The sequence below is a fragment of the Aulostomus chinensis genome, chromosome 12, assembly GCF_037954235.1.
Source record: "Aulostomus chinensis isolate RoL2024-O1b breed Wild chromosome 12, RoL_Achi_v1.0, whole genome shotgun sequence".
In the NCBI taxonomy this organism is placed as follows: domain Eukaryota; kingdom Metazoa; phylum Chordata; class Actinopteri; order Syngnathiformes; family Aulostomidae; genus Aulostomus; species Aulostomus chinensis.
In genome coordinates, this window is record NC_141331.1 from 2,728,484 (window position 1) to 2,872,662 (window position 144,179).

A 144,179-nucleotide genomic window follows, 5' to 3' on the forward strand; every position below is an offset into this window, starting at 1 on the left:
GTGCACAAGTGGAGGCTCACAGAGGCACCGGCATGAATTGAATGCATCTGACTGACTCTCGGGTTGCAGCCTGCTGACCACAGTGTTCCATTTTAATTAAGTCTGTTTCACAAAAAAAAAAAAAAAAAAGTTTCATTTGACATTCAAGTCAGTCAAGGACGGTCATGGCGAGTGGCCATGAAACACAGTTGGATATTCAAGTCTCACACTCCTGACTATCAGACTGGTTTTCATGAAACTTGCATCATGAACGCGTGAAAAAGTGCAGCTTTGCTTTGCCCCCCACTGGCCCTGACGGCAGGGTGTCAGCGACCTTCTAGTCTGAGTTGAGGGCTTTTGTCCATGAGGCTCAAGAGTTAATTTTTGCAGCTCCTGTAGGGTTCGTCTTGATCTTTCGGGAGGAATGCATATTACAGTCACACGGGATTCATTTTTGTCTGTCAGCTGAAAACTGACATGAGCTCCTGATATGAAAGGCTGTTGTACTTTTTATTGGACTAAAAAGTTCAGCTCAAGGACGTTGTTGTTACCTGACATTGGGGGTCAAAGGTCAACATCACCTCCATGATTGCAATATTCCAGGGAATCAAAGCGGCAGCAAAAGAACTCCAACACAGTTTACACAGGCGCACAACCGACATGTGACATGAGACTCTTCTTACTTTTTATCTCAGATCCACTGTGAAACCCCATTTGGCGCAAACGCAGCCTGCACAGGTAGTTTACAGGAAAACACCCTTAAATGTGGAGTGTGGGTCATAATAAATATAGAGCTGACATTTAAATGTTGACAGTTTTATTTTGACCCGCTACAGATGAAAGCCAGTCTTCTTAGGATGCATGATAAAACCGCCTGTGGCTTGAACGCATCTTTTCTTCCTGCTCTGTTGCCAGAGGAAGCGATGCTCCTCGTGAGTCTTGTAGCAGGACGACGCTGGACTGGCCGACGTGTTTTGTGGGCAGGGCTGACAAGAAAACAGCTGTCTTTCTCATTAGCTCGGTCTCTTCAACACCCCCCTCAACACACACACACACACACACACCCCGTCAGATGGAAAGCCAATTACCTGATGCTTATAGCACCTAGTGAACATGACACACAGCTGTTTCCTGTCAAACGGCTGGGGGTTCAGCTGTGTGTGGGAGAGCCTGAACCAAGGACATCGATACATTTTAAGTTGGGCTGGATTTATTTAACTCTGCGTTTTAACGCTTGATTGAGACGTATTGGTGAAATAAAGCTAACATAACTGCAGTGTGGAGATTAGTGTCTGAAATCCTTCTAGACTGAGTGTGAGCTGATGGTGATGTCATGTTTGTATCCCAAAGTCTTGACGGAGATTTAACACAACTGGATGCACCAGTGAAAAGTGGCTCTGTGGAGAACCCTGCTGCAGTTGTTCCAAAGAGGAATCAATGACGCCTTTATATGAACTACGCAGCAACACATTCCTCCCCGTTTAGAAGCGGGAGATGGTTTTTCGCTCCAGGTTGTCTGATCTAACAGACGGAGTCATCAGGTGCTTCCTGAATCAGCTGTCTGGGTCTACGTCTTCATCTTGGATTTTCTGGATCGAATACTCCGAACATGACCTGCGGACCTCAGACAGCTTTGATTAGATCTGGAATCGCCCTCCTCACATTCAAGCTAGATTTTAATGGCTCGGGATGCCAAAGTTCAGACTGAAGCACGACAAGAATTTATTTTAAAAGGCATGAAAATAGTAGAGGAGCGAGGCAGTTTCATGTATTGGACTGAAATAGTTTGACTTTATAGTTTACTACTAAACTTGTACTTTACTAAAACCACCCACAAAACGTTCAAATGTATGAAATGACCACGGCCTGTGAGCGCCACATGACATGGCGGTGGCACCACAGAAACACTGCCAGCAGAAAGTTCGTCCGGGGGTTTTAGAGGCAAGATTTCTACTTTTCAGCTGAACTTGGAGTTCAAACTCAGCCTCCCGCTGAAGCGTCAGGAACCGCCGGCCCTCGTATGAGGCTGCTGAACCAGGGGATCCCTGCAACCACCACAACCTCAATGAGATGGCATTGTTTCTGAGGTGCCGCCATGTAGTTCTGACTCACCGCTCGTCACCGTCGCGTGGCGTCATGGTCACTTCGACTGTTTCTATGGCCTAAGGTTGTGATCTCAGAAAATAGGTGTAGATTTTACAAAAATGGCTACAGAACTTGTGATCTCTTCACCACGGCGAACACAAGTGTAGACCTACAGTCTCTCTCAGGAGGAGAACTTCAGCTGCTTTCTACCTGATCAACGATTCATCGACCACGCGGATGTGCACCGCGCTACCAACGGCACCTCGTGAATGCAGCAGCTCAGAGCCCCAGACGCATTTCCCCTCCAGGACCTTCAACTCCATCTTTAAAATCTTGTCGTGTCTTATTTTATCCCGTAGGTTCATTCATTTCGCCGGCTCGTATCTCGTCGCATCTCATACCATTAATGGCCATGAGGGCATAAATGCTTGTTGTGACCGTGTCCACAGAGGACATACAATATACAGTATATTCATATATTGTTTGTAGATAGATGGATAGATGTTGAGAGAGGGGGGTTTGTCAATGTTTACGTAGAGTATTGCAGTATCATCAATTGCAACTCTGCCTCTTTAGGCAGATTCCATGTTCCCACTGAGTCAAGAGGTGTTGACCCCAGATTTCTCTCTAAATTTACTCTCTGGGTTCCCCATCATGGCCACCTACAGTGACGGCCACCCACAGTGACAGTCACACAGTTGCTTCTATCTCTTTTCTTGGACTCTTCTTTTTTACTCCGGATAGTCCAACTAAAAACGAGCAAACAGACACAAAACAAGCTACTCAGAATGCAACAGCAATTTCTCGTCCCAACACAACGTTATAAACTCTATTCTTACTTTTAACTGCCCAGTAAAAGCATTCTCACCTTCCTGCATCTGTGCGGTGCCCTGGAGACATCAATAAAACAGCATGTTTATGATCATGTATGAAGACAGTCAAAGCCCCTAACCAGCAGTCATTTTTCTATCTCTTGGCATCTTTCACTACAAGTGAGATTTAAGACTGGGGAGATAGCTCGGCGGGCCGAAGGAATCATCGGAAAGTATGAGGACTTGTGAACATGGGTGTAGTTCTCCCACAGCTACAAAAGCCTGTGAGAGGATGGCTATGGGAGAGGGCTGACAAAAGGGGGAGGAAAATTAGGCTGGCCAGCATTCTTCTCATTTAAAGCTGTAACTACACAAAAAAGCACTCACGCAGTCTGGGCTGGGTCTGCTTGCTGCTTACAAGGAGACGCGCTCTTGTATTCATGGTGCTGCAGTGATAACCTGAGCACTTTTTTTTTTCCTTTTTCATCCCTTTTCCCCCCCTTTTTGCTTTGCACACCAGGAAGGCTCATGTCTTTCTTGTAGACATGATGGGCTTTATGCATTTAAGGACTTTCCTTTTTCTGGTGGCTCAGGTTTTGATTGTTACATGTCAAGACAGGACCAGTGGTAAGTGCTTGTTTTAACACCTAACTGCTGCTGGCTGAGACGTGTGACGGTAGATGACGGTCGCTCTGACCTGACAGAAACGTTTGCTAATTTTTCTTTTTGTTTTTCTGTTACATGAGAGGTTGTTTAGCTGGGTTTGCCAGACAGTTTATTCCCTCACGCGCTGCGTTGGATATGTTGGGTTGACTCAGACTCTGGGATTCAGGATGATTTAAACAAGATGAAAGTGTGGATTACCTGCGATGGGGAAACGAGCCCTGCATGTGGGCAAATTGACCAGCGAACATCTGTGAGTGGTTGCAAGTGATGTCACCCTCAGGCTCTGGGAATGTGCAAACGGAGGGAAATGAGCACCTTTGTGGTTTTCCACCAATTTGAAACATTCATTATATGTTACCACAACCCCCCCTTCCCCTTGTTGGACTGTATTGTACATCTGCAGGAATGATTTGGGCAGCAGGGCTCCCGCGCCTGCGAGGGAAGGCAGACTGCCGATGTTGATTGAGGGCAGATGTGAGGAGACATGAGGAGGGGAGATGCTGCTGGGTCGTCTGAGTCACTGGAAGGCGGGTTTGCTCTTCAGCTGGAAACAGCCGGTGCTGGAACACCTGAGTGTTCTTGTTTTAGTTGAACTATGCTTCCCACATTTTTTCCTCAGCTGGAGCGTTTTCATCTCCTGTGTCGTCACACGCGTGTGTTTTCATATGTGAGGTCACTGGAAAGTCGCTTTGATGGGCCCCTGATGGATGCAGCGTTGAGCAGCACAGGCTTGTTGTCCTAAGATGTTGATTCCTTCAGGATAATCACAGCTTTCTTTCTTGTGCCTTTAACTAAATTAACATCTTGAGTCCAGCTTCACGTGAAGCTTCTGGAGTGTGAGGGCACCAGGTGGAGCTCCACCCTGTGGTGACTGGAGCAAAGGGCCCTCAACTGTCCAACTGAACAAATGCAGCTAATATAAACTTCCATCTAGACTTCAGCTCTGTTTAAGTTCTCTAAACCTGACTGTAAGAGACTGCTGTCGCTGAATAAAGCGGGAAAAAAACACCCTGGTTTTCCTGTTCAGACAGAAGTAGAGCTGGTTCCTGAACCTCAGTACCCCAGTACGGACCACTACTATTGATGGAGGTCTTGTCATTCAGTACCACAGGATAATCCAAGTTGTGGTTTTGTTTTTTGTTTTTTTACATGTTGTAAAACTGCTCTGAGTGGAAAAACTGACGAGCCCAAACAACAAACTACGTAGTTTGGTCAGTGTTGCAGAATACATGTGAATCTCCTCACTATGAAACTGCTTCTCGCGTGTGAGAGGTGCTGAAGAGCTGGGAACCAAATCCAAAGGCTCATGACGTGATTTTCATTTTCACTGAAGGGGATTTCAATTGGTACCAGAAAAAAAAGAACTGTCGAGGGAAGCGGTGTTGATGTCGATGTACTGTGTGGAACATTTTGGAGCGATCCCCCAGCCCCAGACCTCACTGGCGTGATTCCTGTTCTTCAGTGTAGGTCAAGTGCTCTGCGGGGCTCCGTCGTCATCATCTTTTCCACCCTTGAGGAACTGTCTCTGTCCATCTTATGAGACAGCTCTGATTTTGCAGGCTGCTTTCCATGGAATAGTGGTGGGAGAGGTGATTGACCAGAGACAGAGAAAGAGAAAGAAAGAAAAAAAAAAAAACAGGGGAAAGTTTGTAGGTTTGTTTTGCTGACTAGAAGGAAAATGTGGTTCACTTTTTGCTCCCAGACAATGTATGTTTGAGTGAGCCGTCCAGGCTGGCCCACACAGCTACGACTGGACAAGGCCTCCTCCAGGAACAGTGTTTTATTGTTGATCCCTTTGAGACAGTGAGGAAGACGACAACTTGTTCTGAACTGAAGCACTGACTGGGGGGGGGGGGTGACCATAGTTCATCTCTGTCTATGGAAAAGTAGTTTGGTTAAATATCAGTGAAACTATAGGATTGCCAGCGGCCACATTCTGTCCAAATCCTCTTAAATGACATGTTGAGAGAGTTGTGAAAACCAAGGAGCAGCCAGCAGAAGCTGAGGTTACTGGAAAGGTTTCTGAGGGGCCTGGTGGAATTTTTAAAACAGACAATATGGTGTCGTTGAGAGCGAAAACATTGGAGTCAGTAAAAGCTCTGGACCAGAGTGCACATGTGCAGACAGTTTGCTTCTCAATGCCCTCTGCCAACTAATGTTCTTATGCAAGCAGGCTCAGGACGAGGAATAGAGACGCAGTGGCGCAGACGTTAAATGCATCGCAACAAGCCTGCATTTGATGAAGCACCAGTCCTTAAATCACAGTGGGAATCGAGTTTAGGGACGTGAACATGGGGGGGGGGGACAGCACTCACTGCAGTGATGAAAATCAGGAGTGTGAGCCTGGAGTCTTAGCCAGAGTGTGTGAACGTCACTCCTCCCTGACGTGACAATGCTGTAAAACGTCTTCAAAGACGCCACTTAGCGCCGCACATCAAAGAGACCAAAGACTGTCAAGTCAAGCTGGAGCCTCCTTAAACCAGCAGCGACTTCGCTTGCATCACGGAGGTCATCTCCAGGGAGGAACACAAGAGCACATCCAAAACAAAAAAAACCTGCCGTTTCAAATCAATAATCCTTCGTGAGGTCACTCTGACTCCCAAACGAGCTCCAGTTGTTTTCGCCACATCACTCACGCTGCAACAAACGGCCTGGTTTTCCGAGCAAAGCTGCAACGTCCAAACATGTGAATTCAAGCAGGTCCACAGACGACTTTAATTAGAAACACATGCTGCATTTTTGAGCTATGACTTGATTACACGCCTCCTTTCTTCCACGGTTAAGGGGGTCTGCTTCACCAGGTTCTCTGGACGTACACGTTGGTGTGACGCGTGTTGTCTGGCTGGTACGGATGATGGAGACGGTCCCCCCTTTTTTTTTTTTTTAAATGCAGCTCGTCTCCGCGAGCGCTGCTTCATGGGAACTTAGAAATCTAATTATTGCAGTTAGCAAATGGAGGCCTGCGGTGGGGGGGATGACTTCCAGATGTTACAATACTCGCTTTGGCAGTATTTGGAAAATATTACCCAAAAAAAAAAAAAAATCTCTTAGCCGCAGAGATAGCTGGAGGGGGGAGGAAGCTGACGCAAGACGTCACGTGTCACCGTTTCTTCAGAGGGGCTCGAACATGTGTAGTTGACGCTCTAATGACTTGAGTCAACAACCTGAGGGATGTCATTTCTCCTGTTACTTGGGTTCTCAACGCGGGGTCCGGGGACCCTCAGGGGCACTGAAGGACTCCCAGGGGGGGGTCCTCATAAAATCAATGGTTTTATTTCACTTGCATGTTCAAATACTTGTGAAAGGACACTTTCCTTCCATTCCAAGCCTTCGAATCTCAGACCTTTAAATATAAAGTTATAAAAAGTGCAAAAACATTTTTTACAATTTATTTTTTTTTTGCTGAATGGCTGCAAACTTCTTGGACCTTCCCCTTTTGTAACTTTTTACCAACTTTCAGGGACTTTTTTTGGCTTCAGTCGCAGCGCGTCTACGCCCACATGACATTTGGAAGACATTGGATACTCATCAACGCGTGACTGATGCAGTGAACTTTTCACAGTTGGCAGAGTACCACACTGTCGCCAAATGGTTTTTAAACCGATTGCGATGGAAAATGGGCAGGAGAAACACGTTTTTCCATGCGCTGAAGTTACTTTTGGCTCCACTGTGGCGTCCGCTCTGCTGGATCGAACTTCCAGAGAGCGCTCGACATCAGATTGGCGTTAGATGCTGCGATGCCCGTCCACATTCACTCAAACATGATCCAGCTCAGATGTCTGTGGCGTACTTGAGGGATCAGAACATGAAAAGCCCTGCTCGGTGCTTACCTGCAGTTTTAGAATCCTCAGGTTCAAGTTAAGTAACTGTTTGCTCAAAGAACGTGCAATTATGCCCCCGGGTCCCTCGATGGCGGTTCCTCGCCGTTCTACCCTGTGATCTGCTCCCATCCATGTAGGAGGGTGACTGACAGCGCATAAACACAGAACTGCCCCCTCAGAGAGCTACAATTGTCTGAATTTCCCGTCCCGGTCACAGAAGTTTAACAGGGCTTTTTTTTCCCCAGTTCAGTTGTTCTTTGCACTTTTTATCGGCACAATCGTCTATAATTGAATCCCACCGCAGTGCAGCTTGCCTCTACAGCGACTGTTGATACAGCTGGCTGTAGTTTTTCTTGGAGATCAGGAGGATGTTTGCCCTCTGGAGCTTATCCTCAATAGGTTGGCAGGTCTTTCTGTAATATAGCACTCACTCCCCACTCCCCCCCCCCCTTCAAAAGACTGCTATAATTGCTTTAAACCTTCCAATTTCAGGAGATGTTATGTCTCAACTGGGAATGTGATGTACTGCTGTGGGACAGGTAATGATTCAGCAAAATGTGTTTAGAGTTACTGTTGGACAAAGTTTCAATAAGAGAGGAGAAGACATCCAAGTTTGCTTTGGAAAGAGCTTCAAAAACACTTGTCTTCACGTTTGTTGTCACTTTAATAACTGTGAAATCATCAGACGTAACTTTTAAAAAAAAAGAAGCATCAAGTACTTGGGATGATGTTCTGATGTACACCAGCAGTACTTGGGTTTTACTGCCGCAAAATGGTGAGTGTCAGGCCATAATTGGAGGTTGCGGTCCGACCTAAATTCTAAGTTGTAGCTAGGTTGTGTATGCTACAAGTGCTGAGGGTGAACAAGTGGAACTACAAGGGTGTCGGCGGTGGCGGGGGTTGGCAGTGCAGCCGTTATGTTTAGGCTCTTTACAACTTCTTGTGCAGCTGCTTGACTTGTGAGTGAAACAAAGTTCCTCTTGAGTGTAGGTGGTCCTCCTCCAGAGGATCTAATAGAGAGGACTTGCATGGCTGTCGTCTGTTAAATAACAGAATAATTACCAAAGAGAACTTTGAAGCTGAAGGACTTCTATCGTGATGAGGGATGTCGTGTGCGCGGCATCCGTTTGATCCCCTTTAGATATAATATCTGAGAGCAAGCACTTGTTGTGACAAGCTGACGTCACCTCGACACGGGTGGTATTAAGCACTCATCTGTTCCAGGTACAGCAGCACCTGATGTGGGGTGATGCTGTAGGACGGGCCTCAAGGTCGAAGAGCTAAGAGGGCTTGTTTTTTTATACTGTGGAGACAAGGCTGCATCAAGTATGAGTAGAACTCCTTCAGAGAAACAGGAGAAGCAGTTCAGATGTACAGCACAGGCCACAAACCACAGATGGAGTTAGCTTAGCTGCTAACATCACGCTCAACAGCAGAATCCCTTGACTTCAGGTCGGAAAACAAAATGATAAAAGCATTGGTGCTTTTATTTTGAAGGCAAGACCACTGACAAGGCCAGATTTCTGACAAGTAGATTTATCATCAATATGAGAACTTGTCACAAGTTGTTCAGTCCAAAAAATTGTCACATACCAAGCATAAATAATGTTCACTGCCTTCAAAGTTGTTCGAGTCAACTTTTTAACTTTACAAAAGCTTTGAAAAACAAAGATTGTAGTCGGGTCTGGAGAGCAGAAAGTGCTGCAGCAGCAGTTACGCCGTTTGTGTGGTGAAGCTTCCCAGCGCTGTAGGAACGACTTCCAACACACACAGAGCTGGAGCGCTGTAGGATGCAGAGCTGCCAGCGTTCAGATGAGGTATGATATTTCTTGAAACGTCACCCACGATTAAGCTCTCACTTTGTGCAGAGCAGATGCATGGGGGGGGGGGGGGGGGGGGGTCGTGAAGCCCGAACAAATGAAATGTGGGGAAAAGAGGGATTCTTGCTCGGACCGCGGCTGCAGAGGTCATGCGGTACAACTGAGGAAAATCTTGAAAAACCTTTAACATGAGATCATTGCATCAATGCTTCTTCAGGTTTCCATGTGACCGACTCAAAGCTGGTCCAGGAAGGAGGCCAGTTATTCAGAAGGGAGAAAAGATGCATTCTTCCTGCACAATGTGAGCCTATGCGGTCCCTCACCCTCTGACCACGATGTCCAGTCACCGTTCCCTAACAAATGCTCCTCACATGGAGCCAGACCAATGGGATGTGGAAATGTCTGCTCTTAGTCGGTGACTCATTGCTACCATTCAGATGATTTCATCAAATAAGCACCGCCGAGAGAAAGCAGCCAGGGTTTGTGAGAACGAATTAAAACTGTACCGCATGCATGTACTGTGCGTCTGACATCGGTGGTTAATTGTTAACAGCTCGCTGTGGAATGAACAACAAGTCCTGATGTTGGCACGGCGATTCTCTGTCCATCAGCTTCAGTTGTAGTGCATGAGCAAAGACCCCGAGGGCTTGGTGTTCCTCTCCACACACCTCAGGAAGCACAGACCCCGAGGGCTTGGTGTTCCTCTCCACACACCTCACGAAGCACAGACCCCGAGGGCTTGGTGTTCCTCTCCACACACCTCAGGAAGCACAGACCCCGAGGGCTTGGTGTTCCTCTCCACACACCTCACGAACCACAGACCCCGAGGGCTTGGTGTTCCTCTCCACACACCTCACGAAGCACAGACCCCGAGGGCTTGGTGTTCCTCTCCACACACCTCACGAAGCACAGACCCCGAGGGCGTAGGCCTCTGAAACATGACTTCTACTTCAGGTGTCCTTGTTTCAGTCCCTTTACTGATGTGGTCGGGTTTTTAGAGGCTAAAGTATAAACGTGACAATACAAGGCTGATGGGAGAGAGCGTGACAGCTGCTGGGTTTCTGGTGCCAATGCAGATGTGCTGGATGGTCATCAAATATCAGGAAAACACAGAACCTCAGACAAGTCGTTACTACAGGGGTCACAACTACAAGCGACATGTTTAAAGTCTGCTGATATTTTACTTCACGGCCCGATTCTTATTTTCTTAAATAGATATTAATGTGATGCATATGAATACTGGCATCGGCGGATATTGATAACTTTTCAAACATCAGGTACATCGGTACGGTCAAACTATTCTTGACATTCACATTACATGTCTTAATATGGTATTAAACAGTTTTCATAAAGACAACATTAACGTCACCAAATAAGGACCTCACCAGCTTTAGAATTATTGGCTTGTCAGAAAAATAATCCAATATCACGCTTGTATGTGTGGCTGCACTAACATACATGTTAGCAGCATCTATAGTACTACACAGTGTACTATACACACACACACACACACACACACACATATAAAACAATTATTTTACACATGAAATATGCAAATCTCTGTTTTGGCCTCCTTGTGTCCGGGCTGAACCAGAATCAGCTGACTCAAGTTAGAATGAGGGGAGGAGGTCACAGGCGGGAAAAGAGAACAAGAACTGAGAGAGCGAAGGCCAAAGGAGCTCAACATCAGGGGCAAAGCGCTCGATGTAATCTCATTCGCTATCCTCCGTACATCCTGGCGGACTGGTCCAACTCCAGCACAGGAAGTTCTGCCAAATTGGAATTTCCTCTGGAAAAAGCACATGTTTTGGCTCGGGTCTGTCTTTTTTTTTTTTTCTTCTAGTGTCCATTTTGATGCCTGATAGAGATAAAACAGAAAAGATGTCAAAACCATCAGTACCGTTTTAAGAAGGATGGGCCGGTGGATGCCTGATGCGCTGCTGCCTGCTTCGATTGTGCTGAACATGGAGAAAGATTTTCAAAATTAGGTCAAGCGTCCTCAACTCTGGAGACAGAGCTCAACAAGATTCTGGTTGCAGTCTGGTTGTCTTTTGGGAACAGCTTTTCTGAGGCACACACAGCTGTTGGTGACATACTGAATGAAGAATGCAACTGTTGCTGATGAGCTTCAGCAAACTGACTGCAGCAGGCAGCACAGCTTCGCCAAGAAATGATCTTCTGGTTGGCACTGACCAGAGTTTGCTGCTAGAACGCTCAAGATGATGGTGGAAGAGACCAGAGCCAGGGTGTAGTCAGAGACAGAGGACACCAACATGGCCGTCCTCTCCTCCCACCCCTGTTTGATCCAGATACCATCCGGCAACTTTGAGGAACGCATGTAAACAACGTGAATTTGGGGAAAAAAAAAAAAAAAAAAAGCACAAAAAATTAAGGTCAAAAACATTTGGAACAAAATCAGATTTCCCGCATCTGTTTATGAACACCAGATGGTTACTTCATCGTTGCAGTTTACTACACTCAATACTTCACTGTCCTTTGCCACGCCCTCATTGTGCCACGCCCCTCCGTGTGCCATGCCCCTCAGTGTGTGACACCAGACATGTACGTACAGTAAACGATGTATGAAAATACACTTTTATGTGGGAACAGCGGGTTGTTTAATTTCCCTTAGAAAGGACACGTTGATTGGAGGCTGTTGCAGCTGGGGAGCTGTCACACAGACGTATGTGGAGGTGAAAGGTTTAGGTGTGTGTGTGTGTGTGTGTGTGAAGGGCTGAGCTATTTCAGTTTTTTTAATTCAATAATGATTACTCTCCCTGTTGTCAGTGAAACAAAGATGAACATCTGAACACGAAAGCTCGTTCTCGGCTGTCACCGTCTCGGCCCCGAGTCTCACCGCCGGTGCAGCGGTTGTCCTCACAGCCATGGAGGAATGAGCCCGTGTGTGTTTAGGGTTTAGAATATAAATTGAAGTGAAACATGCTCCTCTATCGTTGTAGATTAAAGGTAGCGTGACAGGGATGAACTTTTTCCTGAGGGAAAGTTTTGTAATGTTTCCGATCCGTGTGTCCACAACTCCAGGAGGCCTCTGTAACCTCACAGAGATTCATCACGACGGCGCCCTTCTGACCTCGCCGTTTCTCTTCGTCCGAGTCCGTCTCCCAGCATTTACAAAAATGCAGGCTGCAGTAAACTTCAAGGACTCCACTGAGCAATAAAGAGAAAGTGATAAACTCCGTGGTCCCCTGGGGGCTTCGGCCGACTGATGTCATCACAGCGAGGGGGCCTGGGGGTGCCCAACCCCTCTCAGGCTCCTGGCTGCGGTCACTTTTCTAACCGGTAGTCACTCCAGCTAACACTGGCAGCCGGCCAGCAGAGCCAGTGAGTCTGAGTCGTGTCCAGCTACAGGCAACGGCTTCATCGGGGGGCTTCACTCAGGAGGGACCCTCATCTAGAGACGTGTGGTTGAAGCCGCTTCCCTCAGAAATATCTCACATCAGCATTACTGCAGTAACACACATGCTTGTTTTTAAGGTTGCATTTTAACCTCGAGTTCTTTCTTTCAGTTTACATTGTAGCTTCCAGATGTTTCTCCAGATTTAACGATTCAGTTGCACTGTTTAACTTAGGCCAAATTTGAGTTACTTTCCTTTAATATCTGCTTGTTGCTTTTAGCTTAGCTCTTAGCTCATAGTCCTTCCGTCTCAAATTTTGTCGTTTCTCTCGGCCGCCGTTTCAGCCTCATGGTTCTATTGACTTACATTTAAGCGTTGAGATGCTTCTTGTAGCATCCAGATGTTTCTTTGGCTTCGTTTCTTACAGGAAGAGGTTTTTTTAAATTTTACTTGTTGCTTTTAGCTCACATCTAAGCTCCTTGTTCCATTTAGCTTAAATTTGTATCTGGGTTTTTTGAAGGCAAAATTAAAGGAGCAATTCACCAGCATTTAAATAAAAGGGAGATGAAATGACCCCCCTGGAGGAACCTCACGGGGGTCCCCTGGCTGCAGATAACGTCCCATCTGTTACCCCACTGTGGTTTACCCTCAGCAGACCTCAGACGTTGTTGGAGCTGCGCTTCACCTGGAACCAAGTCACGGCCTCCGTCTGAGAGAGACGATGCTGGACCGAGGCCAAATCAACCATTTCTCTAAATGATTTGAGGAATGTCTGGCCTCAACTCACTGTTTGCGTTCCAGAGTCTCTCTACTTACAAAAATCTCTCAATAACACTGGATTTGCTTTCCAAACAAGGATATTAATGCAGTATTTTGAACAGATAGAGACGATTTTCTGCTTTTCCTGCTTTCCTTTCATTGATAACTTACTTTTATACCCCCCAAAACAAGCATATAGAGGTTCAGATTTAATGTGGATGTATCAAGAGCCACTTCAAGATGCTTATTAACGTGCTGATGCTGGTCCTCTAGCCCTTCTGAGTTGTCTATTTTAAATCTACAGTTTGACGTTGACCGCTTTCTGGAGACGAAATCTAGCAGAGAAATGTAAATATAATGTCAACTTCATGAACCCACAGTATCCAGCCCAGCTCCGAATCTAAATATTAATGGAAAACATTCTTCGCCTGAGGGGCAGCATATATGATACAGAGTGTGTAAGCGATGATAGCAGCTGCCTTTTTTCTGCCGACCTCTAAGAATAACAAAATGGAGACAGCGAGGAAGAAAATGAACAGTGAAATGCACACAAGCAAGGGAGAGAGAGGAGTGCGGAGGGAAAGTGTAGCCGTGTGCTTTCTTAGGGCTAAGGAGAGGGAGATTGGAGAGCTTGACAGGGATATGAGCGAACGCAGGCTAATGCTCGAGGAAAAAGAGGGATTTAAGTTGGAAACCTCTGGCAGCCATTTGGTTTGAGGAGAGGTTGCAGTATCCTTAAAACCACCGTGGCACAGAGGTCAGACAGAATGTGGAGGCAGTAAATCTTTCGTGCCTTAGGGGTGCTCCTCGCTCCCAACATAGGACGCCTCATAAAAAACAGCTCCATGTCCTCCCGACTCAAGAATGATCATGCGTCCCGTCATCGGGCTCTAACAAGGCTGAATGTTTCAAAATGAGGATCCCAGTGTCTGATAAACTTTTACGCTGCAGCCTCGTTGTCTAGTTTGCACCAGAAGTTTAACACTGCTGCACTTGTAGCGGCGCCCAGTTTACAGGACAACCATCGCTACCCATCATGCATCTGTGGTGGTAACGTTTGTGCACTCATGTATGAAATCTGCACTTCAAATGGGATTCAGAGACACTGAGAGTGAGACATTTCGTGCCAGCGCGTCCCTGTGCACTTGGAAAGGCAAACAGATGTGTTAGGTGATGATGCGAGCCGGAGACGGCGCCCTCGCCACTCACTCACGCCTGGTGGTATCAGGTACTCACACCAGCAGGGCCTCCTGGTTCAGAGGTGTCAGGGATTCCTCTCCACATTCGCTGTCAAAAGCAGAGAGGCGGGATCCGTCTATGAATGACATGAAGCAGTAAAGGACTCGCGTGTGGGGCTGCAACCAGCGGAGCACACCACCACCCATCATCACTTCACGGTTCATCATCTGTGAGATCAGGGGTTCTCAAAGTCTGAAACAGAGCCAGGATCAAGGACTATGGAATCAGTTCTATGTTCTTGATCCCACAGACAACTGTTTAGCACAAGTTAGCATAAAATTTCTGCTTTCCATGTCATCACAGCACACCAACAACATGAAAACTCTGAGTCATTTCTTTCTTTCTGACTCTTAGAAAGTAGAGGGGAAAAGAAAAAAAGCAACGGTGAAATCTCCGGAACACAACTATCTCTTAACCACATCTTCAACCAAACCGCATCCACTGTTCTACATGAGGTCTTCTGATAACTGATATCCTTTCAGCTCCCCTGGAACTCTCTGGAGCCCCCCCGGGGAGGCCCGCCTCACGCTGTCAGCTAGCAAACGTTTACACTTGATAAAATCTTTAATTGTAGATTTATTGCATTTAATTGATGCCGTCAACCTTCTAATCCGTGGTCGTGCTGTGGCCGTTATGAAGTAACTGGTGGAAAACAACGAGGTGCACCCAATTTCCTCCACGACCCTCACTCAGCTTAAGTACGATTAATCATCATGTTACCATCCATTAAATGAAAACTGGATATTAACAATTATCAGTGAAAACATCTGAATTCTTCATATCCAGCAGGCTGCAGTGTTTTTGTCTTTCGGCCATTAAAGAACTCCTTTTCTGAAAGGAGTTCTCGTTGTTTGGTTCCTCCCACCAACGAGGTCATGTCTTCGGTGCCGGCAGTCGACTTACACAAAAACCTACCAGCCAATTTTCACAAAACCTAGAGGAGGGATGGGCCGGTGGAAAACCCATTCAGTTCTAGGCCTAGTTTGCATCCATTTAAGAGGTTTGTCCCCCCCCCTTTGGCTTTGGCTGAGGCCGAGTTGGCCCCGACAGAGCGATGTGCTCTTCCAGCGCCCTCTAGTTTTGCAAATGTCCCCACAGTTGTGCACAGGCAGTTTCTAGCACTTTGACCAAAAGAAATAAATTTGAAGAGAGAAAAAAAAAAAAAAAATCAGTCCCCTGTTTCTGAGGGGGAATTCCATCTGTATTGCTTTAGGGGAACTTATTCACTCCAGATATTACATTTCCATTTTTATTTTTATTTTTTAAATCTAGAAAAGCCTGAAACACGAGACGCATTCTATCGGTTTCAATCACTCAGCGACAGTCTCTTGTGCTGGAGACATCCCTTTTCCCTCCCTTTAGAGAAGCCACGGTTTATTCCTTCACATCTGGCCATGTGCTCAGTTGATATAAAACACCGGGGTGCTGCGACCCCTTGTATATGTTAACACTCTGCTCTGGTAAACTGGAATGTTTTACGTCACCCACTTTTCCTCTGCCTGACATTTTTACACGAAGAGGCCAAATGTGGAATTCAAAGACATTTTAAAATGTCTTTTTTTTTGTAGCTCTGTGTCAACAATGCAGTGTTTATCTTTGCCTGCTTGACCACGCACAGAGCCAGGAGACCATTTCAGACAGTTCCATTTGGGCAGACGCTCCAGAGCCTCATGTTCGTTGCACTACCAAGCCCCCGTGACTTAATTCAGCGAGGTGTATTTCATTAAGGTTGGACAGGTGTGCAGCACGTTGTTCATATTTAGTTAAGTGTGTCAGTGTGTTTCGTTTGGCTTGATCCGCTGGATCTCGTCTGAGAGGATATGAAAACCACATGTCTGACAGTTGACCAAGACTTTGTGGAAGATCTGAATTCAAAACAAACGGTGTCTCTGGGTAAAGTCATTTAGGCATTTTGTCCTGGCGGCAGGTAACTTCTCACTGACGTCAAGATGATGAGCTCTGGTTCTGAGGCTGAAGGGACTTTGATGTGATGGATGAGAGTGACGGAGCTTGTGGATCGGTTCCTTTACTCTTTTTTTTGGCAGAGCCGGACCGCTGGCGCCATCGTTATCTTCCTCCTCATCAGCAGAACATTTTCTCTCTTCGGCCGCACACGCGCCACTGAACACTTATTTTAAGTGACCTGCTTTCAATTATACATACATATATGATTTCCAAATATTGCATTCCACATTTCAGTCTCTTTTATTGCTTAAGTGCATCCAAAGGCTGATGCGTTCTGAAGCTTGGCTCATCCGTACAAACCAGGAGCGTTGACTCAGGAGGTGGTGAAATTTGGCCAGAACATTAAAATGAACTGCTGTCATTGAGCCATTTGACCAAGAAGTCCCTGTCATTGTTTGGAACGCTGTTCTTGTGCACCTCTATGAGGGGGGTTGTCGGCCTGACAGCATGATACCGCGAGACCGAGTGAAATTCAGATTGGTTCGTGTTATTAGTTGCTCAGGAGCTGAGAACTGGAAGATTCATTACGTGGTTGGAGCACTGGAGTGCTGGGCGCCGTGCTAGAATCCTGTAAGTCGACACTTTATTCAGTAAAAGCCTTTAAAGTCAGACGTCTCCACCACGGAACCGCATGGTCACAGAGAAGCCTGAACATAAGGAAACATCCAGCATAGAAGAAAGGAAGGAAGGAGGGGCCAGGGAGACAAAAAACACATGTGTAGCATCATGAATCTTCCGTACAGGCCAGGGAGTATTTTCACGGAGTTCATCCCGAGTGTGTCTCATGGCTTCCAAGAAAAGGACACCCCTTGGTCTGACCTTTGACCCTGACCTTGATAGCCAAACAGGCAGCTTTTAGTGTTTGGTGAGTTCAGTGTTAGACTGAAGAATGTTTACAATTTTCATTACGGCAGACCTGCTGTCATTATCAAGCCAGTTAGGTTACAGCCAGTAATTTATTAACGACCACCATCTGTGGTTTTACCACGTTCACTGTGTAATTACTACTATACTGTGAAAGCCGCTATCTTTCCTCTGGCCGTCGCTACAACAACGGAACAACATGGCAGCTGCAGCTTTTAAAGCTCTCGCACGTCCTACTTGTATAAAACTGATTGTACCTTCAATTCTTTGAGTTGATGGTGAGATTGCTGTGCTGCCGGGGGGGCGCATAACCATAACACATGCCTGCCAAGCCAGCTACTTCCTGTTAGCCCAAATATGGATAATTCCATCATGATGCTCCCTTGAATCATTTTGCGGGGGGTGAGATGGTTAAATGATTATATCACCATTTTAAAGCCTCAGCAGCAACAGCCTAGTGGGCTACAGCGGTGCATTTGACAGAAGCACGACAGCAGCTGATTATGGTGACCGTCACTGCCTGACCATGGAGTTAACGGCTCTGCACCACACAGTGGCGTGGAATGAGTCCTACAACCCTGAAACAAGTTAGCGGCGCTGAGCGGCCGATTCCCTCGTCTCAGAGTTGATACATTTTTAGTTAGATCCCTTAAACGTGGTCCGTCGATCACACTACCATAGGATATCTTAACATATTCTTAGACATAAAATGGGCGGGTAAATAATGCATCTTCAGAATGTAGGTTGCTAAACAAGATAAGAGATGAACACAGATATCAAACGTCATTAACGATAAAAACTGACAAAGTTGCTGTGACCCTGAGGTGATGGGGTTATTGAGGTTGTTCCTCAAAAATCAAAAGTGCTCCTCAATCATGAAATTTTCATGCAAAACATAAACGCCCAGGACTAAAAGCTTTGTTTGCTACAGAGCTCATTTTTAACAGCGTCAATCCAGAAGAAGAAAGAAAAAAAAAACATGGCCCACTTCAGTTGAAGCGACGCCAGGCGCCGCACTGGCCTGGAGAAGTCAAGTGTTAAAGCTCCATGTTGTTGTCATATTTTGTCAGTATTTTCCTCTTCTCTTTTTGTGACCGACTAAAACTCTGCGCCATCTTGGTCAAGTAAACCGTGGCCATTTTGTGTCCACTATCGCCCCCAGTCGGACGCAGTTTCAGTCTTAGGCTGTGACTTAAATGCATGACTCGCTTTAGTCATCGATTGTTAGCTTGAGTCGCAAATCTGAAAAAAGGTAGTCCAACATTTTTTGTCTTATTGATGAAATCAAAACTACAATGAGGGACGTGAGGAGGCCGCATCCATCAGCCATAGAGGCTTGTAATGTGCCGGCCATGTTACAACCCAGGTGCTGCCACATGACTCCCTTACAAGTGCCCATGCTGAAGGTTTCCAATAGTCACCAGTTAAAACAGAAATTGAAGAATTAATTAAATCCAAGCTTACTGAAAGTCAGAGGTCCGTTAGCTGGGAAACTAGAGAAAGAGCAGGGGGGAGAGGGGGGTGCAACTGAAGAGGCCCGAGCTCCTTCTATGGCCGAGCATGGGAAAGGAGCAACTCATAGCTGTGGTTGCCTCTGTAAGGGAGACCCATCGGAGACGGGGGCCTGCAGATGGAAAAGCCCAGACGTGTAATCAGCAAACTACTTTTTCATTTCAACTTTCCTGGCCTGAGCTCGCTACCCCTCCCTCGAGATACTGAGTTTTGTTTGTGGAGAGCGATGGGGGATAGCATGTTCAAACTAGAGCCATCTTTGAGATTTCAAGGCCTGCTGACATAAAATAATGCATAAAATATTCAAGTATTCCTCTGAAAAGGAAAACGACTGAAGCCGTGTGAGATGCTGAAAGCCCCGGGCCAGTGATTGAAACAAGGGTGGGCCAAAAGTTGGGTTTTTGACCCGTTGCATTTCAGGCTTTGAGTATTGCAGAACTGTGCAGTGAAAGCTTTTCTAGACAACTTTATCAGTGGACCATTCATCGGTAGAAGTAGAAGGCACAAACACAGGGAAGATTTACATCTCGCCATGACACCGAGGTTTAGAGCTGTAAAGTGCAGCTGCCTTGAAGCCACCCCGCAGCAGCTGTAACTCATCTGCATCTGGCTTGGAAGTCAAGTCAAACTCCTAACGGTATCAACCGAGGGGGCGAGTTAGTCTCACGGCAAACCAAAGCAGAACACGGAAACAACCACGACATGATTCCATCAGCTGTCTTTGTCTGCATCTTCTCTACTATCTTCCTCAACATTAGGAGATGGTATATCCTCCTCGCTTTGTTTTTATCTCTAAAGGAAATGATTCGGTTTCATGTGACTCATCGTTTCCACAGTGGTTCTCCAACCTCTCCGCTGGCTGCAAAGAGTCCCCTCAAAACAGTGTTTCCACATTAGAAAAAGGAAAATCCATAAACTATCTTGTTTTTGTAGCCTCCTCACATCTGCCAGCAACATGACATTGCTGGCGATGTTTTCCCTCGTGGACAGGTTCTTGACCCGAGAGGATGTTGGGCTTCTGATATCTGGTGAAAAATGGTAGCGAGAGCATAGACGCTTGAGTCATGTCAGCTCCAGACTCTTGTAGACCAGGAGAGGAAAATGTCTGCCCTATTAGCTGACTAGTGGAAAATCCAGATCAAGGCGACACTGTCGGATGGCAGCGTGCTTTTTCATCCTTGTCATGATTAAACTGCGCTGTTTAAAAAAGAAAGAAAAAAAAACAGCGTCTGTGGAAAAGTGTGGGCTCTGCAATGAATTAGCTTAGAGGAGGGGAAAAAGTGAACGGCTCGTCTCTTCCTCAAGTTTTGTGGTGGGATTTTTAAGACCACTCTGAAAAGCCACATTTCTCTTCCAGTAAATTTCAAACTACACACACACACACACACACACACACACACACACCTCAAAACCCGACAGGAAAAATGGCCTTCCAGCTCTGTGGCGCGAGATAACCCTGCTGGGTTTAGAGTCTTGGCGATGAAAAGAACTGAATTCAGAGTCTTACATCGAGCGAACATGCCTGAATGAGATTCAAGTAGGACGTAGTCCAGAGCTGTTCAGTACAAATAAACTTTTTTTCTTTTTTACTTCATTATGTGTGTATTTGGACACTAAAACAGTTCAAATACTCAACTATCGGGGACAGCCAAGTGTACTCTTGTCAAATAAATTGCCAGATAATTACAGTGAAAGAAAAAAAACAAAAAAACAAAAACAAAATAACTGGAGCCACTAAAGTGATTCCAAGTTTCCTCCAGTGAAGAAAAAAGTGATTCTTGTTGTGTGCCTATAATAATAAATAATAATAATAATAATAGTAGTATTGATAATAATGGAGCCGGTAGTCCAGGACGTGTACTCGGACAGCCGGTCCAATAATGCGCTTAAGTTTGAGGTTCAATTTGCAGGGGTGTAACTACAAGAGTCTGACTTTTGTCCAACATTGCAGCTGCAACCTGATGGATTGAGCCTGGAGGGTTCCTCCTTGTGTCATTATTCACACCTCCATAGAAACACATTGTTAAAGATCCTCGCAAAAGTTACTCAAAGATGTTTTCTTGAGTCTGTGAGTGCAATTTCGCATGCTGGACTCATGGCGGCGCCACATTAAGTCAGCCAGGATTCCATTTTGTCACATTTCGCTTTAGAAAACGTCGCTCCTCCGAGGATTTGGCGATTGCACGACGCCACAGTGTGACCAAAGTGAGACCCTTCCTGAGTCACAGCTGAGACGTGCTTTTTAGGTTTGAACGAAGGAGTTGGAATTTGTGCGATTACATGACTTTGTGCATCCGTGACGCCTCAGTCATATTTCTGCAACACAACCATCACAACGATTGTGTGAGTGTGATGATTAAGGCAACATATCTCGGCGGCCGCCAAAATAAAACGGACCCCCCCCCCCCTTCTTAAATTGTCATTTTCCTATGGATGTGTGAAGGCTGTGGTTGAGATCTGGTTGAGTTTCGGTCAGCTGAAATCCCTTGGCCAGGGTTGGTGTTCTTCTGGGTTTAAGTTACAACTTTGTTAAGGTAACCAGATGTTCATTTACTTGGGTGGAACGACATCTCATGGTCTCAAACACGGCTCCATCGGGGATCTTTGGTTGCAGCGTTTGTTTGAAAAGTCATGATTCATATCCTGTCTGTGCAGCATGATGCCACTTCCTCCCACGTGAGGAACAGAAAGCAAAACGTCGCAGGTATGCTCACCGTCTGGGGCTGGAACCAGTAATGAGGGCAGGAGCGCAGTGCAGAGGGCAGTCGCCATTTTTACACTTTGGAAAAGGCGGTCATGGCTGGCGGAGGTTTGCACTGCATCCACATTTTAAGTATGAAAGAAAACCACACCCAGAAAAAGATACAGAACTGAACATACAAAACAGCATGACAACAAACGTGTACATAGGAAAAAACTTGACACTTGTACTCTTGGGGTCCGTGGTTCTGACACGCACGGCTAAAACAGCTGCCCGAGGGGTTCCTACGGCGTCATAACCGAGGGTGAAGAGCATCTCACCAAGCACCAGCGTTGGATGAGTCGGGCGTGAGAACAAGTCAATTCATTCAGTGAGCCTCTGCAGTTCTAATGTTGTCATGCTATGGCAAGTTCAAATGTAATTCTCTTCTACTTTCATGAGCTCTGCTTGAGCCTGGGCCAAGAGTTTTGATGGCTTCCACCTGGTATAGATTTTGGAAAAGGCGCCCCTCCCTTTATCCCTGCACGAGATTTATAATGTTATGTTAAAAAAAAAATGAATGGAATTGGCCCAGTTCAAAAATGCAAATAAAATAAGATTTCTTCACCACCAGTCGGTCACTTTATATATTGAACAGCTGGGATGGTGCCAGTCATATTTAATCCATGTTTCACGGTGATGTAATCTCATATACTACCTCAGTATATACTTATCAATTGGCACTGGTGCTGTTCAGGTGAGGCTGAAAATGTTTGTCTCTTGTTGTGCTGTCGCCAGCCTTCGTTAGCGCCACGCTACATGTGTGGCTGGCTCTTCCTGCGTTCTGTAGTCTTTGAAATGATGGTGAAAATCACGGGAGCTCAAAACACATTAGTGAAAACTTAAAAGGCAAAACAAACGTCTGGGGTGAAGTATCCCTTTGATTTCCCATCATATGTACTCCACACACGCCGTTTCTGGGCCCGGCCGCTCCAAGTAGTATAAATGTGGACTTGAGTCATGCAATCTTGCACTTTCACCTGATTGCTGCATCCAGACTGTCCAGTGAGCTCGAACGAGGCCTGAACAGGCTGCGACACCGTGATTGAATGTGCAGGTCCGTCTCCCCTCCGGTTCTCCTCTGGTTGTCTAACCTGAGTTACCTGCTCTCTGAGGCTCAGAGCTGCCACCTGCTGTTTAGAACTGAGACAGGTAAAGGCTCTCTCGGCCTCGGTTTACAGAGCACGCACATTCCTGTCAGTGCGAGTCACACCCAACAACTGCTCCCCTGGTGCTCCACTGATGATCTTTTGATTGTGGTGTTAACTTTTCTGTCACGTGCTTTCGCAGCATGTCCCGTTTTGGAGTGCAGTGATTATTTTGGCACCAGCAGAGAGCTCTGTGTGGGCAGTATTCCTCTGAGATGACATGTCACAGCAGGCGTGGGCCCCATCTTTACCTCCACTGGTCCCATTTCAACACATATTTTCCAGATAATGTGAAGGAAAAATGAATCCACGGGGTAATTAATGATTTTAAATTGTTTTCAGTGAGCTTTGCACATGCAAGCTCCAGTGATCAACTCTCAAACCCAGGGCCATTGTACACACACTGAGTGAAAGACTTGCTTCAAGTTTTCCTTCTTCCGCTGGACAAAATGATGTCATAATGTCTGACTTTGCTGCAGCAGAGACTCACATTTTACAAACGGATGATGTACTATACATGCATACGGAAAGCATACGCACTCTAGTGTTTCGAGTGTTGGGTTGTTGTTGTTGTTTTAAAACACTAAACTTGAGACGAGCAGTCGACTCGAACGCGCCATGGTGGGATGCAGTAGAACCTGAGGCTGCGCTGAGGATGAGTGGGTGGTTTACTTCACGTCGGCTTACTGGTTTCTGTCTGGGCCTGAACTGGTCTGAGAGTGTATCCCACACTTGACCTGTTCGTCCCCCAGCCAGGGATTACAAGGCATATTTAAATGGGCAGATGAGTATTTGTTTAGTTGGACTGGTTTGGGATTAAGAGGTGTGTGACCTCCTTACTTAAAACAATACAAAGCAGGTTTGGCTGATTTGACCGTGGGCAAGTGCGCACATAAAGTTCACCCCCTTCTTCCTGCTGTCGACATACTGAAATGTATGGTGAAGAACATGCTTTAAGGAGACCCCACTCCTCTGTTGACAAACCATCCATCCTCTTTGTGTCTCAGGAGATGATGTGACCTGCACGGTGGACGGCCAGGTCTACAGCAACAGGGACATCTGGAAGCCAGAGCCATGCCGGGTCTGCGTTTGTGACAACGGGCAGGTCCTCTGCGATGAAATCCAGTGTGATGACCTGTCCAACTGTGAGAAGTTGTACATCCCCGAGGGAGAATGCTGCCCCATCTGTCAGGCGGATGGCACAACTACCATCAACACCGGCGGTGAGCTCCGTTTGCTGGGTTGAATTTTTTTTTTTCCTTTCACTGTGTAGCACATGAGCTGTCACCTCTGCTGCGGCGCCAACAGTCGAGCGCTTGAAGAGTGACAGAGGCGTCTGAACACTTCTCCTTCAACTCAAAAATCTGGATGCGACCTCATCAGAATTCCCAGAGTCAAAACTGACCGTTTCTCAGCTGTAGGTGTGTCACCCCACCGCATTTAACCAAAATCCATCCTCATCTTTTTGAGTTATCTTAGCAACAGTCAGGCTAACCAATGCCCGTGGTCATGTGACCTTGGCAGAGGTAAATAAATAAAGTAAGAACGAGCACAATGAACTTTAACTTGGTCAAATCTGCCACAACACAAATCCTTCTCCTTGGCACCGACTGAGAATGTAAACGTTACCTCACCCCAGGCTGCGGCCTCATGAGGCCAAGTGACATGAGAGCCAACGCTGAGGCATCAGCTTAGTTGGATACAACAAGCTGGAGCTGTAATAAAGACTTGAAGCATAAAGGACTTGGGGGGGGGGGGGGGGTCCGCACAAGACAAAACAAAGACAAGCCACCTCAACAGCGTTGAGCCGTGTTCTCGATGTCGTGATCAAATCCAATTCTGCTGCAACTTTTTCTGTTTGTTTTAAAAACACACTTGCATGAAGCATCCATGGAAGACTAACGTCATGTTTATTTCTCAATGCAGACGGGGGAAGAATTTACAAGGTAGGACAAAGTTGTGTTCCTACTTGATCATGTGTTTTCTGACATCACCACTAGAGAGTACATTCTAAATGTGCGGTCATCATTTCTGCCTGAATTCAGGGTCAGAAGGGAGAACCGGGGGACGTCCCACTTGTAAGTGTGTCCTCAATCTAAACATTGCAACCCATTTTAGGTTAAAACTGCATTATCTAAGACATTCACTGTGCAATCTCCTGACAGGTGATTGGTATCAGAGGCCGCCCCGGACCGATGGTGAGAAAATTCCTGTCTCAGTATATCTGACAAGTGGCCTAAACTTCCATTTTTTTGTAGTATTATTTTACTAGTGAGATGTTTACCAGTTTTCTCTGTGTGATCAACTACCTGAACAAACACTAGATGGCATGAGAGGACAGTCACCACCTGCAGAACAGGATGTGCCTCAAGAACACATTTTAAACCCCCATCATGAGTGACAGCAACATCATCTCTCATTTGAACGCTTCTTGTTTATTATTACTACTACAGGGACCTCCAGGCTCTCCGGGAGAACGCGGACCTCGAGGAAACAAAGGACGGCCTGTAAGTCACGCGTCTCCGCCGACAGATGGCCCTCCACACCCAAGTTGAATCATTTCAAGTAGAAAATGTGGTGACAACTGCTACAACTGAGGAGAACAGAACATCATGGCGTCCGGCGCAGTGACACTCAGGATTTACCTTCTGATTTGATTCCAACGCACAGCTGATGATTCTGCTGGCAGAGCCCATTTTCTTCAAAGTTTTTTTTTTTTTTTTTTTTTAAAAGACGCAAAATATCAACTCAAATGCGTTCAAATTAAATGTATTATCAGCACCATCCATCCCATAGCTGATCCAAAGATGAGGTCAGTGTCCAGACTCCCACATCCCCATCGCTCAGTCACCCAAGTCTCCTTAATTTGAATTCAAACTTCTGGGGTCGCTTCTTATCTAAACTCATGAACTGATAATTGCTTTAAATAAAATGAATCTGAAGGTTATAAAATCGTCAAAGCAACACCAGGAAGACTCTGGTTTCAGATGTCACCTTTAAGCTCCAGATCATCTGGACGGTAAAGTTCAATGTTGGTATGACGCCGAAATCCACGATCAGGATATCAACATCAAACAATGTCAAGTCACAAATTGGGTGCATGGCTTTTCGGAACCCTCGTAGGAGTTCAAATTAACCCAAGTATCCCACAGGTCAAACTGGTGTTCGCTCTACACGGTGACACATTTTGGTTTCTGAACCTACATTAAAAACAAAAAAAGTTTGTTCAGTTGGTAAGAAATGGGCTCTGCAAGCAGAAGTGGCATTTTAATCCCATAAATTAATGGCACATTTCAGCAAAACATGCAGACCACAGTGAAACACAAGTGCTAAACCCTGCCATGTTAACTATAAAGCAGTGAAAACACAATGATACAACAGGAAAACTGAATAGCTCACACTGTAGACCTTTACATCAGCACCTTGTGTTACCACCCAAACTGCAAAGTTACAAAATGTTTTTCAAAAGAAGCCAATCAGTATCCATGTCCGCCCTCTAGGGACTGCGAGGTATTGCGGGTTATGATGGGGAGCCAGGTGTTCCAGGTCAGCCTGGTGAGCCAGGACCTCCAGGACAGCCGTCGCACCCAGGAGTAAGTTGTGCAGTGAGCCGCCCCTCGCAGTGCTAGCAATCACATACTTGCTCACATGTGCTAGCTTGCACAGTGTGCAAACATCAGCTGTCTGAATCATTGCACTCACACCTTGGAAGCAGGATTTCAGCCAGCAAAACACTGTGAGAGTGTATTAACACACAAATGTCAACACCTGTCCCGCATTTATAGGTAGAGACATGTACAAAGACTTCAGCTGCCACGGCAACAGAGAGAGACCCACATTAACACCTTGAAACACACACACACACACACGTCACCCCCATGTACTCGTTCAAGCGTAGCATCTATCCTGCTCATCCATGTGCACAGATCAGTTACGGACAAAAAAAAAAAAAAAAAAAAAAAAAGCTGTACACTGAAGAGCGCATGTTTCATCTGCAGGGTCTGGGAAACCAAATGGCAACTGGCTTTGATGGGAAGACAGGACCCCAAGGCCTGCTGAACACCCAGAGGGTAAGAGGGCAGTGAGCAAACCACCATGACATCAGAACATTGGTCAAACTTAATTTGTCCGCGGTGGCGGGAGAGCAGCTCAGCTGTGTTTGGGTGAAAGCTTCTTGGCTTCTCATTATTAAAAAGGTCGTGAAGGGGAGGCTCTCAGGTTACTGTCTCTCTACCATAAATACACCAAGAGCAGGACACACACACACACACACACACACGGTGTGCTTCCAACTGCCCAGTGCACCACTACTCTAAATATTTTTTTGTGTGGGAACCATACAATCACTAAAAACATCAGTTTCAAAGGCATAAAGACAACACAAGTTCCAGCCATGTGGTAAACGATGCCAAACAACAGCTGAGTTAGTCGTCCGTTATTTGTTGTGGTGCAACCACGTCTTTCCAAGTGCAAATTCCGGGTGTTGCCATTTATAAATCCTAAGCATTCCTCTGGCATTTGAGTGTTTTATACTGGTGGGCATCACAGGGGTTGCATGTACGCCTGCACCCCCATCAACCAAACAAGTGAAAAACAGTGCATTTGTCCTTTATTCATGATTATTAAGCAACTTTAGTTTGCTGTCAGGAGTCTTAAACTCAGTCAGATTACTGTTGCAGTATGAACAAAGCAAACATTGGAAAACTGAAAAATCACACTTTGATCTTACCATTAATGCCGAATGGCCAACTTTTTAAACGACAGCGAGCATGCAAGAACACGGGATTTTGCAGCACAACGATTCACCTCAGAGGGACAGTCTGAAGTTTGTGTTACTTTAAAGTCAGCCAGTAAATTATCCAGTTTACCAGTAAGTCATTCTGGGAGGACACTCAAAGAGATGGTGCATCCGGCTGCAGGGTTCAAAATCTTCTGCTCTCCGTCAAAGTTATTTTGAAATCCAACATATTCGATTTTGCAAGACGTCAGAACAGTCAAACAATGTTTTAGTGAGGGAATACGAATCAGCAGCGTACACGTCGCTGGTGGCCACGCCGCTGCAGCCCCAGAGCTTTGGCCCTCTCATCTGGATCACATTCATCTGTTCATTATCTGACTTGGTCTTCATTTGTAGGGAGACTCTGGAACGAGAGGACCTCCAGGACCCAACGGTGCCCCTGTAAGTCAACATGTCTCCAAGATGAGATTCAAAATTATTTAAAAAAAAAAAAGTTCTTTTAAAATGTTTCTTTTCCTCCCGTCAGGGTCAAGCTGGACCACAAGGACCTCCTGGAGATGTCGGCGACCCGGGACACATGGTAGAACATGAATTAATTTAGTTCTTTGCTTAAAACTGCAACCCAACATTTAATGTAGGTACGAGACAGGAGGCCGGGCCTGAATGTACTGTGACAGATATGTTATACATGTGACCTGTGTATTTCAGGGTGGTCCTGGTCAAAGAGGAGCTGAGGGCCCAGCAGGCAAACCAGGAGAGGATGTAAGTTGATCCTGAGCTCTTTGCTTGATCAGCACGAACGCTTCAGTTTTATCGAGAGACAGAAGCGGGTAAAAGTGTGTGACGCCTGCAGAATCCAAATCTTGAACTCCAGCGGCAAACAGGAGAAACAAGGGCCGAATCAACCAAACAACTCATTGAACGTTCAATCACATTTTGCTCTCCATGCTAAAGGACCAAAAATTACCACAAAAACCAAGTCAATGGAAAAAATATGCCATGAAAAGAGAAATACAAAAGGAGAAACTGGTGCATCAAAACAATTGAGAAAGTTATGAAACAAGTGAATGAGAATTTTATACGCATTAACATTTATCTTATGATGAATTCTCATACCTGCATCGACGAAATGGCATATTAATTGAATTACTGGCATCATATTTTCTATTTTGGCCCAGCGTTCCATACGCACCAGGACACCTTTGTTCAGGTGCGTCCACCCTGCAGCTCCCATCGAGCCAAGCTTCCTCCGCTCCAATTTGACAGCTTGAACAATTCTGTTCATTGTTGTTGTGCGGTTGAAAATAAAACGTGAGACTTTGGAAGCCCAGAGACGGCTCGCATCACTGATGGCGCCGGCGCCAACACCTCCGCCATATCAGCAGCACAACAAGGGAATGCAGCGCACACAGATGTGGCGTTTACTCACAGACAAATGGACCAACACACTGAACAGCTGTTCTCACACACACACACACAGTGGAAGAACTAATTAACTAACTTTAATCCAGCCTAAAGCACCGTCATCCCAAACAACCACAAAATGAAGAACCTGAAATTGTGTTGCTCTTTCTATGCAAACGGTTTGTGTAATTCCTGATCAGTTCATCCCAACAACAGCACTGGAACAGGACACCAGATCCCAGGTATGACAGGATACAGGAACGTTAAATGTGGTCGTCCCTTCAACCGGATGGAGACCAACTGAACCTCGTAGCCAGGCTCTCCTGCACCAGGACCTCCTCCTTCTCAGAGCTAATCAGATCAGCAACTTCACACTGGTTTGGTGGATGAGGATGATAAAAGGTCATTAAATGAGCCAAGGAACAAAAACCACTAAACACAACCATGTCAGGCTGATGGAAGCACACTTGAACCATATAAACAGCACAGGCAAGGAAAAAGCTCAAAAGCTGACATTATATGGAGCTAACTAACACCCATGTTGCCGGTGAACGGCCCAGGATTACACATTTTAACTTGATATTAAACTGAGGACTATAGTTTTAGCCTGAGCGGATTAAAAACATGAATGCCAGTGAGTGATGCTAGTGAGCCGCTGGCTAGCAAGCAGTTAGCGGAAAGCTAACTTCCAAGCTAGCTTTCCAGCCTGAGTCAGCAGGTTGGTGGAGAGCGACAAAGGCGTCAAAGAGCGAGAGCATCGACGACACAAAATAATCCCCCGAAGCATGAGCAGCACAGCAGGCAGCCACAGCTCGACCAAGCGGCACATACCTCGCTGAAACCCCGGCATGGCGGCTAGCTGGAGCCCGGAGAGTAGACGAGTCACCTGATTCTGGCGGCAGGTGTAGTTGAAATCTGTTCCGCTTTGCTGAACAGGTGACAACACCCAGCAGCGCGTCTCCATGCGCCAGCGTTCCGGGATTATGTCCTCCTTTATGTCCCGGCAGGCCCGTGTCGGGTCACCTGCCGCAGGTGTATGTTTTTACGCCAGGTACACAGTTTAAATACTGCCTCCTATATTTATACCCAGCCGTGGTTGGTGGACAGAGCCTTGCGTCACAGCTGGGAGGAGCTGACTGGCTGATGCCGGCAGGTTCAGTTTGTACTCTCAGAGAATATGCCAACATTGACCTCGACAGCAGTGACCCCCCCCCCCCCCCGTGTATTTCTTGTACATTTGTGCGTGATTGTGTCTTTGTGAACACCTCAGAGACGAAGTCATGTGTTGTTCCTCAAGTAAGTCCTGACATCATGTGCTCATACAGGGGGAATCTGGCAAAGCCGGAAACGCTGGAGAAATGGGATTCCCTGGATCACCAGTAAGCCTCTCCATCTCAGCACTCCATCACATTATTGCACACACGATTCCTCAGGAAGCTCTCCATGCTGGCTGTAACTGACCACGCTGATCCACGTTTCAGGGATCTCGAGGGTTCCCGGGTACACCCGGTCCACCTGGACTGAAGGGCCACCGAGTGAGCGTCACCTCTCATTTTTTTATCAATTTAGAAAGCATTTTAAATGCTTCTTACATTTTCTGCCTACCTGAACGCACAGCAAGAGTGGACCAGAGTTCTGTTTCATATTGACAGGGACACTCTGGACCATTAGGTCAAAAAGGTGAAACTGGAGCTGTTGGATCCAAGGTATAAAGAGCCTCACTTTCATTTTGCCTGCCTGTTTTGATTGATCGATTGTAACCTGTGGATCAAGTAATATTTAACAGTCTAATATTTTGGGTTTCTAGGGAGCTACAGGCCCTCCTGGTCCAATGGGAGCACCGGGGCCGATGGTAAGAAACATTCCAATGCAGAATCACCTGATACATTCATGAAATGGTTTTCAGACTGCTGATGGACGTCTGATGCCTATATGTTAACCTGGTATTACCAATGTGAATATGTCCCCTCACTACATATCACACCACGATTGTATGTTTTAATGCTTCAATATTATAACAGATACTTGTATTTGTCATTACATTGTTAAACTATAAGCTCTAATGGAGACGTGGGAATGTTGAGATACGTGTCTCCACCTGTCCAACATCTGTTAGTGCCGCTAGCTTACTTAGCTCCTCCATTAGCCATGTTAGCCCTCATCTCTTCAGGTCTTACCCAGACTAGTAAGTAACTAGACTAGTCTAGTTAACGATGGCATACCTGTGGTATGGAGGCCAAGGAAGAGTGGACGTCAAAAACTGCCTTCTCTACATTTGCTTTGCTTGGGGTGACAGGGGAGACACGCATCTTTAGGCTGGTGTAACGGAAAGAATGACAATCTTTCAAGGTAACAAAAAGGGCAAAGGTCACCCCCCCCCCCCCAACACTGACACCGAGGAAGGGTTGTGGTATCGCATGTGTTGGCAGTGGTCCTGCTTCCTACCTTGTTGAAGAGGAGATGAAGCAACTCCATCGGGGGTTTTAGAGTCTGAGACTGTGGGTTTCTCCTTAGAGAAAACCTGGACCCCCTCCCCTTCATATTACCTACACGGGAGTTTTGTTTCTGAATACCAACTAGGATCATTACGATATTATCGTTTTTTTTACTTAGTCAAGCTTGAGTAATATTTCTGTTTTACAAAACTTCAAACTACCCCAAATACATGAAAACAGTCTGAGTCAGTTGTTAGTTTCTGACTCTTGGAAAGTAGGAAAAAAACAACTTTAAATTTCCACACGAAACTACTGTTTTCATCAGCCATACGTTTAGGCCGTTGATGTCATTTTAATAACTGATGGCACTCTCTCACCTCCATTCACTGACCCTCCTCTTGAAACTGTCTGGGGCCCTTGGAAGACTTTGAATACTTCTGTCCTGGACCATGAGGAGGGGGCAGCTTCTGGAGCCTCAGAGCAGGAGGCAGCAAAGCAGCAAAATCAAAGCATCACAGGAACCTTCTGAACCCTCTTTAACTGATCACTTTCTGTGTTCATCAGGGTCCTGCCGGGATGCCTGGGGAGAGGGGGCGCTCTGGACCTGGTGGTGCAGCTGTAAGCATGAAACCAATACGCATCTGAAACCTTTGCCTTCGTCAGAATTTTTGATTTTGTTCATTTATAATCCCTTTTGTTCTGGGTCGTACTTACTTGCAAGCTTTTGGAAGCAGCCTAACATCCAGGTGAATTCTGAGTCTTAGTGATTTCTGTTTTAATCTCTTAGGGTAAACGTGGTCTACCCGGTAACATCGGCAAACCAGGTCCATTGGTAAGTCCGCAGTCACAGTGTGCACTTCAAAGGTCAGTGTCTGTATGATTTGACGCCATCTAGTGGTGAAGTTGGAGTTCACAACTACTAACCTCAGCCCCTCCCTTTCCCTGTATGTAGGAGAACCTATGGTAGCTTGCAGGCAAATTCATTTAAGAACCTACATTTGTCAAATCTTGGCTTTTCAAACGTCCCACAACCCAAAGTTGTCATCAAGCACCAGAAACCAATTATTCAGCAACAAAGCACGAGATTATCAGCTGTTGAAATCACTCTATGAGCTTACGATTACTCAAACACAGAGACACAGAAAAGGAGAAATAATTGTCCAGGTTTACGTGCTTTTAATCCCTGGAGATTAGGAAGAAAGTACCGTGTTGCACTTGTGGTGTTTCTTCACATTACCTGGTGGCGCTACCAAAATAACGCCGGTGGGAATCAAGAAGGTATGTGGTGGGCACAAGCCTTTTCTGACTGAAAAATGTCACACGACTGGTTACTGTGACGCACACGCGAATCCTGCATCAGGGTTTGGTTCGGGTATAACCAAGACCAGACTTCACACCAGGAGACAGATGTTCAAATCCCATTAATAACAGTGTTTCGTTACTTTAACAAAAACCATAATGTTTTCCTAACGCAGTGTTTTCTCGCCCGGAACCTTGCCAGACCCAAACTGTTCTGACAAATCAGAAAACATGGTTATCCAGCAAAGATCGTCCTCTCCAGAAGCTGTTGAACAATATTACCGTAAAATTATTACTTTCTACACTCTGGATCTTTGACTGACCAAAGGGGCATTCTTACACAATCTAGTACAGACAGTACTCATGACAAGGTGAATTTGAGTGGAACAACAGAACATGTTGTTTGTGAGCTAAGGTGTTTTGGTGTTGACGCTTTTCTGTCTCAGGTCCACTGGATGGTTCGTAGGGCTGGACGATGTATCGTTATCGGAATCAAGAATCACCACACACAATTTTGCTGTCTAGATCAGTGCAAAGAAGTCATGCAGGACCATTTTGATAAACGTTGATTTGGAGCACCTGGCGTGATTATCCACATCAAATATTGTGATACATATCAATGTTGAATATTAAACAGCTTCTGAGTATTCCCGTGTACTTTTTTCTCCCGTACTTACTTACCTGATGGTAAGGATGAGTGACCTCCTCAACTGTAGTTAGTAGTATAGTTAGTATGGTAATCTGCCATATGGATCCACATCCTCAGGGTATTGTTGTATTAACATCGCTGTTGTTGGTCAACAGGGTCCTCTGGGGCTCAACGGCCCCCCCGGATATCCAGGAACCCCAGGAATGAAGGCAAGTACTCCTATCGGCCAACTAACTGCCTTTAAATGAAGAACTGTATATTTTTATTATTAGGGCCTGAGCCAGAAGGTACTTCAGGCGAAGACCTTGTTATGTTTTTATATTACATTTTGTAACAAATAAATTATCTTCTGAGTGTATACTGATACTACTTCCTACTCCACAGGGTCAACCTGGCCCAACAGGAGTCCGTGGTCCGGAGGGTCCTCAGGGACAAAGAGGAGAGACTGGTCACCAGGGTAGATCTGGACCAGTTGGCCTCAGGGTAATGTCTTACCCAAATGAATCGGTCAATTTTACTGTGGCGGTTGATCTGTTAGGGCCACCTTCGCTTTAACAGCTCAGGTCGGTGCAATGCTGATCTAACTGGGGATGTTCTGTGTTCAAAGGGACCCATGGGTACAGATGGTGGAACCGGTGCCAAAGGACCAGTGGTATGTACAAAGCCTCATTAAAAACGTATTTATACTTTAGGGTTATGATGACACTGAAGTCACATTTCTGACTCACCACAGGGCAACCTTGGTCCACAAGGTCAAGCCGGCCATGCTGGACCTCCTGGCCCACCGGGACCTCAGGGGAGCACCGGTCAGCCCGGTATCAAAGGACAATTGGTATACATGCTCTACGTTTTCAACCCGCATCTACTAGATTCCTGCCAGTCACATATTCTGATTCACATTGTGCTTGTTAAAGGGAGATGTTGGTGTACCAGGATTTAAGGGAGAAGCTGGACCCAAAGGAGAACCTGTAAGTCCCGATTGTATCAGCAGACGTATCTACGTACATACTAGTGAAATACAGCTGTGGTGAGCCACTACCTTCTCTTATTACCTTTTTGCTGTGTGTGTGTCAACTTTCTAGGGTCCGCCAGGGTCTCAGGGAGTGTTGGGACCTCAGGGTGAGGAAGGCAAGCGAGGACCTCGTGGAGATTCCGGTTCTGTTGGTCCTCCTGGTCCTGTTGGTGAGAGAGTGAGTCACCGCTCTGCCTCCTACTGTATTATTCATTCATCAGGGATCGTTTCAGGAGATGAATTAGAGACAAAGTGAGTCGTTAACTGGTGAGAATATTGATGGATGATGGATCACGGATAATGGTCGTGTCAGCTTGGGTTTGCTCCTGAACTCTGGTTTACAGCCACAGTCCAAGAAGTAGATCTTTTTGATAAAACCTAAATGATCGATGTGAACCAGGGATGGAAGTTGGATGAAACATGTTACTTTTGTAGCAGCAAACTAACAGTGAGAATAATGACCAGTGATTATATTTTTAGTATGTTAAAAGAAAAAAACAATAGCACAACAAGTTGCTCCAATTGGTCTTAATTTTGAGAATTTGATGGTCGTATTTAAGTCTGAAGTTTTTAGATTACATGAAAAATCTCAGTTTTATCGATCATCCACAGAAATTCAGCATGTTCTTTGGTGGTGATGGATTAGGGAACTTTCTTTAAAGCATCAGTACAAGATATTGCGGTTTATTTACCTCACTAATCTGATCTCGTAGGTGTAGCCCACATTTGTGAAAGAACTAAACTTGTTATCCGGTTTTCAGGGGGCTCCTGGGAACAGAGGGTTCCCTGGTGCTGACGGGTTGCCAGGACATAAGGTACAGTTACTTCTTCTTTCTATAATTCTGTCTTAATATTGTGATTCCAACAACTGCAGCTGTATGTCAACTGTACTTTAATATCTGATATCTTTGTTTGTTTGTTTGTTTATGCAGGGTGCTCAAGGAGATCGTGGAATATCAGGTCCACCAGGGCCAAAAGGATCTCTAGGAGATCCTGGCCGTACAGGAGAACCTGGTCTACCAGGTGCAAGGGTAACACTGATGACCTTGGCATTTGACTTTTGCGTGACAGTCATTGTTAAATTGCACAGTTCAGTTCATAGTTCATAGGTCCACACTATTTACTTCCCCCTCTCCCATTTCCATCTCTTATATGTCTGATCTTTTTTTCCAAAGGGTCTTACTGGTACCCCTGGAGTCCAAGGGGCAGAGGGCAAACCAGGACCACTGGTAAGTTTGAGAGCTTCATTAATAAATAGGGGGCGTGCAATGTTTTTGTTTAAATGATTACTAGATTGCTACAAGGTCACAATGAGTCTTTGGTTTAAATCTGGTTCTCATCTCGTAAGGGCGCTCCGGGTGAAGATGGCCGTCCAGGCCCTGCAGGCTCCATCGGAAACAGGGGTCCTGCAGGAACTATGGGAGGACCGGGCCCTAAAGGATTTAACGTACGTATCCAATGTTAAATTCACAACCAGACTGTGAATGTTCACTTTTCTGTCTCTAATTCAAATCATGTTTTACAATCAAAGGGTGATCCAGGAAAGACAGGGGAACAAGGATCTGCAGGAGTGGCCGGTCAGAGAGTGAGTGCTGTTTATGGGTGTAAATGTGTTGCTTTTTTCAGTCAACAGGGATCACAATCTCCCAGGCCCTCGCTGTGGTGACATATGCAGGTTTGTTAATTGGTGTGCTGTCTTTAGGGTCCTCCTGGGAAAGATGGAGAAGTTGGCCCTGCTGGACCCCCTGGCCCTCCCGTGAGTGTTCTGCCCTTTGTTATGCTAATCTATTATAATTTTTGCTATTATCATAACTGACTTAGACCACCATGTTTCTTTCTAAAGGGGGTTGCAGGTGACAGAGGAGAACAGGGACCTCCAGGTGTCAATGGATTCCAGGTGTGTCATGGTTCTTTGCTGGTAGTAAAACTGTGAGAAAGTTCAGAAATGTTTGTTGTTGTCAGACTTGGTAGAATTAAATCATCATGAGAGTAATGTTCTTTTTGACGTCTTTCGTCCCTGGTGTTCTCAAGGGTCTGCCTGGAAATCAAGGCCCTCCTGGAGAAGCTGGGAAACCAGGTGACCAGGTGAGTACAACAAAAGCTCAGAACGGTGCTTTATAGTTGTGCTTTTGTTTGGTAGATTCACCGTCTGACTCCACTGTTGATTTCTTTCAGGGTATTCCTGGAGAGCTGGGAGCTGTGGGACAAATCGGACCAAGAGTACGAGTATTACGATGAGTCTTAGTTGGGTTGTGAGCCGCAGGACATGCAGGAAACTGACGGTGCTTCTTCTGCAGGGTGAACGTGGAATTCCTGGGGAGAGAGGAGAACTGGGTTCAACTGGACTGCAGGGACCTAAGGGAATCCCTGGTGCTCCTGGGCCAGATGGACCAAAGGTTGGACCACAGTGTCTCATGCACCCACATACGCCCACACTGACTCTCTGATGGAGGTAGCTGTCAATCAGCCAGTTCACCAGGACCAGTTAGAGGTTTATTGTTGTGATAAATTGCATTTAAAAACTGTACTGGCTCATCGTTCTCAGGAAGCATTTACTTATCATCTCCACTCGTGTCCAAGAAGTCGCAGCAACTTCAACCCAAACATTAAATAAAATCACCCAGATTTAGTATGTTTGATCATTTAAAAACAATTTTGTGTTTGTCACTGAAGGGTAGTCCTGGTCCCCCCGGTGCTCTTGGTGATGTGGGTCCTCCAGGTCTTCAGGGAATGCCAGGAGAAAGGGGCATCTCTGGGCCACCTGGGCCTAAAGGTGACAGAGTAAGTAAATGTTAGTCCATCATGGCCGTATTTACAGAGATGTTTTACTCCTTCGGAAATAATAATAATGACTGGATGATGCGATTTCACAACTTCTGAAGTTACAACTGTAACCTCGGTTCTGTGTTGCTGTGACACTAAATCTTGTTGTGTTGTTCGCAGGGCGCCATCGGAGAGAAAGGATCAGAGGGAACACCTGGAAACGATGGCGCCAGGGTGAGCAGCATTCTACCGCTCAACGCAATCAATTGTTTTTTAAAGAAATAAAGAAATGTGTACATGGGCGTTCTGCTGATGTCATGTTTCCTTCCTGTCACCAGGGTGCACCAGGCCCTGTTGGCCCCTTAGGACCTGCAGGACCCAGTGGTGAGAAGGTGGAGTAGTTTTTTATTTCTAACACAAATTAAGAATGAATCAAAGTTATCATTAGTGTCACAGACACTGAACTCGTGACTTTATTGCAGGGAGAACCTGGACCCAAAGGACCAGCTGGACCTCCAGGATCCAGAGGGATGCCCGTGAGTAGACCTGGCTCGTGCAGTCTTTGAGGAGTAGGTCATTTCTGAAGGCGTCATTGTAATAATCGATCTTCCACTGCAGGGAGCAAGAGGTGATACTGGCCCCATCGGTGCTGTTGGCTTTGCTGGACCCCCTGTAAGTCATCATGCCATAATTCCCACCTCAAACGCTTTGCTTTAATTCCCTTCTTGGTGATAGTGTATAACTTTTCTTTCTGCTCTTACCTAAAAGGGTCCTGATGGTCAACCTGGAGTTAAGGGAGAGCCTGGAGAACCAGGTCAGAAAGGAGATGCTGGATCTCCAGGACCTCAAGGCTTGGCCGGTGCTCATGGACCCCCCGTGAGTTGTACTTTAATCAAGTTCTGACCAGGACCACAGAAATAGTGTTTCTTTTACATGGCTTGGCTTGCCTTAATTGTGAAATGACAAGTATGGCATCCATCAGGTGATGCACACAGGTCCAGAGAGTCTTATTTCACACGGTGAAATCCTGTTTTCATGAAGGAAAACTTACATGAAGAAAGGCTATAAAATGGCTAATGTGTTTTTTTAAGGCTGCAGCCTCCAGCAAAACAACTCGCTTAACTATCATCATTTAATCTGACAAGAAGAGCAGCAATATTTTATATATCCATTCAAAAGTTAGCTGAAGCAGAGGTTTGCTAGTCTGGTAGCTCTATGGGTTGCGCGCATAACCGTGCAGCATTTTCTGGAATTAATGGGTTTAAACATGAGTCTGATTCTTTTTCATAAATATGTTGTGTAAATTTCTACCAATCTTTTAGGGGCCGGTTGGTGTTGCTGGACTGAAAGGTGGAAGAGGAACTCAGGGTGCACCAGTAAGAGACTTTCATCATGATAGAAATCTTGCATTACAGATGGGAAAAGAAATGATAACAGTTTTACCACGGGCGGTTTAACCACATTTATTTAACATATTTCCTTTCATGTCACAGCAGTTTGTATTAACATAAGACCAGGGAACATTTGCAATGTTGATTGTAGAGGGAAAATAAACGGGAAAAGTCCCAGAGGAGCTCAGAGTAGGTGGACAGGTGTAGCGTTAGCCCAAGGAGCTAAGCTAGCTCAAGATAGCGGCCTTAACTCAACTAGCCTTGCCAGGATCTGTCATTGGTGGGGGCCTCTAATCACTGCATGGCCATGAGGTCTCATATTACCTCTGATCAAACCTGCAAGGCTTCGTCTAAAGCTCTGATGTTCTGCTCTCAGGGCCCCACGGGCTTCCCTGGTTCTGCAGGAAGAGTCGGCCCACCAGGCCCAACGGTAAGTTTGGTTCACACTGTGGATCCAAGTCACAACAGCAACTTGTCACTTGAAAAGTCCTGATTAAAAAAAACAAAGCAAAACAACAGAACCTGTCAATCAAAGTCAATGAATGTAGTTTGGATCTTTAGAACCGCTGATCAGTATGTGTCAGGGTTTGACTCTAAAACTGTAGAGACTTGCGATTGCACTCTTCTTCTAATGACCACAAATGTTCCTGCCAGGGTCCAGTTGGGGAGGCTGGTCCCCTGGGTGCTCCTGGAAAAGAGGGTCCTCGTGGTCTCCGTGGAGACCATGGAGCCCCTGGAAGACAAGGAGAGCGAGGGCCAGCTGGACCACCAGGGAGCCCAGGAGACAAAGGGGACTCTGGAGAGGATGGACCCACGGTTGTAGACACTTTCATATTGTGACATTTATTTCAATCTGTGCGATCGACTGACAACAAGACAGAAAATCTAAAAATACGTATAAAGTCAAATTTCTCCAGTGTATAACTCCATACTCACTCCAAATATTCTTTGAATTTTGAGTTTAGGGTCCTGATGGTCCTCCAGGCCCAGCAGGAACCACAGGTCAGAGGGGCATTGTGGGTCTTCCTGGACAGCGAGGAGAGCGAGGGATGCCAGGACTTCCAGGACCAGCGGTCTGTATCAGCCTCCAACTGACTCTCCCTTTTCAGTCACGTTAAACATAATTCAAGCTGCGAAACAGGAAGTGTTGCATGTCTTCAACAACGCTGCTCACTTCCTCATCACGCCCCATTGTGGTGCTTCAACAACAACAACCAACTAACTTGTTGAAATATTCTTTATGGTTAGAAATGATAGAGATTATAAAGGACAACTGACAACTATCAGCCCCGTTCACGTAAAACTCAGTTGTTTCTTTTAAGCAACATAGAAGCAGCCGAGCATACCTGCGGCACCGATCAGCCACTAGGTGGCGCCTTCACAGAAAATCACTCAAGACGAAATATCTGCTTTTTCCAAACTCCTCCTTCCATGTCTGATCTGGACAAATGTTTCATCGACTGTTTCGCATAATAAAAGTATGTAAAGTTGTCGAAAGAATTTTGATCGTCTAAAAACGCCCCACTGAAGCTTGGCGAAAACTTTAGAGCATCTCTGCTCAACCAAAATTTCCCCAACTAGAAACAGTTCCAATCATGATGTGACATTTTAACACAAATTACAGGACATAAAAAAACTTAAGAGGCTGGAAATCCGATCGCTGAGACTTTCAATTTGTTTATGGGCCCCCATGAAAGTGCGAGTCCCTCCAGGACTCAGTGGATGATGGGCTGCCAGGTCCTGATCTTTCCTCAATGAGAGTCTCATTGTGTTTCACTGCTTTTAGGGTCCACCAGGAAAACAAGGATCTACTGGAACACCTGGAGATAAAGGCCCCCCAGGTCCAGTTGGAGCCCCAGGTGCTAATGGGCCTCGAGGTGATCCCGGTCCTGATGTAAGTAAACAGATGAGTTCTGGTCGTCTGGTTTCACCCCCCCCCCCAATGCACAAATGCATCTCTGATTGCTGTTTTTTTTTTTTTTGGATTGATTTTATTTGATTGATTTTATTGTATGGACCTGGCTGGTATGTCTAGTGTGGAGATGTGAGTGGTATGACGGGATTGCTGAATTCCTGCCTGCAAAACAAATTTACCCTCGGGTACAAATAAAGAAACCTTGAACCTTGAACCTTGTTGTTCCTCAGGGTCCTGCTGGATCTGATGGCCCACCAGGCAAAGAGGGGGTCCTTGGACAGAGGGTACGGGACAAAGACTAGAACAATGACCTGTGACCAGTTTTATATGTTGCAAATGATTGACGGGTGACACCTTTATTAGGGAGACCGTGGAGATCCTGGTTCCGAGGGTTTGATTGGTCCTCAGGGATTTCCGGGCCCTCCTGGTCCTGTGGGTTCATCAGGAGAAGCTGGAAAACGAGGAGATGCTGTGAGTGGAAGGGTTATTTGTCTCTGCTGAGGTCGGGAGGTTCTGCTCTGTTCTGTCTGCCCATCAGCAACTACAAGAATGCACTGCCATGTTTACTAGGAGCAGACGATAGCGTCCTGTGGGCAGGTTGGAGCCTGACTGACTAGTGATGCGAGTGTTTGGGTGTAACGAGTCTTTGGAGCCGTTTCAGGGTTGGCAGACGTTTGTGTTCCCTGAGGCCTTTTTTTTATTTTACAGTCTTGCTCCTTTACAGGGCTCGCGAGGACCTGTGGGTCCACCCGGCTCAGCTGGGAAGAGAGGACTAGTGGTGAGTTCACTTCTAGAGACGGTTTCTGGCAGGAGCTGCAAACACAATCCCACCCACTCACAAAAAACAATAAACTTTTGCATCTCAGGGACCTCAAGGACCAAGAGGAGATAAAGGGGACCTGGGTGATCATGGAGAACGAGGACAGAAGGGACACCGAGGCTTCACCGGTCTGCAGGGTCTTCCTGGACCTCCGGTGAGTTACTGCTGCTCCGTAATCGGATTACACGCTGAATCGTCCCAGCGGAACGATGACGCAAAACACAACAAAACAAGACCAAAGTCTGTTATTGCACTGATTATAGAAAGTGGCGGAATCTCAACATGTAGTCATTTGCTCTGTGACATTTATTTTTATGAGAAATTCCTACAAATCGACCAATAGTACCGGATATGCAAGTTTGTTTTAAATTTCATTCAACAAGCCGCTAAATGCAATGTAGGCGCTACTATCAGGAAGGTTCGTTGCTCCCTGTCGGTTTCCAACATCTCAGACTTTGTCTGTCTTGCCTCTGACGGGAAGATGGTTTTTAAAACATTTTTCAAAAATAAAGTCCTGGACTTTACAGATTTTGAGCGTAAGAGAGATTACGTGCTTCTGTGCATTCTAGGAAACTTTATCCCGGCAGAACAATGTGGAACGGATATGTTTTAACAGAGGACTCAATATTTTCCTCTTGATTTCAGGGTACAACAGGCGAGCAGGGAGCTCCCGGGATCGTGGGGCCGAGTGGGCCCAGGGTAAATGCTCCATTTCCATGTATTTCAGGCGGAAAACCTCCTGCTGTCATTATTAGGAACTCGAGTGTCATGCCAGCGCTGCAGACTGTGAGGCGAAACGCTAACCGAATGTTGTGATTCAGGGCCCGCCGGGACCTGTTGGGCCTCATGGAAAGGAAGGATACGTGGGACAACCGGGGCCGATGGGACCTCCCGGCACTCGTGGAATCAGTGGAGAGATCGGACCGGAGGTACGGACTCGTTCGAGGGAGGAGGTTCTGTTCCAGCGTGTGTTTGCGTAATAAAAGGCAGCAACAGACGCAGTCATAAGGTTTCAAACGCTGAACATCTTCTAAGCAGATGTTGGCTGAGCAGCTGGCTGAGGTCCTGTCTTTGCTGTCTTGTTAAAACCAACATAAACATTTTTACTCTTCCTAAATAAACAGGGCCCTCCAGGAGAGCCCGGACCCCCAGGCCCACCCGGACCACCTGGACCTCCCGTAGCAGCCGTGGACGACCTGTTCGGAGGCTTTCATGAGTATGACGACGGGCCTCCTCCTCCACCAGAGTTCAGCGAGGACGAGGCTCTGCCCAACAGCAACTCCTCCACCATCGTGCCGGTGGACCCAGGGGTCCAGGCCACCCTGAAGGCCCTCAGCAGCCAGATCGACAGCATGAAGAGCCCAGACGGCAGCCGGAAACATCCCGCCAGGACCTGTGATGACCTGAAGAGGTGCTACCCCATGAAGAAGAGCGGTGAGTCTGTGGGAGGAGTTAACAGCTCAGGGCGGAGTCACGCCGTACGCTTACATGGATGACTTCTGTAACAGAGCGTTATTAATGAAAATTCTACAGATTTATTTTGTGTTATGCAATTACAAATGACTTCCACACGTAGGCGTGGCGAGCAGCAACTCTGAGGACCCTTACAGTATCGAGGGTGTCACATGTCAGATCCTGTCGTCTCATTCCTAGTCAAAGTATTTCAGACAAGACACAAGCACCGAGGCTACTGTACTTGTATTGCAGTAAGTAGGCGACTGCAGAGGATTGCAGGTTCTCTGTTGAACCAAACCACAGGTGACACGAGAGCACCGACTTGGACTTCTGCTCAAATTCCATGTTTTCTGAACATCTGGGACACGAGATGATATTTTCCAGATCCAAAATTTTACCAGCGTGTTTCCAGCTCTGCTGCTTCGCCTTCAGCAATGTATTTGGTTTTCATTTGGTTTATTCCACAAATCAAAACAAACTGAATAGAAAATGAAACAAAATATATATTTTAATTTGATTGGGTCGAGTCAAACTGACTCGAGACAAACTGCTCCTTTAAATGGGACCGTGGAGCATTTGTCCCCTCATGCCGTTTGTTTTGGGCAGGTGTGAACACAACAGCACTCCTGCTCACCCACATGATGAGACCTCCTGAAGAGGGGGGCTCAGCGCAGCTCGGAACTCTTCAGAACCGTGGGTTCAGGGTGAGAACGACGCAGCTAGCACGGGAAGTCTGAAGGTTAGACGAAGAAAAAAAAGGTAGCTGACAGCACGCTAGCAAATACAGGCTAACAGGCTACGAGGGAGCTAGAGAGCAGCCTGCTGCTTTCGCTGCACCTCTGCAGGGTTGCGCAGGTGTACGACGTGTATTACATCAGTTACTGATGCCAGGCGTCCAGGTGTGGAAACGAGGCCTGAAACGACGCGGCTTCTCTCGTCCTTTTGAGCGATAAATCAAACGTGAGGCTGTGACGTCTTTTAGCTGTAACAGCCGGCATGTTGTCTCGCTGACTGACTTCCACGCTGACTCTTTGATGCAGGTGAGTACTGGGTGGATCCAAACCAAGGTAGTTCAGAGGACGCCATCAAAGTGCACTGCAACATGGAGACCGGTGAGACCTGCATCTCTGCAAACCCGTCCAGCATACCGCGCAAAGTGTGGTGGAGCACCGCCAGGAACAAGCCCGTGTGGTTCGGAGCCGACATCAACAGTGGAACACATGTGAGCGCTCAGGATGGCTGTGCTATACGCTACAGAAAGTAGTGCGTGCTACTTGTAAGTAGCGTGGGAACGCTCTCTATTCACTTGCCGCTCTTGTGTTTCTAGTTCGCTTATGGCAACAAAGACCAGTTGACGAACTCCGTCACAGTCCAGATGACCTTCATCCGCCTACTCTCCAAGGAGGCATCTCAGACCATCACCTACCACTGCAAGAACTCAGTGGGCTACAAGGACGAGAAGGCGGGCAACTTGAAGAAGGCCGTGATCCTCAAAGGCTCCAACGACCTGGAGCTGAAGGCCGAAGGGAACAGCCGCTTCCGATACACGGTGGTGGAGGACTCGTGCTCGGTACGTCTCCTCTCTCCACGTCTTCAACGGAGAAACGACGTCTCCTGTTTCTTTTGTCAGCAAATTCCAAACGAGTGAGAAACAAAAAAATTCTTTAAAGGCCAAATAAGTTGATGAGATGTCCTAGAAGTTTTACGTGAGCATCCATTTTAGTGGTTCTGTTTGAAAGCTGCTACTCCTCAGACGGACTTAGCCAGTCCTGACTAATGGCTGACAGCCAGCCACAGTGTCACAGCCAGATTTGGTCCAGATGTGGAAGTAGTGTAACAGCAACTTGGTAACATGCCCGATCAGGCCTGCTGGGAGTTGGACCTGAGGGTCCTCCTCTCTCGCTGCCTCCAGCGCCTCCTGCTGGCAGGAGGTGGAGGAGACTTGATGTGTTGGAAGCCTCTAATTGGTAAATCTGAGTGATGCAGGACGAACACTTTCTGCATCCAGCTTCCTCTCAAAATGATGGCGCCAGTGGGTAACTCAAATTGGCCAACAGCCACTGGTTCTGTGGGTGTCCATGGTACCGGCACGCTTCACCGATCTGACATCACTGGTACAGCGTAGGATTGTGGGTAGTGTAGTAATTCTCCACCAGATTGTGAATAAAACCTGTTTTGTTTTTTTTTTCCATTAAAAATTGGTTTGATGTCCAACAAAATGGAGACTTCTACACGAGCTTCACCCCGGTGAGTCGTTGCGACGCTCCGGCTGAACTCGTCTGTGCAGATTATGAACCTGACGGCCACACCGGGAGGTGACATTGAGCTCCATGACTAGGGACTAAATGCAGGGTTAGGGAACACTCGTTTGGAGGAAAATCAACAAATCGAACGCTAAATCAGATCGAACACAAGCGAAAGGCCAAGACATTAAAATGCAGTTTTTAACTTGCAGACTGAACCTGTGTTTGTCTCTTTCACAGCAAGCAAACGGCAACTGGGGCAAGACAGTATTTGAGTACAGGACACAGAAAACTGCCAGACTTCCCATTGTGGATATTGCCCCTGTGGACATTGGTGGCCCAAATCAAGAGTTCGGCATCGACATCGGGCCCGTGTGCTTCTTGTAAAAACGTCAGTGGGGAACCATCGAGGAGAATCCCAAGACTATTGAACTGACAGCTGACGCGATCAGCCACATTGTACATATGAGTACTGAGGACTATTCTGGCCCTGTGGCAAGATATTTATTGTGCCTTTAACTCGGTTCAAGACATCCAAGATTTGTAAGTTAGATGAATGTTTGGATTTGACATAAAATAATTGGTAAAACTCAGAATCATTCCTCTGTCTTATTGTCTATGTTTGACTTCATTTCAAGCTCAATAGAATTCTGTAATTTGACAAATATGAAAGTTTTAAAATAAAAAAAACCCTGCTGTTTTAAAGGCCCAAACGCCCCCCCCCCCACCCCACCCCCCTAGATTTGTCTATTCTTTCCATGTTTGACTATGAATCCTGAATTATCACCCATACAGTGAGTTCAAGAGATGGAGAATGTACAGGTTTCTTTAGTTTTATTTTCCACATCACGACTTTCTGAAATTTAGATATGTAATATGAATATGAACAACATTGTGGTGCTATTGAGGGAACCAATAAAGCCGCTGACGCATCGACCAGCGCAAGTACTTTCTCAACAGTTGATGTGTCTGTATCGTTGTCAGCTCTGTACGGACCACGCGGAACATTAAAGAACCATCCCGACTGTGGTTTCCTGTGTTAGCTACCTCGTCAGCCCACCTGACCAGCGACCACGCTACATGTCAAAGGTGCTGTTTGTAACTGGTGTGATCCTCACGGCGTCGCGGTTCGGGGATGCCAATAAAGATCTTTCTGTCAAAGACGAAGAGATGAACGAGTGAGTGTGAATGGTGTGAGCTTTCCTTCAAGTGCAGTGTCCAACGGTCACAGCAGCACAGAGTATTTCTAGTTTTATGCATGTCAGTTCCTCCTTTTCTCGGCGAATATGTTCTCTTTTTCTGTTTTTAAAAAATAAGGTGGCTGTGAGCGCTGACTTGCTTTGTATCTCTTGCTATGCAACAAATTAAACACAACGCTTGTTAATCCCCCAAAGCTCTTGTCATATTAATTCAGGTGTAGCGAGGTCATTCGATGGGGTCGCAATTGGAACGAACACCTGCGCACCTGCGACAGCGCAACTCTGAGTTGCACTAAAGGCGCGCGCGTACCTCTGGAGGTTTGTGCCCAGGGACAAAGTGTAACTCTTCTACACACTGCACACAAAGATTCATAATCCAGAGAATAATCTTTGTCCCCATAACTGTAATCTGAGCCCTTGATTTCACAATCGCTCAACTGCACAGATGAGAAATACCTGACACAACAACCGTCGTATTAAATGCACAGGCCTGAAACCGTGTGACGGTCCCTGAACGCATGGTGCACCTGGCCGGCCGCGACTCCACGCAGTGTCAAACACAGGCGTGTAAATGTGCAGTTTCAAAAACGAAACGCTGCTCAGATGAGAGGAACAGGAAACACGGATGGCCACTGACAGCACTTTCACTCGTAAATCACTACCAACGCGATGAATGAAGGAGTGGTAACATTTGTTCCAATAATCTTTAATAACTGTGACAGCAAAGCAACCAAAAGTAATCATGGGAATGGTAGGAACAGAGGTTCACCTCCGCCCAACAAAGTGCCTTCTGGTGAGAGAGAGAGAGAGAGAGAGAGAGAGAGGAGACTCCAATGATAAAAAAGGATAAAAATAAGACGAGCAAATACTGACACGGCGAGTCAAAAGAAATCAAAAAAATATTCCAAAAAACAAGAGGAAACATCAGTAAACACAGAAAATAAGATTAAGAACACTCCAACTTTTGGGGAAATACTCTTATTGGCCATGGGCTAGTTAGCTTAGCACAATGAATGGTAGTGGATGGAAAGTGTTAGCATACCTCACTACCCAATTTAACAAAGCCTGTGCATATCTATTGCTACAAAATACTTTAAAGTCATCAGGTTTCGTAATTTTGGAATCAGAAATACAGCCGGAACTACTTTCCTGACTGGGCGGAGTGATTCGACGCAGCGCCTCCAAACTCCAGCTAACAAAACCAAACGTTTGTAGCGGCCGCGAGGAGCTGCGGCTCTTTACGACTGATTCGGTCGGACACAATGAGGAGGGTTGCTTGTGGTCAAACCAAGATCCTGAAGGTTTGATGAGGATTGATGGAGGTACGCTAACACTTCCCATACATTACCATTCACTGTGCTAAGCTAACCAGCACAGCTCCCTACTGCACTACAGTACAGAGGAGAGAAGGTCTCCATCTAATTGTGAGGCTCTAAGGAGACCAGACCATTAATGTGCCCCCTCAAAAAGCAGCTGTGTCTCCCTAAAAACAGCATTGAATTAATGTTGAGTAAGATATGCTAGAATGGATGATACAGGTTCCATTTATTTTCAGCTTGTGTTCCGCCTTCAAACAGGAAACGTATCAACAACACACAATTCAAATGGTGCAAACTCACAAACTGTCAGGTATGAAAGGTCTCAGAATGTACCATTAGACATAATCAACTATTTACAGCTCTCGTCGCCTGTGCAAGCCAAGGTACTCAAACTATTCCCTCCAGTTTTTTACAAAAATAATTCTCTTCTATAATGGATCTGACTTTGAGATATCGAAAAACTAAATGCAACGCAATCTAAAATGCATATATAAACCTCAAGATGAGAAACTGGACATCTTGACTCAGCTGTGGAGTGGATTTGGCACTTCTTCATACAAACGAGTTCACAGACAAAGAGCGTCGTCTCGGCATCAGCAGCGGCTGTCCAGCGGGTCCAGGGAGAAGACGGTGCCCTCTAAGGTCAGTCCCATTTTGAACCCCTCCTGGAAGGCAACAGACACCGGAGACCGACGGTCAACACAGAAACCAGCACAGCGCTGCGGGGGGAGGGATTTCTGTAGTCCAGCAGGAAGTGAGCATGTCAGGGATGAGGTGTGTTTGTAGTCCAACAGGAAGTGATCATGTCTTGGATGAGGTGTGTTTGTAGTCCAACAGGAAGTGATCATGTCTTGGATGAGGTGTGTTTGTAGTCCAACAGGAAGTGATCATGTCTTGGATGAGGTGTGTTTGTAGTCCAACAGGAAGTGGTCATGTCAGGGATGAGGTGTGTTTGTAGTCCAACAGGAAGTGGTCATGTCAGGGATGAGGTGTGTTTGTAGTCCAACAGGAAGTGGTCATGTCAGGGATGAGGTGTGTTTGTAGTCCACAGGAAGTGATCATGTCTTGGATGAGGTGTGTTTGTAGTCCACAGGAAGTGGTCATGTCAGGGATGAGGTGTGTTTGTAGTCCAACAGGAAGTGGTCATGTCAGGGATGAGGTGTGTTTGTAGTCCAACAGGAAGTGGTCATGTCAGGGATGAGGTGTGTTTGTAGTCCAACAGGAAGTGGTCATGTCAGGGATGAGGTGTGTTTGTAGTCCAACAGGAAGTGGTCATGTCAGGGATGAGGTGTGTTTGTAGTCCAACAGGAAGTGGTCATGTCAGGGATGAGGTGTGTTTGTAGTCCAACAGGAAGTGGTCATGTCAGGGATGAGGTGTGTTTGTAGTCCAACAGGAAGTGGTCATGTCTTGGATGAGGTGTGTTTGTAGTCCAACAGGAAGTGGTCATGTCAGGGATGAGGAGTGTTTGTAGTCTAACAGGAAGTGGTCATGTCAGGGATGAGGTGTGTTTGTAGTCCAACAGGAAGTGGTCATGTCAGGGATGAGGTGTGTTTGTAGTCCAACAGGAAGTGGTCATGTCTTGGATGAGGAGTGTTTGTAGTCCAACAGGAAGTGGTCATGTCAGGGATGAGGAGTGTTTGTAGTCCAACAGGAAGTGGTCATGTCAGGGATGAGTTATGCTAAACACAGTAAAACTGGTTCTATAATGATGAAAAACACATCAACTCAAGTAGAAATGGCAGACATCAACATGGGAAAAGAACTGGTGAAACCCAAGGATGAAGCCACCTGGAATAATTATATTAATGTTTGTTAATCTAATTTAATTTAATTTAATTTCACGTCTATACTGAACCATACAGCACATTAAAAATACTCCTCATACTTTTATCATATCCTTTTATTAAAGGGAAAAATGAGCTGTTTTAAGTGACAGCTGGTGGAGTTGCTATGTGGAGCTACAGCTCTAAATGGAGCGACAGCTCAACGCGGAGCTACAGCTCTAAATGGAGCTACAGCTCTACGTGGAGCTACAGCTCTACGTGGAGCTACAGCTCTACGTGGAGCTACAGCTCTACGTGGAGCTGTAGCTCCGTGTTGAGTTGTAGCTCTATGTGTAGCTACAGCTCTAAATGGAGCTTCAGCTCTATGTGTAGCTACAGCTCTAAATGGAGCTTCAGCTCAACACAGAGCTGTAGCTCTGGTCACATGACTGTTAATGCAGTTACACAAACACGACAAAAACTCTCTGAATTTACATTTTATTGGAGAAATAAGCTTGAGGGACAAAAAGCAAATTAATTTTAACTAAAAGTAAAGCTGAATGGCTCATATTGACCGTCACAGGTGTAATGTGGCCATTTCACCACAGGATGGCACAGGAGAGTCACAGATGGATGGATGACGTCCAGTCACATGATGCTGAGTTTAACATGAGCTCATGCAACGGACTCACAATGACACACACAGACACACACACAAAGGCGGAGCTTAAAATACAAACCATCTCTGACGCTACACGTGAGAAGGAGAAGAGAGGAAGTAGGGTGTTAGTAACTGAGGAGAGGAAGAGGAGAGCGTGTCAGTGCAACACTGCCCCCTACTGGTGAAGCGCTCACAAGACACAACTAACTCAGCGGACACAGGAGCTCGAGGCTCTGTAGCCTCACAGCGAATTACTCTCTGATCATGCAGCACACACACACACACACACACACACACACACACACACACACAGAGCCAAAGTCAATCTTCCCCAGCAGGGATTGCAACTGGTGATGCACCGAACTGGATTGATTACCAATACATGCTGATATCAGACAGCTGATAATCAATGAGGTCAACATTGTCTGTATCAACTCAGGTTTATTTGATATTTACATGCTGACAAACCCTCATGAACATTAAACACTTCCTCTTTACCCTCAGAACATTTGGAAAAGCCCACAGAGACTGGTCTCTCTACTGGTCTCTGCTGATTTCTACTGGTCTCTCTACTGGTCTCTGCTGATTTGTAATGGTCTCTCTACTGGTCTCTCTACTGGTCTCTGCTGATTTGTAATGGTCTCTCTACTGGTCTCTGCTGATTTCTACTGGTCTCTCTGCTGGTCTCTGCTGATTTGTAATGGTCTCTCTACTGGTCTCTGCTGATTTGTAATGGTCTCTCTACTGGCCTCTCTCTACTGGTCTCTGCTGATTTCTACTGGTCTCTCTACTGGTCTCTCTACTGGCCTCTCTCTACTGGTCTCTGCTGATTTGTAATGGTCTCTCTACTGGCCTCTCTCTACTGGTCTCTACTGATTTGTAATGGTCTCTCTACTGGCCTCTCTCTACTGGTCTCTACTGATTTCTAATGGTCTCTCTACTGGTCTCTCTCTACTGGTCTCTACTGATTTGTAATGGTCTCTCTACTGGTCTCTGCTGATTTGTAATGGTCTCTCTACTGGTCTCTCTACTGGACTCTGCTGATTTGTAATGGTCTCTCTACTGGTCTCTCTCTCTACTGGTCTCTACTGATTTCTAATGGTCTCTCTCTACTGGTCTCTCTCTACTGGTCTTTGCTGATTTCTAATGGTCTCTCTACTGGCCTCTCTACTGGTCTCTCTCTACTGGCCTCTCTACTGGTCTCTGCTGATTTCTAATGGTCTCTCTCTACTGGTCTCTGCTGATTTCTAATGGTCTCTCTACTGGCCTCTCTCTACGGGTCCCTGCTGATTTCTAATGGTCTCTCTAATGGTCTCTCTCTACTGGTCTCTGCTGATTTCTAATGGTCTCTCTCTACTGGCCTCTCTCTACTGGTCTCTGCTGATTTCTAATGGTCTCTCTACTGGTCTCTCTCTACTGGCCTCTCTACTGGTCTCTGCTGATTTCTAATGGTCTCTCTCTACTGGCCTCTCTCTACTGGTCTCCGCTGATTTCTAATGGTCTCTCTACTGGTCTCTTTACTGGCCTCTGTCTACTGGTTTCTTTCTACTGGTCTCTCTCTACTGGTTTCTCCCGACTGGTCTCTCTCTACTGGCCTCTTTCGTCTGGTCTCTCTCTACTGGTTTCTCCCTACTGGTCTCTCTCTACTGGTGTCTCTCTACTGGTTTTACCCTAGTGGTTTCTCCCTACTGGCCCCTATTTTCTGGTTTCTCCCGACTGGTCTCTCTCTACTGGCCTCTATCAACTGGTTTCTCCCTACTGGTCTCTCTCTACTGGCCTCTATCTACTGGTGTCTCTCTACTGGCCTCTATCAACTGGTTTCTCCCTACTGGTCTCTCTCTACTGGCCTCTATCTACTGGTGTCTCTCTACTGGCCTCTCTACTCTCTGACAGTTGATTATTTCTGAATATTTAACCACCGTCCTCAGCTTCCAGGTTGTGTTGCAGATTTGTAATTGAGACACTGTCCCATTTAGATGGAGGTTAATAGTCTGCGTCCATGTGGACGAGTCGTCTCACCTGCATCTCATCCAGCTTTGACTGAATATCAGGGGGGAAGTCGGCGGCGCCGCAGGTGAACGGGTCAAACGGCTCTGCCCCGAATAGGTCTTTCCCTGGAAAAACACGTGGATCAGTGTCACACAGACTGAAGCCCCCTCAGTTACACCTGTCACCAGCTACTCACTAATATCTGGCGGCAGAGTGGTGGGAGGTGGCGGCGGGCACCCGTTGCTGGCCGGTGTGGGTACCAGCGGCGTCACAGGGGAGAAAGGAACCATGTCAAAGATGTCTGTCGACTGCGGTTTCATGGAGATACTTCCTGCCTGTGTGGAGAGGCAGAAACGGCGAAGGTTAGGGTTGACATTTCTACCAGAACAGATATTTCTGCACAGAAGCGAGCAACATCACGGGGAAAGCCAAAGAAGGCAGCAGAGTAAAGAGAAGTGTTTACACGAGGCCGCGGGATGCTGCATCCCTCGGCAGGTTTAGGAGGAAGGAAAGCGGGTTTGGCAGGCGGAGGAGTTAGTAGGCCGGTGGACAGGTTGGATTCGGGCGAGCTCATCGGCGTGAGCGTGACAGAGGAGATTTCCAGACAGGAGATGGACTTGATGCTGTGACACCAGAAGAGAGAGGAGGGCCTCTGCAGCATGTACGCTTCATTAGACGCGTTAATGTGCAGCGGCTGAGAAAAGATGGCGGACAGGAAGAAGCAGAGAGGAACAAGATTAGCTGGAGACGCGCCGGCGCGTAACAGTCTGGTTTAGACCCCAACAACTCGCTCCAGTCAGTCAGTTAGCTGTCGGCTACTTGTGTCAGTGGTGGACTGGCACGCGGTCCTCACCGGGGGAACGTGCGCTATCATCAGCTGCTCCTCCAGATCCTGAAGCTGCTTCTTCAGCTCAGAGTTTTCTGTTTCCAGTTCTTGAATCTGCAACAAGGTTTGAGTGAGAAGGAGGTGAAGACAAGCAGCAGGTGCGTCTTCGCAATCATGCATTTCATGATTTATCAGTATTTATTCATGACAGGCACAAGAAGTTCCAAGCAGACGTAAGAGTAAACTTGTGAGGGTTCTGAGCGCGTCCCGGTGTGAGGTGCTGAGTCATGACATGTACTCTTTTCTGAAGGCTTCCGATCTGCTTCCTGGTCTCCACGTCTTTGCCTCCAGACTCCAGGAACTTCTTGTAGGCCAAGTCGAAGGCCTGACCAATCGTCAGAGTTATCTCCTCGGCCTGCCGCAACACACACACACACACACGGGCTGCTGATATTTACATATATCATGGCTCGTATCGAAGGCAATAAAAACCTGTTGATTGTGTAAAATACACACAGAAGCCTAGAGTGGATAACAGGATATATAAAACTATAAAAGATATATCTAAGAACAAAATTAGTGAGGGAAACGTTACACCTCCTGGTTAAAGCATGTTTTCTTCTCTCTGGCTCCTCCACGAGTCAGTATATTGTGTGTAGTAAAGACTGTATATGGTACATATGTGTGTGTGTGTGTGTGGTCTTTGGTTGACACTTACACACTTTTCACTGTCAAAGACGTAGCAGAGGTGCTTGTTGGACTCGGAGTCTTTGCAGATGAAGGTGAATATCCTTTTGTCCGTTTTGTCGTCTGCACAGAAGGATATCCTGTGTAACTGACAGTTGTGCTGCACGTCCTGCAGAGCAAACACAACGTATGTCGCCTTTACTTCACACTGAATCCCTTCTTCTTCTTCTACACAATGAGGAGCGTCGTGCAGCACAACAGAGCCAGAAACACGTGGACTCACTTTTGTCTTGGGATCTAGTATCTTCACACCATAAATGGAAATCTGCAGTTCCACCTTCGGCATCTTCTGTCCCTCCGACTTCTTGATGTGTCTCTGGAACTTCAAACAAAAACAAGCAGACGTGAGTGAGCGAGCCCAGATGTCATGCAGCTCTCAACCCGCACCAGCAGGGGGAGGTCTCGAGGGTGTGAAACAACAGAGCGAGAAGACCGAACCACCACAGACAATTCCTGAGAATCGGAGCGGCAGCACGTTCGCTGTGGAGGACAGTGAGAATTCAAGTGTTTCACAGATGTGCAGAAAAGGAAAATCAAAGACAAAATGTCTGGTCCCATTGATGTCTTGTCCCTTTTAAGTCCAGCCAGACACAAATGTAAGTGTTCTACAGTTCTGGAGCCAACAGACATAAATGCTAACAGGACTTGGCAGTGAGTCGCTTCAATAATCACTGAAAGTTGCTGCTAAAAGGAGGTCGAGGAGACACTGTATCATCACACCAGAGGACACTCGCAGGTGGGTTATTAGGCCCATAAATGTTCTGATGGTTTATAGATACGTAGAATTAAATGAATCAGCAGCTGCTAGCAGGCTCTGTACTTGTCAGGTCCCGCGGTGAGGAACGAGAGCAGGCCTGGACGCTTCCTGCAGGGTGACTGTCAGGGATCTGCCTTTCAACATCAAAACTACCGTCACAATGAAGGAAGGGATTTGGGAAAACAAGCTCCTGAATGGCTTCACGGATTCCGGAGTTGGCAGGAGACGGCACGGACGAGGCCAGCGAGCCGCTCCATGTTCCCTCCGCACTGTGGCGACGGAGGGATGGAGATGTTGCCATGCTCTGAAGCGAGCAGCACTAACTGGGCGAAATATCTAAAAAAAAAAAAAAAAAAAAAGTCCTGAAACTTACTCTGGTAGGATGTCGAAAGGGATATTTCACCCCAAAGTCGAATTTTCCTTTCAAGTACAGCCACAAAGGTTCCTTGAACTCTCCAATACGCCACTTTCTCTCCTTCATTACCTCTTTGTGGCTCCTGAATACAGACGGAGCTAGCCACCTACATGGAGCCTGAAGCTGATGGGGACTGACAGCTGATAGCAGCTTAAATGTCCAGCAGAGTTTTTAAAGGGACATTTATAATGTTGTTAGCCATCAGTTGCTCTTAGATTCAGGCTAAATGTGTGCGACTACTGGCTCTTTCGGCAAAGAGCTCCTGAATTACAAAGAAGGAACTCAGGGGGGACGAACTGGCCCGTATTTGAGGGTTCCTGACAGGCAAGCACAGTCTTTGGCTGAAGCCCCGCTTTGATCAAACTGGGATACGCATGAGAGATGACAAGCAAATCCAGCTGTTTGGCTTCTTAAACGATGTCAAATACAGTCATTTGTTGAGTTGTGTTATTTTTTCGTGGCGGATACACATTCATTTGTTTTTGACTGAATGCTCCATGCATCCAGGGACGGCTGCGGTGCCTCTCCAGCCCTCTCTCATCACTCTGAGAGGAGGAGGAGGAGGAGGAGGAAGGCACCTTGCCAGCAGCTGATGAGGAAGCATTTGTCACTCCTGCTGCTGCTCGGGGGGCTGCTATCTTATCTGGTCACTCTGAAGCACTCCTCACTCCTTCAGGCTTCAGCTTTAGTCTGAAGACCGGCTTTACCTTCAGCTTCCTGACGGCATCCTTCACCACTTCAGTGCCTTTTGGAGCTTCCACTTCTGTGTTCCCCAGGAACTGCAAAGACAACACAAGCCGTGAAGAGAGGCTAACACACACCTCAGAAAACCTTCGGTCCCTAAACGAGAGAGCAAGTGAACAGAGCGAAATTTATGGAAAAGAGACGGAACATGAGGAAGAGTGAGTTCCCTGATCGGGAGAGGAGAGTCAAGGTTGGGTCACGGCTCAGAAAACATCCCCGCTCAGCGGAGATGAGAGATCCTGGTTAGGGTTACGACATCTGACGGCTGACTTCTTCTGATGTTGATATTATGTGGATGAAAACAAGCTCACATCATAGTCACATTTTCCCACACGTGAAAAACACGTGTCAAGGTTTCCATTTTGAAATACAACATTTGGAGATGCAAAGACGAAAGATACTGATATATTAAAAAATGACTAATAACTGCTGATACCGATGTGCTGATTGCAGTCCTTGACTTGCCAACAAGACATAAAAGCCTGAATAAGCATCGGTTTTATTTGAGGTGTTAGGGTTTTGTCTCGGCTCTGACGCGGCTGCTGGTCCTCATCAACAACTACACCAGAATCATGGAGATCTGGAAGGTGTGAGGGAAAAAAGGTTATGACATAAAAAGATAAATGCAACTCTGTAGATATTAGTCATCAAATGAGTCAAGTTCCTTCATGAATGATTCCACTTGCTGCCTCAGAGCTTTATGTTTTTGAGGCACAGGCATAGAAACGCCAGCCTCCTCCAGCAGATGGAGCCGTTGGGCTTCCAGCGCCCACCTGGCAGCATCGGTGACGGTCCCTCGCCTGCAGCCTGTTCCAATATCAAACACCCTCAGAGGTTTGGGAAAGAGCAACCACCTCCCACGGTGGTACAGCTCTCTCTCTCTCTCTCTCTCTCTCTCACACACACACACATACACACACACACACACACACACACACACACACACACACGGTTTCTAAGACAATCCGTGTGGAGCATTCCCGACCGTGTTTATGACAATAGGCAAACAACTGAGCCTTTATTAAAGTGATTCAATAGATGCTTTGTTATTTTTTTGTCCACGCTGGCGTGTTGTTTGACTGAGAAAAACACGCTCTGACGTTCTAAGCGATACACAGTGTCTGCCTGCCCCGTGTCATCAGTCGCTAGCGGCCCATCAAGGGTATGTTTGCAGAGATGCTGTCCGTTATGGTTTTTGACTGAACATCCTTCGTAAAATGGTGCTTGGGATGATTTACAAATACTACAGAAACGTGGCATGTACTGCATCAGGGACATGAGACTCAAGCTAGTTAGCTTAGCACAAAGAATGGTAGTAGATGGGAAGTGTTAGCATACCACTGACAAAAATTATAAGTCACGTTTCACCAAAACTTTTACTGAATTCAGGTTACACATCACATTTATCATGAAACACTAAATAAAAGATCAGAGTTAAAAATCAGAAACGTAGCCGGAACTACTTTCCTGACTGCGCGCAGTGATTTGTCGCAGCAAACTTAGAACCTGGGTCGACAGAACCAAACGTTTGTTGAGGACAAGAAGAGCGACTGCTGCTACTGATCATGAGGAGGAGGAGGATTCCTGCTGGACACACCAGCATCCTGGACCTGAGCTAGCTGATGCCAACACTTCCCACCCACTACCAGTCATTGAGCTAAGCTAACTAGCCTGGACCTGAGCTAGCTGATGCTAACACTTCCCACCCACTACCAGCCACTGGGCTAAGATAACTAGCCTGGACCTGAGCTAGCTGATGCTAACACTTCCCACCCACTACCAGCCACTGGGCTAAGATAACTAGCCTGGACCTGAGCTAGCTGATGCTAACACTTCCCACCCACTACCAGCCACTGGGCTAAGATAACTAGCCTGGACCTGAGCTAGCTGATGCTATCACTTCCCACCCACTACCAGCCACTGGGCTAAGATAACTAGCCTGGACCTGAGCTAGCTGATGCTAACACTTCCCACCCACTACCAGCCACTGGGCTAAGATAACTAGCCTGGACCTGAGCTAGCTGATGCTATCACTTCCCACCCACTACCAGCCACTGGGCTACGATAACTAGCCTGGACCTGAGCTAGCTGATGCTATCACTTCCCACCCACTACCAGCCACTGGGCTAAGATAACTAGCCTGGACCTGAGCTAGCTGATGCTATCACTTCCCACCCACTACCAGCCACTGGGCTAAGATAACTAGCCTGGACCTGAGCTAGCTGATGCTATCACTTCCCACCCACTACCAGCCACTGGGCTAAGATAACTAGCCTGGACCTGAGCTAGCTGATGCTATCACTTCCCACCCACTACCAGCCACTGGGCTAAGATAACTAGCCTGGACCTGAGCTAGCTGATGCTAACACTTCCCACCCACTACCAGCCACTGGGCTAAGATAACTAGCCTGGACCTGAGCTAGCTGATGCTATCACTTCCCACCCACTACCAGCCACTGGGCTACGATAACTAGCCTGGACCTGAGCTAGCTGATGCTATCACTTCCCACCCACTACCAGCCACTGGGCTAAGATAACTAGCCTGGACCTGAGCTAGCTGATGCTATCACTTCCCACCCACTACCAGCCACTGGGCTAAGATAACTAGCCTGGACCTGAGCTAGCTGATGCTATCACTTCCCACCCACTACCAGCCACTGGGCTAAGATAACTAGCCTGGACCTGAGCTAGCTGATGCTATCACTTCCCACCCACTACCAGCCACTGGGCTAAGCTGACGAGGAAACAAACCAACATCCTGGACCTTCGCCAGCTGACGACTTCTGGGTTTAACTCTGACAGCAGTTTTGTGTCCCAGCCGGCAGTAACAAGGACAAACAATTGCTTTGCTGAGGTGGAGCAGCAAAATAAACGCTGTTGAATATCCAAAATTCTCTCAGACGAGAAACAGCATCCTAGTGCCACATGTCAACAGAGCTGGATAGCAGCTCGAGGCTTCCCTGTAATCGCTCCGGGGCAAATAAACAACACACACTGGAGCACGTCTGCTGCAGACGGACGACCAGAATAGAAAGGAGAAGTGCCCGTTCCTGACCACTGCGTTCTGGGCTGCGATGGAGGAGGTTTCACAACCACCTCCGAGGCTCATCCATCACCTGGTGGGTGCAGCCGAGAGACGCCGCGTCCCTGCCTCGAATTCCCCACGGCGAGGAGTCACACTCGAGCTTAGCGTCCGAGCACGAATCCCCTCCACAAATGAAACACAACGTGCACGGACTCCAACCTTGCAGCAGGTCAATAGAGTTCACTGGGAGAGATAACAACAAAAGGCTGGGAACTAATGGAGATGCACCTCCTTGTATTTGCACAGCTCGATGCGCCTGACTGAAGGGTTTTCAATTATTCGATAAAATGTCGAAGGAGAGGCTCAGAGAAGCTGTGAATGTGAAGTGACTGCTGATGGGAGCGCCTGTAGTCCCGAGGTCAGAGCTGATTGGAGGTCAGAGGAAAGCTGTTCGAGCTGCGCGTGGAAACAGAAGCTGGGTGCAAAAGTCAAAGACGGGAGAACGTTTCACAACACCACACGCAGGAACATCAACGATGACACGCGCACACACACACACACACACACACGCAGGTCCCCGCCTTCACTGGCAAACTGGTGGTGGTACTGGTGCTGGTCTACTTGGACTGGAGCTGCTTCAGCATTCCACCAGCCCAGCTCAGCTCAACAGAACCAGCCGGAGCAGCACTGGTCACGTGGCAGGTTCTGGTAAATCAAAGAGCAGCAGAACCAGAGCCGTTAACTGTGACATCACCAAGTCTAACTAGTATCTAACAAGCATCATCCCACTAACGTCATCGGCAGGATTCCTCCACATAACCTCCACCATCCCACACCAACAGAGGGCGACAGAGTGCTGACTGATGCGATTAGGGAGCGTTTTCTTTTTAAATAAAAACATTTTCAATGCAACGATAACAGCTTCATTTAAGTTTTCCAAGTCTGTACTAAGTTGTGATGCAACACGCGCCCTCTTGATCATCTTTTCAGGAACTACGCTTCTCTCTCCATCGTCTCTCCTGCTGTGAAAGAGATTAGGAGATATAAGAGTCACCTCTCTGGCAGTTTATTGCCTCCATTATATTATATAGATATTTGAAGCTAGAACACTTTCTTCTTAAATTGCAAAATTAATCTCTTTTTTTGATCGAAAGCTTCCGTGTCATGTGACCCAGGGGACGAGGTCTAGACAGGAGTGATGAACACGCCTCCATTATTGCCTGGGATATTGAGCTAATGCTCCAAAAACAGTTTCCCTGGAGATTAACAACAGCTGTCAAACGTCTGCTTCATGAGTCGGTGTATACTTCCCCTCCCAAAACGCTTGTTTCCCCTGCCTGCCTTTCCAGCAAATCATTAGGACGCTGATGACCTGTGAAGAATAAGGGACAATAAAATGGTGCCGGCTGAGAGGAGCTGGTTAAAGGCAGCCGGGAGAGAGGAGGCTGGCGGCCTGGTCTGCTGGACCAGCACGCCGCTCTAATCCAGTTAGAGGGTGAAGACCAGCTTTACTGACGTGCCACTGCTGAGTGCTGGGGTGTGAGGTGTGTGTGTGTGTGTGTGTGTGTGTGTGTGTGTGGGGGGGGGGGTATTGTGTTGTTGCCAGGTGTGTGGAGGGTACACACACTGGAGCTCCTAGCAGATAAAATAAAGTTCCTGGAACTGAATGGTAGCGTACCTTAGCATTGTAGGGTATGTAATGCTTGGCCAGGGCCTCGGGGGTGTGCATCCATGACTTCTCTGAAACGACACACACAAACTCGTCAACAACAACAACAACAACAACAGTCGATGAGCAGAAAACAGCAGATGACACAAGCCAAGGACTCTAAGTTTCACAATGAAACCTTAAACCAGACAACATGGAGAAACAGAGTCGGGAGTCACGGAGCGAGACTGGAACCCAACACGTCAGCGGTTCTATGACCCCGGCGTCTTGGCCGTGGTCAGCTTCCTGTCAGCGAACGACGCGTTCGGCTCAGTTCTGGTGTCTGGAGCTTCTCCCACTTGTTTTCGGACCCGGACGTTCAGTTTTCCCTCACGAGCCTTCCAACAGAACCCTGTGGTGAGGAAGGAGTTAGAAATGACTTGTCTTCTGCATCAGACCGCCATCGGTGTCGGTACATGACCCGGCCAGCCGCCGCAGGCTCGGCGCTTGACGTGACGTGGACGTGTGCGAACGGGCGGAAGTTATGTGAACATTCGTGAACGTTTGCTCCTCCCTACGAATCCTGTGATGACAGATGGGCGAGCGTGACCTCGGTGACCTCGACGGGCTTCTCTGTGTGGCTCCACGTTGTTGGTTAAGAGGCTTGATTAATGGAAAATCTATTCTAATTAGAGCTCGTTAGGTTCTCCACATAATAACGGCTGGTTTGATTTACTATTTAAATGGAAACCACAGCGGAAAGTCTTGAAAACAACCAAACACCCCCCCCCCCCCCCCCCCCCTCCGAGGTGGCGAGTGTGACCCCTCCAACATGGCCGAGTATAACTTTGGGAAACTTGTCCTCCATTTAATTGTCCCTCTCCTAACTCGAGTCAACAGCTGTGCGATGAGATTATCACTGGCTGCACCTTGTGGTCCCGTCCTCGCAGCCATCAATCACGAGTGAAGGTGGCGGCGGTGCAACTACGGAGGTAAAGAAACTGTAAATCCAACGTGAGAGAAAAAGGAAGGTACAGGCAGCGTGGGGGGGGGGGGCCTTCTGTCTGTATATTAAAGCATAAAATACGGTCAACTACGATGGCGAAGGTCACAAGCGTTGTCCAGGTCACGCAAAGAGAAAATGAAGCACTGCGGTTAAAGAGCGAGTTGGCGTCTGAAGGTCGTGGCGTGCGGTTGAGCTGTGACGTCTCGGGATGGAGACGAAGGAAGATTCCAGGGACGAAGCCTTCGGGGACCATTTAAGGCTGCTGGGATGTGTGAAGCCCCGAAGGTCACACATCCATCATGCGTGTCACTCTGCTGTCTTTAGCATGACGTCTCTGTCACGCCAGCGAAAAGATCAAACACTGAAAAACTGCTGCACCGATTAGATCTGGTTTGTCTTGGTCCTGATTCGATCTGGTTTGTCTCGGTCCTGATTCGATGTGGTCTGTCTTGGTCCTGATTCGATGTGGTTTGTCTCGGTCCTGATTAGATCTGGTTTGTCTTGGTCCTGATTAGATCTGGTTTGTCTCGGTCCTGATTAGATCTGGTTTGTCTCGGTCCTGATTCAATGTGGTTTGTCTCGGTCCTGATTAGATCTGGTTTGTCTCGGTCCTGATTCGATGTGGTTTGTCTCGGTCCTGATTAGATCTGGTTTGTCTCGGTCCTGATTAGATCTGGTTTGTCTCGGTCCTGATTAGATCTGGTTTGTCTCAGTCCTGATTAGATCTGGTTTGTCTTGGTCCTGATTAGATCTGGTTTGTCTCAGTCCTGATTAAACATGAGACCCATCTGAAGGGATTCTGGTGACCTCCTACCGGGGGCCAGGTGATTTATGCTAACTTGGCTTTCAGGAAACATGGAAAGCCTCATATTTATAAATCTCATCTCTCTGAAGGTTTCCCAGGACGTCAAAGGCAGACGGACAAGCAGGTTTAGCTCCGTCTGCTGTCTCTGCTGTCTCACCACTGAGATTTCAAACTGGAAACAGCAAAGATGTGCAGCTGTGACAGAAAACACACGACCCATCTTTGATCCATTTTATATCTCTTAAGTTGTTACCCGGTTTGGGGTTTTTGTGCGTCCTACCTTCTGTTTACGGAGGCTTCTAAAAATAGACCCTACCTGTCTCTTCCTGCCGTCGTCTATCTTTGATAAAAACCAACGTTCATCTTCTGAGGGACATTTATGCCTTCATTCCTCCGTCACCTCCGATCACAGCGACAGGAAAATATGGGGCGCGTTTCCAATCTAAATAAGCATGAGAATGTTGTGTTACGGCGTTTAGTTTCTGGGGGCCGAGTCGCCCCCGACTACTGAGACTCGGCTCAGGAAGCAATTAGTTTCAACTCAACGGCAAACGGGTAAATAAGCAGAGCAGCGCAGACGTTTGGCTCCCCGTTAAAGTCCAGCCTGATGCACTGGCAGGTCGCCGGACGCCGCCTGAACCTGCTGATACCTGCTGCAATTAAACAGAGTCCACAGTTACATTGTGGGGGGGGGGATCGTTCTGAGGCAACGCAAACAGAAATATGAGGCTGAAGGCACCACAGAGAACACACACACACACACACACACACACACACACACACACACACACACACACACACACACACACAGAGCGCCGGGTCAGCTCCTGCTAACAATCAGCGTTCCCTGCGATCAAACCTCTGACTCCTCCTCCACCACTTGGCGAGCGGCTGGGAGACGCTGACTCGGCAATCATTGGGGTTTTAACTGCTGAGCAAACGTGACACCTGAAGAAGTCCGGAGGGAGAATTGCATCAGATGTGATCGCCCAGAGTCATGTGATCATCTAGTCTCTGGTGTCTGCTCTAGTCTCTGGTTTCTGCTCTAGTCTCTGCTCTAGTCTCAGGTGTCTGCTCTAGTCTCTGCTTGAGTCTCAGGTGTCTGCTCTAGTCTCTGGTGTCTGCTCTGGTCTCTGGTGTCTGCTCTGGTCTCTGGTCTCTGCTCTACTCTCTGGTGTCTGCTCTACTGTCTAGTGTCTGCTCTAGTCTCTGGTCTCTGCTCTAGTCTCTGGTCTCTGCTCTAGTCTCTGCTTGAGTCTCTGGTCTCTGCTCGAGTGTCTGGTGTCTGCTCTTGTCTCCAGTGTCTGCTCTAGTCTCCGGTGTCTGCTCTAGTCTCCGGTGTCTGCTCTAGTCTCTGGTGTCTGCTCTAGTCTCTGGTGTCTGCTCTACTCTCTGGTGTCTCCTCTAGTCTCTGGTGTCTGCTCTACTGTCCAGTGTCTGCTCCAGTCTCTGGTCTCTGCTCTACTCTCTGGTGTCTGCTCTACTGTCTAGTGTCTGCTCTAGTCTCTGGTCTCTGCTCTAGTCTCCGGTCTCTGCTCTAGTCTCTTGTCTCTGTTCTAGTCTCTGGTTTCTGTTCTTGTCTCTGGTCTCTGCTGTAGTCTCTGCTCTGCTGTAGTCTCTGCTCTGGTCTCTAGTCTCTGCTCTGGTCTCTGCTGTAGTCTCTGGTCTCTGCTGTAGTCTCTGGTCTCTGTTCTCTGCTCTGGTCTCTGCTCTAGTCTCTGGTCTCTGCTCTAGTCTCTGGTTTCTGTTCTTGTCTCTGGTGTCTGCTCTAGTCTCTGCTCTGCTCTAGTCTCTGGTCTCTATCTTGTCTCTGGTGTCTGTTCTGGTCTCTGGTCTCTGCTCTAGTCTCTGGTCTCCAGGTTAAAGCTGCGTCTCACAGAAGCGAGCAGCCTTCAGGCTAATTCACTGCAGCCATCAATCAACGACTCCATCAATCTGCAGGGTCCTCCATCATGCAGGAGACAACCTGAGGAGGAACAACTGTTAGCGCTCGTCTGCTGCGACTGTGGGGGACGGCGTTTCGCTCTCAGCTGGACACGAACGTCCGACTAGCAGCCACTGCCGTGCCTCTGAAAAACGATCAACGTCCCAGTGGCAGAGACACATGAAATGACACTTTTCATTTGCGGTGAAAACCTCTGGAAAGACTTCATCCGACTGACAGCGACCAAACGCAGCAAATATCCCTGCTATGAACAAAACCAGGGGCCGTTTCAGGGCTGATCGGGATTATAGGGAGTTTGGAACAGAGGAAATGCTTCAGATTAACGAGAGGCAAGAGAAATTCAACATCACGTCTTCCAGAGAACATCGGCCAGGTTAGCAGAAATGCATCTCCTGACAAAAGCCTTCCCCTCCGCCTCAGGCTGAGAAACGAAGGTCTTTGTCAGAAAAATCCCTTTGAAGTAAAAAAACAAACAAAACCCTAAATTAGCTAATCTGTCATTTTGTTTATTCCAGATGTTTTAGCAGCAGCGCCATGAATGTCATTTCCAAGCCTCCGCAGCAACGTTCCAAGGATACAAAGGGCCTGGAAGTGAATCCGTGTGTTCCTTCAAACTTGAACGTGCCGCCTTTTATTTTTGTTCTGCCTGATTTATGTGACAGAACTTCATACGTGCGTCACGTCCCTCCGCAGCTGCAGCTAACGAAGATGCTAATGCATCAGATTAAGGAGTTTGTGTGGATACAGAACATCTAGATCTAGATGATCTGGATTTTTGAGGATCTACCAGGATCCTTGACGACCACTGGATCCACCATTCAGTAGCGTAAGTAGCACATTTAGAGGCCAGCTGGTTCAACCGCTCTGGTCGACCCCGAAAAAAAACAAACGCCGCACGTTGTTAAACAGGGTAAATGAGACCGTACCATTGCTCACGTTGAGAGCTACCATTGTTATTAAAGCCTGGGTGGACAGCAGCGCGTCCAGTGGTTCACACTGCAGTTAGAGGTCGTCTCACGTCTACAGGAGTCTGATAGGCCTCTTCAGGTTGAATCAGCCCGTTAGAATCCTGCAGCAGTACCAACACTGGTCAGCAGGGGGCGGGGCCACTTTGACAAGAATTCATGTTATTTACATGTATTAAAAGCTCAGCCAGACTGACAGAAGGAAAGACACTTTGCTCAGACATTGTTGGAGGTTTTCAGCAGCAAATGAAATATTTGTTTGATCTAAAAAATAAATTAGAAAACAACACATTTTTTGTGGAGAGTTTTCAAATTAAGAGTGAGATGGAAACACAAACATCTGAGCAGGATCTTCATCAAGGACGGTTGGCGCCTTTATTTCAACTGAATACCGTCCTTCAGACTTTCTTGGTCAAATCTCTCTGACATTACACACACACACACACACACACACACACACACACACGTCTCTGATGTCTCTCTAGCTCGTGGTTCACGGTCTGACATAAAAACATTCTGGTGGAGAATCTTTTTCCTCCGTTGTCTCGTGGACTTTTGCACCACAGAGACGGTCTGACAGGAAGTGCAGAGACTAAATCCAGCGAAGGGAAGCGTGACACGGACGTCAGGCACCAGTTTAGGAGTCAGGGTGGATGAAGGAGGTCACGGGACGTTTGTCCTTCCTGTAGCGAAACTTGAACACGCGTTTGACGGCAGGTGCGAGCAGACGCAGCGCTCACTCCCATGCGCTTGCTGAGAAATGTGCTGGTCCGGGAGCTGAGAACACTTTACTTCCTGTTCATCATCAAGTTCAGGACCTTCCGGTCGCAGCTGAATTTATTCCTTCCAACACGCCGCCTCGCCAAACGCACAGATACGTGCTGAGGCTCCCTTTTCACTTTAAACAGCTCCGTCATGGTGAGAAGGAATGTGGTGATAACGTTGTGGAGCAATAATTAAAAAAAAAAAAATCAGTTTGAACAGAATCAAGGCGCTGCATCATGGTTATCTGGAGGAATTTCCTCACAGCCCTCCAGAGAAATCACGTCAACGTGAGGTGACGGTGACCTTTGACCCCCAAAACCTCTCCAGTTCATCCTGGAGTCCCAGTGGACACAAACAGGGAGAGGCTCCTTCGAGGCCTGGGGACGAATGGACGTGACATAGAAGACTTGCTGTCCTTAACTGATCGACGTAGAGTTCCTGGGAAGCTCGGCAGAAGCGAGGGTCCCCGACTGAGCACGTTGCTGCTGTCCAGAGGTGATCAGTCACATGACTCGGCGACCTGATGTCAGAGTTTCCTGGAAGCAGGGTGTGTTTTGTTGAAGATCTATTCAACTTTTCTGATGCAACATGAGGCTTCTGCGACGGAGCGACTCCACAGCCTCGTCCTGACAGCCTCGAAACCGAGGTTTCGCCGCAGCTTCGCGGCCTGCAGCCGCCACTCACGTTCAGCCAGGAGTCACGGCTGCACCTCTCAGCACACAGCTGGAGCTTTCAGAGACGTTGGTGTTGTTGCAAAATGTTTAGTTTTGGAAACGGTTTAAATGTGAGGAGCCGTCAGTTAGTCTGGCCAGAAGCCTCCGGTGCGGATGAGTTTAAGGGTTTTCCAGCTGCTAGCTGATGCTAAGGTGATGTTCTGGGTCTTGGTGTGGGTTTTTAGGGGGGTTCAGAGGGTCCACAACACACATCCAGCCTGTGAATCAAAGGGAGGTGGGAGGGAGGGGAGGTGGGAGGGAGGGGAGGGACTATCACCATCTTTAGCTCCAGAGCCTGGAAAACTGAATCACTCCAAAATACCACTGGAGCCACGTGGGTCCTGGACACTTTCCTGCAAACTGTCCAAGGCTGCTCCTCCAGGTCTGGGAGGACAGATGGTGGAAAACACATCAAGCTGTTTTACAGCCACCCTCCCCTGCGTTTGGCCGGGGTCACCTCCACCCTTCCTGTGAGAGAAGCCACTCAGAGGGAGGAAGGATGTTGTTGGCGTTGCTGCTCATGTTCATGGTTTGGTCGTCCTTCACAGTTTAATGAATAATTTGATGTTTCAGCTGATTTATAACGGCGAGTGTTGGTCAGAGAGCCTTTGAAGTCGCTTCAGACTTTAATCTGAAACATGATTTAATTCATCAGACAACACAGGCGACTAAATATAGAGACATCGCTCCCTCAGTGCTGCTGTTCCTCACCAGGGGCTCTAAATAATGGAGCTGAGACTGGAGGAGGAACATTTCAATGTCCAGATTCAGACGCACGACGCTCACTGTGATGGTACTGAGACTCACGCATCATTTCTACCATGATGGTGACATAAACAACACAACACAACACAACACAACACAACACCAACCCCTCAGATTTGACCAGAGAACTCGCCACGAACCCAGGAAAACTCCATTTTATATTTTCACCCCTTCGTTTACTCATGAACCACAGATGAGGAGCAAAGACACTCGAGCAGAACTCTGTGTGTGTGTGTGTATATATATATATATGTATACACACACACACACACATATATATATGTGTGTGTGTGTGTGTGTGTGTGTGTGTGTGTGTGTTGATCAGATCCTTTAAACTGACTCTCACAGCAGATTTTGCTGACCACGTTCATGAAAACGACTGCAGTTCCTAAATTCCCTGATGTTGGACGCCGTCCTCCTACACAGACGGATGCAGCGACCTAGAATATAAAAATAAACACCTTCAGCTCAGGGTCACATTTTTATGGAGCTTTTTATTCACAACCTGGATGATCTGGTGAGCAGTTGATGGTGTTAACATGCGTCCTTGATAATCTCTGTACCTGCAGGGTGATGCTGAGGTGATGTCATCAGTGTGTTTTCTCTATGAAGGGTGTCCTCTGGTACCTGTGTGTGTGTGTGTGTGTGTGTGTGTGTGTGTGTGTGGTCCCGTCTAAGTACCTGTACGGGTGATTAAAGCTGGTAGCATCATGCTTTAATGATGCTCTGGCGAGGGCGGCCTGCCAGATCCTGTCAGCAGACTGAAACAGCTCCATAAAGATGGGAGCCTGAGTGCAGCTCTCCCCTCTCATCCGGAGGTTTAGTTTGACACAGAAACAGGGAGAACTTCAACCAGATAAAACTTCTCTTCTCTCGTGTCTTTGCTCCGTAGTTTCCAAAAGTTGGAGGAGAGAGTAAGATGGAGTCCGTGCAGCTCCGCTTAGCGAATCTTACCTTTTTTCCTGTTGAAGGCGCGGTTCATAGTGGAAACTGCGTGCTGCTGAGGTTCCTCCTGGGTTTCTGCCAATGTTCCACCTGGAGAAGCAGCAGGGAGAAGTCGGTTAAAAGCAGCTTTGACCCGGGGCCGCCACTAAGACGCGGAGTCAGAAAATCAAACAGTCGGAAGGTTTCCAGCAGTTTGGGGGAGTTGGGAGCAACAGAGCTGTCAGAGTGTAATCCTCCAGAAGTCCTGCTGCACCACGCTGGTTTACCGCGGCAAACCTCACCTCCAGCACCCCCCACCTCTGAACTTCCAATCACAAGCTCCAAGTCCTGGCTGCTGTTGGGTCTGGAAATGCGCAGAATTTTATGTCACCAAAAAAACAACAACAACAGCAGCGACACTAAAAGAAAAGTCACACTGCAACAGCGGGAATAATGCAGTAACTCAGGATAGTATCACAGTACTCAACAACCGTGTCATGACACCGACCACACATCTGTAACTGACCCAGAAAAAGCAGGAATTTTGAAGTACTACTTTATTGTACTCGCTACATCTAAGATGATAAACACACGACAGTGTATAGTGTTGAAATAGTGCCTCTATCTCTCTCTCTGTAGCTCTCTCACACTCACACGCACACGCACACACACACACACTCACACACACACACACACACTCACACACACCCCTTCTCAAAATAGTAAGTTCTGCTTGTCCTGGTTGGTTTGTTTCTAGACGGCGTGCTTGTGACATCACTGCTTCCCTGTTTGGAATGGAGGAAATGCTGAAGTGCAGTTCCCAACACACCCACCAGAACCGGGCCTGTAGAGCCACGCCCCCAAAACACCACCATCGCTGGTGGTGAGCCACACACACACGTGTGTCATACATGACCTGAGATGAGGAGATCACTCCCGCTCTTTTCTCGTCTCTTTGAAACCTGCCGTTCCCGCCAGGACGAGCTCCACTCCAGCAGCTGCTCCCGGCTGCCGCCGCTTCTCCCACTAATACAACCTGTCCATCTCCAAAGCTTCTCCGGAGAGTGACACGTGGCTGTGACAGCGTTCAGGTCTTCGCATCAACTCCCCCGGAGAGCTCGGCCCTGGGAAGGACCGCAAGGACAAACGGTCCAGGTAGCTGTCGGCCTGCTCCACAATCAATCCTCCCTCACCAGGGCGGAGCGCGCCGAGCCTGCAGCGAACCGACGTCACCACTCCAACAAATCAGCTTCTGCCCCGGAAATGAACGCATGTTTTGTTTTTATTTGTTTAGTTTTTTTCATCTTTGCCATTTTCTATTCATGCAAGGAAGTTATTAAAAGTTTTAATTGAAAGGGAAAAAACAAAGCACACATCCTGTTCATGCAGGAACCAAAATGCCAAAAATAGAGAAAGAAAACTTGATGGAACACAGCGAACACAACGTGAGCGTTTGTACGAGACACACCGGAGGATGAAGGCAGCCGCTAACGAGCTGAAGGGTGTCACATGATCAGCTATTAGTTAGTTTACACCAGGAACTCCTGTCAGACGCCACCTCAGCACCTGACTTACGTCGTTTCCATCTGAAGGTGTAGTACTTTGCCGTTTTACTGCTATTTCTCCAGAAAGTTCATCAAACCAAATGGCTCCATTTCTGATAGTGACTATCGGACTCCCTTCCCGCTCCTGCTGCGGGGCGGTGCTGACTCACCTTCTGCAGGTGAGCGATTAGGCGAGTGGACAAAGCTAAAAGATGTCCGTGCTTCACCGTATTCAGTCTGGCGCCCCCTGATGGTTTCCCTTCAACCGGCGACTCTCAGAAAAGTCAGGTTTGAAACTTCAAGTTCAGAAGCAGTCGCAGTTTAACAGAGAAGGGTGTATGCGTTTGTTTTGGTTTCCTAGAGTCTGAGGCACTACGGTTGGGTTTAAAACTCATCAAGATCAAAATGGAGAGTTGAGGACTACCGGGGTTCCAGCTGAGTGCTGCTGGACGGGTTCTGGTAGCGACCCGGATCGCCAAGAGGCACCCCGGTCCCTTTGCTGAACCACTTTCCATGTCATTTCTATTTTGCATCCACACACCGACTTCTACACCAACCACAAGCACACAAACTTTTTCAAGCTATTCAAAGATTTCTTCAGTTCACTTCCTGCATTCTATTTATTTCGGTAGACGCCACGGGGTCGATCATTATCAGCTCCAAATCTATTAATCTGAACTTACTGCTCTTCTCCAGGCGCCACTGTTCAGCCCTCATACAGCAGCGCCGCCGCTAACGAGCATTTCAGCTGTGAAACTGCAGCCCGGCCACGTCTATGGAGGTGGTCACGTGGTTAGGCGGCAAGCACACGTCTCCCTTTTACCCACTCGTGAGATTCACAGCTGCTCGCTGTTGCTACATTTATCAAGTTGTTGTGGTCAATTTGTTTTTTTTTGGCAGATGAGAAAAACCGTCTCTCCTACATTTCTGGATGTTTCATCACCTGCAGCGGCGGCTAACGATGCTAGGACGTCACTCCCGTCGATGACGCACCGACTGACGCTGATGGGGCCGTTCAGGAGGAGACCAACGGACAACTAATGAATGAGGAGGGAACAATCGGAGCCAGAGGAGGGTGACGGGGGGTAGCGCCATGACGGAGCCGTTCTCACTGACTCAGATGGTTCTTCTGATGAAAGGATGAAAAACTGCACATCACCCTCCCATAACAGAGCCACGTTATCCCTGGACCTGCGTTCAACAGAGTCGACGGTGAGGAAGGGAACCCGTCAGGCTGCGTGTGAGGCGACGGTCTCGCAGACGCAGCTCGTCTGCTCTCCGTGTGAGAGGATATTTCACAGCGGCGGAGGCCCTGGAAGAGGGCTGCAGAACCTTTAAATGGAACAAGCTTCAGGGTGGGACGGAGACATTCCTCAACGCGTCAGCCAAAACAGAACATCTCAGAGCTGGAAAAGACAACTCGTGTTCTTTAGAAGTGGAACATGCTGCTGTTGATGATGAGGGCTACAAATGTTGTTTCAGGAGGGAGTCGGCAGGTCTGCGGCGTCTGGACGTCAGGCGCCGGTGGTCCTTAGGACCAGCATTTCCTCTTAGGGCCTTTAAGGCTCCTGAGTCAGTACCTTTCAGTGAGGAAGCGCAGCCTGGAGACTGAAACTCCCTGCTGATGTTTCTGAAGTACCAGAGAACAACTTGACAAAGTATCAGGAGAGGGAAAGAACAGAAACTCAGTCCTGACAACACAGCAGCAGCCGCCTTTATGAGCGGCGACCCCAATGGAAAAACCAAGTCAGTGTTTGTGCCCCGCCCACTCGCCCCTACCCCCCCCCCACACACACTCCCTGCATGTGTTTTTGCCTGTTAACACAGTAATGAATTCCATTTGTACTTTGGTGTTTACCTTTAGATTTATTTAAAAAAAACACACTGCACCTCCACAGGAATGAGGAATGTTTGTAGTCCAACAGGATGTTAGCATGTCAGGGATGAAGTATTTTTGTAGTCTAACAGGATGTTAGCATGTCAGGGATGAAGTACTTTTGTAGTCTAACAGGATGTTAGCATGTCAGGGATGAAGTATTTTTGTAGTCTAACAGGATGTTAGCATGTCAGGGATGAAGTACTTTTGTAGTCCAACAGGATGTTAGCATGTCAGGGATGAAGTACTTTTGTAGTCCAACAGGATGTTAGCATGTCAGGGATGAAGTACTTTTGTAGTCTAACAGGATGTTAGCATGTCAGGGATGAAGTACTTCTGTAGTCTAACAGGATGTTAGCATGTCAGGGATGAAGTACTTCTGTAGTCCAACAGGATGTTAGCATTTCAGGGATGTGGTATTTTTGTAGTCCAACAGGATGTTAGCATTTCAGGGATGTGGTATTTTTGTAGTCCAACAGGATGTTAGCATGTCAGGGATGAGGTATTGTTGTAGTCCATTAGGAAACGATCATGCCAGGGATGACGCATTTTTGTAGTCTAACAGGAAGTTGGTCACCTCACGGTTCCTCCACCAACAGCCAATGGGATCGCTCCATGTGATTTTGGATGACTGAATCAGAAAGTCAGCTCTACTTTTCCACAAACATAAACGGATTTCTAAATCATTTGGAAAGAGTTTGAGAGGTAGAACAAGTCTCAAGCTGCATCAGGTCTACATGTGTTACGAATACTTCTCATGCTTTTCCAATTCAGAAAAAAACTGAACTCTCAAGTTGTCAATAAATCTCTGCCAAGACAAATGTCACTGTTAGCAGTTTCCAGTCAAAAAAACAACAACCATTTTTTGACCACGTGTGGTGTCCCAACCCTCAGGTTTAGAACCTCTTCTCATGAAGAGTGGCGTACCTGAGGAGTCAGAAACCCAAACGAGCTCCCGTGAGAGCTGCTGTGGCGCTCGCCGAGTGGAACGCTGACATTTGGGGGGGGGGGGGGGTAGCTTAAGGAGACCTTCGACACCTGACTGGGTGAAAAAGAAAAGACAGCAGACGTCTCAACTGACCCCAGATCAGCTTCCTCTAAGAACATAAAGCAAAGACGACGTTTTCAGCCAAGCTGACGCAACACTGTTTGCCACCTTGAGTTGTGAAGGCCGTGGTGTTTGGCACCCAACGAGCAGCGAGACAGCAGCAGGTCGCACAGCAGCAGGTCGCACAGCAGCGACTCGTCCGCCTGCTCCCCAAAACACAGGTGACACAGGAAGTGGAATGACACAGAATCTTTGACTGAAACAGGGACGTCTACATCGACATAAGCAGACCAGTTGTTGGTGACACGAAAAAAGCAACGATTAAAAAAAAAAAAACATGGGTGGGAGATTGGACCGGCACGTTGGCGGTGACGTGTCACCTGACGTACCGTTACAATTCCTTCCCGTAGTGACGCCAAAGGCATTTCTAGATGGAACAAGTTTCTGTTGGGAAATTTAGATTTAAAAACATTTCCACTTGTTTTTCCTGATGTTACTTCAAGTCAAACCTTGTTGTAGTGTTTGATGTTCGGTGTATTTGTCGGCACTGAGGAGCACGTCTTCCTTCCCCGGTGGCTGTGGCCTCCATAACTAAAGCATGGACGCATCGAGCTAACGCGGCTGAGTCGGAGTTTGGAGAGCACGAGTTTTATGATTTTTCTTTGAAACATGCCGCGTGAGCTTAATACATCCATGTTTTAGTTATGGAGGCCACAGGCACCGGGGTCAGGGGGCGGGGATTGCGGAAAAGTGGCCAATCACAGACGAATGATCGTTTCTGTCCTTTTTTTCTACCCCTGGTTTTTCCAATGTTTCACATGAACGCACAGGAGCAGACCAACGAGCGAGCAGGTCGATGCACCGAGAGACAGACAGCTGCAACTCACACACGCATTTGTTGACTTCTGTGCCATCGGTAAAGAGTAGCGCTCGTGGTCACTGAGTTGTGTGTGCATGGGAGGTCCAACGCGGGCGTGGAGTGTCATACACGCTCATGGCGGACTTTTGGTGTAAAGTTGACACCATAACAGAGCCGCTACCATTCCTGCTGGTTGGGTTGCAGGATGCAGATTAAACCTGGAAGTAAAACTTCCACACACACCATGTTCCGCTGAGCACCTCTGGGTTCTCCTCCCAACAGATTTCGCCCACTAGAACGCTGGTTCATCTCTGAAGCTCGGAGCCCTACCAAGTGTCAGCGAGTGTGAAACAAAGGCTAACATGGTGTCACGTGATCGAGGCATCGCTCAACCGCAGGGGAGCAGCCCACAAAGCCTGACCAGCCTTTTTTTTTTTTTTTTTTTTAATTGTGATGAAGTGACACCTGACTGTCTGATTGACATCTGCAGCGTTCCGCCTGTTTTAATAGCTTCCTGTGAGGTGATTCAAAAGCACTCTCCTGGGAGATCGAGAGAGAGAGAGAGAGCGAGAGACACACACACACACACACACACACACACACACACACACACACACACACACACACACACACACAGACTTAACACTGAGCTGCCAGCTTCCTCAGGCTTCCCTCCATGTTTGCAGGCTGCAGCAGAAGCACCACATCAGCTCTGCTCAATTACGGGACGCTTGTGTACACACAGAAACACGCGCTTGTGTGTCTGTACTCTCTGGACATTAAATATGCGTACAGTCTCTCCAGAAGAAAATCCATAACTGGCTCACAGAGTGCTAGCGTAGCTGATCATGTAAGTACTAAATTGTATCCCTCACCACCCTGCAGAAATCAAATACGCACACAAAACAAACATCTGTGGAGTCTGAAGTTAGGAAAACAACGTCCGATGCAAAACTTTGTGTAGGCAGAACTGTTTTGAGGTCTTCCAGTAAAACTGAGGGAAAATATGACCCAGCAATTGCAGTATCATCCTCCACAAACCACTAAGAGATGCACTGAAGCCCATGTCCGGGGTCTCACCATTCACCTCCAGTGACTCAAACATTTGGAATTTAGCTTGCGAGAGACTTTCTGGAAGCGAGCGCCTCCCACTCTTCTCTCGCGCCCGCTCAGAGTCGACACATAAGCTGGAGTTTGGTAAGAGACGTTTAAAAACGCGTCTCTGTAGAAAAAGCTGATAACAAAAGAAAGAAAAGTGCCATTTTTAAATTCCTCTCAGCCGCTCACTAATCTGACCCATATGCGCTCTACAGGCAGCAGGCTAGAAGCACGCACTGTGGTCCCGACATAATGCCACGGGAAAGAAAATCAACAAAGATCCTTTGTTTTCTTCACCCGGCTCAGCAATCTCACCGGCTAACATCGCTACAACAATCTGTTTATGAATGTAGTCCCAGAATTCCTTCGCTGAATCAACCGTGCTGTCTAATCTGAACGCCTCTCTCACACTGAAAGGCACTTTTCCTCTCCCTGACCTCGACTTTATCAAGCTAAAGCTGCTGTATGCAGACAGCAGATCTATGGAGAGAAGCATGCAAACAACAACAGATAAAAGCGACTTACTTGCCTTCAGACTGGCTTGGAAGAATGGAGAGGAAGTTCCAGCAGCTCCTAATAGTTTTCAGCTGTTGGCCAGATGCTCGTACACTAAGCAGTGGGGAGATGATGGGGTTTGCAAACTCAACAAGAAGCCTAGACACATGATCCTTGACATTCAAACCTCCTCCCACAGTTTGTCCGGGATCCTTTTGGACTTTCGTACAAAAAAAGAAGAAAGAGAGACCCCTTTCAAGGGGAAGGCTTTCACAGGGATGCACTGTGGCATTCCAGACGTGACCTATAAAACCCAACATGCCAGAAGTTGCTGTCTGACCTTTTTTCTGCACTATGTGATTCACTGTGTGTTCACTGGCAACAGCCGCGGGTCGGCATCAACACAGCAGCGCGGCTCCGGCAGTAGAAGTCACAATAACTCCACTCCTGTGAGACTCCCCCGACATTTCAACCACAAACAGAAACGTTTAAGGCTCAAAGGTTTGTAGGACGCTGATAAATCTCTCCCGTTCCTCACGTAGAGATGAAGCTCCAGGGAGGAGTCGGATCAGGAGGCAGCAGGAACACGCCGGGCCTCAGCCACCGTTCTGAGGGCACACACCTCCACCTCCAGCCTACGTGACGTGGTGCCTTTAAGTTGTTTTGGTAAAATAGAAATGCAGAACATAAATCTAAATGAGCTGCCGTCAAACAAACGCCATCAGGGAGGTACAACCTCTAAAAACTGCAGGGGAACTCTTGATGTGGAGTCCTTTGACGATCATTCATTTCTATCGACTGCTGAATGAAACCCAGGCTTGGATTCCAAGAGACGTGCCTTAACAAGAAGTACTGGAAGTACTGTAGAAAATACTGTACATAGGACTCCAGGGAACGCAGTACTTGATGGGGATCAACAAAAAACGAACCAAAAAAACCTCCATAAGCTTTAGTTTTTTTTCTTAAATGTGTTTCTTGGCTCCCTCACATGAACGAACAGTAGAATTATTCAGACATGTTCTCTTCAGGATGAATCTCAGCGTTCGACTGAGCGCCCAAAACTTGGTACTAATGAGCAGGTAGGACCTTCATCGATCCCTGCAGAAGGACACACACCCAGATTCACACACACACACGCGCACACACACAAGTGGACAACATCGACTCGAAAACTCTAGAGACGGTTGAGCTGCTGCTGCTCCTGAGAGGGGCGATACCTGCGTGTGTGTGTGTGTGTGCGTGAGTGAGTGAGTGTGTGTGTGTGTGTGTGCACGTGCGTGCGTGCGTGCGTGCATGTGTGCGCGCGTGTGAGCAGGACCAGAGCTCTGGGCCATTATTGACTGACAGCACTCTGGGTAAATTTGTGGGCCCACAGCCAACATAACTAAGGAGCAGTGTGTTTACTGTACAACACCTTGATGCTGCTGTGTGTGTGTGTGTGTGTGTGTGCGTGTGTGTGTGTGTGTACAGACTCTGTGTTTAAAGCCTCAGTGCATCACATTTTACATACAAATGAACATCTCTCTGACGTTCTCGCGCTCGCCAGCCAAACGAGCTCTCAACAGTCATTAAGCCCCCGGCCGCCAGGTAAATCTCCCCACATCTCAGTGTTCTGAATTTCCACAAAAACAAGCCCTCACGCTCCCAAACAACCAAAGACGTCGTTTGTTCCAACGTGTTTCCATGACAACTGAAGCTGTGGCTAAGAAGTCCTTCATCCTAAATGCAGTCAGTACTCTCGACTCCAGAAAGACCAGCTGTGAAGAAGCGCAGGTATGAACGGGTCCCCGCTGCATCATGGGAGCTGGTCCTGCGTTCGTCTCTGTCACACTGTCGATTGTCTCAGTGGACGATAAAGTTTTATGTGATGTCACACGACCCTTGAGTCGAGGGACAGAAAGGTCAAGGTTTGTTTGCTAATGAACACTTCGGTCACTGTTTTTTTCTTTAAGTCCTGTTTAAAGCTGAAAGCAAACGCCTGTTCACAGCCGCAGCAGCGACGCCTGTTCACAGCCGCAGCAGCGACGCCTGTTCACAGCCGCAGCAGCGACGCCTGTGACGCGGGTCACTTCTTAGCTCCACCCAACGCTGGACATGGGGAAAACTGTGCGGCGGTTTGGTTGGTGAGCTGATCGTGAATGAGCACCACGACAAGAACAATGACATCATCACATTAAAAAAAAAAAAGACAGTAAAATCACAGCAGCTTGGTGTAGAGGGGCGGCGCTCGCGTCAGTGCTAGCCACCCCGCGTTTAACAGTTTGTGACAACTTAGCATTCATTTATCAACAACACGTCTTAGCTGTACACATCCCAGTTTGTCTCGGGCAGCGGCGTCACTGAAATACCAGTTGCAGCCCATCTCTGAGCTGGTGGGAGGTTTTTTTCAGCAGGACGCTGCGTGTGATCGCCTGAAAGTGAAGCCTAATGAGTCTGCAAGCTGAGGGCAGGGCTGAGAGCTGCGGAGTGGGTTTTAAATTTCAACTCCATGCTAATGAGATTTGCCCGGGGTCTAATCCGGAAACTGTCTGCCTCTGCATCCTTCGCAGCCTTCGGGACGTCTCACTCCAGAACAACCGGCCGAGGAGGGGCTGCGCATTTACACCAGGATTAAAATAAAAGTGTGTTATTCTGACGTTCAAGGGCAACGGCAGGGAGAGAATTTCCATAGAGAGAAATGCTTCACCCAGAATATCAGGTAGCCTTTCTGGTCCTAACAAACGCCTGTTCTGAGCTCACAAAGATAGCCTCCAATAGCCTTGAAGCTAACCATACATGGCCGGCTCGTTCTGCATTTTGGAGTCACAATGAAGTAAAGCAGGAGCTCAAGACGCCCATTTATGAGTACTTCTAGGGTGAAGTACCTCTCAAAACAAGCACCAACATTTAGAGCAAGTAAACTGGCTGAACTTTTAAAAGTTGGGATTTTGTGGGCTTAAATGGTTCATCATAAATGTAACGAGTGTTTCCTGGACGTTGGTGAATTCAGGTCCACATCAACAGGAGTGCACCAGTGTGCTGTGTTCCATTTGGCAGGGCCGTGACTGTGATTGTCCAACCCATCGTACCTCAGAGGGAGATTAACTTTAGCGGTTTAGGAAATAATAATCTTTTAGAAGCACCTGTACAAAGACAAATATTTGCCAGTCGATTAACAAAGGTCATTTAATGCAACATAATGCAGTGATTGTGTTTTTAATGGTCCCGGTCAGGGACGCGGCCTGCTCCGGGTCTTGGGTGGTGGCCTGTTTTTGCTGGCAGGCTGAACTTTGGTTTCTGCCTGACAGCATTTCAGTGTCCAGAGACGTGAGCTTCTCTGTTCACGCTTTATTTTTCTAGGCTTTTCTTTTTTTTTTCTTTTTCTGGGCGCTGCTCTGTATTATTTCATGTTTGCGTCTTGTATGAACAGGTGTGGGGGTCTGACTGGTCCAGACCCTTTCCAGGAAACTCCGGGTCTTTACGGCCCCTCCACCCCTCCACCAACATGAAATACAAGGCAAATGTATTTCATGTTGTCTTCTACAGAAGTAGAATCGTGAGCGTGGAGGCGCCTCTAAGCCTTCCTTTTACACCGGGTAATATTGTTTCTTTAACCTTTGTACAAATAAATAAAATGATAGAAAAACAGTTGGACCTTGAAATTCAAATTAGTTGCAAGCTTCAAGAATCCGACTTCCGTATCTGGAGAATCCGTCGGAGGGTGAAATCGCTGCTGGTAGACAGACTTGGAAATCTGTTTTAGCCGTTTTGTTCTCCTGACGTCTAGAACTCATCACCTGGTTGTGGCTCTGGGGTGAACAGCAGCAACAGCAAGCTGCCTCTGATGCATCACCTGACAACGTGAGCTTCACCAGTGCTCCCAGTCACCCTCCCAGTCCCCCTGAGCGACCTGAGGACCCACTCGGTGCAGCGACCAGGAAACACACAGACGTCCAGCTTCCCCGTCCGTGTCTGTGCAGACGCAGCTGGAGGCAACACGATGATAGAGGACAACGCCGTGTCAGGACTACGGGGGCATCTCTGATTGGCTGTTTGAGAGTCTATTGTTGCTGTACTATGACGTCGTGAAGCAGAACAATGAGAACGCTGGCTTCCGATGGGCCGATGATAGACAGCAGTCCAATACAGAATGAAACAGGAAACTTTCCTAACTCCCGTTGGTCCCAAGTCCCCCCCAAGTCACACGTGCCTGGGATTGTGTGTGCAGGTCCTGAGACTAATTACTAATCCACAGATGAGTGAGTTGTCAATGAGTTTATGAGAAAGAGAGACAAAGACGGAGCTGAGAGGAGGGAATCGATGCTGCACCTCGCTGGAAGAGAAAACAAGATTTCAACCATTTTAAATAATTAAAAAAAACATAGAAAATCGATCCGTGGCGGTCGATGCTGATATTGTAGCTCCTTGATTTACTACAGGAAAGATTATTTAATTTTTAGAGATAAAAGTTGGAGAGTAATTCATCTCCAGTACTCAAACTGGCAGAGAGACGAGTGACATGTCGTAAAAATACGCAAACTTGATCATAATCTGAAGACAATCTGATCTGGGATCAGTATCAGGTACTGGTGTGAGACCCGTGCATGGAATGTTCCAGGCCAGATTCCCCCAGCAGGAGTGGAAGTGCGAGCTGAGGAGCGCCGGCCGGAGAGGTCCACCACTTTGATTCAAGGGCCGGAGTCACGCGTGAGTGCAGCTGACCAACCTCCGGGTCAACGACCTCCGGGTCAACGACCTCCGGGTCACTCACTGCTGAGTAGAACTGGTGGTCACATCCAAACGCTCACTGCTTCAGCTCTCTGAACTATCTGCATGATCAAGACGTCCTCGGAACATACGACAGCTTCTTGCAAGGTGGCAGTTTCCTCTGCTCCCTCATGATGTAGGGGTGACATGAGGCCAAGCACCTTCTCCCCCTCAACAACAAACTGTCGTGTGTCAATGTGCCGTACTTCAATCTTGTTGCGTCTATGCTTGAGGGAAGAACACGATCTGCTCTCCTTCAGCGGCTGATGCAAGCTCATTAAACCGTCAGGATTTTAACTTCCCGTCGCTCAGAATCAGCTGACGGTCGGTTCAATTTCTCTTCAAGCAGAGTAGGAGGCTTGCACCCCCTGCGAGGACGGGGAGGAGAGAACGGGAAAACATCACCAGGAATCAAAAACGACACTTGTATGGAGCAGCTTTATGAAGAGCATCTGGCCAGCGATGAAACGGGATGAACTGCCTTGACCCGAGTGCTGCTCCGCACATCAGAGATCCATCACCGCATACGGAACCCTGCGTACGCTCGCCCTCCTCAGGCATCCTGCACCTGAGCCGTCAACATGAGGCTTTCACTTTGTGATTTGCTCTGCACTCCTCAGCACTCCGTCAAGAGAAGTGGCGGCACACAGAGGGCAGAGTTCAACTAGGCTGAACTTTGAAGCGGCGCTACAAGGCTGTGCAGGAAATTTGGAAGCGCCGAGGCGCAGCTGTGGCGGTGCAAAGAGACGGACCCCGACTCGTGAGCATCTGCATGTCCAACAATCTTCTCAAAACAAACAAACAAACAAACAAAAATAAAGTGGCACCGGTGTGTATCTGAAGAGTACACGCCGCCTGAACTCAACCCTCGGGTTCACGTTGCACCCTTCCAGCTGGACATCGGGCCTTTTGTGCACTGATATCCTTTTGAGCAAATAGATTCAACTTTGAGGGAACATTCTCATACCTGCAAGTACAAAATGCTCTGGTCTCATTTAGCTCGTCACCTCCAGGTGAATCTCACGGCGCCCTGGAGTTTGCGTACTCACTCCAGAGACTCGCTGAGGCGGCTTCTTCCCATTCGGCCTCTGCTACCCAAGAGGCTCTGTTAGACTCTCCAAATGTTATCAAACCAAATGGATCGCGTCGCTGCAGAGACAGAACAATCATGAAAATGGAGGTACGAAGAGAGGAGAGTTCTGCACCTACAGGCACACTTTTGAAAATGTTCCCTCAACAATATAATCGTGGTTTTTAGTGCCGTTTTTGCAGTACAAAGTGATCCCTCTGTTTTGAGTGTTTCAGCTCCAGTGCAGCCTACGACGGAAGCATGAGCCGACAGTAATCACCGTCGCTGCCAGAAGACGAAGACAAAACTGCGTCACGATACATTCAAAACTTCAAATTCTGCTTCTGGCTGAAGCATTTATTCACCGCCTGTACAAAGATAGTTGGTTAGTCTCATCAAGAGCCTGAAACCCTTCGCATCCTGCCGACCCGGCGCGCCTGTCGGCAGGTAAAGGTAACCCTCCGAGGGTAGCGAGAATTACTTTAAAAAAAGAACCCCATCACAGGAAAAAAAATCAATTCGTCTCCATACCGGAAAACTCAATAGGTCATGAACTGGCCTTTTTATTGCTCAAACACGAGGGAGCTGATTAAAACAGACAAGTGGTGTAATACCAGAGGTACAAGCAGGAGGGGGAAGGGCATCCGATCACCCTCTCGTCCGCACGCAGCTGCAGACTCTGGCCTCCGCGGCCTGAAAGGTCACGTCGCACCTCCAGTTAAGATGTATAATTGATGTGAGTGTAGTTGCCGTTTCATTTAAATTCGCCCTCTTTATGGCAAAATGAAGAAGAAAGTCCTTCAAAAGGAGAAATAATCGGGTGCTCGGGGTCATCTGGAGGTGAACGCAGGGCGACGTGTTCCACCACATCCTCCCGTAGTGAGGTTTTGCACATCAGGACGCACAAAAAGACGTTCTGTCCCAACAGACGCCACGGTGCGATGAAGAGTCACCTCAGCGACACGCTTCAGGGTGTCCAGGTCCCAATGAGGTCATGGGTTTCTGACCTTTCCTCAAAACAGGTCAACGGTTTACATGATTAAGTCTTGTAGGTCTCCATGATGTCATGAGAAGCACTGAGATCCGCGTTTTGCCAACAGGTTTCGTTGCCTCGTTAAAGTGATTTCCCATATTTGCAGGTGAACCTCCCGATCTTCCCATGCAGATGAAATCCGCTGCTCTGCTCATTTAAACTCGCCAGTGATTTGTTTTGCTCTTTTTCAACAGATGAAGAGCCGGGCGGTTCATTTCAGCCTCACAGCACCAGCAGCAACGGTGAGAACATTCAAGTTAAAAAAGAAAAAGAGCTCTGGCGGTCCAGAAGCCCACAGAGGCCCAGGATCTCTGATTGTACGTCCCAGTCCCGATGAAACGATCAATTTCATTTTACTATTTCACCGTTTTTTGGGGTTTGTTTTTTTTTCTGTGTGCGTTCTCTTGTTTTTGGTGCTTGTCAGCTGTGTCATAGTAACCCAGAGGAATTGTGCTGACTCAGGCTCTGCAATGGTCGCTAAAAATAACCCCGGCTTGACCGGGGAGAGAGAGAGAGAAACCATCATCTGAGCACGCTCGTTTACGGTACTCTGAGCTGCGTGGTGAAATCTTATTGACAGAAGTCATCAATGACTTAATCTGAGATTAAAAAAACAACAACAAACAACGACTCACTGCCGGCTCAAGGATCTCCTGCCAAAGCGGACGTAAACGTGTAGACGGGGATATTTACTACGCTGTCACTCATATTTACAGCCTGGAATTACTCCCAGCACTCACGGCAGGAGCAGAGGAGGGACTGCTCAGGTCTTTTCCTCATGGTATTAGTACTGCTTAAGCTGGTACATTCCTGTGGCAGTCGTCATAACAACCAAGGTCTCAGCACCTAAACTCCCTTTGTGAAAACAAATAATAGACGGCAGTACTGGTAAGTAGGAGCACAAAGTTCTTGTTTCTGTCTTAGTTACATTCATGTGAGGATGCTGGGTGGGTTCCTGAAACAACAAACCCATAAAACCATCGACATGTTTGATTAACACACCCCAAAAGTCCCCCTCAAACCACCTGACGAGGCCACAACTGGTGATGCTGAACTGGTTTCCATCCTCAAAGTTTCCAGCATCCAGGCAGCAGTGCAACTGTCCAGTCAGAATGAGTGAGTGAGTGAGTGAGTGAGTGAGTAAAGCCAGAAAAATGTTTTTCTAGACCACTGTCATCACCTTGGGGTTGACCTTTGACCTTAAGGGCATAAAATGGTAGGTTTCACGCTATTAAACACCTCTGCGGGGGGTGCTCCCAACATGGGGGCCACGGTGAATCATGTGGCGGTCTACGTCGTTCCTCGAAGGGGGGGGGAGAGCAACGGCCCACGGCCAGGACCAGCTGATGGAGTCAACCGGTGATGTCCAATTGGGGAGAAAATGGGGAGGGTTTGTGTTTGTGCCAAACTAGTAGGAACTCCATGATGGCGTTCCTGAGAAGTCATCAGGGGTGGAGTCTTCCTGACACGCAGGTGAACCCACTGAACAAGATCCAGGTGTTCAGTCCCGCCACGCGAAACTCGGGAATACGGATCAGCATATCAGCATAGTTGTTGGGCTAAGCTGTCAGCGGACTGTTTTCACGGTACACCGGGGATGGCACCACACACACACACGTTCCATAAGGATAGATATGATAGAACAGGAGCAGCAGCAGTATGGAATAATTAGCTGCTGAGACGTAGAGAGCCAGTTCATTTTCAACGAGGACACGTTGTGGTTACGAGCCGCTCGCTCTCGCTGGGGTGAGAAGAGCTCGCATCCCAACTTCCTAGAAAGACTTTGATTTCTTCTCCTGAAAATACATCCATGTGTTCGTGATTACGGTGCCGGGTGTGTGTGTGTGTGTGTGTGTGTGTGTGTGTGTGTGTGTGTGTGTGTGCAGAGGGAGGAGCACATGTCTGTCATCCAAACAATCACATAATTGTAAATTCTCATGTTTCTGTGGACGCTCTGATTCCACGAAGCACCGACGCTTCAACTTCACTCACAGCCGAGCTAACCACTTCCCCCTGTCTTCAGTGTTCGTGCTAAGCTAGGCTAACCGCATAATCACATGCTCAGTGCCAAACTCACAGACTTGGATAAGACACTACTCAACAGAAGCTATAAAAACAAACAAACAAACATCAAAACCTTTCTGGAAAGTAAAAAGGTTTGCATGTGCTCAACCATCATGTTGGCAGTGGAGCAGGGTTTTATGAAATAGCAGGCAACACCAGGGTTCTGGGCGCCCGCCTCCTCATTACTGTCAGGGTAGTTTAGCGTCTGACAGGGACGTCTGGTTCTCTACCGGACTCTGTTGGTTCCTGCTGAGAGGAAACAGCTGACAAAGCAGAGCGTTGCTGGAGGAGAGCGGCGCTTCCCTCGCCGTGTTTGGAGAGAGACTGTTTCAGAGGGCCAACGGAGGCTCCTGCTGCATCCCTGATAGCAGCAAGTTTGCTCGGCGCTCCCTCGCAACCGGTGCCGGATCTCTTTGAGCTGTCTCTGACTCCTGACTCCTTCCAAACGAAATGAAGTTTCAAGACGTGGATGCTCTCAGGCTGAAACTCGCTGAGCTTCAGTCTGCAGAGAGCGCTTACACAGAAAACGTCTAACAAGAGGAATAACGTGGCTCCTCGTGCCGGAGGGTGTTACCGCTCCTCTTCCTCAATGTCAACACGTTGCACAACTCCTCTCTTTTCCAGTGTGTTTATGAGAAGTGGTGCAACAGTTCTTATCCAGCTACGTGCACTCTTGACCCAGTTCATGCTAAACTGTCCCTGAAATGGTTCGTCTCCCATGAGTACTCCTTGGCAAAGTGTTTATCAGCGCCTCGGTGGGTCGTGCGACCTCTGTTCACATTGGAAAAATCGACCCTGCAGAGTTTATAAAAGAAAAGTCTGTTCCTTCATCGCCTGATGCAGGGGACTTGAAGTTGTCCTTCTGGGACCTCTTCAACCTGCAGGAGCACTTCTTTATCTTTGTGCTCTCGAAATGTACCTGCCTTCACCTGCACGTTGCTGCGTTATTGTGCAGGTGAAGGCAGTCGCAGACACCCAATTTGATGACAAAAAAAAAAAGCAAAAGCAAAAAAGGTGCAATAAATCAGGAGAACTACGTGAGAACAGCGACCCCGGCAGGAAACCAGGAGCTGCCAAAGAAAACACGGACCCTCCTAGTTTGGATAAGTGACTGTGTGGGAAGAGCTCTTGTCACATTCTCCGTTGATCCCCATGTTATTCCTCTTCTTCCCTCCTCCTCTTTTCTTCTCCGACGCTCCGTCCTTGTACAGGCACTGAAGCTAAAGCTAAGCTAGCTCCTGGCTGGCGTGCAGGTTTCCGACGCCAGCGTAACATTTCCCAGACGAGTCGGAAACATTACGCTCGACTCACTCGATGTTCATCTGGTGGAACAATAAGAAGCAGTGACGGAACAATCAGGTATAAGCTCAGTTACACACTCCAAGCCCCGCCCACACCCATAACTGGCACGCCATCCTGAATAACATGCATTCCTGTGATTTGGTTTCAAACCTGAGACTGGCAGTTGAAGCAGGCGCCTGCGAATGAATCGGTGACTCCAACGATTCGGAGTCGCCGCTAGTGTCCAGAATGTCAGGCCACACGTGCAACCAGGTGGAGCAGCCAGGTTTTTAGTGCTCCAAATGTGATATAAATGCTCCAAAATCGACTTCTTCTATTGATTTGACAATTTTTGGCCTGCAGCTACAGCCTCTGGACAGTAGGGGGGGCTGCAGCACCCCAGCTCTCCTCAGTTAAGCAAACCACTGCTGGTGCATTTGCTGCTGGAGAAGATTTGCTGCAATTAATGTTAATTCTGTCACTCATTTGTTTGATCATTCTTGTCTTGACAGAACAAACAAACAGAAAGAAAAAAGAGAACTGATGAGAATACCGTTAAATCACCGCATCCCTCCTGCGCTCCAGAGTGAGATGATTGATTACAAGAGCAAATCACATTTGCATTTTTCCAAATCATCTCCAGATTGCAGACTTATTTTTAAGGGAATAAAAACGGTGCTTCAAATTTTCAAAGGAGGATTTCAATTGTCCATTTATGGCCCAAATCCACCACAATAATTTCCTTCTTATCTTCAGCCCTGCCTCCGCATGATAAGACATCCCCCAGCTTCAATGTGAAATCTGTCCAAAGTCATTTAAACAAGGCCATATTCTACTGTCAGCTGCTGATTTAAATATACGGGGTAGTTTGGAGGGCCTGGCGAGCTCCGTGCTCATGCACATTTACTCTCACCGACACTTTAACGGCACATGACAAGCATAGGAAGTAGAAACGGCACTGAACACAAGCCAAAGGTCCAGAAGAACCCAGATGGACCTCGCGTGATAAAAGCCCGACCACGCTATCTGTTCTCCGTCCAACAACACGCAACAAAACATCAAAGCTTCCACTTTACAGCCTGCAACTTCTAATTTGATCTGCCTCTTAACCACTTCCTGCCCGGATGATTGTGACGGGGAAAGAAAAAAAAAAAGCCTCCAACTAGAAGAAACACAGAGTATCGAGTCCTTTGACAACAGCACGACACACTGAAGGAAGGAGCCTCGTCCTCATGCTGAAGTACTGGGATTTTACTTGCATACACACACACATATATATATATATGTGTGTGTGTGTGTGTGTGTCCTTATTTCATCTTTTTGTTAACATGTTCTAAATAAACTTACCCTTAAGTCTGCACCAGGACGATGTCTGACAAGACAGCAAAAATAAAAGGTCCCAGATTAACTACTTTTACTGTCAACATGAGTTAGTGGACATTTTGTCCATCCTTCCTGTCTACACGCCACTGCAGAGACAGAAAGAAAGAGGCCACGATGAGATTATACTCAGCTGAATATGATGTGTGTGTGTGTGTGAGAGTGTGTGTGTGTGTGTGTTTCGCTCAGAACAATGAGCAGGTGCCAGCTGCCTGGAGGATCTGCATTGAGGGGGCTTGGATGACGAGGGCCTAATGATGCCTTCACTGACAGCTCAGCGGCATGTGAAACTGCAGATGTGGAGTCTTACTGTGTGCGTGACGCTGAGGTGTCGCTGCTCACTCGTCTACGGGCTGACAGCTCCTCACGAGTGCCGCATGGTCTGGAGGAGGAAACGAGAGGAGAGGCTTGAGTCTGGTTTGCAGACGGGCGAGCACAGCGGCAATCACATCAGACCACTCATGAGGATGCAGCGAGACATTTGTCCATCTGCGGCTCCTCTGTCAGGTTCGTCCGGTGGAACATTTACTTGTAAAAAAGAAAAGAAGTCTAGGGGGTAAATGACAGTGATTAATGATGGGAGGCTGAAAAAGACGGACTCTCGTCTCATTCTTGCTAACGGGACATCTCGGGAGGGAGTTTCCTCCCATCTGGAACAAACATCCACTGGGACTCAAGGATGAACTGAGCAGATTTCAGGTAGTTGAAGGTCAGAGGTCAAGCTCCCAAGGTAATTCTCAAAATTTAGCACCAACATTCACAGAGTCTTGGGAATACACTGAAAATTTCTTAGAGGTCAAAGGTTACAGCTGCATCATATAAATGTGACCTCTCAGGAGCTCTTTAAGGGAATGTCTGCAAATGTCAGTGGAACAGAAGGATGAATCAAAGAGATCTTGGTGGTCAAAGGTCAAGGTCACTGTGACCTCTTATGAAGACTACACATTGTGAGGTTATTTCTTAAAATGCGTCCAGGGGGAATCGAGAATTAACCGAAAATGTCCCGGTGAACTCAGGAACCCCCTGACGGAACTTCTTCAGGTCAGAACAAAACATCCACGGGGACTAAAGCAGGAGTTTGGTGGTCAAAGGTCACGGTGGCAGGCGCTTCTCCTTCCTATCAGAGAGTGAAGCTTCCTCCAGCTCAACGTCTGACCACAAACTCCAGACGAGGGCTGCGGGAGGCCTTTGCTGGAAGAACGTAGGGAAAGATTCTGCTTCATGCTGCTCACCATGAGCGCTTGCATTTAGAGCAGCGGAGAGCTCTGTCAGCTGTCAGCGTTTAACATCTACAAATAAAGAGCCGTACCATAACGGAGCCATCCGGCGTCTTCTAGAGAGACTTCTGAGAACACCGGCGATTCATCTCCTCTGTGACCTTCAATCCCTCAAGTATCACTTCCTCAGACTCAAACTTGTCTTGTTCGTTACACGAAAGGATTACAGACATAAGTCAGCCGTCACGCAAACCTTCATTAATACTTTTAATTGTTGCTTTTACAAAGAAAGAGAGGGGTTACAATACAGGAATGAGCTGTTCTGGCCTTCAAAGCGGGGATCAAACAGCTGAACGCCTCCACCAGCGAGTCCAGTTACAGTTCACCGCCGCGCTGGTCCAGACTCACGGAGCCCAGGCTGATGGAGCTGCAGCCTGAAGTCGTTTTTGGACAAATGGACACGTCATCATTCACTGAGACGCCGTCAAACGACAGCCAGAAAACATTACGATGTGAGTGAAGACGGACCAAGAACTCAAACTTGGTGGTGAGCAAGAAAACACTCCAGGAGACAGCAGAAGCACTGGAAATACTGCATCACTGTGGTAGGACACCACTGTGACCTTTGACCCCCAAATCCTTTCAGGTCAGCTTGCAGGTGTTACATGGACGGCCAGACAGACGGATGGATAAATGGACGGATGGCCTGATGGATCGATGGGCAAAAGGGAGACTGGGGGACGGACAGACAGACGGACTTTTGGATGGACAGCCGAAAGGAAGGAAGGAAGGCTGGATGGACAGACATACAGACAATCAATTCATGGATGGACAGATGGATGGACGGACTGACAGAGGCAAGAGGAAGTAAATGTCTGCGCACGTGTGAGTAACAGAAATCAACAGGGACCACTTTTCAGAAAGTACACACATTTATACAAGGTACACACACACCAATTACCTGACGAACATGACTCACAATTACTGCATGTACTTATTATGTAGTATTCTGTAGTGTCAGTAGTATAATACTGAGTTACTTCCAGATGAGAGGGAACCACACCTGCCAGCACAAAGCTCGTCAGTCGATTGATGATGTCTGAGACAAATCGTGTTTCCGTTAAAATCCATTCAGTCCATCCTCGGGTCCCACTGAGCGTTTGGGCCAAATCTGAAGACGTTCCTGCCAGGCGCTCCTGAGACATCACCAGAACAGACGGATGGCGACCCGTCACCATGACGCCTACGGCCACAGCTGTCCCCAGCATGATGACGTAACAAGTCGCTTGTCTGCTGGTTTGACAAACGAGACACAGCGCGTCCGTCACCTTGGTCGTACTGCAGTTACCAAGAAAGTACTGAAGTAATTCACCGCCGCTGACATTCAGATGGACGCGAGGACGGCGGGCTGTGACCCGTGAACACTCATTTAAGCTGAGTGACGTATGCAGAACTCCACTGACACGTATAAAGCTGGAGAACACACACACACACACACACACACACTTAACACCGAGTTTTTCACGGTCATTTCATGGTCAAGATTTAGCGTTTCTGATGTGTGCCAGCACGGTGGGAGCGCCTGAGGACACCAAATCAAATCAGAATAATCTTGTAAATCTCCTAAAATCTCACTTTTATAAACAGACGTTGGTGTGAGTCACCCACCAATCAGCTGTCGGGCCACAGTTTGCTGTGCTGTACTTTCACCTTCAGAAACGCAACTTTTCTTCTTCACTGGTTTTATATTTCCCCTCCGCCTTGGTGAACCCTTTTTGAGAAGTGCTAAACAAATACCATTATCATTAATGTATGACACCACCCAGCCAAGAAAACAACTGGCAGCGACAACAGCGTGTATTTATGTTCAAGTAAATACAGGTCATAATCATAACTGGGCCATTTGGAGATAATCCACATGGGGGGCAGAACCCCGGATCTGGATTCTAACCCCAAGCTTGAACCTAAACGGGACTCGCAGCATAATGCCGATGCGAGGGACGCTGGCCAGCTAACCAAAGGTGATAGGTTAGCTCCGTTACACAGCCGTGGATGAGGTCACAAATGAAACGCAACAGGTGGAGCTCGGCGTGACACCTTTTCATCGACTAGAGAGCACCTGAAGAGCTCGCACCTCCTCCGCTCAGCCCCTAGGGGTCCTCAGGCCGGGACCTGGGACCCCTGCAACCCACGCCACCCAGCGCCTGACATCCACGCTAGCACGTCCTAAATATTCCTCAACACGGAGCAGTGATGGGAGCGCGAGGGGAATGTGCTGGTGTGCTTGCGTGTCATTTGAGCTGATGTGTGATATTTTCCACCTCAGAGAGACGCTCACTATCATCATGGCTAGAACTCCGGCCGGCCCTGTAGTGGCTGCCAGTTAAAACAGTTCCCCATGTGAAGAAGTATTTGCTCTGCTGGCTTGATTCGCTGCGGCAGCCTCTTTAGTGAGTGTCAGCACGATGACGGAGGGGTGGGGGGGGGTTGGGAACGCTCTCCTCAGCTGATGCTCAGTCGGGGGGAAAACCCTCCAACCACATTCACGCGCGCCCTCTGAAGTAAAAACGTTCGCCGAGCTCAGCAGAAACACTCCTGCTTAGGTGAGGCGGTTATTTTTACCAAGAATACAAATCCTTGTCGTGTGTGTGAGTGCACAGTTGTGTGTGTGTGCGTGCATGTGTGCGTGCATGGGGGGGGGGGGTTACTGTTCAACCGTGATCGGCTCTGACGTGGAATACCAGTTAGTGTTCTAACTGGGTCAGGTCGTACATTAAAGCTGCTGGAAGCTCCCACTTCCCTCACTCCAGAGAGACACAGCAGGACTGAATCTAAACTCTCTGTAGCTTTGAGCGTGTGTGTGTGTGTGTGTGTGCGTCCGTGTGTGTGCGCAGGAATGCACTATTTGAAAGGCGTCAGCGGTGTCTTCAGCCTCTTACGTACAGTCTTCCTCAGCTTTTATCCAGCTGTTGTCAAACCCTCTTTCATCACCTGCGCGCGCTCACACAGGTGAGGGAGCTGCAGATTTTAACCTCCTGCAACTCCTGTCTGGAGCTTTGTTTTTCCTTCCTGGAAGATACTTGACAACCTGACAGTTTGTTGTAGATCTGGGGATTCACCCGAGTAAGAAAATACCACAAAAAAGAAGCATTTCAACATAGAAATTAAGATTACAGGAAGCTTGGATGTATAATCTGATATTCTCTAACTATGAAGCGGAGCCCGCGCAGGCAGACATTAAATCACTTTCTTTACTTTTATCTGGGATTGTTTACGCACCGATTGTGAACTTTACAGAAATTCCTTCTGCACCTGAATGCATCATGTGTGGACATGGGTGGAGGAGCGAGGCTGCTGCTGCTGTCTGGACGGAGCTGGAGACCTTGAGCTGGGATGATGCGCGGGCCTGTAAGCCCTCTGAGTCATATTTGATATTAGACCATAAGAGGAAAAAGTGACTTCACTTGGGAGTTGACTTTCTGAGTGGCTGTCAAAACCTGTCAAAGACGATTAGACTTCCCTCTCTCATAATCCGCCCGTATCCTTGGGACGTTGAGCTTCACCATCGCCAGAATGTTTTAATTATGATTTTTGGGTGAGCGGCTTCTCCTAATGAGGAGGAGCAGGATAAATTATTTTCTGATCTGCCGTCCTGTGAGTCTGTTTTTCCAGCCTGTTCTCATCGCGCCGGCGCGTCCGCTCTTTAACGCAGTGTGAAACGAGTCTCGCCGCTGTCGCCGTGAAGGGTTAATTACCTGACGATAGGTGCGGACCAAACAATCACTTACTCAGCAGCTTTCAATTTAGTCCAAGTTAGTTTCAGTGCTCATGAGACCTCTACCCACCTGTTGGTTAATTAGATTCATGGTTTAAAACAGTAATTGGCGTGACAGGCTTGAATGTATTAATCTCTGAGAAACGCTCATAAATAACCGACGACACCACACCAAAGCGCACCGTCTTAAACACGTCTATGTCTGAGACCGATTGGTCGTTGCCGGTTTATTCGACTTTGGCCCAACCCTCCCTTCTACCTCCAACGAGCGCCCATAAACACTGTCGTCATGTCTCCCAGACGATAAACAACCGTGCCTCCTGCACAGTCCTGGGAACCAATCACGTCTCTGCTCCCCTTCCAGGACTGAAGTCAGACGCTGGCTGGTCAGTGGAACAGGAGGTTACTGAACGAGGAGGTTAGTGATCACCCACCTGTGCCCTCAGGAGCCCCACGACAGCGATGACCCGCATGAGCCCTAACCCCGCCCCCCCCCCCGACGTTAAGCTAAGTTTTAGCCACAAACATTTCTTGTTTCAGGAACGTGATACTTAGGAATGAACGAGTGGTTTCACGTGGAAATGAGGCGTCCATATTGAAGCCAACATTGAGAACCTTTAACGCTTTGACTCCTCCAGAGGCGAGTGTGTGTGTGTGTGTGTGTGTGTGTGTGTGTGTTCACCATCGATGTGTAAAATACAGAGTGAAATTTCACCATGGGGACCAGAAAAGCACCAAGGGCTGCTGATTGGAGCCAATCAGTGTGGCTGGCTGCCATGATGGACGTGGTCCTTTCATCAGCCTATTAGAGCATCAGAAAAGGAACACCAGTAATTACACCTGCAGGTCCCCGAGAAGAAACCGGTGTTTTGAGACTCCGACTGGGACACGTCGAGGGCTGGAAAACCTCCTGCCTCATTCTGACAGGTTAAATCACAAAACGCCAGAGTTCTGTGGAGCAAAAAAGAATGAAGGATGAAAACCTTGGCCCGCGAGCCGCCGCTCGGGCTGCCAGATGATTTTAGAATTGATTACAAAGTGGACTTATTGTCCAAAGAGCCGAGGAGGTTTCTCAGAAATGAGTCAGAGCTCGTAAAAAAAAAAGAAAGAAAGAAAGAAAAATCATACTTCAGGAAGATAAATCAGAAGTGGTCAGGCCATGATGGTGATTAAGGTCGATCAGATGGAAACTAGATTCTTCTGATTTCTTCCACTGTGACATGGCTGGAGTTGTTTGGATTGGTGTGGGGTGGAGCGTCTCTCTGTCCAGCAGCACCGTGGAGGAGAAGACACGAGATCCTTGACGGACCGTTGTAGTGAGACTCAGCTGCGCCTCGTGGGGCTCAGCACTTGCAACAAGCTGCCGCCCTGAACTCTGGTTTTTGAGTTTCAGACAAAATCCCACTGTGATTCTTGTGGATTTTTTCCCCAAAAGCCAAATGTCATGATTGCGTGCATCAGAACACGGAGCACCCATGGTAGAACCTTGCTTCGTAAATACAGAACATTGAGCTCATTGAGTTTCGCTTGTTCCGCTTTTGATTTGTGAGGAATAAGAAGCTGCGGCTGCGTCAACGCTACGTCACATGGAAGCTGGAGCCCAAACCGCGGCACCTCACCTCACGCTGCTGCACCAGAAACACTCGTCTCTAACAAGTCATCGTCCTTCGAGAAGCTGCAATCAGTAAACAACGTAACAATCAACCGTCCTGGAACAGAGGGATTCACGTCTCCACCACAAACTGATCAGAACTGACTGCAGGCATTTGAATGATTCTGCTGGCAGATGCAGCGCCGCCGCCGCAACCGCCGCCACTAGGAGGTTGGCACCTCTACAGTGAACAGAAACACGGAGCAGAAATGACTTTTTTTCCCTCTCTGGCTACATGAGGAGAAGGGAAGAGAGGTTGTACCCAGTGACAACTGAGCCACTGAAAGAATCTCCAGAACACTCGCATGGTAACACACCAGTGACGTGTTGCACGGGTCCAGTGGAGCGAAGCTCTCCAGGCAGAGAAATACGCTCTCTTGAAGCACTCCGGAGGTGAGTGAAGGCCACTTTTAACCACATTTAATACCGTAAACTTGTCAGGAAAGTGAAAACTTTACGAAGTCATGTCACAGAAGGGCTAAGCTGCATTTCTGACACTCTCGCGTTATCCCAGCAGAAGATTTACTCTGGGCTCTTTTGCTCTGGAGGTTGAGCTCAGCGCTGCGTTTTCATCAGAATGTCCCAAATCTGTGTGGAAAGACGCAACCTTTCCAGTCTGATGACCTTTGTGAGCGGCGCAGCCGCCGTGATGCGTTGACAGCTGACTTCAGTCTCCATTTTCATCCTGACAGGAAAACGTTCGACGGCAGGTCTGAGCCAGCGTGACGGCTGATCACGCCGTGAATAACGCTGTCCCGATGACGCCTGGGAGAGAGACCACAACGCCGCTTGTGTTAGCAAACTCAGACAGGAAAGGAAGATGTTGAGCTTCAGGCTGGTGAACGACTTCATGAAAACAAAACGGGAGGCGGATCTGACTGCTTGTCCTGTACACTGGTCTCAGGTGACATTTAGGAGAGGCGGGTTCACGCTGGACGGGTCACAGAGCGCTCACGCGCACACACATTATTTCACACTGATGTGTTAACTATGAACAGTAGCAGAGAGCCCTGGAGGTGGAGAGTGAGGTTTGCCACAGAGTAGAAGCACAAAAACAAAAATGAATAAATAAATAAATAAACACAACAAAACGGTGCGAATCTGTGCTGAAGGTCTGACGCCAGGAAACTTCCTCCAGGGTTCCAGGAGAGCGGAAGTCAGTCCTGACAGTCGGATTGTTCTGCAGTTCTACACTCGCACAGACAGACTTTGTGACGGGATTCATCCTGCAGCACGGAACGACCAAACAAAGACGTTTTTTTGAGAGTGGCCACGTTGGGATGTTCCTGCAGTTCCTCTGACCACTCTTGCACTTTCAATAAAACTGTAATTAGCAGAGGAGCTAACGAGGGCTCGGCTCCACCCTGGGTCATGATGTTTGCCTGCTCGCCGTCTGATTTGCTCATTTTACTAAATCAGTGTGTTTGTGTGTTGGACATACAGCAGGTTTCACGCACACACTAGGATTTCTACACACATGGGTGACACACGCGCAGAGCACAGGGAGAAACGCACCTCACAGTTTCATCCATTTGACCCACAAAGCAGCACAATGCTGCGCTCCATTTTTTGAGTAAATGCTCTCCTGGTTTGATGCGATTAAAAATTCACATTTTGAAATATTCATTTGCTTCTTTCTGTGTTTTCTGGGGGTCGTTGGGAAGCAGAACACAGCAGACCTACACGGAAGACTCTCCTGCTTGTGTGCGACTGAAAGCAGCAGGAGCTGAACTTCCCAGGAGTGGATTCCACTCCCACAGAGACCCACAGGCCTCATGCCAGCTTGAAAGTTCAATGCATGTATGGGCCAGTGGCCAAAACAATCTGCCAAGGGGCGATCCTTCGCTGTCAGCGAGCGCCGGAGCTGTGACAGGAAGTAGCCTTCGGGGTAACTAAGCAAGCGAAACACATTTTCCGACTTCTTCCAGCTCATCTTGATTTTGTGGTTCAGCTCCGAGGTCAGGATTCCCGCGCGTGTCTCTCACGGACCCCCGACTCACAGTTGGGACAGAATGAGAGCAGCTCAAACCAAGCGAAAACCTATTATGCCCAGAAACTCATCATCCTCTCTCATGTGAGCGTGAGAAGAATATTCAAGCTGGATGCAGCAGCAGCAGCACGACGACCCAGACCCACAATGACTGGCGGTAATTACACACCCGCTCGGTCAGAACAGAACCTTCCCAACAGCCTGACCCGCACCTGTGAGCTGATCTACCCTCAGATGGGAAACCAACAGCTGATCTGAGTTGATCTAATCAACTCTGAGTAGGTTCACTCACAGTTGAGCCCGTGCACCACCACTACACAAGTCAGAACTAATGGAGCCCCGATACCAAGATCCACCGTGGCAACCGCGACCAGATACCTCACTTCCCTGGAGAGACAAAGCGTCCTGCCAACGAGCGGCGAGGATGAACACATTTCTGGAGTAAATGTGATAAAAATGGCACCAAAGAGCAGCTGGAGTCCATGAGCACGTTTGAAAGTCTGCTCAATTAATTTCACGCTTGCAAAGTGATGCTGCAGCTGATTTCCAATCAGGTACAATCAGGCTGGAGAAACACGGAGGCTAAAAGTGGGATATATTTAATATATCAAACGCATCAGGTATCGTTCAGTGTCTGTTATCGATGATATGTTCCCTGTGACATAGACGACACGTCGGGCCGTTGGTGGAGTTTCCTGCAGACTAATGAGCCTCTTCAACTCGACGAGCCTCCACAAACGGACGCGTCGGGCTAAACGCTAACGAGCCTTTTATAAGGTAGCAGACGATTTAAGCCAACCTGGATTTGTAATTCACACAGACGGTGAAACTCAAAGTGTGCGTGTGTGACTTGGACTGAATGAGCGAGTGAATGAGGGAAAAGAAGGAGTGCTGGAGTCCGTAAGAGGGAAGAGACGGAGACAAACTCCTGCTGCTGGCCAGGTTAGCCTCGCAGACTCTGTTACCGTAGTAACCCACTCAAAGCTTCAGTTTCCTCTCTAGTGAAACAGGCTGGAGTTGTGGCTCCTCTTCAGGTTTGCATTAACTCACTTCCTGAACCGGAAACCCAGACTTCCCCTCATCTCAGGGTTTTCACTAAACAAAAAAAAAGCATCTTTTTAATCCGTGTGATTCCCGAAGTCACGTGTTCAGCATGAACGCCGCCTCCTCCTCCTCTCATGAGCAGCCTTTGTTCGCGTTTCGGAATACTCTGAGGGAGGACAATTCAGGATTAAAATTCAACCGAGTGCTTTACTTTTTCAGTAAATCACACACGGACGGAGTTTCATTCAGTAAAGTGTTTTTGTTGCACTTAATAGGTTTAATTCTTGAACATTACAATACAACATGAGTTTTAAATGCCGCTTTCTCTTAAACATTCAAAAAAAAGACGACCAAAAGGATTTGGCCTGATTTCCCTTTGGAATAATAACTAATTCTCTTTAGCAAGACGACATAATCAGTAATCGATGGAAATACACAGGAGAAAATTACAGAACGATCAATAGCTGCCGTCCTGCTGTCAATCAACATCATCGCATCACATCTGCCAACACAGCCGAAGACGAAGAGGAAGGGAAAAAGTCTTTTGACACAGACGTTTGCCTTCCGTCACGGAGGAGAAGAGAAGCAGTCAAAGCTGCTCCTCATCTATTTAAAAAAAAGCCCGACCAAATATAGTGAACACCAACCAGATTGGGGACAGCAGGTTCTGATGCTGGAACGAAAGAAGCCTCTAAAGCTCCATCCATATTCATCACCTGTAGTTTAGAAGCCAGGACAGATAAACAGAGGGAAATAAAAAAGATGGTGGCACTATTCCACGAGGATGGCGCCTACTGAATCAAAGCAAAAGCTCCGCGCCGTAGAAAATAATTTGAGGATAATAATCTCGGCTGGCTGGGAAGCCGTCAGCCTCAGTGAGCTTCAGAGGAAGACACAATATTTCAGGGTCTGCATCCTCCACATTTCTACACTAAATAGATCATAACTGCAGGCGGCGAACGCGGCGTTGGTTTGTTTCATATGAGGGAGGAATAATAGCTTTCTTCTTCACAAACTTTTATATCCTCTAATCCGTCGTGGGCAGCTCGCTTTGCTGCGGGATGTTGAAGAAGCTCCTCGGGCGCCTGAGAACTTTTGCCTGATGTGACAGTTAACGTGAACCGCTGGTCAAACCTGAAAGGCCAACTTGGAAATGTCACACAAGGCTTAATGAAAGGGCCAGCCATGTTGTTCTTGACATTTTATGGAGCCACTGATTAATAGATTAGGAAGAAACAAGTGTGCTGGCGGCGGCGGACTGCTGGCTGAGAAATCCCCGTGACCTTTCACCCACCTGTGATGTCAGCAGAGGGAGATCAACTAGATTTACCTGCAGGTCATCAAAGGTCCTATTTGTAATCAGACCTGGCTGATCATCGCAGGCTAATGCAACAAAACCACTCAGAAAACAAGCATTTTAAAAGTTGTTAGCATGTTGACGTCATTCTGATCCGTTTAGCACCACCGAATGACTGTGAAAACCCAGCTGGAAGCAGCAGGAACCCCTGGGAGCCTCTGTGGAGTCCTGGGGGGGCAGCAGACCCACAGGTTTGCCAAGGGATGGGAAGATTTTTGGGTAAATTTCCAGAAACTTTCCATGGGAAGTTAAGCTTTGGAACTTGATTTATCATGGGAAGTGATGGAATATATGGGAATACTGCTCAGGAGAATACAGACTGTTTCTGTTCATGACAAGGTAAACACACCGCATCATCCCCATGAAAACGTTCCCAGGTATTGCCAACCCTTCGCCTGCGAGGCTTAGTAATTCTGACTGATATAAAATACATAAACTGTTGCAGAACAAAGAGGCCGCTAACTTTATATGTTGGGAATCGGTAATGTCCACGGCATGAAAACACAAAGCCAGTGGAAGAAATGTTAAACAATTCAACAGAGTTCGCTGGCCATCTGCCTCTTTTCCTGGTCCTGCTGATGGAGGAGGAGGAGGGGGCGTTTCCACTCCTCCCAGGACGCCTCATCCCTCCACAACGCTCAGTAAAACCCTCCTTCAATTGTTTACCAGACCAATCACACAACCTCCTCAGAGACTGCAGACGATCGTTGAATACGGTGTTGAGCAGCCCCAAGTCTGTATTTGTCTGTCTGTGTTCAGCTAACAACCTCAAACCAAGAGCTGACTCTGCCAGCAAGGCCGACACACGCGACCAAACTCCTTCCACTGCGTCTCCGGAGCACCTCAGCAATCAGCAGGGAGAGAGATGACGTTCTCCCCCCGTACGGCCAAATGAGCCATTTTCATCAATATTTAAGTGCTTGAAATGCGTCCTGACACAGTAATTCAGCTGCTCATTACGGGAAATTGATTTCAGAATTCCAGAGCAGGGCTGCAGGGAAGCAGTCATCCAGCACAATGCTCAGTTTGAGAGCATGGAACGGGCCTGCTGGCAGCCTGTTCTTGATTCTGCCCGATCGCATTATGAGTAAACAACAAAGCTGATGTCAAATCTAATACTGCACTGATGTTTCAATCAGTGAAAACACAACACACATGTAATACATTTACCGTGGCGTGCACCACATCAGAAATCCACTTCCTCAAACCACCGACACCTGAAACATGCCGGCGGGTTTGACAGGCATGTTTACTTGGAACAAATCAGCATTTGTACAATTTTTGGAAGCCAGAATCTGTAAAAACCCAACATATTATCAGGATCCAGCGTTCAAAGGTCCCCACGGGTCATGTGCAACATGAGGTTTTGCATCTGGACAAAAAAAAACAAAAACAACAAAATCTGAACTCAGAACTGCGATGTAACGTTTATATTAAATCACTCATTTACCAGATAATCAATAGGTAACGACTGGCACGAAACAAACGCTACGAAACCACAACACTCTCTTCTCCTCAGAACAACTACGGCCGACTCCGCCAACCAACATTGACAAAAACTCAACGACAAAAACTTCAGAGGAACCATTGGCTACAAAAACCTAAATAAAACAGTTTATGGAGGCAGTAAAAATGAAGGCAGCTCAATATGTTTTCAGATTTCTTCAGTCTGAAGGGCAAAAATATAAAGTTCTTTAAGCAGACTGGAGGTTTTGTGCCAAATTAAAAGTACCTTTTATTTTTTATGTGTCAAAAATAAAGATGTATATGAAAGGAACACGCTGCAGGCTCCCAGGTGGCAACACGCCGCTTATGATGAACACGCCGCTTATGATGAACACGCATAATGAATGCTGGTAGCACGCGGGTTGTAGAAATGAGTTGAAGGATCCAAACTACAGAGCTACAACTTCGAAATTAAAATAAAAGCACTCAGAAATGAGGGAGTGATGTTCAGGAACCAGAATCCCAGAATCAGTGAAGGCGCTGTTGTCAAACCCTCTACGTCACGATGCCTTGGACTCGTGACACGAACAAATAATGAGAGTAACTGTGTAATACTGCAAGTACTCTGAGTGAAAAAACACCAGCATGCTGTTTTAAGGGTAAAAGTATCAGTGAGCTGAAACTAAAACCAAGGAATTGGGACGTGATGTGTGAGGGCTTCCTTTTTTTTTTTGGTTAAAACGTTTAGATCGCGACTGAAAAAGTCTGGTTCAGGAACCAATAATGGTCGCGGTGTCTAACCTTTATCAATGTCTTCACCCTCTTAGTAAAAAGGTGGACACAAGGCGACGTTATTTTTGACGACTTGTCTGATTACAATGGCGCTGTCCTGCAGTAAAAGATGGATTTGTAGAGCCGGTGGTGCTGATTCCACACAAGCTGCAGGAATTTATACCGAAGTGAAAATGAGGTAAAATGAGACGACAGCAAAGTGAGTGATTGTGACTTCCTCACCAACAGTTTCTGAGACAGAAAACTCAGTCCTCCAGCCAGTTGGAACCGGGGACTAAAGAGGAGGACGTCATCTTTGGAACCAACTAAAGAGGTTATTTTGGCGCAGCTTTATCAAGAGATCTCTCCTGGCAGCTGCTCGTCTGTCACACAGCGAATCAGGGACACAAAACTATCAATATTGCAGTCATCTGACAGTGTCTCTCCAAAATACTTCATTTCCTGCACTTCAGGAGTACCTGGGCAGATAAAAGGCCAGCAGAGGTTTGCCGTTTCACATCAAGACAGAAAAGAGTTTTACTTTCTGCTCATTATCAACAACAAAAAGGCAGAAATACAGATAGTGGGAGTGCGACGGCAGGGAGGCGGTCTGGAGGGGCGGAGCCTGTTCGCTGTGGATGGTCGGGTAGATGAACACACAAGTGATTGGCATCAATCACTGTCTGCTTCTCTCAGGCGGCGATGGGCCTGTGACAGATGAATGGAGCACAATCAGGATGAAACGGCGAAGGATGGCGGAGAGGGAGAAGAGCGGAGCAGGAGGGGATGAGCCTGGCGTGCTGAGACGAATGGCAAAGTTTGCAGAGCAGCTTTTAAAGGTCAAGAGAAGGACAGAAGGGAGATTGGAGGAGTACTCACTACTGCAAGGGCTGCTCTTGTGTGTACTCCAAACTATGATTCAAATACACACAATTTATGAGGTTCAGTAAATGAAGTGTTATCTTCGATTTATTACAGCTGACAGTTTCGGGACACGTCACTGTGAGAGGCAGGTTGAGCATCAATTACCACCGGAAGGCAGCAAACGCGCTTTTCCTCTTAAAGTCCAGCAACACTTGGTGCGTGACAGGATCCAGAGGTGCGACAGCTCAGCCACATCCCTGATCGGTTGTGGTCTCTGGGTCACAGTTTCTCTTTGGTTACTTTAAAGTGATGCTTCACCCTTCCAAGTACTCGCAAGTTTAGGTGTCAGTGTCTTCCCTCCTGCATCTCTGCTTTGTGGCTCCTGAATGCAGGAGGAGCCAGCCACGCACATGTAGCTTGAAGCTAACGGAGATTGATGGCTAACACCAGCAAAACTGCCCAAAAGTATCAGTTCACAACCTCCTACACCCACGACCTGCTAATCCATGTCCTCCCTCTCCACACGTCTGCAGCTAAAAACAGGCAGCAACACTTTGGTTCTCTGCTACGACCAACCAGCGCCTCCTGGTGGTGCAAGACAGAAACGCGAAGGACTCTTGGAACTGTTTGATTGAGAAAAATATTTGATTTAATCCTAAAAAAAGTCAGAGTAATCATTGATGAAAAATCATTATGAATTGCAGCCCAAATCGCTGCCACACTTTGCCGTCGTTTTCTGTTGCTGGGACAGTGAATACACGCGAACCGGCTCACGAGTTAAAACTTGGTTGTGTTTAAAACCGTCCGCTTCTTCACAGCTCAGCTTTGAATCCAAAAAATGATCCCGTACATTAAAACACAGCTGAGACTAAAACAAACGCAGGAACTGGGGATGTGAGAACTGGTCCTGCACGGGTACACGTGACATCGAACTGACGAGTTGCTCTGTTCTGACCTCTCTGAGCCACCGTAGAGGTTGGATTGTCAGAACACTTAAAGAACTGAATTATTCCTTCAGCTCTCTGGAGCCTTCTACACTTCTAAACACTCAAAAAAAAGTGGTGAGGAATCTCAATATAATTGGCAGCAGAATCAATAAGGACGTTAGCATCAGTGCGATCTTCCTTCCCTCAGACGCTCCTCGTTTTAAGGAACTATCAAAAATAAGCAGAGGCAAAATATTTGCCGTGAAACAGAGCTGCAGAGCGTGACCGTTCCTCCAGATTTGGTTTCCTCCAGTAGTGGCACTGCTTTGGTCACACGAGTGTGACTAAGGACCTTAGCTAAGAGCTTGAAACTTCTGACTTCTAATTTTCCTCATCACAACAGAAGTTTCAAAGCAGTGTCTTGGCTCTGTTACTGATAAACGTCAGTCTATAATAGAAAGACAAAGCCGCGGGAGCTGCATTTGTTCCTGGTGACAATTTGTGCTCCCAGAGACCTCCGTGTCTGCCGCTGTCCTATTAAAAGTCTGGAGTGAAGGTAACCGGAGAACTTCAGCAGTTGGCAAAATCAAAGAACTGCTAACCTGAATACCAAGGACTCAAAGACATGAATTCAAACACACATGAGGCGTTATGTAACTTGATGAAAAACATACACGTAGTTCGCATCAGCCTCTTATCCTTTCCGTCACGACACAAAGCGCGCAACCCAACGGCGAAACACCGCTGTGGCGTCGGGCAACACTGACAGCTTTTAGTTGATGCCAACGTCCAGGTTACCTAAAAAATGAGACCACAGCAACGTGTTTAGCATCCTGACCAGTAAAACTAGAGTAAAAATGACCAACTTGTATACATAAACACCAGCAGAGACAGCGATGTCATGTTCTCACTCCCAAACATCAGTATCTGCTTCAGAAATCCAGAGGTGCAGAGGTAACGATTGCTGAGTGTGAGGCGAGGACAGCCGATAACTCAGCTGTGATTTGACTTTCTAATTCCTCCTGGAGGATGATCTGAACCGCCATGGCGGGCGGCCACCGAGCTTCTAAGCAGCCTGGCTCGCATCAGCAATCTCGGAGGAGTCACCCTCCAGGTCTGTATCTCAGCTTCTGCACAAAGAGCAAACGCAGACGACTGTTAGTGCAGCAATTACACACTAGATTTCCTCACCCGCCTCATTTTTGGACGCGCTGCCAGTCGAGCTTTCCATGCAGCCACCAACCGAGCCAGTCAGCTGGATAAAGCCAAAAAAGCAACTGACAGAGGTGGAAAACAATTTCTGCTTAAATCCACTCAGTAAATAACTATGTTGTTTTCGAAAGTGCTGTATGCTGCCAATAAATCCAAATACAAATGTCCAACACCCTGGTACTCAGACTAAAACTGAGGCACAGTTGAGGTACCAGCTCTGATGGGCCGCATGGAAACAGTGCACGTTCGGTTTGATTTTCTTCTGCTGTTCTTGAAACCCTTTTTGAACCCTGAATGATTCGTTTTCCTGCAGTTTTTGGATTTTATTGATCAGTTTAGTGTCGCCTATCGTCACAGAACACACCCCTGACTGGCCACCAAAATCATGAGTACACCCCCCCCCCCCCCCATCACCTCTTTAGCCTTCTGCCACCTGGAAAGAAGCTCCAGAACATCCGTGCAAAATCACACAGGCGGTGCAATATCTTCCTCCCTGCAGCTACCAGAACTCTAAACACTCCAAATGCTGACATCCACACACCACAGGATGGTACATACACACGTCCGACTGGTGGCGCGTGCCACAAACTCATCCTAAATACAAGCTCCCCTGCTCCTCTTATACAGTGCTGCTCTTCTATTTGAGTCTATCTTTCGGTGCGGCGTTGCCGCTGATCCGTGGATGACGAAGTTCTGCTTCCTCGTGCACCAAGCGTGTGCCATGGAAGCGACAGTAAGGCCGATTCTGGTTCTGACAGTGGACGTGTTTATGTTGCCAGCTGGATCCAGGATGTGTTCATTGGGACACAACAGTCCCTCACACTGGGCCTTCTTGCAAATCTGGTCTTACACATTTTTTTGAGCCCTCAATTTAGTCTTACGGACAGGAAACGGACAGTAATCACTTGCCCTGACGATGTGTACTTTAAGCACTTGCAAACCCATGTGACTGACCCAACAAGCCCTCCAGCCCCTACTGATGTGAGTCAACCCATTGATACGACACGTTTTTAGAGCGAGGTTGTCAGGTCTAGGCTCAAAATCACTCAGTCAGGGTGAGGAAAAGGTCAAAGTTCAGGTTCAAACCATTTAATCACCTATCCATCATTTCATCAACTCCTCCCTCCACCTCCGTGTACGGATGTCTGTCAGTGGTTCCTGTCATGCGGCATCCTACTTTCATTACTACAGCAAACTTGATGGCCATTTCACTGGTCCACTGATGGACGTTAGCAAGCATGACCAACGTTGGGTTGTTACCACAGATGAGCCACACCTTTTCCTTCCAGATTCTGACATATTCCCACATTAGTGAGGTCGGTACTGATCCAATATCCCACCTACGCGTAGCAGTTGGGAGTTCATTAGCAAACGGTGTTCTACTTTTTTTTAATGGCCATTTGCAAGCTGTTATGCACTAATGGCAGAAAGTAAAATTTAACTTTGTGCAGAAACAAGGAGTGTACATGGATACGATGTTGTCACAGTCGGATGTCGGATGACAAACAATCATGGGGGAAAGTGATTTTAGCGCCAGAGAGTACATGTCAACGTGATTAAGAGGGCTTACACTGTCGTAACCTTGGAGCCCAACAACAGCGACGGAGCGCTGGAATCCTGAGTGTGTTTGCACAGGAGGCATCGTAATGAAGCCAAATAAATCTAATTAGTTTTAATGTGAGTGATATTTATGAAGGAAGCTTCCAGGCTGATGGTGTGGAAGAAAATAAATAATGTACTTGAGAGTATTTATACTAGACTGCAGCCTTGGCAAAATGTAAATGACACATAAAAAGCCATTCGAGCCTGCAAGGATAAGATATGCTCTCAGCTCAGGGGATGACCAGAAAAAACTTGCCTTCTAACTTAAGTATTAAACAATACCAATAAAAGCCACATAACTCCTTCCAATTCATTACCAGGAGGAGGATAAGGCTGCAGTGTCACGCCCGCAGGCCTTGAAATTAATGCTACGTATCAGGGTATAAAGGAGCTCTAAAAGGGGTCTGTGTCTCGCCCACTCTGTGATGCGTTCTTGAATAACCTGGGTCGTCCGAGACACGGTTATGCCAAATTATTCCTTTTGAGTTGTCGGGTGATGAGGACACGAGTAATAAAGCCTCAGCCAAATTGAAGCACTTATGAAAGTAGTGTTAGTCTGTCTTTTTGACCGATTTGCTGCAAATCTCATTTGTCAACTCTGTAACACGGCGCTGAATCTGCGAGGGAATAATGAAATGCAAATATCTGGTGGCGTTATCGACCCGGAGCGAGGGAAGCAGGGCAGCACGCAGGGGGCTCAAGCCTCACATCTACAATGTGGTCACAGTGTGACTGACAACCAGACTACAACTCTTCTCTGAAACAGATCGCATTCAACATTCCCACTTCACATTTCCAGCTTATCACCTGATCAGAGCATGAAAGAGAATATAGCGAACAGATTAACCAGCACGGAGGTGGAATGAGTCCTGCAATCTCACCGTGGTCCTCCAGTTCTTGGTCTAGATTAAAGCTAAAAAGCAAAATACACATCGGATAGCTTACAAAATGGTTTCTGACATTTCCCTTCAGCAAATTCTTGTTAATCTTCAGCTGACATACAATATCCCACAACCCACCTGTGATGAGCTCGAGCTGCGTGATAATATCAGCCGTGCCCTGGCGTCCATGCGGCGCGCTACATTTCATGAGAAAAGCAGCAGGTGGTGTTCAGTTTGCATTACAGCTCAAACACAGCAGCAACAGACCAGTCTGAACCAGTCAGATGAAGGTGAGGACAGAAAGATGCGGTGGAACTCAGTCAACAGCAGCTCATGGCACTGAAACCACGAGAGCTGAAGGTAGTTTACCAGACCACGTTTCTGCACAACTCGCACCAGGACAGGAAACACACGGTTGTGACACTTACAGGGATGAACGATTGCCCGGTCAGGGACTGAAATCAGCGGGTTTCCTGCGTGACCTGTCAGAGTCGTGTGTTTCCAAATCCTAACCTGTCACTTGCCACGGGCGCTGTCTTTGCCGGGATTAGCGCCGAGTCCATTTTTGACAGACGGCGCGTCAATCCGCTCGGACCAATTAGAGCGGGAAAACAGAAAATGACATCCTGGTGTTCCGACACCTTGTTAAATCGCCAAAGAAAAGGAGACTCAACGGAAGCGATGCAAAATGCAAAAAAAATGTGCGGTGAAACAACCCAGAACGACTTCAGGCGTGTTGTCCACATGGGCTCTGGTACGGCCGGGCTGGTCAGAGCCAGTTCTGATCTCCTGCTTTGCATACACTACCTTCGCTACTTATCTCAACCTCTGATTTCATTTCATGAGCAAAAACCTCAGAAAAACTCCAGTGTGAGGGAGAGCGGTATATTTTTAAGCTGTCTGTTTATTCATCATTGGCAACTTGGCTGGTGCATCTGCCTACTTTCAAATGACATTACTTTTTAATTCAACTTCCACTGTCTTGCATCTCCACTCTGTGGGAGTCTCCTCTGTTTTGTTTTGTTTTTCTTTATTTTTTTGTTAATATTTTTAAGGAAAGTTATGGCAAAGTGAGAAATCATTCCTATCTTCATCTCCATAACGGCATGGCTCGGTCACGAGTCAAATAAACTGCCTCGGGGAACTTGATTGCGCACAGACCTGCAAGGGGAACAAATTTACTCCTCAAGTGCGAATCACGCTGTGAATGTGAATTTTAATTTTTTTTCCGTCCACTAACAGACAATAGCAACATCGATTTCCACAGATAATTAAGGTTCATCCCCTGTGAATATGGATGGAGGCTCGCCGCCATGCTAGGGAGGGATGCAGGGCGCCAAACCTGAAAACTGATTTAGGATTCAGTCCACGTGTCTGCTGTGGCCATTTATAGATGCAATCACGATCAAATTTTGATAGCTATGAGCACTAATTGTAAGAAACCATGTTTCTCATCCATTAGCCTATCTCTTACAAAGGCAGGCCCGCATTCATCAGGAAATTACACTCCAGAAACTTCAATTAATCAAGACGTACAACCTTATCAAGGCAACCTTATGACGAGCAGTCCTCGTGTGGGTCTAACTGTGACCGACCGACGCTTCACTGGTGCAAAAACGTCCAGGGTTTCCTCCAGGTGCTGCGGCGGCAGAGGAGCCGGAGTTCACCGCCAAATGAACGATGGGATTTCATTTTACATAAAATGCCAAACTAGAAATGGCGAATTCTGGCTGTACGCCTCCGTGATGTGCACCAGTCACCCCCATCTTGACCTCTGAAGCACCCGAATCCTTCTAGTTCATTCTGGGGTCCCAAAAGATGTCGGTGCTAAATATCAAGCGCCTCCTCCCTGATAAAGTTTCCTGGGCCACAATGAAGAGAACAACACCGACGTGAGAGGACAAAAATCTTGACTTTTGGCTGCCAGCACCTCTTAGTTCATCCTTGAGTCCAAGTGGACGTTTGGGGCAATTATTAATAATTATTTAGGAGAAGGGGACAGTCATAGGAACCACCCAGAACTAAAAAGAATGCCCCAGAGCTGCAGGCGGCAAGGAGTCACAAACAAACTGATGGGCTCTTCCCTGTAGACGATGTTGTGTATGCACTGACAGCTTGAGAGGCAGACACGCCAGCACGGAGACCCACGGGCACCAGCATCAGGCCCAGTGCGCAGCACCGTCCGCCAACCGAAGCCTGACAGCACCGTAAACGCGGCCTCCTATCACGGCAGGGGTCAGACTCACCACCACAAGATAACACTGAACAAACAAATCTTATTCTGGTGGGATCTGAACAGCAGCACGACATACGGCAGCCACGCGGGACAAGAAATATCAATTACCTTGAATTAGTGGAGTCACTGGTGTGGATTTAACCTCTAAACAGGTTTTTATTCTGGCATCGATGTGATGACAATGAGAGGGGGGAGGCAGGCTTAAGCAGCCCTGTAATCTTCATGTTCAACCCTCCAGAGTTAACAGCCGCAACAGCGATAGTGGATTAAAAGCGCTTTGATGTTTCAGGCTGTGCACGCGGCTGAAGTCGCTGCAGCGATCTGGCGGCGGCGCACAGCTAAAGATGGAGAGATGAACTTGTTGTGGGAGCTGTTGGTGACAGTGAGGAATGAGAACACGGACCCGAGCTAATGATGGCATCAGTCACCGTGAGATCTGGCAGAGATAGACGGAGCCTCTGCTGAACCGTCCGCAATAAGGCAGCGACCCTGTCAACACCGCAGCAGCCGACGTGCAGAGCTCTCAGATGTCACACACCACTACGCCATCACAACGTCCCTGACACCTGGCCAGATCTGGTCTACACAAGTGGGAAGGCACTCAGGACTCACTGAGATCAGGTGGTGTGGACTACCTTCTCAGAGCAGCCTGAGGAACCTGATGAACTGGACCTGTTAAACCCACAGTTGTGTTAGGGGATTAGGATTACACGACAATAGATTCAGACGGGAAGACTTCATAGTCTTATTTTAATTTTAAATTTTAATGACATGACGATATTATTATATATCCCTGAAAGTAAGAGATAATAATCCAGTCAGATCATCCCCCAAAAAAATGTGGCATTTCTTTAAATAGCAAAGTGTGAGTAGCCATAATATGTGGTAAAAAAAATACACAGTATTTGTTTTGTTTCACACTTTTTTAGTGATGTTTATTTCCTTTTCCCCTCATCTGATGTTTGCCTTGAAAAAACGTGGAAAAAAATGAAGTTTCGCCAATGCGTTTTGATGGACCACGTCCAATGTGCTAACGGGCTAGCACACTGTACGTGGTCTACCTGAACGTGCTAGCCCGTTAGCTTGTTTTGGCTAACGAGTTAGGAGGGAGCTGAAGTTACCTGCAGCCAACATTCTAACATAGGACTTCTAACATCTGGCTAATTAGCGGACATTTCCTTTGTTGCTCCGTGTATGACACCAAACTACAGATGCTGGACGTCTCATTAGCGTCAGTCGCCGCTGGCTACTGTTATACCAGCACTGCAGACACAACAGCCAAATCCTGAAGAGGTGATGTACTGCAGGCTCTTCATCGTGTACATTCCTCCGCCTCCAGCATGAGCTGAACCCACACCTCCATGAATATATCACGAATCAGCAACGTTGGACGGACCGTGACCGATAGGATGACGCCAGCCGAGGGATTTCTAAAGGAAATAAACTCAATCTAATCTGAGTATTGAGCAGTTTCATTGTTAGCTCCTAGAAATATGAAGTCACAAAAGTCTCTTTACAGTCACGTTCAACTTTAGTCGCTCTTAATGATAGAAAAAAAAGACAAATGAAGAAAAGCCTTTCCTTTTTCAAGTCGAGCTGATAAAAACAAGTGGGAGATACAACAAAATCTGAGGGAGGGAGGTGGCAGACGTTCATTACTCACATATTTGGAAGAGACATTGGAAATTAAGCGTGTGATGTGTGTGACGAACACTGGCGTCAACCGATCAGGCCCATTTCAACTCTAAAGTAACAGGGACGAAAACGCAGAACCCCCCCCCCCCCCCCCCCCCCCCCAGGACACAATGCCAGCACCTCTGGGGACCAGCTAGGGGGCACTAGCCTTAAACACTCTGATCCACGCAGCAGGTCGCCGTCTGCAGCTTCTACCTCCTCTGCTGTCAGTACCACAAGCTAAATATTGCACTACCCTACAGACTGACTTCAAACCGCAGATGCCACTGGCCTGATGATTATTAACCGTCATCAAAAGCTACGAATGTCCGTTCTTCGATGAAACCCAACCCTGTTTGTTAACTGAAGTCGGTAAACCACCCGGGTCACGGTGCGATTCTGCTGCATATATCGCGATACTGATGCAGCGCGTTAACGGACACATGGGGATAGCCCCCGCGCGGTGTGAACGCACGGCCCCGCGCTGCTCCCGGTACATTGCCGGTTCGAATATACCGTCTAACATCAGGTAAGAGACTTGTTGCAGTAATAAAATATCTTGAGGCAACGACCGGCGCCGGTGGAGGAGGAATAAAGCCCGGATCCGCTCACTCCTCACTGGAGAGGCTCCCTCCAGCACCGGACCTCCCTCCATGTCAAACATTTTCACCAGGATGAGAGTCACAACTTCGCCTTCCCCGCGGTCCGTCCACCTTGCACGGACTTGCGCAACAAAGTTTGCCCGTTAGATCCGGAGAGCTGCACATGATTCGCGCAACAACTGGCGCAGTTCTCTGGAGTACACGAAAGCTTCTTTTTTTTTTTTTTAAACCTGCTGCAACAACTTGAGTTGTCAGGCGACATGTCAGCCGAACCCCCCCACACACACACAAGAAAGATTGTTGCCTGCAGCCGGGGAACTCGACCGATACCGGGCGGAGCAGCAGGGAGGAAACCTCGTTGGTTGTTACTCACCCAGGCGTGGAGGGGTCCGAGTAGTCCCGCTGGAGAGACCCAAAAACAAGCCCCGCGTCCTCTGCGCTCCCCGGTCCGAGAGAGCTCCACACATCCAGCCGCCGTGTCACTCCCTCTCCTCCTCCTCCTCCTCCTCCTCTTCCTCGGCTCGCCTCCACAGCTGCTCAGTACGTCTGCTGACGTCACCAGGCACCCCGACTCAACCGGCAAAGCTCTTTGGTCGCTACTTGAATAATACATGGAAGGAGGGGGAGGAGGGGGCAGCACCGCGCTAAGAGGCTGTTGACAATAGACGTGGATGTTTCTGTGTTGGGTACTTTGGCGGTGACATCATGTGACATAATAAGTTAAACATAGTAACTCAGAACAATAGTTTGATGTCTTTCCATCTGGTGTAAAGGACTACAACACCGACAGGAGCATCTAAGATGGCGCTGTAGACGCAGAAACGCGCACTCACACACGAGGAAGATTACTTTGCCACAGGCTGCATGTCACATTATGACAGGAGAGATTAGGGTCGCTAATAAGGCTGTCACATCACATTCACTTGAGTTTGGGTTGGTTTTCTGCTATACTAGCTCCGGGCTAAGCCCCTTAGAATCATTATAATGAATTATTAATGAACCAGCTGATAATGAATAAAATCAGCTGTAATATTTAAGAAGCTGGAAGCTGGTCGCAGAACAATTAAATCATGCTGAGAGCAGAAGAAAGCGCCCATTCAGGGGGGAATTATGTTTGGAGAAGGAACACAAGGATGTGTGTCAAGCAAGTGGACCATTACGCCTGGAAGATACAAATTATGATTTGTGTCCGAGGCTCAGTGGATGTTTGCGTCAACTCAGATAAACTCCCTCAAGGTGTTCCTCAGATGTGATGCAGGTGACCTTTGACCTCTGAACTCTTCCCAGTTTGTTCTTGAGTTCCCCTCCAGGCGCCCCTCAGACGGCACGCCAAAAAAAAAGGAGGGGAAAAAAAGGGACAGATGGACAATCCAAAAACACCACACCTCATAAATTAAGTATATCATGCGTCTTCAGGGGAAGTCCAGCTAGTTGGCTATCAATGAAGATCATGGTTGTCCAAAAATGGCCATTCGCTGCCATGTTGTTACGCCACTAGCAAACACAAGTTGGTCCGCCACATAAACTAAGTGTTATTTTGAGTACACTAGCAGTGGTTCTGTCTGTTTGAAGAAAGATTAGCCAGAAGTGCTTTGCTGTCGTATCTTGATGGCGCTAATTAACGCTAGCTGTTAGCCAGCCAGGGCTGTTATCAGGCCAGGCCGGAGATAAGACTGTTGTCGCTACAAGTCGGCACACAGCTGAAGTCGGTTTGTCGCTCGGCGGCTGTTAATACATTCAAAACACGTCCGGCCTCACAACTACATCCAAATATAGGTCACTCCGCCATCCCTAATGATACAAAGATTACACAGTCGAGCCTTGTTAAAAGCATTTACAAGAAATTAAGTGTGTTTGATGGGCGAGCCAGTCTGGCTGAGATATTTCATCCAGGACAACACAGGCTGGTCTCAGAGGAGCTGGCAGATGACTCTCCCTCATCTCCAGTTTTCTAAAAATGAATCAATATCACAGGAGAATCACCTCCGGTACTGTCAGCATATTTGCAGCCTCCCCCTCTCTGGCCAACTTCGCAGACTCTTTTGATGACATTGCAGATTGAGCAGAGTGTGCGTGCCCTCCCCCGGCTCCCCCGTTCCAGGTCCAGGACGCCATTGTTTTGCACAATGATGGATTAAACTGTCCCGGAAGATAAATAGTATGAATAACCTGCTTTCTGTTTTACGGATAGTCTTCCCAATTAGCATTCCTATCCTGCGTACATCTGTAAAAGTTGAAATTAGACGCCTTTCTTTCAGGTGCGCAGCTTGGGAAGCGTTTTGAACCGGATTATTCAGCTGTTTTGCATGTGTTGCTGTGACCTTGCCTGGTGTCTAAAACATTTTGGTGGAAAACGTGTCACTGTGCATGACTGCCACTTGCCAGTAATGTGGAGCCCCCCTGCTACAAGCCCCACGCCGCCCTTGGATATTTGTTCCTCTGCCAGCTCCGACTGGCGAGAGTCAGGCTCGTTTCAAAGCCTGCACTCGCGAAAAATATGTATAAATCGACGCCCCCAAACGTGACCCTGGACTCCGACCATCTATTATCATTATCATGATGACGATGATTACATATAAAAGCCAATAGGCTCCATTCAACACCCGCCGAGTCAATACAGCACCAAACAATCCAGTTTCAGTGAATGAAGTCGTTGTTAAAAGTTTTTTTAGAGGCGGTTTATCAGTGATTTGTGGTCCGAAGGGTTTGCGAAGGAGTCTGCTGCCATGCTGGGCTTCACCCTGAGCTTGAAGCATGAAAGGAGGAGCCGGAGGCTGGCGGGACTCCCACGGAAGAGCTTTTTATTGTATAGAATAACATTGACTAGCAGTTAAAAACTCCTATTATCTAAAGTTGGTAGTCAAATAAGGGGGAATATTAAAAGGACAGAAATGAGGTGTTTTTATTGCACTCTAAGCACTTAGACGTCTCAAAACACAATGAAGCGACTTTACCTCTAAGCCCCGCCCCTTTACCTAGTGTGGCACCCCCTGATTGGGAGTCCATGCCCCGCCCCCTTTATCTACTGCAGTGCTCCTCGGAGAGGCAGGCCCCGCCCCCCCAGTGGTCCTTATTGCAGGCTCCTTGCCCCGCCCCTTTATCATTCTCACTGTGGAGATAATCGTCGTCTGCAGCTGCAGAAATCTGTGTGTGTATCTGTGTGTGTATGTGTGTGTCTGTGTGTGTATGTGTGTGTCTGCTCTTCCTATCTGCGAGCCATCCAATCACAAACGCCACCTCCAGACAGAGACAACATCAAAGCCATCCAGAATCCTGACTGTCTCAGACCCATCAGACAGCCCCCCCCCCCCTAAATCCCAGACTTCAAACTCACCAGTGCACCCCCCCGGAGGCACCAACACACACACACCAGGACTGATGTGGACTGGATGAGCGGTTATTGAGATAACCAAGGGAAAGTGAGACAGACAGACATTTCCTGCCTTTATAGATTAAACACTTTCTATGCATGAGGCAGACGGAGCCACGCCGGCCGAGGGCCTCATCTCATCCACACCGTGCCAGGTTACTTCTACGCATTGAAGGCAGGTAGCAGGAAGATGTGGTGACAGGAAAACCTCTGCTGCTGATTTACATGCTAAAGCCACAGTACAAACAGCGTCCTCCTCCCTCTGCTTAGATCCGCCTCTATTCATCATCTCACTGCTTCGCTCCGCACAAGAAAATGCATTTTTCCAGGGAGCTTTCTGCATCAGGGACGATGCCTCCGCCGCACAAGCCGAGATGAAACCTGCCACTAGATTGTTTTGACATGTTTTAGTTCAGAGTCGGCATCACAGCCACGCTACAGCACAAATATCCTCGCTTTACACAAACAGAAGAAAATCATTCTGTAACACTCAACTCTCTGTCTGAAAAAAGAAAATCATGAAACACGACAAAAGTTCTATCTGGTGACACAAGACCTCTCCACGTGTCCGTCATTTATACCCCTCACCGGCGCAGCCCGAAGGAGAGAGCGCCATGGCGGTGATTCAAGGTGCACCGGCGGTAGACTGTCATGCTGCAGCGCCATAACAGAGTTGAACTGGGGGGGGGGGCTGAAACTCCCAGTGGAGTTGGGAATCACAGAGTTACCCATAATACAATGCAGTTAGAGTACTTCAGTCATGAAAAGCAGGAATGATGTACTTATACGCTGTTGTGCAATTGATCGGAACTTTAGCCACAACAAACGCGCACCATAAACTACCTGGAAAAATAAAACAACAACACGGCTGCGTAGGGTGGTGCAATACGAGCAACACATGGAAATACTGGAGGGTTTGTTTGAACTTCTGTGTAAAGACATGTTTCATGGTGAGCGCTTGCTAACAGCAGCTCTCCTGCTGCCACCGTAGTACAAGACGATGTACTGCACTACACGACAGTACAGGTGTGCTACTCCCAACCCTGGCTGCCGGTTTCTGCTCCGGTGGTGAAGCGGTTTCCGCCTCCTTGCAGTGGGAGGGCGTGACTTGTTTGCAGCTCGCTCCATCACTTCAGGTCTCCTCTCATAGCGTGTAAGAGCTCCTTTTACACCACAGATGAAAAGTTAAAAAAAAAAAAGGGTGGGGGCACAAGCACAACACACAGCTGTGTGACATTTAGCCAATAGAGGGACAACTGCTTGGAGAAGCAGCAGCAGCGATTGTGCAGTTCCTCCTCTCTTTTGCGTGCATTACACCAGGCTTACTTTGCATTTTATGCCCAGGTTAGATCAAATTCAGCCGCCGTGTGAGCCGCCGCTGCAATAATTGGATTTGAAATCCGTGCAGCAGCATTATGAGACGAGGCGTCACAGCAGAGCGCGGAGAGTATTGATGTCATTTGAAGCAGCCATTAAGGAGCCGAGCTTCAGCAGCTTTGTCCCACGTTATCGGCTGGCGTTGCTACTGTGATTGCATGCGCAGACATGCCTCACTCACATCCATTACTCCACCCCCCCACCCCCACGCCACTCCTCGTTTTTTTCCCAGAGTCTGAGGTCAGAGTGAGAGCAGACCTAAATATAAGCACGCTTCATTCTGCCTGCACAATACTTCATAATCACGGCATGATTATAGACAAAAGCTATCGGTGCGCATTAATGGACACCTTTGCTAGAATTGAAGCTCAACATGATCTGACTTTATATCAACGCTGGTATCCTTGCTGTTTGCAGGGCATCACCCAGAGTCTCACGTTTGCTGATGTGCGTTATTGAAAGCAGAGCCGGAGATATTTTTCCTCCTCATGGAGCGCCAGACGGGAGCAGAGCAACGTTCCCTGCTGGTGGCAGGACCCTAATGGCTTCACCGGGAGAAATAAATGGCACCACATGAATCACTGAAGAACGCAGAGCTACAACGTTGTGGCGGCAGCAAAACAATGGAAGAGGGAATACATCTCTGTCACTTTAAGCCAGCAGGCCCCTTCAGCGTTGCCACAATCAGCCTTGTTGCAAAAACTCCTAGTTGCAGTTTGATACGACGGTTAGACGCCAGTTTCACTTCTGTTTTCTTGGGACGGGCGGAAATGAATCACTGACAGCTGCTCCAGGACATTCAGAGCAAGGACATTTTGGTCAAAAGACAACTGCACAGTGAGTGAAGCAACCAAATATCTGGAAGGAAACGCATAAGGAGTTTCATCGCGAAAAGAACGTGGTCAGCGTGACCATCTGTTGCCACAGCGACCAGCGAGGCTGCTGAAACTCCACCGACAGCACAAAGAGTGACTGAGGGGCGCGAGCGTGTTCTGTGAGTGGCCCGCGCCCCGCTCTCGCTAGCACAATACCTGTGGCACAACGGGAGGGTATGTCTTCATGTTTGTCGCAAATCTCGTCCACTGGGACTCAAGAATGAACTGAAGTAAATGGTTTGTGGTCAAAGGTCAGGGTCACTGTGACCTCACCTGCATGCAACATCTCTTCAATTCACATTCTTGAATGTCTCTGGAATCCCTTGTAGGAAGCTCTCTTGATTTGGCTCAAAACGTCCTCAAACATCCAGGATGAACTCAAAAGTTTTTGTTGGGCAAAGGTCAAAGTCACTTAGCTAATGCTAATGCTAATGCTATGGACTAATATACATGTAATACTACACATGCTAATACTCTTATGAATGCTACTGCACTGAAGTTTGGATGAAACCCCTTCCTGCACCCTCATAAATAGAAGAATTCTGCATCGACTCATTTGGTACCAACAGGGACACGTCACGTACAACCGCTGTTCTGTGACAGCAGCGTCCTTCTCAAGCCTGATGGATTGCCACGTGTCACAGCTCATCACCATAAAGTTGCCGGGACTTCATTCAAGAGACGCCACTGACAGCCGTCCCGCTGCTCACTGCCAAGAGACATAAACTCCCATCGAAAATGAATCATTTCTGGTCACTTTGACGCTCTGGCCAGTCCTTGTGTGAACACACAGCACCAGAAAAACGTGAAAAAGAACCACTTTGTAAGTAAGGTAATTGTGTTACACCTCTGTGTGTTACAGTTGCTACTCAGGTTGCAGATACAATGAACAAATTACATAAGAAAAAACACACAAAACAATATTTGGTGAATGGAGGTACAAGACTCTGGTTGTTATGGGGAGCCGGTGGAGGGACGAGGTGGGAACTGGGATCTGTGTGGGTCAGTTTTTGGCCTGCTTGCATAATAAGTTGCAGACGTTTAAGGGTGGAGAACAACCAGGGTCACAGTCACAAAGGAACCAACGGTCGGTTGGAAATGGGAAGCAGAGCACATCCTCCTGTACCAACCTCCGCCCTCCTTATTTGTAGGCTAGAAATCCATCATGCTAATAACAAAACACAACACCTACAGCTCCTCTGCGCAGGGTCTGTGTCTCTTGAACTTAGGGGGGGGACGGGGGGGGGGGTATCAATGGCACTGTTTTTCCCGGAACTCCAGGGTCATGCTGCAGCAGCCCGCCAGGCATAATAAAGAAATACAGGCTACGTACATAACGATGAGCGTTTGGAGCTGGGGGGCTTTTCTACGACTGAGAGTGAGCGAGTCCACGAGAGTGAGCGCCATTGCTTCAGCCTGGTTTACTCTCACTGAGGACGTCTCATTACGAGGCAGTGGTTTGTTCGTTACATAAAACCACATCACAACTGTCACCGGATCGCTGACTACACGCACTCAGTACTTCCCTGGTTTGGGATATTATTTGGTGAGGGTCATCCATAAAAATGCTGTTTCGATACAAGGAATTTGTCCTTTTTCAGAAGTTAGCATTTTCCAGTCACGATGTGGGACGTGCCGGCATTCGTCGGGTTGTAGGAGCATCTTGTGGACAGGTACGCAGTGTACGCAGCATCGGTGACTGGGAGGTTAGCACAGCAGTTAGCAGCCCTGCGTCACGCAGGTTCTTAGATATTCATCAGTCTTTACGCGGCACTTTTTATGATTGTTGCAGCCTGAAATGCCTGATTTTGCGGCAGCGCCTGTGAAAAGTTGCAACAAAAGTTGCAATTTTTGATTACTAATGAAACTTTGTCATGTTCCAACTCTTTTGTATTGTCATACGTGCACTGGGAGAACACATCACCATCCAGAACAACACTCTTCAAGTTGTAGCTCAGCAAGAAAGACAAAAATTCAAGTTGATAGAACTTGCAGTATAAAGATGACAAAACTTGTTCTTTTCACTATGTGACAACTCAGTATTTACTGAATAAAATAATTTCTCTGTGCCTTTAAACTTGGCAACTTTAAACTTTTAAAACTGAATGGTGTTATTTAACTGGAGCTCAAGAATCTCCTCATCGCAGGGTGGTCACTCTTACAAAGCGGAATATTAACTGCTGTGGAAGAAGCCACCCAGTCTTCACCCATCGACGGAGGAAGAAATAAAAAGAAAGTATAAGTGAGGTATAAAGATCAAGATGCTGTTGATTTAATGAGGACCGTCCTCCACAGTGAGGCACACTTTACAATAAACTATTTCACTTTAATTGAATAAACTTTTCCCCTTCCTTTTTCTCTGGTCTGTCACACGGCGATTCTACCACGTTTATGCATCTCATTTTAACGTTGAAATAATTTCCCACTTCAATTCTTAACCACAAACACAGCCACAGACAAGACAAACGTGTTTTTCCTGTTATTTTCAGTCTGGCATAACTTCAAACTATGTACCAAATCATTACCTCTGGGGTGAACTCCCCGACGCCTCACAGCTTCCTGCTGTGTTTGTTCTTGTGTTTCTTTGCGTATTTAGTGTGTTTTTGTACTTCGGCGTTGTCTTTTTGGATTGAAATGGAGCAGCACATTAGTTCAGGCAGAGCCCTGAGTCGAGGTCTGCTCACACCGCTGCTGCAGCTGTACCAAACCGACCCGCTTCAGCTGGCGAGCCTCTCTCCTCTGTCCACGCTCTCTACTCCTGAATGACATCCAGGGCTCCTTGGCGGAGCTGCGTCAGTCTGCCTACTTCCTCCTTCGGCACCCAACTCCTCCTTCACGCGCTGTCTCTGGCCTGAACGATCCCATTTCTCTTGTGTCGTCGTTTCTGATTCTCCTCTGGACCCTGGACTGTGGAAGTCCGTGCTGCCGCCGCCGCTCTCGGACCAGAACCGTACCGCCACACTTCCATCGCTGCACCACAACTTGAGTTTTCCTTTTTGATGAAATTGTTCCTGACTGATTTGTGGAGAAAACAAGACAGATTCTTTACAACACAGACTAAAGGGATATTCCTGATTTATGGATGTGGGCTTGTGTGAGTTAGTCATCCGTCATACGGGTCTGAGACCCGGTAGATGTGGGTCACGTCCTCCCTGCAGAGAGCAGCGGCGCTCTGATGTTCAGCAACGTGGTTCTGTTGATGCGGCCGTCTGGAAAAATCATTTGATCAAACCAAATAAATGCTGCTCACCTTCAAAAAACAACAACAACAAAAAATCAATATCCAGCTACATGTCCACTCCTACATTATTATTATTAATAGTAGCAGGAGTAGTAGTAGAAGTACTCGTAGAAGTATTCCTATATTGTCGCTACTTCACAGTACGGCTCTCTCTGCAGCTTCTACCTTCCTTCCTAACCCAACACAAACGCTTGTTTCTGATTTACAAATGTTTTGCAGCAGGAATACGTTTTCTTTATATGTCTGTTAGTAACGCTTGTGCAGCCCTGTTACTGTCACTATTATCACCTCAGCGATACTCATGGAGTAATACTACATCTGTAAAGATTTCTGAAATTTCTATTTGTGAGAGTTGTGGCAATCAAAACAACGTGAAGGGTCACATTTATGCAAACACGCGCCGTAAATTCCGCCCGCTCGGCGGCGAGATTGGCTCATTTGTTACTTTGACATCTCGGTAAGGCGTCGCGTAACTGGCCTGAACATTTGAGGAAAGTCATATATTTCAAACCCCAATCCGGCTCCAATTTAGAACATGCAAGCTGATATCTTAAAAAAACGAATTACTTTTTCCTCACTCTCGGTGACACAGCTCATGAATAACTAGTAATTACATTTCCCTGTGCAGTCTTGTGGTAAAAAATGCTCTCAGTGTATTTATAAGATACATTTTATATCAAAGGGAAATTTACAGCCAATCAGAAGCAGTAAAACACAAAGAGAGATATGAGAAGCTATTTAGAAGGGAGCGTGGAAGCTTGGAGTGTGATCACGCCTCAGGCAACTCGGGCCCAGCGGGCAGATACAAGTAAATCAAATCTCCATTACCAGGCTGAAGAGTCAATTTGTTGCAGATGTTATTACCCTCATTATTGGGCTTCTCGCTGGAACATGAAAGACAGCCTTATTTTCCAGCCAAAGACAATGTAGATAGGAGATGCAGTAAAGCTATTTAAACCGCAGAAGCACAGACCGCGCCGAGGTCCGGGTCGTATTTCCCCGACAACGTCCACCGGGAAGAGACGCCACGTGTTTAATATTCACATGAAAAATAACAAATCATAAAATAACCTTTTATTGTTGCAGATGACTACTGACTTGCTCTAATCAGACAATATTTCGATGAAGGCGTTTACAGGAATATTCCATTCATGTTCCCTCTATGCGCTACCGATCATCTGACTAATGACTGGGCACTTTGCAGCTCTGCTCTACGTCCTAGTTCCCTCCAGGTTGTTTTTTTTAATTAGGGCCTGAGCCAGAAGGTACTTCTGGCGAAGACCCTATTATGTTTGCTCGGCAGAGCAACACATTAGCAGCACTAAAAACACTAAAAACACACACTAAACAGTGTCCCAGGCCCCCTCAACACCCATGAGGCAACTGGGCCAGACGGCCCGGAGCCAGTTTTCACATACACACCCATTCAAAACCTGGTATTATACTGTTCTTGCTCTCAATGAGTGCGCGCTATATGCGCATAATGCGCATAATGCGCATAATCTAATTTGACCCCCTGAACATGCATGAAATTCGCTGAATTTCGGCACAATCGTTCGGTATGTCTCAACATTCACTAATCAAAAACAAAAACGCCACAAAAGTCTATAGCGCCACCTAGGGAGCCACACAAAAAAAAGATAATTTTTTTTAATTTCGCGCGCTATAACTCCTCACACAAAACTCCCACAGACATGGGACCAACACCGTTGGACTCGTCTCATCAAGCCGAACAATTCTTACACTCTGACCCCTCACCTATCTCCAACAGAATGTCCACAAATTGGACAAAACTGTCAAAATCAGGACTTTTTTTACTCCCCGAACAAAATCTATCTCCTCCTAAACCGTAAATGCCAGGGCTTCCAAACTTTCACACATTACTCTCCCAACTGTGCTCTTCAAAAATCTTTAAAGGCTAATATACTACGCGCTCGGTTTGGATTTTATAAGCCCTCAAAGTGGGGGAGACACGTTTCACGCTTACAATGGAAGTCAATGGGGAGGCCGTGTCCTCTCATGATACATACTCTCGAACAAATGCTTCTCACGTCTATACCATACATCGCACAGCTTTTAAAAACATATCACTGTATTCCTGACAAAAATCCCTACAAAAATATGGTATTTTGTGTTACTTTCCACCAACGTAGGCCGAGTTATTCAGCTTTTACACACTACATTTCTCTTAATCCTCCACTCTCTCCACTCTAGCACAGATCAAAGAAAGTGCAGCGGGGGAGGGGTTCTTAATGGGCCAGCTGGCAGCTCTGCTCTCAGCTCTGCTCTCAGCTCTGACAGAGATGGCAGAGATTTGTTTACTGTAGTCATGGAAACCACAATTGGCACTTCTCTGCCCTCATGTACATACTCTCATACAAACACTTGTCGCTTCTAAATTAAAACACTCACACCTTCAGAAAACACACCATTGAATTCCTGAGAAAAAACTCTACGAACTGATGTCTTTACATTCCACTTTTGACCAACATATGCAGAGTTATGACTGTGTTTGTCAGTAAAACTGCCAAATCCTCCTCTGCTCTCCACTCTGACAGAGATGGCAGAGAGCGAGCAGAGAAGGGAGGGGCTCTTAAAGGGCCGGCTCTCAGCTCTGCACTCACACTGTGCAGCGAACTGAGGCTCGTATCTTCTAAACTACAAGGCCTAGGGATTTGCCGATTACACCGTTGGATTGGGGCCGGTGTCAAGGACGCGGCCGTAGGCCGCGTGGGGGCTCAGGCCCTAACAACGCTGCTTGCAGCTTTAATTTATTATATGGTTTATTTAGAACGTTCTCTCGAAGATTTGGGTTTTTGGGGGGGGGGGGGCAGTTTTTGGAGTCAAGATCAGAAGACTGGCTTAAAGCGGGCGCTGCGTCCTCAAGCTGTTTGACTGCTGGACGCGTTGCAAAATGCTGCAAAACTCCTGCAGGACTTCAGGGTGTTTACGTGACAGTGACTCATTCACGCCATCGTGTGTGTGTGTGTGTGTGTGTGTGTGTGTGTGTGTGTGCGTGCGGTGCTGGACAGGTTCGCACTGTTGATTCAGTATGTGGTGGTGCATGGTTGTAGGCGGCCTGACTGCACACCTCAACTTCCACATCAAGAACTGATCTTGTTTCTTGCACCTACCGTTCACATCCAGATACAAACCACGGGGTCAAATGTGAAATGTTCAACGTTCACACCTCCAGGTCACTCCTGCTCAACTCATCTTGTCGACTGATTGACTCCACTAACCGCCGACTGCGGTCGGAGTTGGAATGGCGGTAATAAGACAGACAATGTTCCTGATGATGTCACAGCGATACACTTGGTGATGACATCACACATCAACAAATAACGTCAAACTGTCAGAGGGAAAAGTTGCTAAACATTAAGCAGTTGACACAGTTCGTTAGCAACCGTTAGCTTAGCCATACATCAAAAAGGGGCCGCCTTAGCACTGCTTGTCATTAAGCAGGTTTCTACAAGTCCTGTGGATGTGCTACTTTTTAACGATTTCTTTCCTTAAGAATCGCTGTCTCTCTCACTTCTAATATCAGAACGCTGTCATTCATAGTCACGCTGTCATTGAGATGAACACGTGAGTCAAGGCTCCAGCTCGTTACTCAGAGGAGTACATGATTGGGAAATGTGTTCAAACCACAAGTTACTTGGTAAGTATTAAATAGAAGTCAGAAATGGGAAATACAAGAAGTTGAAAAAACAAAGAGTCTTTGTTAGTTTCCCTTCTGCAAATCCAGGTCGGGCTTTCTGTCAGAGCCCACGGGGTAGTCTGGGTTCCCTCTGTCACTTGGAGGCTCATTTGTGAGTCTTTCTTGTTCACAAGACAAATTTCCATCCCTGAAAACTGAATATTGTGGCGGTGAGGAGGAAGAAACACAACAAAAATGTTCGTTCCACATTGTCAGAGAAAGCTGCTGATCTTTGGTCCTTTCCTCCACCCCTCCACCAGGTTCCAGAGAAATCAGCTCGGTGTTTTTTGAGTAACGTAGCAAACAAGGTGGAGGCCGACAGTCACACGTCCGGGAACTCAGAACAGACAGAAGTGAGTGGATCTTGGTTCAAAGCGCTTCTAAATTTCAACACCCACAAGCAGACGTGTGCTTATCTTCTGTTATCGGATGCTGCTTCTTTTTTTTCGCAGCCAATTTAGAGAGGCGTCATGGACGCAGTCACATTGTTCTTCTCCTAAAATGACAGATCACACAAATGACTTAGCAACACCGCAGATGCAGCCCAAGCCATCAGTCAATCCCAGCGATTGTTCCCAGCGACTGATTTAGAGCACCCGTCCTTTTGGCTTTAATTGACTGTCTTTAAAGACACTGGCAATTGTGCTGTTGTTATCAGAGGCCTGCACGCCCCACAATTCCCTCTGCTGAAGAGAACCTTTCTCCATCAGACAGCCTGATAATCCCGGGAATAAAAGCCTAAATGCAACACATTCACAGCAGATTCGCCGTGATGCTGCATGCACGGAGAACAGATTTACTCCCCGATGTTCTCTGTAATCTCAAGTGGTAACAGGACAAAGACAGCGATCGGTGTTAAATCCAGAGTACAGGCCTCGTGCCTATTTTATGTCGGTGTGAAAAACATTTTATTAGCCGCGTATTTCTAAGTAAGCCTTTAAATTCCACTGCTGCAGAGATAATTCTGGAAATATCAACATTTCACTGCCACCAAAAAAGTTTTTGACTGACTGCAGTGCTTATTTTCAAATTCCAAGCTTTCTGGCTGGCTTTTATTTTTAGATAATAGGATGTTCCTGAGATTGTATACTGTAGGTTTTAGCTATTTGGTTACTGTGCCTGCTGAATCGGGTGTTCTGGCAAGCAGTGCATCCCAGCTAAAAGCAGGCAAGTTGCCTTTAGCAGAGGTGGATTACAGCAGGGGATTAGAAGAGCTCACTGTCGTTTTGTTCTTGATGCTAGCTGGAGCTCTCTGCTGCTCTGAGGGGCGTCCTGTGCCATTCTGGTGTAAAACTGAAGCACCTGGTAACCTTTAAAAGTGAGAGCGAGACAATGAGCAGAGAGCTGACATACCGCTCTGCGCTTGTGGGCCCGGTGAACAACTGTCACACTGACCACATATATATATATATATATATATATATATATATATATATATATATATATATATATATATATATATGTTTAAATTATTGGTGAAAAACAGGTTAAATTATACAAAAACAGGCGCATGTGTTGGAACATTTAAAAAAAAACAACAACAAAAAACAACCAAAACACAAACAAATAAAAAAGTTAACTATTTCCTGCCAAACTACACGTTAGCTGTCTTAAATTAATGAATAAGAACTATACACTGCTAGCAGATATTTCTTGTACAGGAAATTATGTTCAGAATAAATAACAAAAGCCCATTAAATGTGCGCGTGCAGGACTTTCTTATTTTCCGGTGAACGGCGAGTGGCTGCCTCCTCACGTGTGACATTCAGCTCGGTTGTTTCTTCTGACTCCAAGCGCATGTAAGCAGTTGACGCCGGCTGGGTAATCATTTCTCTGACCCAAAACCAAGTCTGTAACAGTGCAAGGTGGCGAGCACATTCCTGTTCCCGCCGCTACCAAAAGGTCTGGCTGCAGGACGCCAGTTTAACGCTGCTGCTTCAGACTCCAGTGAGGGATGGAAACAGAGGCGCTGCTCCTCTGAGCTGCACTGTTCATTCCAGGGTAAAATATTCCTCCTGCATCCGCTGATGGACATCACGGTCCGCTGCCTCATGACAGCCTGGAAGCTACCACTGCGGCCTATAGTGGCCGTCCGTACTGCACACGGGTGTTTCAGCACTGCAGACACCAGGACTTTCCCACCAAACTGAGCGACCTCAACCGCTGTGTGTAGGATGTGTTTTCCCGTGGCTTCCCTCCACTGACACGGTCATGCGTGGAATCCAGCAGTGACTCTGAAGGTCTTTTCCAAGATGTAGTGGTCGTACCCAGTCTGTTGTGCTTGAGCTCATCAGTGTGTGTGTGTGTGTGTGTGTGTGTGTGTGTGTGTGTGTGTGTGTGTGTGTGTGAGAGAGAAAGAGAGAGAGAGAGAGAACAAAAACAAAGATTTTGCTTTGAAATAAAAATGGTGAATCCAGAGCTGCAGCTTCTTATTGCGGGGCGTCGTGGCGCCGTCATTATTCTGCTCTGTGCACTAACAGCATGTCGAGAAGCACAAGATCAAAGGCCACAAATGGATGACTTCTCATTTCAGCAAAGGTAAGTAGTTGCTACTTGTTTGATCTGTGTGTGTGTGCGTGTGTGTGTGTGTGCTCACTCAAGATCTGGGCTTGTTGTGCTGTAGTTCCACCCTACAAAGCCTTAAATAAAATATAAGGAGTCTGTATTATATGGATGTGAGCATTTGTAGAATCAATCATTTAAGATGCATTCAGTTTATGTTTACATCACTGAGGAAGTGTGTGTGTGTGTGTGTGTGAGTGGTAGTGTTACAATCACATCTCTTTAGTAAACACACAACTGTGACATTAAATCAACCAACCATTCATTTAGATGATGGAACGAATGTTCAATCTGCAACAGCGAGTCAACACTGTAAACACAGAGTGATTATAACTCATCACACACTTCCTACAAACACTCTGAACACACACACACACACACTCAGGTTTGCTGTCCTTACTAGCATGAGCCCTCATCCTAATCCTAACCTTAACCAAACTCAGCTCACACTTCAACCAGGAACGCCCACCTTGTTTTGCTGCATCAGGACTGGTCTTTGGTCCCTATGAGGATCAAGGCTCCTGCTAGAGTGAACACTCACACCTGAAAGGAGCCAGTAGGCAACAACACCATCACACACAAACACACTGACGATGTACTTTTGATTAATTCTTTTATTTCAAATACAAACAGCAACGATATGAAGCAAAGACACCGACTCTTCAATGATTCAACAGTTTTGGTTTTATAAACAATTTTCTCTCCAATGAACAATAAAAGTAACAACTTGAGATTCACTGTTCATTTGAAGCATCGTTTTAAAAGTCTCCACAGCCAGTTTCTCTTCTTCTTCTTCTTCTTCTTCGTCTCCTTTTTCTGGTTGCTCCTTTTAATTGAGGGCTCCAGATCGTCGGTCTTGGTGACCATGATGAGCTCCGGCTCTGACGAGTCCCTGTGGTTTGGCAGCAGCGCCCCCATCTCCAGGTCTTGATGGGCTTCTCTTGCTGTGCCCAGCTCTTCCTGAGCTTCATCCTCCCTGAGCCGCGACCAGACCTGGTCCACAGTCAGGTCCTCCTGTGGCAGCTCCTCACAGACCTGGTCTTCCTGCTCCTGCAGTTCTTGCTGCTGCTGCCAGGCGGTTGACACGGCCTCGTCCACGGCCCGGTCGTCTCTCGGCACTTCCTCCTGTGGCTCCTGTGCCTTTGCCCTGTCCTGCTCCACAGCCGCGTCCACATGACGCAGCTCCATCCCAGCCTCCACGAGGAAACTCTGCAGTTGTTCCTCCAGGTGCACTATATTCGCCCTGACCTCGTCCAAAGCCTGGTCTTTGTGTCCCAGCTCAGTCTGCAGCCGACTGATGTTGGTCCTGAGCTCTTCCACAGCCTGGTCCATCTCATGCAGCTTGGTCCCAGTCTCCTCAAGCACAGTCTGCAGTTGGCCCTCCAGGTGCTCTGCCTTTGTCCTGGCCTCCTCCACAGCCAGGTCCCTCTGGTCCAGCTCCTTCTGCAGCTGCCTGATATGGGTCCTGTCCTCCTCCACAGCCAGGTCCCTCTGGTCCAGCTCCTTCTGCAGCTGCCTGATATGGGTCCTGGCCTCCTCCAAAGCCAGGTCCCTCTGTTCCAGCTCAGTCTGCAGCTGAAGGATGATGGTGCAGGCCTGGTTCACAGCCAGGTCTCTCTGTCGGAACTCTTCCTCCATGTAGGACTCCATCATTTCCTTCTGAAATGCCGTCTTCAGGGATCTCAGCTCCTGGTTTCTGCAACCCTCTCCTTCCGTATCAAGCGTCTGATAGACTTGGTCAGGTCACAATTTGTCTTTCAAACTGAGTCTCTCTGAGGTTGTTGTGTGTAACTGGATGTTCAAGCGTGAGAACATCTCAACCAGAAGTGTTCTCTTATGTACTGACGTCCTTTCTGACATCATGAAGTTCTGAACTAAATTCCAAACTCATCAGCTGACAAACCCTCCTGACTGATGTCTTTGATCTCCGAGACCTCTTTCAGGACATCATTGGCATCATCCTTCTGCCTGCATCACCAACATCCAAATTCCGACCTTGTTCTCTGGCCGACTCTGGATTCGTCTCAAGATGGCGTCCAAACACAATGTGACCTACAGACCGTCGAGCCCAGCTGGTGCTGCATCAGACTCACCTGCAGGCACACAGGCTCCTCCTGTCCCTGGAGCTGACCAATCAATGTCTGGGATTTATTTGCATGATGAATAGAGGTTTTAATGTAAATGCTACATAGCTAGTGAGTTTACATGCCCACACACACACACACACACACACTTAAAGTTCCGGCACAAATAACACACTGGCCGGGGTTGTCGCTCCTCTGGGATCTGGTCTCAACATAAGTCGGTTGTTGTTTTGATCATAAACTCGTGTTCAGATTAAAAACAGCAAAGAGCAACTCCCACCCACGCGGCTCCGCGGGTTGTTTGTACGCTCCGACGCGACGCGTTTGGGTTCATTCAGGAACAAAACCACATGGCGAGAAGCTCCAGGTTCTGGTTTGAATGAGTGTTTTCACAGCGATGGAAGCAGCGACAGCTCGATGCCCTCTCACATCCTGAAGAGGTTGTTTTTCAGTGGTATTTGTCTTTTCGGGAGGTAGTTGCAGTTGTCAGGGTGACAGCGGAGGTCCTGGATAGTTTCAAACCCTGCTACACCCCCCCCCCCTCCCGAAATGACACTTACTGCAGTAAATATACAGAAAAAAGAGAACAAACAGCAAAATAATGGAACTTCTGTCTGCTGATGGGTCTGCCTCACAGACAGAAGGGAACAATTACACCTCTATTGTTGTCGTTGTTGTTGTTAAATCAATGTCAGAAAAAAACAGAGCAGACAGGAAGTGGTCACGGTCAGTCGCCCGCGACAAATATGGAAACCTCAAACCATTATTCACTTTCATGCTCACCAGTGAAACAGCAAAATGCCACTGTAAAGTAGATCCATCTACAGGTGGAGCCAGTCTCCAGTTAACGGAGATAATCAGTCGCTTGACACGGGCTTCAGGAAATCAGCCGGTTTTATGTCTTTGTACAGAACTTTGGAAGCCGTGTGTCGGATCGACATGCATGTGTTTGTGGTCACGTGACTCTCAGCAGGAGTAAACGTTGGCGTGAGGCGGCCGTGGGTCTTAAATCTCTTTCTCCAGCCGGCGACCAACTCTGTTCGCCACACAAGGCAGAACCCGTAAACGCAAACCCAGAGATCCGGTTCAAAGTGGGTCAGCCACAGAGAGCGCGCGCTCCAAATGACAACCCGTGTCACACCTCACCGTCCCCCCCCCCCCCCCCCCCCCGAGCGCAGGCAGGGGGTGCTCTCAGAGACACACCAGAGCAGATTCCAGATGGTGTATCCCTCCACCATCATCCCTCTAAACAGGGCCTGTCGAGGCTGAGACGCACCGCTGCGGCCATAACTTGTTCCCGGCAGTGATGTGGGTGATACTGCCTGACATTTGGTGGTGTCCTGCGGGTGAGCTGTGCGCTTAATCCCACGGTTTTTTAATGGCATGTCACAGATGACTGATATCAGGGCTCCTTTGGCTGGAAATGCTGTTTTCTCATCTTAGGGAGGGCAGACGGATTCTCTCGAGTTCATGTAAGAATCCATCTTTCCAGGCTTCGGGCTGCGAGACGGCGGCCAAACCACAGTGGTTCCAAGCACATGTGTATTATGCAGGAGGATCTCACAGGGGTATGTGAAGTGACCACGGCGGCTTCACGCAGTATTGCGTCACGCTGGCATGTAACCTGGAATCATGTGGCAGCGGCACTGCGTACACAACGCCAGTGACAATCAGTTAGGGTTCTCCTCCGTGGTTGAACAGTCACATGACAAACACCGGGATTGGCAGTGACAATGTGAGACGAGTGCTTCTGTACTGTTTTTGTCACGACAAGCCGTCACCTGACACATCATGAAACAGTGAGTGTTATTCAGAGTTTCCCAGAACAACATGAGCCGCCATGCGGAGCGGCGCGTACCAGGGATTTACAATGTTATCACCACGGAAGGATCAGCACCAACTTTCTGTTGGCACATCATGTTAAGAGATGTTATGAGCTCCTCACACACGTCTGTGGGTGTGAATGAAGATGGGCGCCATTGCTCAAAGGTAGCGTGGCCGTCCAGCAACCGAAGGGTTGAGGGTCCGATCCCCACTTCCACCGGTGACCGTGTCCTTGAGCAAGATACTGAACCCCTAATTGCTCCTGATGGCACTGCAACGGGCTGGTGACCCGTCCACGGTGAACCCCGCCTCTCGACCAGTGTCAGCTGGGATAGGCTCCGCCCCGATCCTTAACTGATAAACGCAAAAGATGGATGGATAGAGTGATTGAAGATGTGGGCCCTTAAAGGAACATACCAACATCTTGAGAAACACGCTTGGTGTCCATCAATGCCCTTTCCTCGCTAGTTAGCTTAGCTGCAATGAACTCTAGCAGTAGAGGCAAACTGACTTTCCTTTAGAACCAGGATGGACCTGAGCACTCAAACTGGTGTGTATCCCTCCTCTACTAGATCAGGACCTGGTCCCAGGTCGTCCAGCAGTAATCCTGCTCCACATCTCTTACAAAGTCGGCCATGACAAGAAGCCTCAGTCTCTCTTCTAGTCGTTAAAACACGCTGAAGTTCTGATGGAGGCTTTAAGGTGCTGCGTCACATCACGGCGCCTTGTCAGGTAAGTAGTCCCAGAAATGTATCTGACTCCAGGAAAACATCTGGTAATTTTCCAGGTTTTTCTTCCCGAAAATGTGACGCTAGTTCTATGAATGCAGGCAAGGACAGATTTGAAGAGGACTGTTTGACTTTTGAGACAACTGCCCTGCAGCTAGCATTCATAGCAGCTAAGCTAACTAGCGGTGAGCAGCCCGGTGGTGGTGTGGAGCTCTGAACCCCGCAGAAAGAAGACAAGGGTTCCTGTCTGGTCCTGGAAATGACAGACAAGCGTTTCCTCTAAAAGTTGGCATGTTCCTGAAGTTGATGCTTTTTTTTTTAACTTCCCAGCACTGGAATTGTGCAACTTTGAGGTTCAGCAACAAGTACATGGGTGTGCACTTCAACCGCAGCGCTGAAAACACGCCCAGCAAAGCCCAGCCCCGAGTGAGAACCGATGACACGCAGTTCCTTGCTGGTGTGTGCGGCCTCCTCCGGTGAGAGGCGACATCAGCAGCATGCATTAACGCCGTCAGGAGGCGGGTGCCGGCAGACTGGCTCGTTAAAGCTAATCACAGCATATCAAACTTCATCAACATGAAATTTGCACTCAGGCTATTAATGATGACCTCTGGGGGGGCGTCAGTGAAAACACAAAGCACATTTCCAGGGTTTATCGCTGTTTCCGCCTGCTGCCGCCTTCAGACATGCCTGATTTGAAATTAATCCAGCACATTAAAATCACGTTATACCTCCCACCTGTCACCCAGTTTATGAAACGTGATGAAGCAGCTAAAATATTTATTTGAAGCGTATTAATTCAGGTCAACGGGCATGTGATGCATGCGGCGATCTCGTGTGTGTAATTACTTAGAGGCTAAGGAGGGGAAAGCCATATTTCCTCTGCCCAGACTTGTCTTGAAATATAAGCAGTGTGATGAATGAGGAAAGAATAAGTGCTTTGTTGGCTTTACACCATTCTGGTCAGTCTGAGGTCCATCATGGTGACAACTTATGACAGCTCATCAGTGTGTGGGGGACTCGCCCGCAGCAACGGGAGAGAGGGACTCATCTGTGGGGAAATGAATTAATGAGGCCGAGGATGAAGAATACGTCCGCCACATATTTTCTATTCTTGCGTCTCTCCTCCTAAATGCAAGAGAAAAATAGAAGAAGAAGCAAACAAATTAAACTAAAAAACAACAACAACAAAAACAAACACAGTAGGGTCTTAGCCTGAAGTACCTTCAGGCTGGGGCCCTAATAACAGCTCCATCTCAGGTCTGCTCCCCCCGGGTTTGGCCATGTGTTTACCCCGTCATATACGCCCGAGTCCTAATGCAACCAGAGTCTTTATCAGGAGCCGAGGCAGCTCCATGGCCCAAAGGAGAATGGTCGATACCTGCCAAGTGTGGTAAGCTGCTAAGTGGAGTCTCGCCGGCCGCCGCCGCGTTCTATCAGACCGGCGATCTCATTCCAGCCTCTCAGAGGACCAGCAGGGCCAATTTTCTGCTTTTTCAACACTTCCTCCATTTTCTCATGAGCGCGCAACACATCAGTCCAGATGTAGCAGAGCACGTTAGCTACCAACAAGGCTGAAATGACGTGTGAAGTAAGGTAATCGATTACTAGACTGCTCACCATCACGAGGTGGGGTCGTTATGAGGAGGCTTGATATTGCAGTCGTTCTGCCCTCTCAGGCACAGACCTGCATCAGTTCTCTGCTAGCAGCGCAGTGATTTTACATCAAAATAAAAGCAGCAAAGCTTTTTTTTTGGGGGGTGAAACTTGTGTGGTTTCTTCAGAGACGATTTAAGAGTCTTATTCTGAAAAATGTCTGCCTGGAAGTCAGGTGGCTGTGGTCGCTGGGCCACCGTCACCCTGGCTCTCCTTGGTGCTTCTGTGCTGTACATTTTCTGGCGTGAAGTTGCTGCTCTCCTGTTTTTACTAATCCCACAATGACAGGCCTTTGCCTCCCTCGCCACTTCCTCGCTCGCTCATACGGACGAAATTATGATTGCGATTTCATAATCATTTGTTGTGTTGCGTCTATGTCATCTTGTCAGTGAATAAAGCGTCATTTTCTGCACTACAAACCAACACCAGCTGCCACCGGCAGCCTCACGCATCAAACACACACCCAGAGCGGAGGAGGTCGTTCTCGTGGTCATTTCACGGCTTTCTATGAGATTTTGCCGCTGCGACGACAGTGATGAGAAAGACTGGGAGGCAAAAGATAAAAGACAACACAACAAAGCCGCTAATGTCCAAACAAATGTGCAAGAATGTGAAGCAGGACCTTAATGAATCTTGGCGCTCCACCAGCAGAACTCGTCCCCTGTGAAACGAGCCCCCGACCAAACAAAGGACTGTTGCCTTGTTCATTTTCTTTGCAGGGCAAACAGTGCCGAGTGGGTCCGGCTGTGGCGTGGCATCCTTGTGGTGAATGAGGCTTTCAGGGTTTATCACGCGCCAGCAATCTGCCCCTCTGCACGGCTCAAGTGAAAAGCACAGTGCTTGTTACGGTTGTTGGAGGCTGGAAACGAGACGCGGGGCGAGCGTTCTCAGCCAGGCGAGGCCCCTCATTAGGAGACGAGGTGCAGCTCGTTGCTCTGATTGAAAACGCACATCTGATAATCTCTGGTCGTCACAAATACTGGATTAGACCTGAGATTAGTCTTCGGCTCCAGCACACATCCAAGCTATGGATGACCACCAAATGTAATTTCGGCGTGATGCGATACGTCGGGAGGAACAGACGAGGACATCCACCTAACAAATAAAATACCTCAGACTCTGTAAACACAAGAAAAGCAAGTTGATTGGTGGATGGCGTTTCCTGTAAATGAATGCAGTTCCACGCGTGGACCAGCAGGGGGCACCATCAGTATGTATTTAGGACAAAAACCACTATGTGGAAACGAGGCGTGAAGAAGAATTTGTTGGCGAAACGCGTAGTTGTACTAATTAAATGTGTCCGAATTTTAGCGACCCTCCGCCACGCGGCTCTGGCAGATTTCAGGGTGGATTTAAGGCGTTCATGTGTTTGTATTTCTCTGACAGCGACACAGAATCACGATGATTTAAATATCCTGCCTTTCATCCTCCGTATCTGACAGCACGGTTTGAATTCTGGCACATTTCTTGGGTTCATCTTGAGCTCTACAAAAACCCCAAACCTAAATATCTGTAATATACCTTATATGCTCTACGTCCCAACATGCACGTGTTCCATCCCCACGCCAAGTCCTCCCCCTCCGCCTCCTCCTGGCACCCTGGGTGCTGCCGCACCGTTCATTCCTCTCACTGAATTCTTTGAATCTTATGATCTTCATGTGTGCGGGAACCACCAAACGGATGGCAGACACATCAAACATGTCAGTGTCATGACATCTGTTTTGTTGGTTGCTTCAATGTAACATTTTTATTAGGATTTTAACATTTCTGACCGCTGACCTTGCTGTATTTTCATATGGGAGGACGATCTGGAAAGGTAATGTTGATAAATGTTTTATGAGGTGGAGTTTTGTCTCTGAATCCCGGGGTGAAGCACGTACGTTGGAGGCGAGCCGCCACACCTGCAGAAGCGGCGTGGAACTCCTAACCACCTGATGCAAATCTGACCTTTTATGTGTTCTGTAATTGTGCAAACAGACATTCGTGTCCTTTATCCTGACCTTAATCTCTGATCACATTTAGCGTTTTAGAAGGTCAACCTGAGGAGACAGGATGGAGGGAGCCGTCACGCCTCATAAATTAGCAGCAATGAGGCACCGTCAAGGTGGCAAATGAATGAGATTATCAGTTAACAGGAAGGTTTCCTAGGGAGCCTCCCATTGGTCCATCATGAATGATGTCACAAGTCTCCTGTAGCCGCAGGGTGAGACTCAGCTGTGGTCAACATGTGATACCTGTGTATTATTTACCGACTTGGATCCATGGCGTGTGTGTGTGTGTGTGTGTGTGTGTGTGTGTGTGTGTGTTCCTCATGACTTATTTTTTCTTTGTACTCATAGACGGTTCATTTATTCCATCAGTGGAACAGAAGCTGTTTGTTTAGCTGTACACTAAAACCATCAAAAGTTTTTCTTCTCTACTTTGTTGCGTTTACTCTTGGGAAGGTCAGGCAGCTGCACGGACCAGCGTTGAGGAAACAGTGGCATCTGGTGGTGAAGTTTCAAATTGCACTCCTCTGCACAATTAACCCCTATTCATCCACCCGGACCTATGGCAGCCTGCAGAATTATTCAGGTGTGCATTTGCCACAATTTTGGTTTCTCAAATGTCTCAAAACTTTATCGATCATAAATGAATAAACTTCAAATGTCGCTGCCACGGTTTGACCGGTGCAGCTCGCAGCGGAGCTGGCAGGAGGAGGAGGAGGAGGTCAGTTGGATGATTTACTACGAGCAGAGAGGAGTCTGAGAAACCACAGCAGCTCCAGTTATTAATATCATATTTATATTTCTGCCAATAATCCATCCTGGTCCTTTAAGAGACTCCAGAGCAGCTTGGGGTCAAGTTTGAAAGGCCGGGCTAAATATGTGTTGACCCCAGAGAGCTACACGATGACGAAAGTCCCCCCCTTTTTTTAATGGCATGACAGGAAGGAAGCGTTGTTATTCAGAGAAGCAGCTCAGCTGGATACAGATGTGAGAGAGTGCAGCATCTGTCAGCCAAATCCAACACCCAGCATGACACTCAAAGCAACAAAGGAGCCTGCGTTTATTTACCGAGCCTGGTATGTGACGCTAGGAAGCACACAAATCTGGATCCTCTCACTGCGACTGAAGACAGACGAAACACGTCTCACTGCTGTGGGAACAGAGGAGCACACTTGCACGCATTCATTTTTAATTTTGATGCATTGTTTATGATATTAAAAGCATTTTGTGTGCTTTGACCTGGATTCAGCTCGCCAGCTGTGGCGTGTTTGTGGTGTGAGATCATCGTACAGTAACATCCTTCGCCCGCGCGCATTTACCGCGAGTTTACCGCGTGCACGTCAGGCGCTGCTGAGTAGCGTGCTAAAGGTTCTACTGTCTGTCTGTCATCCGCTTGGATCAGAACCCTCGACTGGGTCTTCAAGGAACCAGACTTTCTCAGTGTCATGTAATTGCATATAATGACTGATAATTATGCAGGGAGGTTACAAGCGTTTGTCAGCAACTGACTGTGATTGGACGAATTCATGGACATGAACGTGCGGTTTTGTATTCTTGGTATGAGCTCATGAACAACTTCATACGTTTATGTTCAAATCCAAAGAAAATGTCACACTTCTCAAAATACATCAGAGCTGCCAAACGTTCCGTTGTCAGCGTGACGCAACGCCAGCCTCCAAGGAAGCTGGTTCTCCTCTGGGAGCTGCTCGATGATTTAAGCGGTCTGGGTTTAATGCGCCGTCAAACGCATTAATTACACGCTGCCCACAGAAGGTTCCAGCCCCTCTTATCTCAGCATCTGGCTCCGTAATATCAGAACATGAGCCAAGCAGCAGAGAAGGGGAGCTCATGCCAGAGGTGTGGGCAGGTTAAAACCATGCTCTGGACCTGCATTAATCACTGCGAAGAAGAACCACTCGCAGCAGAAGATCTGCAGGCTGGACTTCGGCACGTGGAAGTAAAGCTGAGGAAACCAGAGCAGACAGCAGCAGGCGTGACGCCTGACGGTCTGTTTACGCGTGGAACGTGTTCTCATGTTCTCGTGTCTTTGCTTGGACACGGAAAACACTCAAGAGGACGAGGTCTGAGGACGAACCAGAAGTTTGGAAACCTCCCCTAACCTAAACCACCAATCCCACAAACAGGAAGTGCTCGCTGTCAACAACTCCTCCATGAAGCCTTGCTACAGTTTCAGGTTTGCTCTCCTGCCCAGACGAATGGAAGCTTGACATCCACATCACTTAGAGAACCCGGCAGCTCAGGAAGACGGGAAGACGGACACCCTTCTCTGGTCTGTGCTGCGTTAGGGAGCTGAGACCTTTGCTAGTTAGCTTAGCACGATGAGCCGTAGCACCGGGGGCACTGTCGAAGCTGACGAGCAATCCGTCAAAAGTCATCGCGATACAATTTAAATGTCCCTTGGCAGCCGAAATCCAGCTACAGTTGTGATTCATGGCTGTGAAAAACCTGAGCGTCATGAGATGTTGGTGTTTCAGCGCCTGACATGTAGCTGGAACTTTTCTCCAGCGGCTCGACGCAGCACCTCAGAGGCACTTTTGACTTTGACCAACAAAAAAAGAAGTTTGTTGAAAGGCAGGATGAGCAGGATCATTTCTGGATTTCTGTCTCTATTCGGCAATGAGTGAGAGTGAATGAGTGGGTGCGGCAGAGAATGCTAAGCTAGGAGCAGCTAGCCAGGGGTAAAATATAGGATAACAAAAGTGACAAAACACAAAAACAAAGTTCCCCCTTTCAAACCAAATGAATGACTGAGATATGAAGCAAAAGACTTCAGTTTGGTGTCTCACAGGTGAGTTTGCACCCACCTTCACCCAGGCTCCACCACCGAAGGCCAACCTTCACCGTTGCACAGTATCATAGTTGACCACCAGGGGGAAGCACCAACTGAAGACCTTCAAAAAAAACAATTAAAAAAACTGTATATTTTCCAGGCTTTGGCTCCTACAGGGATACAACATTTTCACCATTCTTCCATCCATCTTCTACCTCTTAACCTTTTCAGGGTCACGGGGGGTGGAGCCTATCCCAGCAGCACTCAGGTGAGAGGCGGGGTTCCCCCTGGACGGGTCACCAGTCCATGGCAGGGCCAACACATAGAGACAGACAACCATTGGCTCTCCCAGCCACGCCTACGGTCAATTTAGAGTCTGGATTAACCTGGTCCCCTCTTGATGTCTTTGGACTGTGGAGGAAGCTGGAGTACCAGAGAGAACCCAGCAGGAACAGGGAGAACATGGAGACTCACCCAGAAAGACCCCGTGCTGCAGCCGGGGCTCCACCCACAACCTTCTTGCTGGGGGCCACAGGGAGGACCACTGCTCCACTGAGCTGCCTAACGTTTTCACCTTTAAACAAATTCAGCAAATACAAATGAAAAAAAACAAGTTTCTAATGAGATAAAACCACAGTTTAGCCTGAGACGAGGCTGACTCGCGAGGACAGAGGCAGGGCAGAGAGGAGCAGGCAGGAAAACAGCAGGGACGCACAGAGCAGCAGGAGGCGGCGGAAACTCTCCCAACTAATGAGAAACATCAAATCACGAGCAAACACCACAAGTCTGAGGCTGAGAACCAACTGTCCAAATGGGACGGAAAGACAGATGGTGAAGAGATTGCGTTGTTCCATGGAGACATTCACAGACTGATGGTGAAAGCATCAGGAGGGGTCAGGGAGTCCGCGCCCCTCTGGAGGAGCTGGGGATTGAACCTTGAACCTTCCCACTCCTAAGCCACGTGGTTCCAGAGGCTTCTCGGGGTGTAGTGTTTCAAACCGCACAGGAGAAAGATGCATTCGTTCCATTTTGCTTGTTAAAGCTACAGTGCAGCAAGGTTTGTCTCCATCTCCTGGCAGCAAGCGGTAATACAAGCAGCTGTTGGCACGTTCAGTGTCTCTCACACCACCGATACTGTTCCGGATGCAACAGGGACGATTCACCGTCACACATCCTCCATGAAAGGATAATCAGACTCTCAGAGCAGCAAGATTAAATGACTTATTCACATTTGAGTTAGCAGAGGGCTAGCAGGAAGTAGCCAGCTACGCTAGCATAAATGGCCAGGGCGCCAAAGATGGCGTGTGATGAGCATCGTGAGAACTCGTCAGCTGAGGGTTTGAGTCATTTATACGTCCAGGTTTCTGATTTACAGCTTGAATGTTTTGATGTGCTAACCTTTGGATCCAGGCTGAGATTTTCACACATGAGGACCAAAGGCGCTTGTTTCTTAGTTCTTATTAAAAAAAGCGCTCATTAAAAGTCTACTGGCGACCTCCTGGCCACGCTGGTCCTCTCACCGGCCTTTGAGGCGGCAAAACTAACAAATCACAATCATAGGGAAAAAAAAAAAAAAAAGGAAATGTGGGAGACGGTTATGAGCTCTATTTAAAGAAGCAATCTTCCACGGGCTGCCAGGCGAAAAACATTCATGAGCGTAATCCCCAGCAGCTCCTTCATGCTAGTTAGTGCTGCTGATGTGCAGTGACTGTCGCCTCCCTCAGGTGTTGAGTAACGGCGCCTCCCCCGCTGACATCGCCGCTGATTAGAGTTAGAAATTGATTCCTTGGCTCATATTTGCAGCTGATCCTCCTCTAATTGACTTAAAGGACGACGCCTCACTCGCCCGCCGCGCCACTGACGCGTGAACCCTCTGATTCGGTAGACGATGATCTAACTGGCTGATGGTTTGTTTGTTAGCTTGCTGCTTGTTGCTTAGACGCCTTGAATCCAGGAGGACGTTCTTCTTCACCTGCGTGACCTCTCAGCCAATCCAGCGCTCAGAGACGCTCGCTGCCGAAGGTTAACGGTGTGTTTGAGAGCCTGCAAATGGAGGATTTGTGGAGTTTTGCAGTTGTTATTCTTTGGTTACCCTTCAACCATGGGCCAAGCCCCCCCCCCCCCCCCCCCCCCCCCGCCAATACCTGCTGACATCAGGGTTCTGTCTGCAGGGGGAGCAGCCTCGACCAGGGTTCACTTCCATGTCCAGTGACTCTGCAGTGAACACACTGTCAACCAGCGGCTGCCTCGGATGTCAACGTACGACCAGCAGTTCTGAGGTGGGAGCCGCTCTCACGGAGCAGCGGGAGCTTCACGCACCTCGACACAACAAGCACCCTTGCCGGGTCATGAAGGTCCCTGAAGCCCTGAAAGGTCTCAGCCAAAAGAAAGCGACCTGACGTGAAATGACGTGGCTGTTCCCGGACACGCCGCGCTTGGCTGTTTCATCTGAACACAGCCTCACAAGGTTGAAGTCTCTACGGAGTCACAGGCACAGAAAATTAGCTTTGAATACTCTTTTTTTTTTTTCTAACTGGAAGTGAATTTATGATCACATCATTCCCCTGAATACAAATTTGGTTTCCTCTCCGCGGGGCATCTGCCTGGTCGTAGGCTGGCTCGCCTGAGAGCAGCTTGGGGGGGGGGGGGGGGGGGGGTGGCAGAGCAGACAGGCTCAGGTTAATCCCGAGCGCCGCTGGGAGACGGGGAAGTGGGCGAGGGCCAGTAAACCGCAGGCCTGCTGCATTTCAAACAGGATGCCAACGACTTGCCTCCGAGCAGCATTTCGACTCCAGCCTCCGACCCGCGGCGCCGGTCCAGCCGTGTTTGTGTGTCAGAGTGGCAGAGGGAGAGACAAAGGGGGAAAAAAACCTGCTGTCCTCGGAGATATCGCTGAGGAAATGAGATGAAAAGAGCGAAGTCACCAGGAATGGGGAGAATCAAATGTTTCATCACATTCTCACGTTGAAAGAAACGTGCGTCCACGTGACAACGTGCAGAAACCCAATCAGCTAATTAAGCAGAAGCTTTGGCAAACGCCACAATTTCAATCAACTCCGCATCCTCAGCGGCTCTTTGATGTTGGTACTTGACGGCGCTGGCGAGCCCCGCGTGTCATCCGCCTGATGACAACAAACCTATCTGCAATTAAAATGTACGATTTTTCAATTCCAATTCAATTTTCCTTAAAAGTGAGAATCTTCTGTACATGCAAAAGGGAAGTGGCAGCAGGAGCCGGGCACAGAGGGTCAGAGTCAACCACCTTGGTTTTCCTCTTCTTCCGTCTGTTTCCTTGATTAAAACAATTCCCTGATGAATGTTTGAGATTTCAGCTCCCGACAACAAAGACAAACACTTCATAAAACTGTGAAAGCAGAAGTGCCGTTTCAGCCCTTCAGTGAGATTGAGGCAATATTTATTCAGAAAATACCGAAAATGTGAGAGTCTCTTCATATTTTCATGCATATTGACATGATAGCAATGTCCCGTTTCATCACAGCTGAAACTTTTGTCCCAAACGAAAGTTTGTACCAGTTTTTGAGCCTCCAAGAAGGGTTTGAATATGGAAGCACAAGAAAAGCTTTGCTTTTACGTCAATTCTCTGTTTAATTCAAGAAAAAGAAAAACGATGGCGTCAAACCCTCTGCCTGCCATTCGAGTTACGATACAGAACAAACAACGAAGACTTGTGGAGGGATTTTGTCCCGTCTTGTATCCTGCGGGGGAGTGTTCGCTTCGACCAGGAGTTCTGAAACTTTTTCAGGTTCTGGAACTCTCCGAGAGCTCCAGGGACCCTGGATGTGAATGTGAGAGTGACAGTGAGGAATATTTTTAACAACACCTTGAAGAAAATTAACAAGATATTTCCAGAAAATCAGCAACAAAATTACCTGAAAATTAAGAAACATTGGGAAAAAGCGCCTTTTTTCAGAAATATTCAAACAGCAGAGAAACCAAACTCTACTTACAGTATATAAGTGTTTACGTAGTGGTGCCAATATCACTTCCTGCATCCACTAGGCGGCGCCACAACACACAAACTTGTAGCTGTACGCCACATTTTGATGTCAATAAAATCCCATTTGCTCCAACTGGTTTACTTCCTGTAACCACTAGGTGTCACCGTGACTCACACCCATACCAGTCGGAGCCCAGTTACGACAGCTTCCTGTTCCATGCACAGATATCACACATCACCATGGTAACATCCCCACGGTGACATCCCCACGGTAACACTGTCGGACCCAAACTGGAAGTCGTCACGCGAACTGCTCAACAAGGTGCTTCTGACAGAATCTGGACCGACCTGCTCGACCCACTACAGGAGGGGGACGTCACGGGCTGACGGGCAGGCCGACTGACAGGTAGACAGGTGGAAGGACAGACAGACAGCTCCACAGCACTGACAACTAGACTAGCAGACTAGACTTACTTAGTGGAGTTCTGGCTGTTGTGAATGTAACAGCTGCTACGTGTGTATTGGTGCTCAGCTAATGGCCTATGAGAAGTGCCCCCCCACCACCGTAGCATCCATGCTAGCGCCTCATGATGAGACCTGAGAAACGCAGCTGAGCAACGTTTCATCTTGAAAGAAAACAAGGATCGGAGGAGTTTAAAGAGGAGGGGTGTGTTCGTGTGTGTGCGGGGGGGGGGGGGTATTTATTTATTTATCTCATTAGTCATGTTGCTGAAGCTGGTGACAGCCAGCAAATGGAGGTTCAAGCAGAGCACTGACAGCATGCGTTCATTGAGACCTAGAAGAAGTCTTTGAGCCGCAGCCCCACATGGACGTAGCACAGCAACAGTGTGTGCATCGTTAGCGCTGCTACTTCTTCAAAAAAAAAATCAAGTTTGATTGACATTTGAGTGACCTGCATTAATGCTCTGCAGCTTTGAAGAGCTTCTGGCGGGATCTGCGGCGGCGGCGTGGGTCCGTTCATATTCCCTCACACAGCGGGGTGGTAAGCTAGCAGCTGCAGAGTTGTTGAGGGGGTGGGTCGGTGCTAGCTTTTACACACCAACAAATGTGGTGCAGAGCATGAAATACTTCAACAATCCTCGTATCAGGTGGTTTGGTGCCTCGATCATCCACTCAGGACTTGATGTCCGCTCATATAACAACACTACATTAGCATTAGCATTGACTTAGCTTAGGAATGCAACAGGTCCAGCTAACGGGATGTTCCGGGGAGCTGATATTTCGTAATTCTCTTCTCTTGTTTCCTAAATTTCATGTTTCCTCCTCACACTTTATTTTTTTAAGTTTAAAGCCTCCCATTGATATCAGCTGCAGCACGGTAGCGGTGGTTGTTCTGTGTAGCTTAGCGGGAGATAAGTGTGTGTTGCTGTGTCAGATCCAACGACTGGAAGTCTTGTTTGATTTAATAAAAGATAGCGGTTACGGGCCGAGTCGGAACCGCTGAGCCGAGGGATGTGTGTCCTCTGAGCGCTGCAGCCCACCTGACCTGAGCTGCTCTTCCCGCCGTGAGACGCTTCACTTCAGGAGCGTCGCCTGTGAGGCTGAACGTGACAGAATCAGCTCGACCGACTCGCTTTGGATGCAGAATCTCTGTCACAACAGACAGGTTCTGAGCAGCAGGACGGCCTGGACCTGGCCGGGTCTGAGCGCGTCTCTCTGTGCTAAGCAGTGCTTTTTTGTGCCTCTGTGTCTTGATATTTATGACTCACTTAAGAAGTAAAAGTGTAACAAAACACACCTTTAACATCCTTCAAAAACGGTTAAATTCATTCTTACGAAGTGCAAATTATTTTCTAAATCTTCGTGCTTGTGGAAATACTACAAAGTGGTCGTCTGCCTGTTGGACTTGTGCCCGTCTCATTCTTGTTAATGGGATATTTTGGGAACCTCTTGATGTCATTTTTTTTTTTGCAAATTTGGCACAAGTGTCCTCTAGAACTCAAGGCTGAACCGTGGAAGGTTTTTTTTTGCGGGGGTCAAAGGTCAAGGCCGGTCTCACCTGACGTAACCACATCGTCTCAGGCGCGTCTCCAGAGCATTTTTTTTCTGTGTCTCGTTTGTTCCTGCAGTATGTCAGAAAACACCTTGAGGTCAGTTTTTGAAATCTGGCACAAACATTCACAGAGACTGGAGGATAAGCTGGTAGCATGTTTGGTGTTACTATGGCAACCTGCGGCACACATGAGGGAGGGCTGTTACCATGATGCCGTTCTCCTGTTGGGCCCCAAAAAACATAACTGTGGCGAGATGAAAGAGTTTAAAGCTCCCTTTGCACTGAAGTCCCATGAAATAACAGACCAACGCCGCCACCGAAGAATCCAGCGTGAATAATAATGTAGAACTCATCATTTCCGCTGTGGATGGGACCAGCAGACAGTCAAAACCGATTCCATCTCCTCACTTTTAGTTCTTTTCAAACAAAGCTTGGACGGTCAAGGGGGAGATTATTAAAACGGGTTTAGAGAGTCGGCTTTGCGTTGCCTGCCGTGATTGCATCACCTCGGAGGAAGCCCATTAGCAGTTCATCCGTGCAGAAGAGCTTGCAAAGGGGAAATCACTGCCATTTGGCAAAATTTGTCAAGAGAACGGCCTCTAATTTCATCCCGTAATGTAATTATTTCAGCAGAGCACTATCAGCACGTCCTCAAAGAGCGAGGGGCAGACTGGCTGATGATCTCACGTGTTCCCACGTGAACGGCCAGCTAACGAGCTCCGCCATTTCCTGCGTGTTCATTCATCACGACGTGATCATCAGCTTCAGCTGCGGAGGAGGACGTCCGTACCCCTGCTAACTTCAGCGAGACAGGACGGGATGCCTGTGTACTCGACCTGTTCTCACCATCGTTAAACAAGTCGCCAGGCTAAAAGAGAGCGGCGCTGTGGCACAAGCTCGTCCGGTTCCATTACCAACATGAAAACAGCCAGATGTTCCTCCTGCCCTGCATCACCATGGTAACACCCCACCCACCACCACCACCTCGCTCCCTGGGTGTGTAAATGCTGAAAAACAAGTCCTGACAGCACCATATGACACAATGTCAGCCAAATAATTTGATGTTATTGAATTCAACTCTCAGGAAATGGACTTTTACCAGAGAAAGGATAAACACTCGAACAGCTGCTGCTGGAAGGGAAGAACATCAGCGGTCAGTCTGGAGGTGTGAAGGTTCTGACCAGCAGCCGCAGACAAAAGACTGGGGGGTCCAGGATTTTCCTCATAGAAAACCAGAACAATGAATGACCATGAACCAGGCAGAGGACGCCGAGCCTGGCTCTGCTCAGGGGGGTGGAGGTTTGAGGCTGCTGGGTGCCGGTCGCTGTCCCTTAGCAAAGGTTTTTGTAAAGTCCTCCACATTTTGTCACCATCGTTTTTTAGCCTGTGGGAGAATCGTGCTGGTTCCCCTCATCTGGCGCCCCCCTGTAGACACGGTGGCTGAGAAGCTCCCGCAGCCCACCAAACCGAGGGGAACCAAACCAGTGGCCCCCATGTTGGTGAGCAAGGCAGCAGCCAGTAACAAGACCAGGGCCCCTTACCAGTTTGTTTCTATTGGCTAGTAGCCAGGAGACTGGTGGCCCCGGAACGGAGCCTCGGCTACCAGGCCGCCCCGCCGATGCTGCTCGGTGGAAAAGACGCTTTTGCCCCCTGCAGCAGCCGTTCCTGCCTAAACAATCCAAAACTACCAATCTAGATTCGTGCACCCCCCACCCCGACCGTGTGCTAAACCTGAACCCCTCCCTCGTTCAAGCCTGGTGTGTGAATTTTTCCTGCTCTAGTCAGTGACGCGTGATAATACAGGCTGTTACACCGTAAGGATCATGTGATTGCCAGCGTCGTTTCGTCTGTTGGCAGGATAAATCAAAAAGTTGTGGCTGGATTTTACTGGATTGATGGTGATGTCATGTCATGTGGGCGGCGTGGCTCAGGGGTAGAGTCGCTGGTTCGATCCTCGACCCTGGTGACCATGTCCAAGTGTCCTTGAGCAAGATACTGAGCCCATAATTGCTCCTGATGAGCAGGTTGGCGCCTTGCATGGCAGCTCCACCATCAGTGTGTGTGTGTGAGTGTGTGTGTGTGAATGAGACGACACTGTGAAGAGCTTGGAGTGCCGCGAAGGTAGGAAAGCGCTCTATAAAATCGAGTCCATTTACCACTGAGTCCATCATATGGCCCGGCGGACGCATGCGTCCTGTGAGTGTCCTGTAGTTCCTCTTCTTCTTCTTTTCCTTTTTTTTGTGGTGCCGCGCCACAAACTTGGACAACTTCTCCGACTGCATAATAAGACTCATGAAGGATTCGTCTGATCCACTCAAACTGGGTCGGGATTACGCTGATCCCTGGAAAGCTCCGACTGCTGGAGCAGTGATGAGGGTGTGTTACTGGGCAGGGACCA

At 47.6% G+C, this 144,179-nt stretch overlaps 2 protein-coding genes across 4 annotated transcripts; one reads left to right on the top strand and one right to left on the bottom strand.

The window, feature by feature from the left end:
- The first annotated feature begins 3,244 nt into the window (after window positions 1-3,244).
- Window positions 3,245-46,277, top strand: LOC147251744 (uncharacterized). The gene is made up of 54 exons (XM_086219644.1): window positions 3,245-3,503; window positions 23,774-23,989; window positions 24,693-24,712; window positions 24,812-24,844; window positions 24,932-24,964; window positions 25,220-25,273; window positions 26,267-26,359; window positions 26,765-26,836; window positions 27,901-27,945; window positions 28,031-28,084; window positions 28,213-28,266; window positions 30,234-30,287; window positions 30,390-30,443; window positions 30,561-30,614; window positions 30,716-30,760; window positions 31,908-31,961; window positions 32,131-32,175; window positions 33,447-33,500; window positions 33,676-33,774; window positions 33,899-33,943; window positions 34,025-34,123; window positions 34,206-34,259; window positions 34,374-34,481; window positions 35,065-35,118; window positions 35,236-35,334; window positions 35,479-35,532; window positions 35,652-35,750; window positions 35,835-35,888; window positions 36,006-36,059; window positions 36,147-36,200; window positions 36,335-36,388; window positions 36,479-36,523; window positions 36,601-36,699; window positions 36,977-37,084; window positions 37,247-37,300; window positions 37,405-37,458; window positions 37,549-37,602; window positions 37,685-37,738; window positions 37,835-37,942; window positions 38,389-38,442; window positions 38,834-38,887; window positions 39,112-39,273; window positions 39,423-39,530; window positions 40,244-40,351; window positions 40,603-40,656; window positions 40,736-40,843; window positions 41,097-41,150; window positions 41,239-41,346; window positions 41,838-41,891; window positions 42,014-42,121; window positions 42,317-42,626; window positions 43,688-43,869; window positions 43,975-44,217; window positions 45,131-46,277. The coding sequence occupies exons 1-54, from the start codon at window positions 3,422-3,424 to the stop codon at window positions 45,275-45,277; spliced, it is 4,473 nt and encodes a 1,490-aa protein (XP_086075770.1). The 5' UTR covers window positions 3,245-3,421; the 3' UTR covers window positions 45,278-46,277.
- Window positions 46,278-46,779: 502 nt separating this feature from the next.
- Window positions 46,780-110,170, bottom strand: gulp1a (GULP PTB domain containing engulfment adaptor 1a). 3 transcript variants are annotated; one of them, XM_086219650.1, is made up of 14 exons: window positions 109,987-110,141; window positions 86,676-86,747; window positions 67,903-67,983; window positions 62,112-62,237; window positions 60,015-60,076; window positions 55,275-55,346; window positions 53,619-53,717; window positions 53,367-53,504; window positions 52,947-53,063; window positions 52,676-52,762; window positions 52,286-52,516; window positions 52,019-52,157; window positions 51,853-51,947; window positions 46,780-48,073 (listed from the first exon to the last, which is right to left on the bottom strand). In XM_086219650.1, exons 5-14 carry the CDS (start codon window positions 60,063-60,065, stop codon window positions 48,002-48,004), a joined length of 1,101 nt encoding a protein of 366 aa, XP_086075776.1. In that variant the 5' UTR covers window positions 60,066-60,076; window positions 62,112-62,237; window positions 67,903-67,983; window positions 86,676-86,747; window positions 109,987-110,141; the 3' UTR covers window positions 46,780-48,001. The 3 variants fall into 3 exon arrangements, with proteins under 3 accessions (XP_086075776.1, XP_086075775.1, XP_086075777.1); XM_086219649.1 differs by lacking the exons at window positions 62,112-62,237; window positions 86,676-86,747 and having other exon boundaries at window positions 109,987-110,170; XM_086219651.1 differs by lacking the exons at window positions 52,286-52,516; window positions 62,112-62,237; window positions 86,676-86,747 and having other exon boundaries at window positions 109,987-110,165.
- Window positions 110,171-144,179: the final 34,009 nt, after the last annotated feature.

Coding starts and splice junctions, on each gene's coding strand:
- LOC147251744 (XM_086219644.1), top strand. CDS start 3,422: ATGATGGGCTTTATGCATTTAAGGACTTTCCTTTTTCTGGTGGCTCAG. Junction 31,962..32,130: donor CTGGACCTGGTGGTGCAGCT/GTAAGCATGAAA, acceptor TTAATCTCTTAG/GGTAAACGTGGTCTACCCGG. Junction 36,060..36,146: donor CTGGACCCCCTGGCCCTCCC/GTGAGTGTTCTG, acceptor TTCTTTCTAAAG/GGGGTTGCAGGTGACAGAGG.
- gulp1a (XM_086219649.1), bottom strand. CDS start 110,080: ATGTGTGGAGCTCTCTCGGACCGGGGAGCGCAGAGGACGCGGGGCTTG. Junction 53,505..53,618: donor TACTAGATCCCAAGACAAAA/GTGAGTCCACGT, acceptor TTTGCTCTGCAG/GACGTGCAGCACAACTGTCA. Junction 53,064..53,366: donor TCTTTGACAGTGAAAAGTGT/GTAAGTGTCAAC, acceptor GTGTTGCGGCAG/GCCGAGGAGATAACTCTGAC.